The sequence below is a fragment of the Vombatus ursinus genome, unplaced genomic scaffold, assembly GCF_900497805.2.
Source record: "Vombatus ursinus unplaced genomic scaffold, bare-nosed wombat genome assembly UNPS02014807.1, whole genome shotgun sequence".
NCBI lineage: Eukaryota > Metazoa > Chordata > Mammalia > Diprotodontia > Vombatidae > Vombatus > Vombatus ursinus.
The window spans coordinates 44,883,698-45,026,074 of record NW_020954585.1 but is presented as its reverse complement, the minus strand read 5'-3'; the positions used below and the strand labels follow the sequence as shown (position 1 = coordinate 45,026,074).

General features: G+C 41.7%; 6 protein-coding genes across 13 annotated transcripts in view; 3 read left to right on the top strand and 3 right to left on the bottom strand.

Annotated features, from left to right (window-relative positions):
* Positions 1-15,526, top strand: part of ARPC1B (actin related protein 2/3 complex subunit 1B) — a 53,842-nt gene extending 38,316 nt beyond the window's left edge. For both annotated transcript variants that reach the window (XM_027874913.1, XM_027874914.1), the window contains 5 exons: positions 727-933; positions 10,083-10,158; positions 12,321-12,514; positions 13,938-14,028; positions 15,173-15,526. In XM_027874913.1, coding sequence (XP_027730714.1) covers positions 727-933; positions 10,083-10,158; positions 12,321-12,514; positions 13,938-14,028; positions 15,173-15,211 — 607 coding nt within the window. In that variant the 3' untranslated portion in view covers positions 15,212-15,526. The remainder of the gene's footprint in view (positions 1-726; positions 934-10,082; positions 10,159-12,320; positions 12,515-13,937; positions 14,029-15,172) is intronic.
* Positions 15,527-24,249: 8,723 nt separating this feature from the next.
* PDAP1 (PDGFA associated protein 1) lies at positions 24,250-34,914 on the bottom strand. Its single transcript, XM_027874601.1, has 6 exons — positions 34,812-34,914; positions 30,334-30,425; positions 28,502-28,612; positions 27,302-27,423; positions 25,711-25,862; positions 24,250-25,036 (listed from the first exon to the last, which is right to left on the bottom strand). Exons 1-6 carry the CDS (start codon positions 34,822-34,824, stop codon positions 24,978-24,980), a joined length of 549 nt encoding a protein of 182 aa, XP_027730402.1. The 5' UTR covers positions 34,825-34,914; the 3' UTR covers positions 24,250-24,977.
* A 159-nt stretch (positions 34,915-35,073) lies between these two features.
* BUD31 (BUD31 homolog) lies at positions 35,074-40,479 on the top strand. 3 transcript variants are annotated; one of them, XM_027874602.1, is made up of 6 exons: positions 35,076-35,190; positions 35,298-35,439; positions 36,581-36,677; positions 38,758-38,880; positions 39,160-39,326; positions 40,215-40,479. In XM_027874602.1, the coding sequence occupies exons 3-6, from the start codon at positions 36,584-36,586 to the stop codon at positions 40,263-40,265; spliced, it is 435 nt and encodes a 144-aa protein (XP_027730403.1). In that variant the 5' UTR covers positions 35,076-35,190; positions 35,298-35,439; positions 36,581-36,583; the 3' UTR covers positions 40,266-40,479. The 3 variants fall into 3 exon arrangements, with proteins under 3 accessions (XP_027730404.1, XP_027730403.1, XP_027730405.1); XM_027874603.1 differs by having other exon boundaries at positions 35,074-35,439; positions 36,584-36,677; XM_027874604.1 differs by lacking the exons at positions 35,076-35,190; positions 35,298-35,439 and adding an exon at positions 35,466-35,939.
* An 848-nt stretch (positions 40,480-41,327) lies between these two features.
* PTCD1 (pentatricopeptide repeat domain 1) lies at positions 41,328-59,133 on the bottom strand. 3 transcript variants are annotated; one of them, XM_027874366.1, is made up of 9 exons: positions 59,071-59,133; positions 57,326-57,884; positions 54,128-54,268; positions 52,541-52,759; positions 48,498-48,599; positions 47,120-47,857; positions 46,229-46,345; positions 43,165-43,347; positions 41,328-42,012 (listed from the first exon to the last, which is right to left on the bottom strand). In XM_027874366.1, exons 2-9 carry the CDS (start codon positions 57,830-57,832, stop codon positions 41,815-41,817), a joined length of 2,205 nt encoding a protein of 734 aa, XP_027730167.1. In that variant the 5' UTR covers positions 57,833-57,884; positions 59,071-59,133; the 3' UTR covers positions 41,328-41,814. The 3 variants fall into 3 exon arrangements, with proteins under 3 accessions (XP_027730167.1, XP_027730168.1, XP_027730169.1); XM_027874367.1 differs by having other exon boundaries at positions 43,165-43,251; XM_027874368.1 differs by having other exon boundaries at positions 41,926-42,012; positions 43,165-43,312.
* A 349-nt stretch (positions 59,134-59,482) lies between these two features.
* Positions 59,483-75,322, top strand: CPSF4 (cleavage and polyadenylation specific factor 4). 3 transcript variants are annotated; one of them, XM_027874371.1, is made up of 8 exons: positions 59,483-59,696; positions 64,232-64,282; positions 65,140-65,292; positions 66,842-66,937; positions 68,511-68,604; positions 70,763-70,835; positions 72,591-72,683; positions 74,379-75,322. In XM_027874371.1, exons 1-8 carry the CDS (start codon positions 59,594-59,596, stop codon positions 74,445-74,447), a joined length of 732 nt encoding a protein of 243 aa, XP_027730172.1. In that variant the 5' UTR covers positions 59,483-59,593; the 3' UTR covers positions 74,448-75,322. The 3 variants fall into 3 exon arrangements, with proteins under 3 accessions (XP_027730172.1, XP_027730171.1, XP_027730170.1); XM_027874370.1 differs by having other exon boundaries at positions 72,588-72,683; XM_027874369.1 differs by having other exon boundaries at positions 72,513-72,683.
* A 1,399-nt stretch (positions 75,323-76,721) lies between these two features.
* On the bottom strand, positions 76,722-85,419 carry ATP5MF (ATP synthase membrane subunit f). The gene is made up of 4 exons (XM_027874372.1): positions 85,355-85,419; positions 78,465-78,584; positions 77,211-77,327; positions 76,722-76,868 (listed from the first exon to the last, which is right to left on the bottom strand). The coding sequence occupies exons 1-4, from the start codon at positions 85,365-85,367 to the stop codon at positions 76,840-76,842; spliced, it is 279 nt and encodes a 92-aa protein (XP_027730173.1). The 5' UTR covers positions 85,368-85,419; the 3' UTR covers positions 76,722-76,839.
* Between the last annotated feature and the right edge of the window lie 56,958 nt (positions 85,420-142,377).

The window sequence follows — 142,377 nt, the reverse complement described above, 5'->3', positions numbered from 1 at the left end:
GTATGCTGGAGCCAGCTCAAACCAGCTCTCAATAGTCAATTGTTAAATTTTCACTGTGAGAAGTTCATCTTTCAGAAGTCATCAGACTCTGTAAATTAAGAGCTTTTATTTATGGTTTTGTTGATTACCCAGATTTAAGGAAGTGACCGATGGAGAAAATGTTAATAATGCAGATTAAACTTAAAAGGGTGTCCTGGGTAATAATTTTTTTCCTGGAGAGATGATTGTTAAACATTTGCCAGCACATCGTTGAATCCAGCCCCATGGGTTTAGAAGTGAGAGAACTGAGGCACAAAGAAACAATGCTTCCCCCACCCCCCCGAAATTATTAACCTGTAGTCCATGATCTTGGTTTTTTAAAAAATATTTTAATAATTGTATTTCAATATATTTGGTTTCCTTTGTAATCCCATGTATTTTATTTTTATTCATTTAAAACCATTATTCTGTGAATGAAATTCATGGGCTTCACCAGAGGTGGGTCCGAGACACACAAAAAGATTAAGAATCCCTGGCTGAGTCTGATTTTGCTTGGATATAAATGCTAGGGGCTGGAAGATACTCAGAGTGCTTTGTCCAACCCCTCCATCCCCCATCCCTCCACAGTAGGCTGTATCTGGGAGAGCTAAAAAGGGCCATGCTGCTGTCCGCCCAGGCTCCTCTCTCCCTCCGTCCCCACAAGACCTTCTTACTCACTTGGGCTCTCCTTCCCTTCTCCTCTCCCAGAATCTTCTCAGCCTATATCAAGGAGGTGGAAGAGAGACCCTCACCCACCCCATGGGGCTCCAAAATGCCCTTTGGAGAGCTGATGTTTGAGTCCAGCAGCAGCTGCGGCTGGGTTCACAGCGTCTGCCTCTCCGACAGCGGGAACCGCATGGCCTGGGTGAGCCACGACAGCACCGTGTGCCTGGCTGATGCCAACAAGAAGATGGCGTAAGTGGAAGCCTGCAGATGCAGCTGTGCAGTGGGGACAGCCCACTCCATCCCCTTGGAGAGACTGATGGATGGATGGTGGAACCCAGGCCCCAGAGTCCAAGACTAAACCTGTCTCTGTAGAAGAGCCCCTTTTGACAAAATTCCCAACATCTCACCATCCATCCTCTGCTTGGAGACTTGTTTTTGTCTGCCTCTTCAGGCAGCCCTTTCCATTGTGGGATGGGACAGGTTTGCTTTTACAGGGTGTACCAAAAGTCTTAGTGCAGATGGAAGCTTTAATAGCTCAAAGTTGTAATACCTCCCCGCCCCCCTTTTTTGTAATTTTTAAAAAAAATTTTACACTTAAATACAAAGTGAGGAAAAAAACCATTGCCATGTGCGCAGCAGACCATAAAAGAGTATTCAATGTAAAACAACAAATTTCCCTTTCAAGAAAACCTATATAATAATTGCTATGCATTGTTTTCAAAGTTGCCCATCTTTTCTTTGCTTCCTTGTTGGTTTTATTTTGTTCTCTGCTGTGCACTTTTTAACTTTTTTCCCCCTCCCCATCAAGAAGGCTACAATTAAGCTACTTTATATATATATGTATATATGTATGTATATGTACACATACACATAATACACATGTACACTCATACACACATCTGTAAGACCATACCATGCTTATTTCCACCTGTCTTCTGTTCGTCTGAAGGTGGATAGCATCTTCCTTCATAAGTCCATATCTTTTCCTGTTTTTCTAAATCAACCAGCTCATCATTTCCTACACCACAGCAATATTCCTTTCTGGATTCAAATAGCATCTTCCTTCATAGGATCTTTGAGATTCATTTGAGTATTTACAATAGTCAGAATGACTTGGTTGCTCAGAGTTACTCTTTTTTTTTTTTTACTTATTCATTTTCATGAATTTATTTTGATTTTTCAACAATCACTCCCATAAGCTTTTTAGTTTTAAAATTTTCTCCCCCTCCTTTCCCTCCTCCCTCCCCAAGATGGCACGCAATCTGATATAGGCCATACATATACATTCCTATTAAACATATTTTCACATTAATGGTTGTAAGTAAGAATTAGAACCAAAAGGAGGAACCCCAAGAAAGAGGAAACAAAACACAACAAAAGAAAAAAGAATAGCAAATAGTATGCTTTGATCTGCATTCAAACCCCATAGTTCTTTCTTTGGGTGTGGATAGCATTTTCCATCACGAGGCCTTTGGAGATGTCTTAGATCCTTGTATTGCTGAGAAGGGTTCAGTCTATCAATATTAGTCATCACACAATGTGGCTGTCACTGTGTACAACGTTTTCCTGGTTCTGCTCACTTCACTCAGCATCAGTCCATACAAGTCTTTCCAGGTTTTTCTGAAGTCTGCCTGATTATCATTTCCTATACTACTGTATACACTCATATACCACAACTTGTTCAGCCATTCCCCAATTGATGGGCATCCCCTCAATTTCCAATTCTTTGCCACCACAAAAGAGCTGCTATGAATATTTTTGTACATGTGGGTCCTTTTTCTGTTTGTATGATCTTTTTGGGATATAGCCCTAGAAGTGCTATTGCTGGGTCAAAGGGTATGCACATTTTTATAGCCCTTAGGACATAGTTCCAAATTACTCTCTAAAATGGTTGGATCGTTTCACAACTCCATCAAGAATGCATTAGTGTTCCAATTTTCCTATGTCTTCTCCAACATTTATCATTTTCCTGTTTCATCATGTTGGCCAATCTGATAGGTGTGATGTGGTACCTCAGAGTTGTTTTGATTCGCATTTCTCTAATCAGTAGTGATTTAGAGCATTTTTTCATATGACTATAGATGGCTTTAATTTCTTCATCTGAGAATTGCCTGTTCATATCCTTTGACCATTTATCAATTGGGGAATGACTTGTATTCTTATAAATTTGACTTAATTCTCTATATATTTTAGAAATGAGGCCCTTACTAGAGATACTGGTTGTAAAAATTCTTTCCCAATTTTCTACTTTCCTTCTAATCTTGGTTACATTGGCTTTGTTTGTGCAAAAACTTTTCAATTTAATGTAATCAAACTGATCCATTTTGCATTTCATAATGTTCTCTATCTCCTGTTTGGTCATGAATTCTTCTGTTCTCCATAAATCTGATAGGTAAACTACTCCTTGCTCTCCCAGTTTGTTTATATTATCAACCTTTATATCTAAATCATGAACCCATTTTGACTTTATTTTGGCATATGGTGTGAGATTTTGGTCTATACCTATTTTCTGCCATATTCTTTTCCAGCTTTCCCAACAGTTTTTGTCAAATAGTGAATTCTTATCTCAGAAGCTGGGGTCTTTGGGTTTATCAAATAGTAGATTAGTATAGTTATCGACTAATGTGTCTTGCATACCTAACCTATTCCACTGATCCACCACTCTACTGCTTAGCCAGTACCAAGTAGTTTTGATGATTGCTGCTTTATAATATAATTTGAGATCTGGAACAGCTAGGCCACCTTCCCCTGCATTTCTTTTCATTCGTTCCCTTGATATTCTGGACCTTTTGTTATTCCAAATGATTCTTGTTATTATTTTTTCTAGCTCTATAAAATAATTTTTTGGTATTTTGATTGGTATGGCACTGAATAAGTAATTTAGTTTAGGTAGAATTGTCATTTTTATTATATTAGCTTGACCTACCCATGAGCAACTGATGTTTTTCCAATTATTTAGATCTGACTTTATTTGTGTGGAAAGTGTTTTGTAATTGTGTTCATATAGTTCCTGGGTTTGTTTCGGTAGGTAGACTCCTAAGTACTTTATAATCTCTACAGTAACTTTCAATGGAATTTCTCTTTCTCTCGCTGTTGGGCTTTGTTGGTAATACATAGAAATGCCGATGATTTATGTGGGTTTATTTTATAGCCTGCAAGTTTGCTAAAGTTGTTTATTATTTCAAGTAGTTTTTTTTACTTGATTCTCTACAATTCTCTAAGTATATCATCATATTATCTGCAAAGAGTGATAGTTTTGTTTCTTTGTCTATTCTAATACCTTCAGTTTCTTTTTCTTCTCTTATTACTAAAGCTAACATTTTCAATACTATATTGAACAACAGTGGTGATAATGGATATCCTTGTTTCACCACCGATCTTACTGGAAATGCTTCTAGCTTGTCCCTGTTACACATGATTCTTGCTGAAGGTTTTAGGTAGATGCTACTTATTATTTTAAGGAGGACTCCATTTATTCCTTTGTTCTTTAGTGTTGTTTAGGAATGGGTGTTGTATTTTGTCAAAAGCTTTTTCTGCATCTGTTGAGATGATCATGTGGTTTCTGTTAGTTTTGTTGTTGATATGATCAATTATGCTAATAGTTTTCCTAATATTGAACCAGCCCTGCATTCCTGGTATAAATCCTACCTGATCATAGTGTATTATTCTTATGATAGGTTGCTGTAATCTATTTGCTAATATTTTATTTAAAATTGTTGCATCTAAATTCAGTAGGGAAGTTGGTCTAATAATTTTCTTTCTCTGTTTTGACTCTTTTCAGTTTAGGTATCAACACCATATTTGTATCATAAAAAGCATTTGTTAAGACTCCTTCTTCAGCTATTTTCCCAAATAGTCTATATAATATTGGAATTAATTGTTCTTTAAATGTTTGATAGAATTTGCTTGTAAATCCATCTGGCCCTGAAGATTTTTTCCTAGGGAGTTCATCAATGGCTTGTTCAATTTTTTTTTTCTGAGATGAGGTTATTTAAGTATTTTACTTCCTCTTCTGTTAATCTGGGCAATTTATATTTTTGTAAATATTCATCTATTTCACTAAGATTGTCAAATTTATTGGCATATAGTTGGCCAAAATAATTCCTAATTATTGTTTTAATTTCCTCTTCTTTGGTAGTGGATTCACCCTTTTCAGTTTTTATACTGGTAATTTGGTTTTCTTCTTTCTTTTTTTAAATTATATTAGCCAAAGGTTTATCTATTTTATTGTTTTTTTCCCATAAAACTAGCTCTTAGTTTTATTTATTAGTACAATAGTTTTCTTAATTTCAATTTTATTAATTTCTCCTTTGGTTTTCAGTATTTCCAATTTGGTGTTTAATTGAGGATTTTTAATTTGTTCTTTTTCTAGTTTTTTTAGTTGTGTGCCCAATTCATTGGATCTCCTCTTTCTCTATTTTATTCATATAAGCATTTAGAGATATAAAACTTCCCCTAAGAACTGCTTTCGTTGCATCCCATAAGTTTTGGTATGTTGTCTCATTATTGTTATTCTCTTGAATGAAGTTATTGATTGTTTCTATGATTTGTTGTTTGACCCATTCATTTTTTAAAATTAGATTATTTAGTTTCCAATTAATTTTTGGTCTATGTTTCTATGGCCCTTTATTACATATAATTTTGTTTGTTCGTTTGTTTGTTTGTTTTGCTAGACAATGGGATTAAGTGACTTTCCCAGGGTCACACAACTAGTGAGTGTTATGTGTCTGAGGCCAGATTTGAACTCAGGTCCTCCTAACTCCAGGGTCAGTGCTCTATCCACTGTGCCACCCAGCTGCTCCTATTACATATAATTTTTATTGCATCATGATCTGAAAAGGATGTATTTAATACTTCTGCCTTTCTGCATTGGATTTGAGGTTTTTATGCCCTAGTACATGGTTAATTTTTGTGTATGTGCTATGTACCACCGAGAAAAAAGTATATTCCTTTCTATCTCCATTCAATTTTCTCCAGAGGTCTAATTAGCATACCTAACTTTTCTAAAATTCTATTCACCTCCTTAACTTCTTTCTTATTTATTTTGTGGTTAGATTTATCTAGTTCAGAGAGGGGGAGGTTGAGGTCCCCCACTAGTATAGTTTTGCTGTCTATTTCTTCCTGTAACTCCCTGAACTTCTCCTCTAAGAATTTGGAGGCTATGCTATTTGGTGCATATATGTTTAGTAATATTACTTCATTGTCTATGGTGCCTTTTAGCAGGATATAGTTTCCTTCCTTATCTCTTTTGATAAGATCTATTTTTGCTTTTGCTTTATCTGAGATCAGGATTGCTGCTCCTTTTTTTTCCTTCAGCTGAAACATAATATATTCTACTTTTACCTTTTACCTTTACCCTGTATGTGTCCCTCTGTTTCAAATATGTTTCCTGTAAACAACATAATGTAGGATTATGGTTTTTAATCCATTCTGCTATCCGCTTCCATTTTATGGGAGAGTTCATCCCATTCACATTCACAGTTCTGATTACTATCTGTGTCTTTCTCTCCATCCTATTTCCCCCATGTTTATGCTTTTCTTTCTCCTTTTCCCTCCTCACTAGTGTTTTGCTTTTGACTACCACCTCCCTTCTATTAGCCCCCTCCCTTTTCTCCTCCTTTACCCTTACTACTTCTTCCCTCCCTTCTATCCCCCCTCCCTTTTCTTCCCTCTTTTCCCTCCTACTGCCTATAGGGCAAGTTAGATTTCTATACCTAACTGATTACTGTTATTTCCTCCTTGAGCTGAATCTGATGAGAGTAAGGTTCAAACAATGTTCATCTCCCTCCCTTCTTTTCCTCTACTGTGGTTTTTGTGCCTTTTTCTGTAACATAATTTACCCTTGTCTGCCTCCTCCTTTCCTTTTCTCCCAGTACATTCCCTTAGTTAGATTAGATTAATCCACTTACTTAGATTCATTTAACCCATTTGATTAGATTTTTTTTATCATTACATCAAAGTCAACTTATACCCACTCCCTCTATGTATACTCCTTTAAAGTGGTGTAATAACAATACAGTTCTCAAGACTTACAAGTGTCATCTTCCCTTGTAGGGATGTAAACAGTTTGCCCTTATTAATATCATGTTGTTGTTTTTTTCTGTCTCATTTACCTTTTTATGTCTCTAGAGTCTTGTATTTGAAGATCAAATTTTTTATTGAGCTCTGGTCTTTTCTTTAGGAAGTTTTGGAAGTCCCCTATTTTGTTGAATCTCCTCCCCTGAAAGATTATGCTGATTTTCACTGGGTAGTTGGTCCTTGGTTGCAATCCAAGCTCCTTTGCCTTATGGAGTATCGCCCTACGATCTTTTAATGTAGACACTGCAAGGTCCTGCGTAAACCTGACTGTAGTTTCCTGATATTTAAGTTATTTCTTTCTGGCTGCTTGCAGTATTTTCTCTTTGACCTGGTAATTTTGAGATTTGGCTACTATATTCCTTGGTGTTTTCAATTTGGGATCTCTTTCAGGAGGTGATAGGTGGATTCTTTCTATAGCTGTTTTACCCTCTGGTTCTAGGACCTCAGGGCAGTTTTCCTTAATGATTTCCTGAAAGATGCTGTCCACGCTCTTTTTTTCATCATGGTTTTCAGGTAGATCAATAATTTTTAAATTTTCTCTCCTGGATCGATTTTCCAGGTCAGTTGTTCTGCCAATGAGGTATTTTACATTTTCATCTATTTTTTCATTCTTTTGTCTCTGATTGATTCTCGCTCTCCCACAGAGTCATTAGCTTCCACTTGCCCAATTCTAATTTTTAACAAATTGTTTTCTTCTTTTAGATTTTGTACTTCCTTCTCCATTTGGCCAATTGTATTTTTTAGGGACTTGTTTTCTACAGTTAATTTTTATCCTTCCTTTTCCAAGCTATTGACTCTCTCTTGCATACCTCTCATTTCTTTTCCCAATTTTTCTTCTACCCCTCTTATTTTACTTTTAAAATCCTTTTTGAGTTCTTCCAAGAAGGTTTTTTGGGCTTCAGACCAGTTTATATTTCCTTTTGAGGTTTCAGATGTGGGTTTGTTGACAATGTTGTCCTCTTCAGAATTTCTGCCTTGATCTTCACTCTTCCCATAATAAGAATCTATCGTACATTTCTTTTTGCTCATGGTGTTTGCTTATTTCCTGACCCTTAAAAAGGTTGCGCTCTTCTGTTGGGGAGCAGGGGGCACTGACCCAAGCTTCTTGTGTTGGGAGCCTGGGGCCTGATCACTGGCTTTGTGTGCTGGGGCCTCCAATGCTGGCAGTTGAAGGCTGCAGGGTTCTGGCAGCTTACCTGGTGTTGGGCTGGAATCAGCAACCCTGGAACTCTAGGGGTAGGATTGGGTAGTCTGGCCCCTGGAGGTTGCCTACTCATCTGGGCCTTTTCTTTCCCTTCTTTCTCTTTCTTTGGCTCCTTGAAGATGGATGTTTCTCTGCCTAGGGGGAACCCTTGCAGCACTTCCCAGAGTTTTGCTGAGACACTGGGAAGCTTGGTTGCTATAGAATGCTGAGGCACATGGTGGTTTTTTGAGCTGGTTTCCACTGGTTCTCCTGCCCTTACTGAGGCACTCGGGGGTCCTGGTGCTGGTGTTTGCCTGATCCACTACTTGGGATTCAGGATCTCCCCCTGGTATGCTGAGGTGGGGCTTTTCACTAGCTTGCTGGGACGCCTCCCATTCTGTACTGCTCCCCTTCCCCCAGGGCAAGAGGGGTCTTTCCCATGAATCCCTCAAGCTACCTGGGCTACTGCACTGCTGCACCCTGTCTTTCTGCTGGTTCAGCTATTCCAGGGTTTTTCCTGGGGCGATATTTTCTGGGCTTTTGGAGGTTAATAAGGGACAGTGAGAGAGACTTACTTCTTACTCTGCCATCTTGGCTCCTGGAAGCAGAACTCCAGAGTTATTTTTAAAAGGATACTGTTATTACTGTATATAGTGTTCTCTTGGTTCTGCTCATTTCGCTCTTCCTTATTTCATGGAGGTCTCTTCATGCTTTTCTAATATCAATGAGCTCATCATTTCTTTTTTTGTTTGTTTTTTTTAGGCAATTGGGGTTAAGTGACTTGCCCAGGGTCACAAATGTTTGGTCTGAGGCTGGATTTGAACTCAGGTCCTCCTGACTTCAGGGCTGGTCCTCTATCCACTGCGCCACCTAGCTGCCCCTCATCATTTCTCATAGCAGTGTAATAGCTATTTAAGTTTCAATAACTTCTGAGCTTTAACAGCTTAAAACTTCACTAAGGCTTTGGAGACCTGTCTATGAAGGCTGAAATCTGCCTCTCTGAAACTTCTACCTTGTGCATGGAATTCTGGGCCAAGGGGCCAAACAGTCCAGTCCCTCTTCCTTGTGAAAGGAAGGAAGGCTTGCAAATATTTGAAGCAATTATGTGTTTCTGAAGACTTCTCTTCTTTAGCTTAGACATCTCCAGGCCATTCAGCTGGTCCTATTGTGGAATTTCAAGTGTAATTTTAATCTCACTCTGTGGGTTTCCTTCCCTTAGGTATACTAATTTGTCAATATCCTTTCCAAAATGTCATGGCCAGAAGTGACCTCCATATTCCAGATGTGGTCTGACTAGAGCAGATTCTGATGTCTCTGGATCTGGGCACTATGCCTCTTAATGTAGCCAAAGATTTTTGGTTTGCTTGCCATGTTGATAGACTGAATTAGCAATCTACAAGACCATCACAACTAGGTGGTGCAGTGGATAGAGCATGGGCCTGGAGCCAGGAAGACTCATCTGTCTGAATTCAAATCTGGCCTCAGACACTTGTTAGCTGTATAACCCTGGGTGAGTCACTTAACCTTGTTTGCCTCAGTTCCTATTATAAAATAAGCTGGAGAAGGAAATGGCAAACCACTCCAGTATCTTTGCCAAGAAAGCCCCAGATGGGGTCATGGAGAGCCAGAAACAACTGGAAAACTAACTTTTAACAAGAGCATCATATCTTTTTTACCTGAACTGTTATCTAGGCACACCTCCCTTATCTTGTACTGTGCTATCGGTTTTCTGAATGCCTGGGGCTTCATATTTATTCCTATGAAATGTTTATTATGAGATGTGACCCATCATTCCAGCTTGTTGAATTTCTGCACATTCTTATTCTGTCAGTCCCATGCTGTTTTTTGTTTTTTTTGTCCTATTCTCTGCTTGCCAGCATGCAGTGTTGTGATTATTTTTCTTCTTCTTCTTCTCATCCCCCATATCAGGGAAGTGCTCAAATGGTTAGATTGTCACACATTCTTGAAGTACTCCAAACCTGCAAAAGCCCTCCATTCCTCATCCATCCTCACCACATCCCTGATGTCTGGGGTGGGGGGATTGGTCATGACCCTGACTGTATAGATAGGAAAATGGATGCCGGCAGTGCTGATGGAGTAGGGCCGCATGTGACACCTCTGCTCTCTTCCTCCCCAGTGTGGCCTCCCTGGCCTCGGAGACCCTGCCTCTCCTGGCACTCACCTTCATCACTGAAAACAGCCTTGTGGCAGCGGTAAGCAAGAATAATTCCATTATTTTACAGTGTTCCTTCTTCTTGGAATTTGTGATTATTTTCATTTAAATAGATGCATTTCAGTCACTCTCTCTGAGTCTCCATCAGGGTTATTTCTTTGTCCAATCACTTTTTCTTTTATAGGACACTCTATTTATCTGGTTTTCTCCCCCCCACCCCCTTTTATTCCTATTATTTCACAAGAAATCCATGTTGATTTTTATTCCTCAGACCAATTAATCTTAATTACATTATAATATTTATTTCTATTTATTTAACTGTTTTTCTATGGGAGATAGCAAGGTGGCACAGTGGAGAGAGTGCTGGGCTTGGAGCAAGGAAGACTCAAGTTTAAATCCAACCTCAGATGCTTATTAACTCTGTGATCCTGGGCAAGTCATTTAACCTTTCCTTGCCTCAGTTTTCTCAACCATAAAATGTGGATAATAACAGCACCTACCTCCCAGGGTCATTGTGAGAATCAAATGAGATAGTATTTGTAAAGGGCTTTGCAGGATCTGGTACACAGTAGGCATATAATAAATGCTTGTTTCCTTCCTTCCCTTTGTTGGCTGTTTAAGTTGTTTCCAGTTTTTTTTTTTTAATAGTTACAACTAAGGATGCTATGAGTATCTTTGAACATACAGCTCTTTTTTTTAGTTATTGATGATACTTGCCCCCATTTAATAGTATTTTATTTCTTCCAATTATATGTAAAGATAGCTTTCAACATTCACTTTTATAAGATTCCAATTTTTCTTCTCCTCCCCTCCCCAAGATAGCAAGCAATCTAATATAACTTATACATGTATAATCATATTAAACATATTTCTACATTAGTCTTGATGACATTTTCAAGGCATATTTCCATTAATTACTGGAATTAATTAGTTATTAGAGTGAACATGAATATTTTTGTAACTTTTACTATACATTGCTTTCTAAGGGGATTTTCCTAGTTTGTAGTTCCACCAATGGTGTATAGGTATATATATTTCTCTGTAGTCCTGCCAGAATTGAATTTCATTGTTTTTAATTATTATTATTTTTTGCCAATTTGATGAATGTGTAGCTCCCATTTCAATATTGCTTTAAGACTGACAGAATGTTTTCCCTCACAACAACCACTGTGAGATAGGAAGCTCAAGTATTATTTCAGGGCAGCTTAGTATAGCAGAGCAAGCCTAGACTTTTAAAGGTAGAGATCTTAGAAGTCTGCCTTTGTATCTTTGCTCTAGCATTTATTAACTGTGTCATCATAAACTAACTGAAGTCTTAGTTTCCTCACCTGTGAAATGGGATAATGATATGTGTACTATTTATCTATCTGTCAATCAACTAGGCCTTGTGCTAGGCACTGGGGAGACAAAGACAGAATATGGAAAAATCCCTGCTCTCAAGGAAATTATCTTCCAATGGGGAGATAACATTAATTCTATGACCTTTGCTTTCTCTTATGGCTTCCTAAATTAAATTGTGCACATTTTTTAAAAATCAGACCAAGTCAGGAAACCCCTTCTGCTAATGTGCATTGGTATTGCTTGGCAATTTGTATTTGTAAAGAGTTGCCTGAGGACACTGAAATGTTAAGGGACTTACCCAGTGTCACACACCCAGCATCTATCAGGGTTAGGACTTGAACTCAGTTAAGACTTAGATCAGTTCTCTATCCATTATGGCACGCTTTCTTTCCAGCCCACATTTATATGCTTTATGCAGTGGATGGAATGCTGGCCTTGGCATCAGGAAGACCCGAGTTCAGATCTGGCCTCAGACACTTCCTAGCTGTGTGACCCTGGGCAAGTCACTTAACCCTGCTTGCCTCAGTTTCCTCATCTGTAAAATGGGCTGGAGAAGGAAATGGCAAACTGCTCCAGTATCTCTGCCAAGAAAACCCCAAGTGGGGTCACAAAGAGTCAGACACAACTGAAATGACTGAACAAACAGTTTAGAAGGCACTTCCCATGTAATAACCCTCTGAAATGGGTAGGATAAGTGTCATTATTCCCATTTTACAAATGAGGAAACTGAGGTTCAGAGTCATGGAGCTAGCAAGGGGCAGAGCTGGCTCTGGAGCTATTCTCCAAATCCAAGGCTCTTTTCACCATGTGCCAATGCTTCTCCCTCTACCAACTACTAACTCTGGCTTTCTCCTCCCCCAGGGACATGACTGCTTCCCCATGCTCTTTACCTATGAGGGGGGATCCGGGGTGCTGAGCTTCGGAGGGCGGCTCGATGTGCCCAAGCAGAATTCTCAGCGCGGCATGACTGCCCGGGAACGCTTCCAGAGCCTGGACAAGCGGGCCAGTTCTGATACTTCTGCCGGCCTGGACACGCTGCACAAGAACAGTGTCAGGTATAGGGATGGTCCAGCACTGGGGTGGAAGGGTGGGGTCACTTAGAGGGAACATGGCTGAACATGGAGTTGGGGCTAACGCTGGAGAAGCAGGGATGGTCCAGATGTGGGATGGGTTCTAGGTGCAGAAGATGGGGGTGAGTGCTCTGCAGAGTTGGGCAGGGAGGTTGGTACTGGGCCCTAGGGAATAAGTAGGGTTCCTTTGGTAATCAATCAAGTATTGAGTTCAGGGTACTTGGGAATTCACAATACAAGACGCGTCCCTGCCTTCCTGAAGCTCTCAGTCTATAAGCTTAGTGGGGTGGATTAAGGCCATCCATGGTTTTCAGTAGTGGGCTATATGATCAGAAATCCATACAAATCCTGACCCCATTAATTTTTGTGAATTAATCATAAGAGGTCAAATAGAACCTGATAGCTGTTTAAATATATGCATTTTGTTAGTTTTTGGTCTTATTTTAAACAAGAACATAGTGAAGAGAGCAGAGACAGGAAGACTTGGGTCCAGTTGTGCCTCTGATGCTTCCTAGCTGTGTGATCACTAACGACTTAATTGACTTCTTGGTGCCCCTGGGCAGCCCTCAGAATGATAAGCTACAAAGAGTTGTAGATTCACCAAGGGAGTTCCTGAAATGGCTCAAATCATAGGTCTTGCCTAAAAAAAATTATAAAAGCATTTCAAAATGTGGTTTATTCAACTTTCTTCTTACAAAAATGCCATGTTCTAGGTCTGGTACTAATAATGGACCAATTCGGGTTCAGTCAATAGGAATACTGGTGTTAAATAGACCATAGGATCATAGATATAGAGTTGGAAGGCACCTTTAAGGTTACCAAGTCCGACTCATTTAACAGATGCAAAAACTGAGGCTCAGAGAGTCTTGTTGTTGTTCAGTTGGTTTTCAGTCGTGTCCAACTCTCTGTGACCCCACTTGGGGTTATCTTGGCAAAGATACTGGAGTGGTTGGTTATTTTCTTCTCCAGTGGATTCAGGGGAACCATTTTGTCAGGCAATCAGAGGTTAAGTGACTTGCCCAGGGTCACAAAGCTAGCAAGTTTGAGAGGTCAATGATTTCTTAATAAAGTATCTGAGGCAGGATTTGAGTCTAGGTGACCTGGAGAACCCAGTAGGAGTATTTTCCCAGGATGTATCTGTTGGGTTCCTGCCCTGAAGTCTCTGAGGGTCCCACCAGACCCTTAACAGGAAGAACAGGAAGTTCAATGAATTTAAGGCAACTGCTGAGCGGAGGCTGGGGCAGCTCAGTGGGATGGGGAGCACAGGGAGGGAGGAAGACAACATGTGTGTGAGCCTGGGAGGAAAAAGAAACTTCGAGCTCAGGGAGGGTCACCTGTTCTGGGGCCGGTGTGCAGAATGCCATGACAGGGCAGAATTGTCCTCAACTCTATTCATTCTCCTTTGCAGTCAGATCTCTGTACTCAGTGGGGGGAAAGCCAAATGCTCCCAGTTCTGCACCACCGGCATGGATGGAGGGATGAGCATCTGGGATGTGAAGGTGAGTCCAGGATCAACTAGGCATGGCCAAATGGCAGCTTGGAATTTCTCAGTCCCTGCAATCCCCCCAAACACACTCCATCCAGAGAACATCAGGCTACATGGGCCACAGCTGGAATTTCTGGTTGTCGTTTTGGGTTCATTTCACAAGACCCGGAAAACCCAGAGTTTCTTCCCTTTAAAGCTTCCTTGGTTTGGATGGCTGGTGGGAGAGCTAACTAGAAAGAGTGGAGAAGCTAGGTACTGAGAGAGATGTCCCTTGGATTAGGGCTGAGCTGATGGGGCTCCTGGGGATTTGGAGGAGTCATCTAGGTTTGTTTTTGCCCCCACTAAGTTTAGCTCTTCTGAGAACCCTCACTGAAAGGAGGGTTTGGGTATGTACCTCAATGATTGGTCCCAAGCAAGTAATCAGTGCTGGTCACATAATAATAGCTGACATTTACATAGAGCTTTAAGGTTTGTGAAGTATTTTTTGTACATTATCTCATTTGCTCCTCAGAATAATCTTGTGAGGCGTGTGCTATTATCATCCCTATTTTACAGATGAAGAAACTGAGTCTCAGACCTTAAATTTCTTGTCCTGGCTCACACAACCAATAAGGGTTTAGGCAATGTCAGAAGAAGGAAAAGGATGTTGTGAGAGCACCAAGTAAATTTTGTTGGGGCCAATCCTGAGTGTGGTTATGTATTAGGGCTGCTATAACCACTAATCTTGTTTGTCAGACAAGGAGCTTTAGTACTGAAATTTGGTCTATCCTATGCTTTTGATTTTTTTTTCCCTGTTTATTTTTTTTTAATTTGCATTTTATATAGTACCTACTATGTGCCAGGCTCTCATTTGTACAACCCTGGGAGGTAGATGCTATTATGATTTCCATTTGAAAGGTGAGGAAACTGAGGCAGGCAGAGATTAAGTGACCTGCCCAAGGTCATACAGCTAATAAGTGTCTGAAGCTGGATCTGAACTTGGGTCTTCTGGATTTCAGGCTCAGCACTCTATCCAACTGTACAACTCAGCTGTGTCCCTCTAGCCCAGGGCCAGCTTCTCCTCCCCACCTCCCTAGCCCCCTAGCTCCGGGATGGCAGTGTGACAAGGGATGTCCAGCGATGTGAGGACTAACCCCATCTCTCTTTTCCTATTTCAGAGCTTGGAGTCAGCCCTGAAAGATCTCAAGATCAAATGAGCCAGATCCTGACAGGAAGGTGGTTTTCCCACCTTTCCCAGGAGCAGGAGGGCCCTAGGCTGCCAGGCATGCTCAAGGATGCCAGCTTTGCTTCTCCTTTCCTTTTGCAAACCTGACTTCATCACAGCCCAGACTGACTGGGCAACCCCACCCTTACCTCTGCAGAGGTCCCTGGGGAGAGTCAGGGGTACTTTCTTCTTAAATGTCCAGGGAAAATACCCTCGACATAAATGCTTTCTTTTATATGTATATTTAAAACAGAACTATGCTGGTCATAAGCTGCTTCAAGACGAGAGAATAAAAATGGAAACTGAGTGCCTCTGTTTCTTTCATTTGCCATAATAGAATAAGCACAGCACTGGCCTGGGGAGTCAGAGGCTCTGGGTTCAAGTCTTGGCTTGGTTGCTTATCCAGCTAGGTAACCTTGGGCAAGTCACTTTACAGAATCATGGGGCCATAGATTCATTGCTGCAAGGACCTCAGAAGTCATCTAGGCCAACCCCTCTCCCCCACCCTGATTTTACAGAGGAGGAAACTGAGACCCAGAGAGTAAGTAATTTGCCCAAGGTCACATGGGTAGAGCCCAGATTCAAACCTACATCCCAATCAAGTACTCCTTCCATTGTAAACATGCTGCCCCAATCATCTGAAAGGGTTGGACTAGATTATCTCTGAAGTCTTTTTTGGGGGGGGGGAGGCAATTGGGGTTAAGTGACTTGCCCATGGTCACACAGCTACTAAGTGTCTGAGGCTGAATTTGAACTCAAGTTTTTCTGACCCAAGGGCCTGTGCTCTATCCACTGTGCCACCTAGCTGCCCCTAAGTGTCTCTTAACGTTAATATTATTTGATTTTGAGGGTTTGGTACATTTTATCTCTGAGCTGGTGGCTTAATGTACATTTGGTCGTATAGGGGGCTAAGGTCCCCTCCAGGTCGTATATTGGTTTAGTTTTTCAATGTAATATTACCTATGTTTTATTGTGTTTTTATTTATTTTGTTAAATATTTCCCATTTTTAATCTAGTTCTCAGAGCACTGGTAGTCTTGTGGCCACCTGGGGCATGCAGGCTGTATACTGGACACCTCTGGGTTAGGGGGCTCCAGGTAGGGGATTAGTTGACAAAGCACTAAAAGTAAGGGCCTGTGGGAATGGGCCAGAGATGGGGTGTTTAGGACCTGGGTTCAAATCTTTATTTTGGTATTCACTACCTAAGAGCAGCTAGATGGCACAGTGGATAGTGTTGGGCCTGGAGTCAGGAAGACATCTTCATGAGTTCAAATCCAGCCTCAGACACTTACTAGCTGTGTGACCCTGGGCAAGTCACTTAACCCTGTTTGATCAGTTTCCTCATTTGTAAAATGAGCTGGAGAAGGAAGTGGCAAACCACTCCAGTATCTTTGCCAAGAAAATCCCAGATGGGGTCATGAAGAGTCGAACACAAGTGAACAACAGCTGTGTGATCTTGGGCAAGATAGCTCACCTCCCTGGACCTCAGTTTCCTCATCTGTAAAATGAGGGGATTAGACCAGGTGGCATCTTCAGAGCATTCCAGCTCTCAAGCTATGATTCCACGATTTGGCCCCGCTGGTCAAGTTCAGGCCTAATTCTATCTATTGTAATAGTCTAAAAGGTTTCCCAGGCTTTCCCCTCTCCATTTCCTTCTTTGTGCCTCTGCCACAGCAATCTTCCTAATGCACAGTGCTGACTAGGTAACTCCTGGCTCACCATCATCTAGAAGTAACAAACTTTTTAGCCTGGCATTTAAAGATCTCCACAACAGAGGTGTGAAACATGGCCCAAAGGCCATGTGCAGCCCACATCATTCCCAAGTTCAGCTTCAGCCAGATTCAAATCTATTTGGGGAGCAGCTAGGTGGCCCGGTGGATGGAGCACAGGCTGTGGAGACAGGAGGACCTAAATTTAAATCCAGCCTCAAACACTTAGTAGCTGTGTGACCCTGGGCAAGTCACTTAACCTCATTGCCTCAAAAATACAATATTGGGGAAATATTTAACAAAAGAAATAAATACAGTAGAACACAGATAATGTTACTATATAGTTTTCTATGTCAATGTGGCCTGCAGGGATTCTTCCTTATGGTTTAGTGGCCCAGTTTCTATTTGCCTTTGACCCCCTACTCTATAAGCTGGCTCTGGATACCCTTTCCAGCCTCATGTCCCTTGCATTCCTGGCCCTGACCTGGCCCTCCTGCTAGCTCCCTACTGACCTCCCAGGGCACTCCTTTGCATCAATGCTGGCATGCCCCAGGCTTGGAACACACTCTCTCCCTCTTCTCCCATGGGAATCCTTCAGAGGTGCAGCTCCAGGGCCAGCTTCGACTTGAAGTTTCCTGGGGCCATAGTATGCCCTCTCCTGCCTCAAGTGGTCCTAGAGTTCTCGGTGCGGATTGCTCCTTTGTCCCATTCCATTCCACCTTGCATCTTACTTGTATACTGTGGCACCTGCCCTGTTAGATTGTAGGCTTCTTGAAGGAGGGACTGTGATTTTCCATCTCGGATTTCCAGGGCCTCACAGGCAGCATCACATAGCCAATAGAGAGCTGAGTCGAGGAGACCTCGGTTCAAGTCTACCTTATGCAAATACTAGCTGTGTGACCCTGGGTAAGTTATTTCTCAGTGCCCCAGACAACTTTCTTTTTTTTTTTTCTTTTCTTTTTTTGTAGGTAAAGGAGTTAAGTGACTTGTCACACAGCTAGTGTCAAGTGTCCCAGACAACTTTCTAAGCAGAAGTTGCAGAGGTGCTGACAGTATTGATAAAGCAGCTCCCTACATTGAATAATAATAATAATAATACTAAATAACATAATACCAACTATGTGCCAGGCAGTGTACTAAGCTTTATAAATCTCATTTGGTCCTCACAACAACGTTGGGAGGTAGGTGTTATTAATATCTCCATTTTACAGATAAGGAAACTAAGGCAGAGGTTAAGTGACTTGCCCAAGGTCACACAGATAGTGTCTGAAGCTGGATTTGAGCTCAGGTCTTCCTGACTCAATGTCCACACTCCTATCCACTGTTGTAATAAAAAATATGTTTCCAGTGCCTAGAACAGGGTCTTTGACATCGTAGACCCCTCATGAGACAGCCACCATCACTAGAAATGTGACTTTTGCCAGATGCGGTATTTCCCTCCCAGCAGCCAGATTTTCCGATCCAGAGACTTATCTGGAGGTTCCAGTGGCTCTGGATCTTAGCTCTGTAAAATTTGCTGACTTAAAAATTAGCATTGATTAGGGACAAATCTGTGTGCCCTAATCTGCCAGGCTTAAGTCTAGTTAGGCTTCCTGCTTCTTCGGGACCTGTAGTCTTGAGGAAGGGATGACACTGGGCTGAGGCCATGACTCACAGATGGATCTGGAAGCTCCCGCTCTCTGGAGAGAAAAAATTTGGAACCCTGCTAGAGACAAATTAGAGACTGAAGGCTCTGCATGTGACCTCATGGATCTCTGCATTTTTTATTGAGAGAATCACGTTGCTGGTAACCCAAGCGGAGTTACTGCTGTCTTAGTCAGAGCTCAATCAGAGCAGCTATAAAAACAAGGGCTGACCCATGAGTGGACTTGTACAGTGGAGTCCACGGCGCCTTCAGAAAGGCATTGCAACGGCCACATGTGACTATGATCAGAGACCCTCTCTGGAGATTTGAGGTGCTCACTAGGTGCAACCTTGGTGGTGGCAAGCAGCCTTAGGTCAAGTCACAATGGCAGCTATGGCTCAATCTCTACCAGGGGTGGGGAACCTTTGGCTTTGGGGAACCTGTGGTTTTGAAGCCACGTGTGGCCCTCTAGGTCCTCGAGCGTGGCCCTTTGGCTGTGGCCTCAAAGCCGCAGGTTCCCCACCCCTGGTCGATACTTTATAACATGTAAGGCCCACCCAGTGGTGGTATCATAGAGGAAGGTTTCTTAATCTTTTTTGGGTCACAGACCTTTTTAGCAGTCTGCCAAAGTCTATGGATCCTTTCTCAGAATGTTTTTAAATGTCTGAAATAAATGGAAAGAAATGCTTAATTTCATTTAGTGAAAATAAAGGTATAATCTCCCCCCCCCCATCCAAGTGTATTGACTCCCAGATTAATAACCCTTGTCATAGGGGAAAGGTCTCTGCCCAACCCTTCTAGGGCCCTTTCCCGGTAAGCTCCTTGAAGGAAGGGATGATTTTCATTTTTGTCTCTGTATCACTAGTGTTTAGCAATGTCTGACAGAGTAGATACTTCATAAACGCTGGTGAATCTGGTTTAAGTCCAGATTAAGGATGCAGCTTTAGGCTTGGGGTGGGTCACTGGGATTCCCTCTGGTCCTGAGAAGCCAAAGGCAGTTGGGTCCAATACCAGGTCATCATCAATTAGGAAGGGGTAGAAGTGCAGCCATTCAGAGATTGTCCTGGGCTTTAGTGTTTCCCTAGAGTGAATTCAAGGACTTGATTTGGGTCTGAGTTCCAAACCCTTGCTCTGAAGGGGAAGCATGTGGGAGTAGGCCATCGTTTACTCAGGTGCATTTGCTTTCAGCTATTAGGAGTGTCTCTACTGAGAATGGGGAAAGTGACTTGTCTAAGAATAGGTGTTCACTGAGAGGCAAAAGGGTGAGCGTGTAGGGAGTTACTGGTAACACTTGTTTCTTAGCATGGTATACAGGCCAAGTTTATCAGATAAACAGAAAATGAACACAGCTGCAAGTTTTCTAAGGAAGGCAAGCTGTGCTAATGGAGGCACTCTAGGAAGCGTTTTTAAGTGTTTTTTTTTTCATTTCCCCCCCCCAATTACATGTAAAGACAATTTTTAGCATTCATTTTTAAAATTCAAATTCTCTTCCTCCCTTTCTCTTCCCTTCTCCCTGAGATGGTAAGCAATTTGATGTTATACATGTGCAATCTTGCAAAACATATTTCCACATTCGTCATGTTGTGAAAGACAGAACCCCCCCCCCAAAAAAATCCCAAAAAACAAAAACCAAACCAACCCAAAATAAAGTTAAAAAATACCATCCTTCAATCTGCATTCAGACTCCATCAGTTCTTTCTCTGGAGGTGGGTAGCATTTTTCATCATGAGTCCTTTGGAATTGTCTTGGATCACTGTGCTGCTGAGAATAGCTAAGTCATTTATCATCGTACAATGTTGCTGTTACTGTGTACAATGTTCTCCTGGTTCTGCTCACTTCACTTTGCATCAGTTCATGTAAATCTTTCCAGGTTTTTCTGAAAGCATCCTGCTTGTCATTTCTTACTAAGTACAATAGTACTGTATTCCACTACAATCATATACCACAACTTGTTCAGCCATTCCCCAATTGATGGGCATCCCTCAGTTTCCAATTCTTTGCCACCACAAAAAGAGCTGCTATATTTTTGTACATATGGGTTCTTTTCTTTTTATCTCTTTGGGGTATGGACTTAGTAGAGGTATTGCTGGGTCAAAAGGCATGCAGAGTTTTATATTATCCCCTCTAATTTAAGTGTTTTTAAGGGTTATTAGGCACTTGCTAGTTGGGGTTGCAGGTGATTCATATCTGTCCCAGCTTTAAACCAACACCCACGTTCTCTCAGGCTTCACTTGGATTTCAGTTTTCTGTTCTCTTCCCTTAAGGGTCCTTGAGTCTGAGGCAGGACATTTCAGGACTTGGGGATTTGGTTTCCCTTTCCAATCACTTGACTTGTCTCAGGGTGGGAAGCCTTGAAGGGGCCTGGGAAGAGAATAACCCATCCTTATGCACCAATGTAGGCTCCTCTCTACAGGCACTCCTACCCTCCCAGGCCTGGAATACTTTCTCCACAACTCCACTTCGATCAGTCTTTCCCAACTCATCCTTTTGGTGCTCTGGTCCCAAACTCCCAAACCAAATCACTATTTCTTTGTATTAATTGGTATATGGACATGTTGTTTCCCCCTTAGTAAAATGAAGACTCCTCGTAGGCTGGTGTTTAGTTTTCGGCTTTATCTTCCTAGACCCTAGCATGTATCTAGATCGCTATCAAGTGCTTAAATGCTTGCCAATTTATCAAAAATAAATTGAAACAACCTGCCAACTATAGGCAACCTACCACAAGAAAACTTCCTACCAGTAGAGGTGAATATATATATCTTTACCTGTAGAAGCCAAGCAATTGATTTTCTTATAGGATCCCAGAAGTTGGGAGGGACTTGGATGTCATGTCCAATTCTCTCATTTTATAGATGAGGAGACTGAGGCCCAGGGAAATAATGACTTACTTAAGTCTAACAAAGGCAGTATCGAGTCAGAGTTGGCATTTGAACCTAGGTCCTGACTCCTCAGCCAATCTTCTTTCAACTATGTACTGCTATCCTCCCAATGCTTTTCTTCTCCCCATCTCCCCTGGAGGGGTTGAATAATCAATTAACAAGCATTTAACAATAGCTATTTGTATTTAAAGTATGGATTGATTCTCTGCCCCTTGTGCTAATTTTGGCCTGACAATAAACACCAAGAAAAGAGAGCTTTTCCACCAGCCAATACTGTACCACTATGTGAAATAATCAATTACAGCAAATGGAGAAATGTTGAACGCTGTGAATGAGTTCACTTACCGTGGCAGTATACTTTCTAGGGATGTTCACACAGATGATGAGGTTGATGCAAGCGTTGCTCAGGGTTTGAGGCTCCAAAGGAAAGTGTGGGAGAAGAGATATTAGGCTGCCTACCAAACTGAAGGAATACTTCATTGTCGTATGCCTGTGAAACCCGGACAGTACACCAGCACCTTGCCAGGAAACTGAGTTGCTTCCATTTGAATTGTCTTAGGAAGATTCTAAAGATCATCTGGCAAGGTACCAGATACAGAGGTCCTTTCTCAGGCTGAACTGCCAAGCATTTAAACTCTACTGCTGATAGAGAAACTCTGATGGGCTGGCTACTGTTCAAATGCCAAATGAATGTTTGCCTAAGACTATTTTAAGAACTCACACAACGCAAATGCTCACACGGAGGTCAGAAGAAGAGATACAAGGAAAGTCAAGGTCTCTCTGAAAAACTTTGGAATCGATTGTGAGATGTGGGAGACACTGGCACAGGACCGCCCAGCATGGCGTGCCTGCATCAAAGAAGGTGCTGTCCTCTTTATAAGCAAAGCAGAACTGCAGTGGCTCAAAAGGAATGTGAGACGTACAATTTAGACATCTCCATTCCCAAATGTTCATGTGGACTATCTGTGCCAGACCTGTGGTTGAGGCTTCAGAGCTAGAATTGGTTTGCTCAGCCACAGTCGGATACATCGCGCACACTGACTCCAACACAGAGATGTCATTTTGGTCTTCTTTGAACCTGAAGGACAACCAGACTAGATCATTTATATAAGGGTTTTAAAGATCTCATAATGCTTCACTACATTATCTCGTTTGATTTTCACCATACAACCCTGCAAAATAGGTAATAGTATTATGCCCAATTTACAAAAGAGGAAATGAAAGCTCAGAGATATTGGTTATATTGCATACAGGTAGCTTCTGAGATGGGCTTCAAAACTAGGTTTTCCTGACTTTACAATCTCGAGGTAAAAAGGCAGCTTATTTTGGCCTACATTACTGTAAAAGGTCCCAAACATCAGGTTGCCACAATAAACCACATTATTTGTAATGGGACAGCTAGATGGCATAGTGGATATGGTGCCAGGTCTGAAGTCTGGAAGACTCTTCCTGAATTCAAATCCAGGCTCAAACACTAGCTGTGTGACCCCAGGTAAGTCACTTAACCCTGTTGGCCCCAGCTTCCTCATCTATAAAATAAGCTGGAGAAGGAAGCAGAAAATGGCTCCAGTATCTCTGCCAAGAAAACACCAAACAGGGGTAACTAGGTGGCACAGTGGATAGAGCTCCAGCCTTGGAATCAGGAGGACCAGAGTTCAAATCCTGCCTCAGCAGACACTTGGCACTCACTATCTGTGTGACCCTGGGCAAGTCACTTAACCCTGATTGCCTCACCAAAAAATAAAAAACCAAACGGGGTCACAAAGTCAGACATAACTGAAAAAACCCTGAACAACCTGTAATGGAGTACATGGGCCTGTTAGATAATTTTCCCTAAGGAGCTTCTTTTATCACAGAGAAAGCATTCATGGGAAGCTTCCCTACCTTCCCACCACTGCTACGGGTTCTCATTCCTGAGTTTATAAATGACTAGGGATTAGTCACAGAACTTCAGAGTTGAAAGGGAGCAACACACAATCAAGAATTCCCTTGACCGTGTACCTCAAGGACTTCCAAGGGAAAGCCCACTAGCCCAGAGCTCTGAGGCCATTCCACTTCTGGGTAGCTCTCACTTTTCTCTCCACACCAAACTTAAATGTGACTCAGCAACCAGCACTTGAGAGTTGCTGACACTGCCCTCTGGGACCAAGAAGAACAAGTCTCATGGTTCTTTCACATGCTAGCAGGCTTCAAGAGTGCCTGAGGAGCTATCATGATGACCCCAGTCTTCTCTTCCTCACGGGGCATGACCAACACTGCTGGTGGCCCGTTTATGGATGCTTTCCAATTTGCTTATCTACATCTTTCTAAAATCTAACTAGAACTCAACCCAGTAATCCAAATGTGGTCTAACTGGGGTGGAGCATAGAGAACTATCCTTATTCTTGGGAATATTCTTATTTTTCACATGAAAGAACCAAAGCCTAAAGGATAAAGGAACCTGCCCAAAGTCACACAGGCAGTATGTGGGAGAATGAGGAATAGAGATTCAAAGTAGTGGTTCTTTTTACCTCCACAACCCCTCCAACAAGTCAAAACTGCTTCTGAAAGCAATAGAAAGGAAATTAAGGATCCTGCATAAAGAAACCCTTCCTGCTATCCAAAGATAGGAAAAAATATCTAGTTTGGCAGTGACTTGATGCCCAGGACTCAGACCTTTCTGAAATGGGAAGCGGCCAGTGCTAAGGTCATGAAACTTAAGTCTAGCCTGGTTGGTATGGCAGAAAAAGACCCTATCAGGCATCACTTTTGGAGACGTCATGCCACTTTCAGATCTGGACATGGATATAAAGGAGAAATAATCAAGGAAAGACAAAATATATGATAATTTATATTTTAATCAGCCAAATATACAAGTTTAATTTCTTGAGCATGTTTTGCCTGGGCCTTTACCAATAAATGAAAGTTTTTCTTTAAACAGAAGATATGGTTAAAAATGGACACTAGACCTAGCTGGAGGGGAGGAAAAAACATAAGGAGAGAAGAGAGGGATGGAATGAACAAGGGCCACTCCTCCAAGAACACACATGAGAATGAGCTCCCAGACGTTTACTACTCCACTCAGACTGCAGAAATTTCATGAGAAAACGTGCAGATGAGTGCCCTGTCAATACAGACCCGGGATTTTCATTAGGATCTTTCTATGGGTCACCCCCACCCCACCCAAACCAACATACCCCATGTAATCTACAACCCGAAGCTTTTCCTACCCTCCCCCATCCCGACATCCCCTCCCCCCTGCTATGTGTTCTGAATCCTAAAAACAGCGAAAACATCCAGACTTTTCAAACTGTTACACACAGAAATGCTCTTCTGCATTATTTCTGCCCCAAAGATAGCAGCTGCCCCCCCCCATGCCCTTCCCCCCGCCCCAAAATGGAATTCTGTGCCGAGATGAAGAGGATCCACGCCGTCTGTGGCTCCACGAGGTGGAGGGGGATGCCACAGTACCCTCCAGGTGGCACCAGTGTGGGATGCAATGCGGTAGAGGTCCTGGCAGGCCCTGGGCACAGTTCCCTGGCATTTCCTCCTCCCACATGCACTGTGTTTATTTATTCAAGGACAGCGACTGCATTCGTTTTCCTGACACAGTTGCATCATCTTTTGCTGAAAGAAAAGAAACATAAAAATGTAAATGTCAGAAAAGACCTGAGGTCTAAGATATGCACCAGCAAAAGTCACCTGGATTCTGCCCTGCTGACTTGTTTTCAGACTGTCCTGATGGACAGACAGCTACTGGCCAATCCTGTGAGGGAGTGTGAAGAGTTCTAAAGATTCCTTTCCATTTTTTAAAATTTGTAATTGAGTAAGACCATCATTTTCTGAAAAAGGAGCTGCTGAGTCAGGGTTGCCTGTACATCTTCTGTCTTTTACAGAAAACTGCCTGAGTTGAAGATAGTGGGTCTAATACCCACCCTGGTTCCAGCTGAGACACAAAAGAACAAGTCCAGGTTAAGGAAACCACAAAGTCACTTTGGAACCTGTCTACAGCAGACTCCTTAGGCCCTCTGATCTGGATCTGTATAGTTCTTCAAGGGCAAGGAGAAATTGGATAAGTGTGTTTCCAGAGTCATTCACCAGATTTCAAGAGGCTGCATGTTTCAACTGGATATCCTCGTTTGGAGGGCACAGATATAAGACATCTAAAACCAAAGCAACACCAAACTCGGGAGTCTCATTCACTGGTGATGTGTGAGCTATTCTAGGAATAGACGCCAGACAGGCAACAATTTCTCCTAGTCATTTCCTACTAAAAGCAGCCTCGCTGAACAGCCTCCTACCTTTCCTTTCTTCTTCCTTCTTTCTGGCTGCTTCTTCCCTCTGTTTCCGGATGATGGCTAGCCGGGCCAGATCTGCTTTGGCTTGTTCTGTTTTACCAGCTAAATGCATTTTCATGTATCGTTCTTTTGCTTTCTGTTTTTCTATTTCTTCTCTATTGGAATAAAAAAAAAAGATTTTAAAATCTAAATGTTTGACATTGTGAACATCAGAATGAGAAAGCTGAATTTGAAGGAATGAGGCCTTAAGACAAAAAAAGAGAAGGAGATGTGACCTTTGTCAGCCTGTTTTGGGGCATCTTTGGCATGTTGATCAAGCACTGGAGAAAGGGAGGGGACTGGAAAATCAAAAGATCAACAAATCCAAGCTTACCATTACACAAACTGATATAGAAACATGAAAGGGACACAATTTAAAAACTAAGTGGAGTACCAAGGCCCTCTCTAGGAGGGTTCTGAACGTGGCACCACCATTGACTGGCAGAGAAACGACACAGGAGGGAGAGCCCTCAAGTTGGACAATGGTACAGAGGAAGAAAAATGAGAATGTCAGTCATGCACAGTGTTGGGGAGTAACAGGAAAGATGGGAAGGAAGGAGGAAGACAGCTAATGAGAAGAAATCTAAAAGAGAGAAAGAGAACCCTAATAAAAGATTATAAATAGGACTGGAGAACGTAAACAAGACTTTAAGCTATCTAGGAAAGGCAATCCCATTTCTATTACAGATAACATTAATAAAGTGGCTGGAGTTAATTCTTTTTGAGCTGAACATTGAGACTAATAAAACCCTATACAAGGGGAATCCATTTAAAACTGTGGAATGGCAACCAGGAAGTTTTAGAAGACTTTTAGAAGTCTCTAAAAACTTGCCATTTATAGTCAATAAGGTCCTGACCAAAGCCCGAACCAGAAGAGTACCTAAGCCTAGGCAATGCACACAACTGGGGGGGTGGGGGGAAGGGGGAGACAGACCTCAATCATTAAAGGAAAGGAAGAAGAATTAGGAAGCACAGAATAGGAAGAAAATATTCTCCCATTTGCCTTGGTACTTATATACAACAGCCTGTTATTCCGTATGAGTTGGTCTTTAGTGTGTACATTACAAGGAGAGAACACAAACCTGACGAAGTCTATATCATAGATTCAATCTCTGCACAGTCTAATTACTATCACATACAGAGAAAAACCCCTCTGTTTTAGGGTGAGTTTGCCCCTAACCCCAGGAACTCCCCTGGGCTCTCTGATGGTTGCCCGTAAGTGGCTGGCTTGGTGAAACCTATCAACTAATTAAAAAAATACAGCCCCCCCCACCCCAGGCTATCTACTCTTCGCTTATAATGGAAGGAGAACAAGATCTATCTTTGATCATTCTGTGAAGAGCAGTTAACAGTAGTAGTACTTTGCACAGAAAGGATCATTCTGTTTTTCTACAAGTACTGGGAAGGTTTTTGCCTGGTTCCTCCTCTGTGAGGTGGGGTGGGTGGGGGCCGACAGCAAAGGGGAAGCCTCATCAAAACCCCTACTGCTACCTCCACGGCTGACATCCAAACATGCACACAGAGTGACAGAAGGTCTTCAAAACAGAAGAGTTACCGTTCTCTTCTAGACAGCTCCTTTGGCCCATCCAGATCCAGCTGAGTGACTTTTTTGGTTGTCTGGCCTATTCGGTTGGGATTCTCTATGTCTATTAATCCTTCCACTCCTTTGCGCTTTTGCTAGGATTCAGAAGAAATTTCAGGTTAGTGAATCTTTCCATTTGTCATCCTGTAGAGACAAACTTAAACCCACCCCATACACCATTATGGCAGTTCAGCTGGGTTCATTTTAAGGGAAGGGGAGGGGATAGGAAGGAAGGGAAGAGGACAGAATAATTTCTACAAGACAGCAGTTGCTCACAACTCCCACCTGCAGCTAACAGGGGAAGTTACGTGTGGGAGGTGGTCAAATCACTTGTAAAATCTGTGTTCTAAGAAGAGCACCAACTCCTGAAAGATAAAGCTGAGGGCAACTTAAGCCTTTAAAAAAGCATCTCTAGAAAGGTGCCTGTTTCTTTTTTGCTACAATCACATGCAGGTTCCCATGTAGGGCCAATGGGCACATGTCCTGCTGAATAAACACAATTCATACTGTTCTTGGCTGACAGGAGAAAAATGAAGCTTTAGGCTTTTTACAGCACAGGATTAGCTTCAAGATCAGATTTCTGAGCTTGCTCAAGAGGGCAGATGGGCCCTAAAACGAGAACTTTCTTTTATGGATACAAAGTGAGGAACACGTGTCATGTGGTGGATGTGCTTATAAGCCCTCAGCCACTGGGAAAAGGCTAGTACAAAAATAACAACCCACATCTTCATATAACAATTCAAGGTTTACAATTTACTCATTCCCCTAGATGATACAAATATCACCACCCCCACTTTGTAGGTGAAGAAAATGAGGCTTAAAAATAACATAAAATGCTCATTCACATGGGGAATGTCAAAGCTGGGACTTGAATCCAGGTCTCTCCTCTCCAAACAGGACCTTAAACACTATACAACACTCCCCCCCCCCACCATGGAGAAAAGAGCTCTAGACTAGGAACCCAAAGACTTTAGTCTGTGGTTCCAGTTCTGTTAAGAACATCTTGTGTGAATGTGGGCATCATCTTACTTCTGTGCCTCAGTCTACACAATAATAAAATGAAGGAGGCGTGGCTAGATGATCTCTAGTTTTTGCCTGTCAGCCTTCCCTTTGTATGCTGGTGAGCAGAAGAACACGAAAATCTGTGATTAATGTTCTGATAAGATACAATACCTGGTAGTCATCATCATCTTCATCACTTTCATCTGAATCTAAGGATTTCTTTTCCTTTTTGGGGTCACCAGCTGCCCCATCACCAAGTTCTTCACTTTGTTCTTCTTCTTCCTTTTTCAGGAATTTACAAATTAAAGGGTTGAAAGCAGTAACAAAATCCCACACCCACTTTAATTACCTCTGTGTGAGATCCCAAGCCATTTAAGGGCCTTTCTTATATTTATGTGCTCTCCATGGCAGTTTGCATGGGGGTGGGTACATCACTTTCCATGACGCCACAGAACGAGGACTTCGACACAGGCCAGGAGGCCTGTGCGTGGCTCTCAGCTCTGCCACTTACCAGTGTGACCCTGGGCCAACCATTAAGACTCCCTGAGCTTCAGTTACCTCATCTGTAAAAAGGGGGTGATACCAGCCTCACAGGATTGTTGAGAAGATCAAATGACGTAAGGAATGTGAAGGGCCTTTTCTAAATAACTGTGTGCTATAACATCAAGGTATTATCAATTATGTCCGTGCTCCGTAAGTACTGGTGGGTAGACTGATCTCTGGATTGAAGTGAGACACACAAAGCCTAAAAAAGGCTAATTTATGAATAAATTATCAGCATGGCAGGTAACCCTACCCCATTTAGCTGCTCGTGGCCCCACGAAGCTGCCCTGATCCTGTCCCAGTGAGTAGTTACAGAACACATTTTAAAACTCGAATTGAACATAAAATCTAATACTAAAATTCAAGATCAGATTTCTGAGCTTGCTCAAGAGGGCAGATGGGCCCTAAAATGAGGCTAATTTGCCACTCTAGACTCCTCTCTCTCCCTCTTGCATCTAATAAGTTGCCAAATCCTGCGATTCTTTCTTCACAATGTTTCTTGCATCCACCCTCCTCCTTTCAATTCTCACCATTCCCCTTCAGGTTTTTGTTACCGTGTTCTCAGCTAGAGGTGTGCCTTCTTCTCCAATCTCTCCTGGGCACAACCAAATTAATCTTTCCAAGATACTGCTTAGATCTTTTTTATTCTACTCGTCAAAAACCTCCCACAACTCCCCACTGCTTATAGAATCGAGCCTAAATTTCTTAGCCTTTCATAATACAGTTCTAAACTACCAGCTCAAATATACCTACAACTCCCTTAAATGTTTTAAACCCAATGACCTATACTCATAGCCCCTCAAACAAGCCTTGTACTTTTCTACCTTCAAGCCTTTGATTATGATATTGCTCCTGCTTATAACATCCCCATCCTGTCGAGTGAAATAGTATCCGTTTTTCCAGGCCCAGCTCATATGGCACCTTTCACAAAGTACTTTTAACTAGTTACTTTTTATATCTTTTCAACGAGACTATAACTTCCCAGAGGGTATGAACTGTTCTATATATCCAATACATGTATCCTGTAATTTCCCCAAACATCAAGCAGCAAGTCTTGCACATAATGAGCATGGAAATATTTCTTGAATAAAATCAAATTAGCAAGATTTAATTTCTTCTTGGTCAGCCCAAGATTCCAGAAGGTAGATTTAGCATAGACGGTCTTCTCTAGAGAAGGCTAGTGACACTCATGGATTTTATGTGGTGCTTGGGTAGCTGACTTCCTTCTGAAGAAAAGGAATGGCTTTGTCTATGGGCTTTAAGGTATGAAGAGGCTTACAACAAAAATTTAAGGACAGGGTACCCACTCTTTTTCATCTAATATTTTTTATGTACTACAAAAGTAGTTCATAAATAGAACAGTATAAAACACCATCCTAAGATACTATACATAAAGGGTTGTTTGTTTTTTCAAACCAATTAATGACAGAAGGAAACCTTTTAGAAATGGAAACACTCACCCTTGCCTTCTGTTTTTCAGCTTGAAGCTGGGCATCAATCTCTTCAGGGCTTGTGTATTGCCTTGCTCGGCCTTTGTGGCCTCCTTTTCTCCCTGTACAACGGAATTTGCATTTTAGGAAGGAAGACAGTTCTTTAATGCTCAGAACACTCACCCTGTCCTTCTTCAGGCTTGGTACTACATAGCTTAAATTTCTTTCTTTTTTAAACTGATATTTGTTTTACTGATTTCAATATTACATTTTGTTTTCACATCACCTATGTTTCTCACTGTGTCCTGTCACTTTCTCCCAAAGAACTATTATTATAGTAAAGAATTTTAAAAAGGAAGCAAAAAATTCAGCTAGAGTAATCAGTATTATCAAAAAAGTCTTGATATATGTGATGTTTCCACTCTTGGTCCCCCATCTCTGCAAAAGTGGGAGTAGAGCAGAGCAGGAAGAGTTGTCTCATTTCTCTTAAAAGTACAGAAGCTAAAAGTTCTGGAAAATTGAGATGACAAAGAAAAATCCATAAAGCTAATGACTCCATCCAAATACTCAGGGAACAAACCCAGCTGTTTGTTCAGAAGGAGGTGACAGTAGAGTGAGACTCTTGAAATAACCACTAACCTCCCTGAATGATTAGCATCCATATGAATGCGGCAGAGCTACTGTTCATCTTAGGAGGCACAGGGAGTCAGAATTCTCTGGTAAGTTCACAGGTTCAAAGATTTAGAGCTGGAAGGGACCCCAGAGGTCATTTAGTCCAACCCCCTCATTTCACAGATGAGGATAATCACACAGAGAGGTTAAGTGAGTTGCCCAGAGTGACACAGCTATTAAGGATCGGAGGTGGGATTTGATCTTAGATAGCCATCTAAGTCCAATGCCCTATCCACTATACCACACTCCCTCTAAGTTATTCAGGGAAATAGTCATCTGAGTACAATCATTGGAATTTCTATTTATTCTTTTCTAAAAATGACTAGGAAATGGATATGTGATCTAAGCAATAAAGGTTATATATCAGAAATAAGAAGAGGGCCAGGCCAGTTGTTTTTCATAGCTATGTGTAAGTAGGGGAAGAAGAACCAAATAAGGATTAGGGTGATAACCAAAGATAAAATAGAACGTTCTGATTACAGTACATGAAATTACAAGTTTTTTGCATGAACAAAATGGATGCAACCAGGATAAGCAGACAAACTATTGATAGGGGAAAAAAATCTTTGCATCAAGTATCTCTGATATGGGTTTGACATATGTGGAATTAATGCAAATCTATATGACCAAGAGTCATCCCTCAGTGGATAAGAAGATAAACAGTTCTCTAAAGAATTGCAAACTATTAATAATCATATGACAGACTGTTCTGAATCATTAAGAAAAATGTAAATCAAAACAACTCTTAGGTTTACATTTAGCAAACTGACAAAATAGGAATAGTTTATGTTGGAGAGGACATGGAAAAGTATCTATGCTATATACTACTGGTATTGTGAAGAAGTTTAAGCATTTTGAAATCATGCCAAGAAAGTGACTAAAAAGTTCATACCCTTTTCACCCAAAGATCCCACTGTTAGAAACATGGTCCAAGGAGTCAAAATTAGACGGGCTTCCACATACACCAAAACAGTCACAGCAGCAAACTTTTTGTAATAGCAAAAAAATGCAAACAAAGTAGATGCCCATTGACTAGGTATGTGAATATAAAAGAATTCTCATATAAATACAAAAAATGGGAAATCAGATCTGTGATTTCATGGGTGCAGGGAGGTTCCCTGTGAGAACCTTCCTCTCTCCAGGCAGACCAGCAGCTTCAAGTCTTACAGAAGTGACCAAGGTACATAGAGGAGGAGGGATATGCCCAAGGTGACAGATTCTGTGTGCCAGATGTAGGGCTTGAACTCAGGTCTTCCTTCTCATTTTGAGGCCAGCTCTCAATCTACTATATTAGGCTGTGTGAAATGATGCAAAGTAAAATAAGAAGAATCAAGAAAACAACACACAAAAATTTTAAGAATGTGAATGGAAAGAAGCACCAAAGCAAGCTGAACCTAAACAACACACAGAAACTAGAATATCATATGTAGTGGCAAATCAGTTGAAATGTTCATTAATTTTGATGAGTCTATCTCTCAATGCCTAGAGGAGCTCTGATTTCATGTAAAAGGAAAAAAAACAACCAACCATGTTAAATTGTTTCTTTAATGTCAAAAGAAGAAATAACTCCCCAAGTGATAAAATGGCAGTGAAAAAAGCAAACAGAGCCTCTGGATGTCCTATACTCATTAAACAATACTAAAAAAAACAAAAACAAAAAACTTCCAGGTTGAAAGGGAATAAAGTATAAGGAGGAAAACAGATGAAAAAGTCTTTTAGAAGTCTTTAAAAATGAGATGCTTTTGGCATTTTAACTTAAACTTGATTAAGTTTAAACTTAAACTTGATAGAAGTCTAAGAATTAAAAACTGGTTGACAATTCAAACAGCCCTAATTAGTTTTATTGTCTAACAATTGCTCAAGCTAACATACTGGTCTGTCATTTCTGTGAAAGGAAAACAGGTGACATGCACCATATTTTACTACTGCTAGGATGGAAGTGTTTGCTTTGATCCTTAGATGAATTCTCATCCACCTAACCTGAGGCCCACCTAACTGTCAGTGAGTATTTTACCACAAAACATTGCCTCTTTAATTAAGCACAGTATAGTTTCCATGATCCACTTACTGAGCCAGGTGGGAACTCAAGTGAAAGTCCCAAAGCTGCTTCCTTTTCCCTAGATTTCCTAGACAGCAGGTGCTGTGCTATAATTGCACCACTATGGAACCACCACTAATTTTTAATGACTACTTGAATTTCAAGTGCAGTACAGCAAGGTTCTAATTCTTCCTTTAAATGAAGCACCTTGTGCCCTCTTAAGTTTTTCAGGCAATAGCAACAATTCACAAAACTGATTTCTAGAGTCTAATCTTGAAAGATTTGGTGCATTACAATTAGCCTTTGATTCACTTATAGTTTCTTAAAAAAAAAATCTACCTATCTATTATGAGGCCATCTGATGCTCAATTCTCAAGTGCTTTAGTGTTCTTTACCCCTCACATCAATACATGTAAACAATGCATGAGTTCACAAATCTGCTAGTCATCCTTTTAAGCTCCTCACAGAGAAAGTTTGAAGTTATCTGGTGGTTTGATTTTAAGCTTTCCTAATTATAATTTCCAACCTCAACCAAAACTTACCATAAAGCAGAGGTGAACAAACGATTAAAAAAAACAAAAAAAGGCCCAGCTTTTGCACCTTTAGAAGCAACGAACCTGGAGATCCTTGGTGTTTGTGAACTATAAATGAGTTCAGAGAAAACTAGGTAGAATTAATTCTAGCTACAGCAGTATTAGATTTTTCACAGCAGTTAGACTAAACAAGACAAAAAGAAGTATGACATGGATGTGTCATGCAGTGAAAGATCAGGAAACCAGGGTTGGAATTATCTGCTACTAACCATGTGCCCTTGGGCAAATCACTTAAAACTTCTCTGGGTCTCAGTTTGATAATCTATAAAATGAGGAGTCTGAAATGGTCCTGAAAGAACTTTCTACCAATCCAGAAAGATGCGGTCTTCTCCCAGGCCTAGGAACATCCAGCAGGGCTGGAAAGGAGACTAATTATGGCTTACAGTACTAGGTTCCAAACAGCTCAAAGGATGCTTATGACTCATGTCTGCTCCTAAAGGGTCATAGAGTGTATCCAGCTAAACGATAGAGATTTTTTTCTCTTAAAGAAATTCTCTCCCTAGTTCTTTTGAAGATCAGAAAATAGGAAAACAGTTTACTTCTTCCTTTTTATCAGTCTCAAAAGACCTCCTGGTTCCCTCTAGACTTAGAAACTAAGAAACCAGTTCCCTACACTTTATCATATTCAGTAGATCTTCGATTATGTCCCGCAATCTATGTGGTCTTTAGAGAGTGAAGAGCAAAGTCTTAATTCTCAAAACGTACGTGTGGGTGTGTGCGTGTGTGTCTGTCTGTCCCCAATGCCTCTCTCCAGGCAGACGACAGACCATCCCTGCGTGCTGAGAAGGAAATCATCAGGAATTACGGGCCGAGACACCCAAGCTGGGCCCCCAAACTCCCGCGCCCCCTCTCCTCCTCGTCCATTCACTCTCCCCTCCCACCTTCTCCCAGACGCAGAAGGGACCACACCTCCCCGCAGCCTCACGGGCCAAGCTTTGGGGGGGGGGTGTCCGGTCCGGCCCCTCGGGTCCTCAGCCGGCACGCCCCGCTCGCTCCGAGGGGACAGCGGGGCCTGGGCTGGGCCCCCCGAGCCTCACCACAGGCGCCGGGCTGGTTCCTTCGAGGCCCCGGGCACCCGAGGCGGGCGCCGACCGGGAGAAAGGACCGCGGCCGGGGCTGGGGCCCGGGCCGAGGTGGAGGCCGGGCCCCAGCCCGACGCTCCCTCCCTCCGCGCCTCCCTCCCGGGCCCCGAGCGCGCCTCTCACCTCCTTTGGGCATCGCGGCTCCGGCAGCTGCTGCAGGAACTCGAACTGACGCCGGAACCGGAACTCGCCTCTCTCTTTCCTTCCTCCCCCCTCCCCCCCGCCCTCCCTACCTTTCCCCCCCTCTTTCTCCGTCTGTCTCTAGACTACCCTGGAGTAGAAAGAAGGAAGCCTCCGCGGGCTCCAGTCGTGCTCGCGTGCCGCTGCCGCCGCCGCCGCCGCCGCAGCCACGAGGACCCGGAATCCCTTCTCCCAGGCGCAAGAGCTCGAGGGGCGGCTGTCCCAGGCGCCTGCCGGAGTCCCGGTGCCGCCAGCGCCCCTCTCACGGGCACTTCCCAACACCGGAGCCCGAGTAGGCCGCCAACTCCACACCCTAGAGAAGGTCAGACTCCCCCATTAAAGAGCTCAACCCGGCCCTCGGAACCAGGAAATTAGAATTCTCCGCAGGCGATTCTGTGGACGACCAAACTGACGCACTATCTTTGCTAGGCCTTCGCCCGTGGCGGGAGGGTGACGTCATATCACGGGGGCCGGGAGGCCCTAATCCGTGACGTATTAAGCAGGCGACGAGCATCGAAGCGGAGCGGTAGGACGGAAACGGAAGTCGGGCTGGTGGTGGTCGGAGCATTCGGTAGGTTTTGTCGCCGTGGTTTCCTTGGCAATGGTCGCTCGCTCCTCTTTCGTTCTCTTGGGTCTCAGAGGGACTTTGTGGTCACCCTTCCCGTCAGACTGAGAGGAGTCCGTGAGGGGAGAAGAGGCTTCTGCCTCTCCTCTTGGAGCCTAGTGAAGAGACCCCGCTCCCTCACGCCCACCCGGAGGCTGGGTCCGCAGGGGGGCCGAGAGCGGCCTGCCGTCCAGTGCCCGAGGATCCAGGCCGTTCCCGGTGCTGGAGTTGTGTTGTGGGCGGTCGAGGGAGGAGGAGTTGTCCGCGGCAAAGCCCTCCTCCCCCCTCCTTTTACCCGCCGGTGGCAGAAGGTGTCAGACTCTGAGTCCAGGAGACTTGGATCCTCGACAGTCCTCGTTCTACGTGGGACCCCTCGGCAAGGCCCCTCGCTCCTCCGAGCCTCGCCTCTTCAATATTATTTGCCTTGCTCTGCTTAAAGGATTGTTTCTAGGATCAAATTCAATTCCGTAAACACTTGTTTTGGATCCTTGTGCAGAACACGGGGGCTGGGCGCTGGGATGTGATGGGGAGGTGTGTGGAATCTGCAGAATAGCTGGAGGACAAGATGCAAACACGAGAGAAGTGTGTTACACAGCTTTCTATGCACGACTGCTTGAGGGAGATGTTCCAAAGGGAAAGCCCTCATTGGTTCAAGATTATTGTGAACTTTACTATTATAGGCAGCAGTTCACTTGGGGGGACTGGAGGCTGTGAGAGTGCTATTATATACATATAAGTGATCGTTTCCCTTCATAGACTTCCTCAGGTGCTGAAAGGGATCTCAGAGATAATGAAGTCCAAACTCTTCATTTTACAGTTGAGGCCCAGGGAGGTTTAGTTAACTTGTGTAAGGTAACATAGTAAGAGAATTTGAATCCAGAGCTAGTGTTCTTAGTACCATGCTGCCTGTGTTTCTACATTAGTTGTTCAAGCGCTCAGCGCTTTCTAAGTGATATTCAGAATTTATGTTTGGCTTGTGTGAGGCCCACTTTGTGTTATCTTTTACATGTCAGTCTGGGTGATGTTTTAGCTTACATAGCCAAGCCTATCCTTTGTGGAATTGAGTATCAGGAACCAATTTGTTTTATTGTTTTGTGTTGTTTGGTAGAAGATGCCTAAAGTAAAAAGAAGCAGGAAAGCTCCCCCAGATGGCTGGGAGCTAATTGAACCAACGTTGGATGAATTGGATCAGAAGATGAGAGAAGGTGAGGAGAGCCAACTTTCAGTTTCCATATTAGACTGTGATCTGAGTGAATAATCACTTGTTTTGGATATAGCTCTTGAACATTCCATCTAAATTACAGTACTTCATTACATTGACGGCACAAACCCATGTCCATTCTTTGCTTTAATATTTTTGGACCCCCCACGTGTGATGTATGGAACGATTACTGAATTTGGAGCCAGAGAACTTGAATTTTAATCCTACCTCTCCTACTTAATATCTGTGGTAACAAGTCAACAAGCATTTATTAAGCCCTTACTATGTGCTGTTCTGAGCACTGGGGATGCAGTTAGAAATCTTTGTCCTGAAGGAATTTACATTTTAATGGAGGAATACAACACGTAAATGGGTGGGGGTAGAATAGGTAGGTACCTGATGGAGTGGTGGCAAAGGAGGAATGGTGGCTAAGTCTGGGTCCCTTCTCCGAAATGGAGGTCTTGGGAAGAACTTACCAATGGAAGTGCGATGTAAGGAAGTTGTTTAATCTTTTATTCTCTGGAAAACAAGGGAGTCATACTAGACCTGGGGTGGGGAGCCTGTGGCCTTCGAGGTCCTCAAGTTCAGCCCTTTGACTGAATCCAAACCTCACAGAACAGATGTCGATGACACTAAAGTTGAGGCTGCAGGTTTCCCAGCCCTGTACTAGACAATCTCTAAAATCCTTTCTGATTCTAAAAAGCTATGACTCTTTAGTCTTTTCTATAATTATGTAACAAGGACTAATCATGAGGGGGTTGGACTTGAAGAACCAAGAGACAACATGTTCTTGATTTAGGAAATTAAATTCCTTAATGGAGCATATACATAGAGAATCTTATTTGAGAAGACTGACAAAGTGTATTAGAATTGTTTCCTTATTTAGACCTTTGTTCAAATGGAAATTTAAAAAAAACCCACTGTAGCTTATAGTTTTTATCCCCCCTTTTTTTTCCCCCTTCGGCTAGGCAATGGGGTTAAGTGACTTGCCCAGGGTCACACAGCTAGTAAGTGTCAAGTGTCTGGTCTGAGATTGGATTTGAACTCAGGTCCTCCTGACTCCAAGGCCTGTGCTCTATCCACTGAGCCACCTGGCTGCCCCTCTTATAGTTTATATACTTTCAAATTTTGGTCTGCTCCTGTTATCCTAAGTCAGCATCTCCTGTTTTCATTTTTCTTTGCTAATCATCCTTTCCTTATTGGCTCTGTTAATCTTTATTCTTATTATAGTGATTCCTACCTGGATAGGAACTTGTAGAATATATCTGTTATGGGACTTTTTTGTGTATGTATGAAGTGATGAGCATAATACAGTCTTGCACATAACAGGTGCTTCATAAATACTTTGTTACATGAATGTTACTAGAGACTGTTTTGTGGGACATGAAAATAACCTTGGTGTGATTTTTAGAATACTTTTAGATATGCCCAGCAACCTCTAATTGTAGAGGTTCATGTTAAGGTTGCTGGGCATATCCAAAAATTTTTGTAAAAAAACTCAAGGGTAGTCAGCTTTCTTGCTCTGCTATAATAGCACAACTCTAATTTTTTGGTGTTAAATTCCCCACTGTATTTCTTTTCTCTATTTGTTGGCTTGACTGACATTTTCATGTTCATTTTTTTGTGATTTATTTACTTATTTATTTATGGCTAGACAATGGGGTTAAGTGACTTGCTCAGGGTCACACAGCTAGTGTGTGTTTTGTGTCCGAGGCCGGATTTGAACTCAGGTCCTCCTGAGTCCAGGGCTGGTGTTCTATCCACTGAGTCACCTAGCTGCCCCATAATTTATTTGTTAAAAAAGCAATGACTTAGTATCCCGAGTATACAATGTTCAGACTTTTCAATCTTGATCATAGTTTTTCTTAAACAAAAAATTGTTTAAGAAAAGACAATTTTAATAGTAGGATACTGATTCATATCCAGTGAACTGTTAAAAAAAATTGTTATGCTTACATCATTTGACTTGTTCTTTCTCCCCATAGGTCATTGTTGATGGAAATATAACATTACAGACTTTTTTTTTTCCTTAGAAAATTGTGTCAGACCCTCTGTACCTAACTTCTGTGCCTTTCTCTCCCTAGCTGAAACTGAACCTCATGAAGGAAAGAGGAAAGTAGAATCTCTCTGGCCAATCTTCAGGATTCATCACCAGAAAACGAGATACATATTTGACCTCTTTTATAAGAGGAAAGCCATAAGTAGAGGTAATCAATTGAACAGATCTTAGGCTTTTTAGGATCTTATTCTTTTCTTAGAGGAAGAAATCCTAATTTCAAGTTTAAATTCCAAGACTAATTAGATAATGGATGTCACTCCTGAAACCTTAGCAAGTTTCAATTTTTTTTCCTGATCACTAATTAACAAAAATATATTGGTAAAATGTACTTAACTTCTTTCCTTTCTCCTCCTATATCTTATTGAAGGATGGTGAAGGAGAGTTTATATTGGACAGATATCTAATGTTTTTTTCCTCTCTCTGACAGAATTGTATGAGTACTGCATTAAAGAAGGTTATGCAGATAAGAACCTGATTGCCAAGTGGAAAAAACAAGGTTATGAAAATCTGTGCTGCCTCCGTTGCATTCAGACTCGGGATACTAATTTTGGAACCAATTGTATATGTAGGGTTCCAAAAAGCAAGTTAGAAGTGGTAAGCTTTTTCCTGCCGGTACTTATTTCTAGGACCATTCTGAATTTTATTTTATATAGATTAATAATGTTCCTTAGTATTCTGATAATCACTTGGGGTTCATTATCTTTTTTATGTAGATTTTGATTGTAATGGTATTCGTTGTGGGTTTTAGTTCTCACGTATGGTCTTCTGGCTCCTTCCTTTAATGTGGCCATTTTCCTAATGGTTTGTCTCATGTGACCTATTTTTGTATTTTGATGCATGAGATGGGCAAGATTTGGGGGGTATATAATCTATAGATGAACCAAGGGATAATGGTGAAAAGATGTTTGATTGCTTTAAATCCTTATGGTTCAATCCAGTCCCCCATGAAAACAAGATCTGCAGAATTGATTTAGCTGTTACTTGAATTAGGCTTTGTTTAGGATTAAATTTTGCCTTCCTTTTTACTTAAGACAGAAAAGTGGTGAGTGTCTGACTTCTTAAAGATGCTAATAATAGAATATCATTTGGAATATCTAATTCATTTATGACATGCAAGATTCTTACTAATAGCAGAGATCAAGGAGTATAGGAGGAGTTATACTGTTTTTTTCACAGTTAATTTGTACTATGAGCTCTTTTACATAAATTTGGGAAAAGCCTGTCCTTGGCTATATAATTCCATACCTTTACAATGTTTAAAAACTTGAATTCAACTTAATTTTTATTCTTTGGGTCTTTGAAACTATACGAAGAAGTGGACATTTAGGGAAACTTCTCTTTTTCATGGTATTCATTCACTAATGTTGTGAATCCATTAGGTCAAGTTGTGATAGAATCAGTTTTTATATTGCATCCATCAGAATAAATTACCCCCTGCCTCACTGTCATCCAGGATATGTCACAGCCTGCCTTGTTTTACAGGGGCGGATCATTGAGTGTACCCATTGTGGCTGCCGAGGATGCTCTGGTTGACAGGCCTCGAAGTGATGGACCCACAGATTCCATTTCTGGCTTATTTTTATTGTTATCTCCATGAGTAGCTGTTAGAAGTGAACACTTCCCTGGATAACTCTTGCTTTCCAAAGCTACAACCAGTGATTGGAGCATAGTGGCAAATGAAAGACTGTGTTAATCAACTGTAATTATTTGTGATTTAAAAATAAAACCTTTAACCATTGGTAACTCATGCTGTAGTTTGTGTACAACAGGATAATATTAAAATATAGACAAGATTTTCCTCATCATGCCACTAAGAACTCATATATATGCATTAATTCTTTTTATACATGTAGAAAAAGTTATATAAAACTTTGTTTTTTCCTCATGGCCCTGTAGGATTATCTAGTGCAAGTGTCATCTCCATTTTACAGAAGAGGAAACAGGTTCACAGAATTAAGTGGGAAGGGACTTAGAGACTCTTCTAATCCAGTCCCTGATGTGCACAGCTGGCATCTGAGGTGGGATTTCAACTTGGGTGTGCCTGGCTCCAAGGCCAGTTTCCTATTATGCTAGAGTTTCTAATATAAATAGGAAGAATTCAGGAAGTGTTAAGTGCCTTGCCATGAAACTAATAAGTGAAAGGCAACACTCAAACTCATGTTTTTTGACTCTTGAGATGAGAGCTCTTAACATTATGATAGGCCACCTCAGAATAGAGACGGCCTATAGTTTGAAGATAATGAAGCTATCATCCCAGTATCTGCAGACCTGGAACGGACCTCCGAGCAGCCATTCCCTCTGACATACCAGCTTCTGCATGAAGACCCCCAATAAAGGAGAACCCACTACACTTCCTCAAGGCCTCCAATCCACTTCTAAATAGTAGAGGTTATTTGAAGTTTCTCCTTAAATTTAAATGTGTCTTTTCAACTTTCACCCATTATTCCTAGTTCTGCTCCTTGGGGCCAAGGAATAACAAATCTAATCCCTCTTCCACATGCCATCCTTGGGGGCAGCTAGGTGGTGCAGTGGATAGAGCACCAGGCCTGAAGTCAGGAGGACCTGATTTCAAATCCGGCCTCAGACACTTGACACTTCCTAGCTGTATGACCCTGGGCAAGCCACTAGCCAAAAAACAAAAACCACATGCCATCCTTTCAAATACTTGGAGATGATATCACATGGTTTTCTCCACCCGGGTCTCCATGCTAAATATTCTAACTCTCTCTATCTGAACATGAGGCCCATCAACATCCTGGCTGCCTCTGGACATTATTTTCTTGGTGCACTGTTCCAAAAACTGGTAAAAAACAACTTTGTAAGGCTAGTAACTCAGGAAACAAAAGTTGGTACAACCAGCTGGTACGTAATAAAGTCTACTGAAAGCACTCTAAAATGCAGTAGTACTGCTAATGCAATAAGACCCCAGTTATATTCTGGCCAGTAATCAGACACTTGAACCCATGCTGCTTCTACTTCTTTATGTCTCCTTTGTGGATAACTAGCCATCTAACAATCTGGGATTTCGAGGTTTTGGCAATTGTCCCAAAGTTGGTCTACACCATCATTCCTCTGAAGATGATCATAGTGTCTGTTCTTCCCGGCCTCCCAGGCCTTTGGCTGCCTTAGTCTTCTCTTCACTAACTTCGTCACTCTTGGGTTTTGTCCTATATTTCTCCCAGGGATGGGGAGTGTTTTCTGCAGGCATCACTTTCAGCCACTGCTTGTAGTAAGCCCGAAAACCATCGATCTTTTCCAAGTAGAAATTCTTCTCTTTGTACTGTAATTGAAAAATCCAGTTACATGAGATTTAAGAGTAGAGATAAAGTAGTTTCCATGAATGAAACACTGAGGGAGAAATTCTTAGGCGAGTTGAGAAACGGTCTCTTATTAAAGCTTGTTACATATAGTTTCAGTTAATAGAAAAAAAGGTAGACTGTGTGGAGGGTTTCTGGTGGGGAATGGAGGACATTAAGAGCATGACTCAATGTTTTACCACAGAAGTGGCTTGATATTATGTAAATATATAATGGCAGCTTATATTTTTTTACAGTGCTTTGAGGTTATAATTGCTTCACGTATATTAACTGGTTTTTACAACCCCGCAATGTAGGCTGGACAGGTATCATCCCCATTTTACTGAAGAAGAAACCAGTTCAGAGAGGGGAAGCTGCCCGTCCCTAAAGTGTGCCATGGGGGAGAGATTTCTTTAACACTTTTATTGTGGCACTGACAAAAGGCCTCCTCTAAGGACAGATAAAGTACTCCTGTTCGGTAGTTGGTTGCAAGGATTGGAAGACCTGGGTTCTGTATAAGCTCTACCATTGTGACCCTGGGTGGTTCATATGTAACTCTCCAGAATTGAGCTTCTCCACTTTGTAAAATCCCTGTAGCTGAACAAGTCAATCTCTAAATCTATACCATGTTAAGTCAATCTGCTATGATTTCTAGAAAATATGGCCATCACCACTCAGAGTTCTGGGAGAACACTAAGAATCAGAAACTGCTCTGGCATCAAAGATGCAGATAGCTTTCTCTATGTTTTTATATATAAAGAGAAAGCTATGCAAAACTTATCTGCACACTAATTTAACTTCTGTTTGCAAAGGACTCTTCCTTGGCTACCCATCAATCCTCTGATTGGAGGACTTATGTCACAGCCAAGATGAGATACTTAAAAATGATTAACAATTAGTAATATGACTGATACTAGCTTAGGAATTAGAAACTGAAAGGATCCGATAAAAGGGGACACCATCAGACTATGTATTACTGTAGGCATCCTCACATGGGATAAATGTAACAGGAGAGGGTGGAATTGAATGTGGATTTTACCATCCTCCACCCTTTTTTTAAATATGCACCTGGCTCTAAAAGAATTTGCCACCTCATTCCCAGAACATAACTTTTCTTTAAGACCTAGCATACATACCCTGTCAAATGTAGGAGGATACGTAGCTGCAAACTCCAGTTGTCGGATTATGACTTCGTTCACTGGGACCTTGTTCTTCTTCATGTCCTGAAGGATGTTTATGAGATATGTATAGTCCAGCTTCTTCACAGCTATATTGATGAGGGTGCTGTAGATGTGGACATTGGGGATCATCCTGCATTTCTGAAACAGCCACGGATACTAAACAAGCAATCTCCACCAGGGCTTATTGAAGCTAGTAGTACAGAGCATTCTGATGTGTTCCCAAAGGTTAGATTTGAATCAAGTATGGATTAAGTCAATCTGTCAATTATGTCACCTGTTGAGATCTCAGGTCAGAGAGAACCAATGTGTCAGAGGCTTATACAAAGACATCAAGTTGTGCTACTCTGTTCCTTGAAATAAATATGGGGCCACCAGGGAGTTAAGGCAAGCTATGTCTTTTCCAATAGCATGTGGAGACACAGGGCAAGATCAGTGAAAGACAGAGAATGGTATGCTGTTATGGGAGAACACTTGAAGAGAATTCTTCATGGTGGGGTAATTCCTAGAACAGGCCCATGGCTATTTTCTGGAGGCATAAAATAGACCAGTCCTTCAGAGAAAAAGGCAATTTTTGACTTTGTACACCAATACAGGTGTGGTGATAGTGCTCAGAGTGCATGCATGTATATGTGTGTGTTTGAATGAAATGGGTACTAAAGGGATTTGTGTCTTTTCTCTTGGGAAATTTGGGTTCCATGAATATTCTTGGTTATGGCTTCTGGTAGAGCCAAGATGGAGGAGTAAGGAAGGAATTCACCTGAACTCTTCCAAATGCACCTCCAAACAACTATAAATTAGTGTCTCAAAATAAATTCTGGAGTGGCAGAACCAACAAAAGGATGGAGTAAAACAATTTTGCAGCCCAAGACAACTTAGGAGGTTGGCAGGAAAAGGTCTATCTCACTGGTGTAAATGGGGAGCAAAGCCCAGTGCAGGCACTGTCCGGGCAAGCCAGCAGCCAAGCCCTGAGCCCTGGTGAGACCCTGTGGCCCCAGGCCCCTGATACTGCCCAGCAATGAGATGCCCAAAGGGCCATAAAGCTCTGCATATCCTTTGATCTAGTAGTAGCACTACTTGGTGTGTATCCCAAAGAGACCCAAAAGAAGGGGGAAAGATTTATTTGTGCAAAAATATTTATAGTACCTCTTTTTGTGGTGGCAAAGAATTGGAAATTGAGGAGATGTCCAACAACTGAGGAGTGGCTGAACAAGCTGTGGTGTATGATTGTAATGGAATATTATTATGCTACAAGAAATGATGAGCAAGATGATTTCAGAAAAACCTGGGAAGACTTAAATGAATTGATGCAAAGTGAAATGAGCAGAATCAGGAGAACATATTAAGCAGTAACACAACGTTTATGATGATCAATAATGACTGAGCTATTCTCAGCAATACAATGATCCAAGATAATTCCAAATGATGAAAAATGCTATCAACTTCCAAAGAAGTAACTGATGGAATCTGAATGCAGATCAAAACATACCATTTTTCACTTTTTTTGGGGGGGGTCTGTGTTTTCTTTTACAACATGATTAATATGTAAATGTTTTGCATGACTGCACATGTATAACCTCTATCAAACTGATGACTGCCGGGGGGGGGGGGGAAAGGGAGAGAATTTAAAACTCAAAATTAAAAACAAAATGTTAACTGTTTTTATATATAATTGGGAAAAATAATAAAATATTATTTAAAAAAAAGAAAAGAAAAATATTCCTGGTTATGCCTATCTGGAGTAGTGAAAGATCAGGGCAATATAACCACCAGGGAATAGGCTGGTGACAGGATGGGTGAGATAAGTTGTCTCCAGGCTTGGCTGTATTCTGTAAGCCTGATGTATCCACTTAAGAACTTCTTCCTTCTTTAAGGGTGTTGCCTCCCTAGTGAGAACTTTTATTTCCAAATGCTCACCCTCAACCAACTAACCAAGCCTTTGTTTAAGAAACTAATGAAATCCCACCTCTTCTATGGAATAATAATGTACCCTGACAAATGAGAGGTGATGACTACTCTTTCTAAACTGGAAACTTAATGCATAATGTAATGGAGAGACAACTTGGTATAGGTGAAAGTGCGCTGGATTTAGAGTCAGAGGACCTGGGGTATAAATGTGAGCTGGGCCACTTAACTAGCTGTATGATTTTGGACAAGGTCTTCAGTTTCCTCATCTGTAAAATGAGGGGACTGGACCAGATAATCTCCAACGTCTCTTCAAGCTTTAAATCTATGCTCTTATGATTCATTTATAACCTCAACCTGAAATAATATGTTACAATTTTCTAATTTCATAGAATAGGGACTAGACTTGTGGATTCACTGATGTAAGGAACTTTTATAGGAGCAATTCCCAATTCAGGGTAGCATCTTCTCTATATCTTACTGTCTCATAACAGGGGTTTTTAACCTGGAGTCTACAGACTTGCAAGGGGTCTGTGGATAAATTTCAGAAGGGAGTCCACGAACTTGGGGGGGAAATTATACATTTTTATTTCAATTTAACTGGTTTACTTTTAATCCTACGAATTTTATTTTACGCATTTAAAAGCATTATTCTGAGAAGGGTAGGCTTCAGCAGACTGCCAAAGGGGTCCATGATATAAAAAAAGGTTAAGAACACCTGTCTTAGAGGGTTACCTAGAGCAGAGAGAGGTTAAGTGACTTGTCTGAGATCATATAATCAGGACATATCAGAGGTGAGACTTGCAATCATGCCTTCCTGGCTCTAAGGACAGTCCTCTATTTATTATGCCACATGCTCCCAATTTCAATGCTGCATTAATATTACTATCATTTCACAAATATGGCACTTTAAGGGTGTGCAAAGGTATTTTCCTAGAATAACCTTGTGTGTTTATCAAAGTTATCAGGGAATGTAAATGTCTAGAAGGAAGAACTGAGCAACTTTATAGTGCTGACCACAGTACTACATGAAAATTTAAAGGAGGGTTATTAACCATTCTTTCTAAATTGGATACTTTATAATACATTGTTAGAGTCATCGTGGAGGTCTGTTTACCTTCATGTCTTCAAGCAGCTGCAATCCATGTATTTTCCCGATGCAGCCTATAGCCAAGTTACAAAATGTCTGCATGTTAGGGATGATTCCTTTCTTTGCCAAGATGGGAAGCAGCTTCTGAAAGAACAGACATTGATGCCAATGACAAACATTTCCTGAGCACCACTGTATAAAGCATACTTTGCTAGGCGCTGGGGAGAGAAAAGATAAGGCATGCTTCCTAAGGCCTTGAGGACTTTACACTCCAAGTCACTCTGTGGAGTTGTTTCACTCACACAATGGCCAAAGCTTCAAAGAAACCAATGCCCACTAGTTTACTGAAATGAGGTCAACTTAAGGGGGATGAATCTTATTCTTTCTTACATTGAGGATCCTAATACAGGAAGAAAGGCCTAAAGCAGGGGTGGGCCTTGAGGCCATGTGTGGCCTTCTAGGTCCTCGGGTATCCAAGTTTCACAGAACAGATCCTGTTATTAAGGGGATATGTTCTGTGAAGTTTGGATTCAGTCAAAGGGCTGCACTTGAGGACCTAGAGGGCCACATGTGGCCTCGAGGCCTCAGGTTCCTCAGTCCTGGCCTAAATAATAGACAAAAGTCTCAAGAAGGCTGTGACAGCTCACTGGTTCCTAACCAATTCCTATAGCAACAGGACAATATCTGGGAAGAGAGATGAGAAGCAGCTAATGGTGGTGGGGAGACAGGAAGAGTCTTGTTATTCAGCAATGAAAAGGAACCTTTCTGAACAGACCCAGATCTATTAGGGAGTGATCAAATCTTGGGGGAGAGATAAAGAAAAAGGAAGGGGATTTTAAGTGGGACCCTGGAACTGTATTCCTCACCCCTTAATGCATTTTAGTGTCTCCTAAAATGAAAAGAGGTACCAGAGCTTACCTTTGCCCCTTGCAGGTCCCCTAATTTGCTTTTCTTCCTCACCAATGTGTTGAAAAATGTAACATCAGCTTCCACCTGGTGCTCATCCAGAACAGCCAACAGCGTGGACTCTGATGGACTGTCTGATTTGACCAACTCAGCCAACAGTGTTAGAGTTTTGATGTTGGGTTCTAGGTGGTCCTCCTTCATCTTCCTCAGGAAGCCTTCCATGTCACCCATTAAAGCCAACCTGTCAGCTGGAGTAGCAACAGTCCCCAAAGAAACCACATTCGGGTGAGATGCCCTGAGATCCAGCAAGTTTGGCACAGGGCAAACGGGTTCTGAAAACTGGGCCAAATCAGCTTTCACAGGCTCCGGCCTACTCAGACTTTGGTTTAGTACGAGCAGGGAATCAGCAGGTTTGGAATCAAGTTGTCCTCTGCCATCTTCCGGCTCAGGCTGGACCTCATTGGTCTCTCTGGCTTTCTGGAGGGCCTCCCTGGAAGGGGCCTGGAAGAGCTGCCTCTCCAGGGAGTCCACATCCAGCTTGGCTGAGGTGCCCTTGCGTTCCTGTGTTTCTGTCCCGAGGTGCTGATTGTCTGCCTTCAGCGGGAGCAGGGCTGGCTTCTCGTCAATCCTCAGAAGCAAATCTGAAGCCACGACAGGGTCCCCGAGGTCACAGTCCCGCGCTGCACACAGCATCAGATTGTAACTGTGAACATCGGGCTCAATCTCCATTTTCAACATCTCTCTCCAAACCTGCTCCAGAAGAAAAAGTGACACCTCTTTTTGTTTCCTCTGAATAACTTGTTACAAGACTATCAGAAGGACCCTCAGCTGCAAGGGCTGGGTCAGCTGGGAATAGAAACCCAGACAAGAATGTTTTTTGGGGGTGGGATGAGACGATGGGGTGACACTGGCTTCAGATCTCTGGTTGTTGATGCTACTGAGGCAAGGAATTTCTCTGAGTATCCAGTCTTGGGAAGGTGACCTCTGTCCCCAACCTCATCTAGGATCGTGCCCAGGGGACTGAGGCAGGAGAGGGAAGCATGCCAGCATAGCTGACTGATGTGTCCCTGATCCCCTATGGCAATGTTTACTGACATATCATGGTCACTGGCTCACATCTGAACAATGTTCATGAGAAGGTGGATTTGGCCAAAAATGTGCCTTTACTTTCAAACTGCCCAGGAGCCTTTTCAGATAGGCATTTTTGTGGGCAAGAAAAACAAAGGGCCTTCTACACATCAGTCTCTCTCTGCTGCTCTGCAACCTCATCTCTCACCCAGCACCAACCACTCAGCATAAAGCTCAAATATCTTTCTCCCAACACCTTGAAAGGGCCTGCCTATTTCCCAAAGACCTTGTACTCACAACACTCAGAGGGAGAGGTACAGACCTGCAACGCATATCTGAAGCCTGTCTTCTTGTCTTGTATGCAGCCCATGAGCAGGAAATTGAAAGTCTCTTTGGTGATGGCATGACCTTTAAGTACAATTTCCTAGAGCAGGGGAGAAATCTGTGACTATTCTGAATCTGAAGTGGTTCCGAGGTATCATCTGAATGATAAGAAGGTCATAAGCCCTTAGAAGGTAGCATATGTGTCTAATTTTATTTATGCAATGCCCAGTATGATGTTATGGTGACTTCTAGGTAATTTAGCACTCATTGATCAAAGGAAAAGAAAATTAACTCTCTAATCCTTATATTTATCCCTTAGAAGGTTAATCTCATATCTCCATTTGTGAAGTGGTTAAATGTTTCTCCCCCAGATGCATGGACACACATCCCTGTCACTAATGTCTGTCTTAAACTTGCTTGCTTATTCGTCCCCAGAGGGCAAAGCCTACATTTAGATGATTCTTCAGGGAGAGGGCTACCACATATTATCGTGACCATAAAGAAGCCATATCTAGATAACTACAAACAAGTCCATCTAACCACGCTGGACCTCAGTTTCCTCATTTGTAGAATGTTAGGATAGGACGAGGAGGCTGCTAAGGTTACTTCCACTCTAAATCTATGCTCTTAGAAAGTTCCACGTGAAGGACACAAATAGGCCAGCTGTCCAGAGTATTGCTTCCTTTCATTTTATTCCCACTAACCCCCCTCTTCCAGAATTCTTAAGATGCTCAGCAGCCCTAGTAGCCCAGGAGCCACTGAATAAGTCTGTCTAGCATATAAGGTGATACAAGCTGGGGTTATCCCACTCACTGTCTCCCTTCAGCATACCCTCATGGTGGTTCATTCTTCCAAAGTGAAGAAGCCTAAACTCTTGAACATACAACAGCACCTTAACCTTCAGAGTGTTTCTTCAAGGAACTGCTAAGAGGCCTCTTAAGTACATAGGTGTCTGGGCTCAAAGCCCCACTGGCACAGCTGAGTGAGAAGGGGCAATGGTGTACCCCATCCGTGAGCTCACTTATAACTCCGGGCAGAGCAAAAGTGGGCGCCGGATGTGCCACCCAGAAACAGCTGAAGTGTTGAGGAGACAAACTGAGTAAGGAACATGGTTGCTTCCCATCCTTGCCTCTTGATCTGGTACCAATCTCTTGGCATCTCTGATCCTGTCAGCTGCTGGTCTTACCCATCAGGATTTTAATGCTCTGAAGAAATCCTGGGTCTGCCTGGGCCTGGCCTTGTGATTAAGGCTTGCCTGGATCCTGATTCCCAATCCTGTCCTTTTCTTTCCCCAAAAGGGAACTGTACCTCTTCAGCCCTGCTGATTGCCCTAATCACCTAGCACAGTCAGCCCCCTGGTAGGAAAGGACAGTGTCGTCCGATCCCTTACCTGCAGCTGACAACGGCAGTGGAGAGAGCTCTGAGCTTATAGTCAGAGAGACTTGAGACACCCACAAACTGTGTGACCTTGGGCAAGTCATTTGCCTACGCTCAGTTTCAGGTTCCTCATCTGTCTGGGTCTTTGATCCTACGATCATACTTCAAGGCCCTGAATAGGGAGCTGCAGAAATGCAGTCACAATTGGCTCAGATCACTGAGAAAGCAGCTGCTTTTTGACGTGTCTCTGTACTCTTTGGGAAGGAAACTGCTGCCCCAGATGGCGGGGGGAGTCTGTGGCCTTCGTTGGATTTTCCCTGTATCATTTTGCTGAACAGGCACAGGACTTTCTAGGGTTCTTGGCCTATTATAAGTTGTTTATGGACACCCCCCCAATAGCCTGGGGTGAAGATGGCTTTTGTGGTGTCTTGAGGTCGCCTACAGGCTGATGGGCAGATAGTATTCAACTGAAACCTTAAAAGTTTCTGTGTCATCACATCACTATGATGGTTAGGCTGCCCTGCTGCCCATGGAGGAATGTTCTTATCACAAGACAGTCCCTGCCCTTCTATATGAGCCCCAGCTTCTACGCTTTTATTCCCTACATTCCCCCAGCTCACCACTCCAGGGGAGCTGACTTGCAGCATGAATAGGGGCAGCCAACGTAGTCTCCAGAAGGGGGGTGAGCCAACATGGGGGGAAGCTCCTGGGGGTAGGGAACCATATGGGGAGCATCTTCTCTAACCTCTCCAAGAGTAGCCATTCCTAGAATCTGGCAAACGGGGGGAAGCAGGTGCGGAGAAGACTGTGGCCTTCCAGCTGGTCTCGATGCCATTCAAGTCAACAAAGACTAAGGTATTTACTACGTGCAAGGCACTGTTACACTCTATTGAGGTTTGTCAACTTGACCCCAAACTGTCCACTAACACTGATAGCAGATGAGCAGAAAAATACTGTATTATCTCCTACAGTCAAGGAAGAGACAGGGCCTAATCTATGTAGTGCCTGGTAGCCTGGTATAGAGGTATGGGCACCAGAAGACAATGAAAGTCAGAGAACCAGAGTATGATGCTGTGTGCATGCCCTGGAACTGGTAGAAAGAATCCTCTTGCCAATGTCATCCCAATCCAAGGGCCAGGGAAAGCACATAGTAATGGATTTCTGGAGTCCAAACCTTACTGGCTGAGTGCAGTCAGGTGCAGGGGACGTGGGCCTGGCCAGTGACGAAGCTTAGGGCAGTGTGGGGCAAAAGTGGGAAATGTATTTAGCCTCTTTAAAAGGGGAGGCTAGACAAGGTTAGCAACACCCCCTCAAAGACTCTCCCCTGCATTTTGTCACCTGATTTCCCCAACCAAAATCTTGCCTTTATGACCACTTTCTGGCTTCTGTCTCACCCTTTTAAATTTAAATTAAATTTTTATTTAAAAATATTTAAAAATTTTTAAATTTTTTAAATTTAAATTTTAAAATTAAAAAATATTTAAAAATTTAATAAAAAAATTTAAAAATAAATTAAATTAAATTAAATTTAAATTTTAAATTCTGAAGAAATCGCCCTGGCCTGGTTTTCTGGCTCATATTTACTTGGAATCTGATTTGGGATTTTGCTCCTCTGTCCAGGAAGAGGGCTGCCACCCCCTCCGTGTTGGTAACTGCCTTAAATCACACACTTGACAACCTTGGGCAGGCCGAGTATACTAACAGTATCAATGTCAGGTCTCTCTCTCTTTTTAAAAAATTTAAAATGTTATTTATTAACAGTCCAAAAGCCTTTCTGATATCACTAAAAATGATTATAAATAATAATATTTCCAGTAAGAGGGATGTGATTGAGCATTTTTCATCATTTTTCAAAATCTGGGGCTCAACAACTGAGTTACTCCCACTATCTACCTTTGATTTAAAAAAAAAAAAAGGAGTCAGAGGTCAATCCTATCTTTAGTTCTTTCCCCCTGCCGCATGCATGGTAAAGCAAAACAAATTCCTACGTCCTTTCTCATGTGGCTGCACAGCTCTGGGACGTCTGACTAACTTCGTCACCATGCTCCATGCTCCTGAGTCCGGTATCAGGCTTTTAAACTTCCTTTTGTGCGCTGTCTTCTCCCATTCAAGTGTAAGCTCCTGGACAGCAAGGGCTGTTTTTCTTTTTTCCTATTTGTTTCCCTAGCACACACTTAGTACAATGCCTGGCACATAGTAGGCATTTAATAAATGTTTACTGACTATTGACTATCTATCGACCAGTATCAGTTCTGAAGGCTGGTCTATCCTAACACTACCAACAAGGAAGGAGACTCTGGTATGAACTCTAGCCAGTGGCTGTAGAAGCACTGAAACCCTGAATAAATAATCCTGAAACCGTTCAGAATCATTCTTGATCCCCAAAGTGAAAATATAATTCTGTGCCCTCATGAATATTCAATCTTAACCCTAATGACATGAATTTGGCTCCAGAGAAGATGCAGAACTAGCTCTGGCTCTGAAGTGCCATGACATCTGCTGACCTGAGCTGAGAATCTTGTTTCTACCTACGTGGGGAGGAAAAATGCGGGGAGATGGGGAGGCCAACAACATTTCCTGAACACCCGCTTGTATAAGCAGCACCATGTTAGGCAACCATAGGGCAGGAGGAGTTGAATAATAATTTTAAAAAATTATTTCTACCTTGAAGACCTCAAAACACATCCTGGTATCAGCACAGAGGGCAGAGGCTTTCAGTAGTGCATGATAGGATATCAAGTTCAGTTGGATGTTTTTGGCCCGGAGCTGTTGCTGAAGCTTTAGGGCACTCTGGAGGGCAGAGTCCTTCCATGGTGATTCGGCACAGGCGTTAAAAAGGGCTGTATAAGTGGCATCGGTGGGCTCCAGATCCCGTTTCTTCATCTATCATGAACAAAAGAAAGCCAGAGTTGATTGCCGCCCCTGAACAGGACCAGAAAGCTTCCCATCAGAAACCATCTATTGGCTTGACTTTGACCCCAATGCAAGAAGGTGAAATGAGATAATGATGAGAAACCTCATTAAGATCAATGACTAGAGGTGAGAACTGGGGCTCAAGGCATGATCCGCCTAAGGAATAGGGCATGTCCTGGGCACGGCTTCAGAATCTGATTTCCCAGCCTGTCCCTGATCCAGCTCAGATGGTACTGAAAGCCTCTACAGCAGTGGCTCTCCAAGAGAGCCTTGGATTTTGTTGAATGTGCTGCAAATTGTATGGAATTTACACTTCCAAATGCACAAGCAACCCTTCCAATTTTCCTGAAGTGGGCAATGGCAAAGAATACTATGCCACCAGGAAAAACAGTTTGTCAACCAAGATGTCCCAGGCAGCAATCAGCCAAAGCTATTTTTAAAAATTAGCGATACATTTTAAAAAATAATTTTTACCGACATATTTTGTTTTTACGTTACCTAAATTTCCCCCTTGGTTCCTCTTTTCCCTGGGAGCTATCCCATAGAACAAAGAATTTTTTTAAGCCTTCAGAAAGCCTTCCACAACCCCTCTTAATTGCAGTGCTTTCTCTCTGTTAATTATTTCCTATTTATCCTGTATATAGCTTGTTTTGTATATATCTGTTTGTATATTAGCTTCTCCCATTAAATTGTAAGCTCCTTGAGGGCAGGGACTGTCTTTTGCCTCTTTTTTGTATCTATGGCACTTAGCACAGTGCCTGGCACATAATAGGTACTTAACAAATGTTTATTGATGGATTAATTTTAATAGAAAGAGGAAAAGAAAAAAAAAGAGAGGGGAAGAAATTAGGTAAACAATCAATATGTTGAAAAAAATCTGCTATTCCCACCTCTGCAGAGGAAGGGGAGTGGGAGGGAGAGAGAAGATACTTTGCCATTTTTTACCTCTCATACTTGGCAGCTAGCTAGACCCCTGTGTGACCATGGGCACACAGATATATGTGTTTGTGTGTGTGTGTATATGTATATGTATATGTATGTATGTGTATAAATATGTAAATTTATTGAGTTATATATGAGTTTCCTCATCTGTACAATGGGGATAACAATACTAGTACTACCTACCTCACAGGGTTATAGTAGGCACAGTGCTTTGACAACCCTAAAACACAATATAAGCCGTGAGCTTACTGTTCTCAGCCCAGTGCTTCTTGCTGTCTCTCAAACAGAAAGGAATAAAAGTCCCACCTAAACCAAAGCTGAGTGGGTGTGCATGTAAGTCTGTGTTAGCGTTACTTGTTCAAAAGACCCTTTCTCTCCCCTTCTCCAGGTACTCACATCATTGTAGAGCCTAAAGGCTTTCTTCAGGTAGCCTACCCGACCGCAGCCTCCAATCAGCACTGTATAGTTACATTCAATGGGCTGGAGACGTTCCTCCTTCAGCATCTGCCTCTCGAACAGATCCAGGGCCTCGGCCAACTTCGGGCACCACCAGGAAAGGAGAAACATGGGAAAGAGTGTTTAGGCCTGGTATAACTAACACACACACACACACACACAAATAATAGTGACAGGCATATTATATAATATCAATTGTTATTAATTATTAAGTAATGATTAATTAATATTGTACATAAGTGTGTATATACACACATACACACAGGGTCTAGAGTAGGGGTAACCTTTTTTGTATCATGGACCCATATCAAGGGAAGTCTAATAAAGTATATGGACCCCTTCTCTGAAAAATGTTTTTTAAAAAAAAATTTTTTTATCTAGAATGTTCCTCTTTGCCATTTTTTATTTTTATTTTTTAAAAAATTATTTATTTAGTATTGTTTCCCCCAATCATATTTTAAAACGATTTTTAACATTCATTTAAAAAATTTTGAGTTCCAGATTCTCTCCCTCTTCTCTCCTCCTCATTGAGAAGGCAAGCAATTTGATATGTTATACATGTACAGTCATACAAAACATATTTCCATATTAGTCATATTGTATAAGATTTTGATTTAAAAAAAAACCTAAGAAAAATAAAGAAAGTTTTAAAAGTGTGCTTTGATCTGTATTCAGACTCCATCAGTTCTTTCTTTGGGGATGGATAGCATTTTTCATTCTAAGTCCTTCAGTGTTGTCTTGGATCATTGTATTGCTGAAAATAGCTAAGTCATTCACAGTTGTCATCTTACAATATTGCTGTTACTGTGTACAATGTTCTTCTGGTTCTACTCATTTCACTTTGCATCAGTTCATGTAAGTCCAGGTTTTTCAGAACAATGTTTTTAAATGCACAAAAAAACCCCATCAGATTACAAAGGAAAAAATATACTGAAATATACTTATCAAAATATTTTTTAAAAAACCAAGTTCATTAACCTTAGGTTAAGAAGCTCTGGTCTAGAATACAAAAGTATTTTCTCTGGGGTGGGGAGGGAGGGAGGTAAAGGGAAGAAATGTCCCTAAGAAGCCTCCATTGGTATACCATAACCATTCTGGGGTTCCCAGCACCTGCCTGGCCCTCCACTTTCAGAAAATAAGAAAAAAGGACAGATATCACAGCAGCTTTGTGCCAGCCCAATCCAGAAGGCCCCCCTCACTCTAACTCCATGTCCTACACACACTCGTCCCATGATGTGTGCTTACTTGGTCACCTGGATTAACACCCCTTTGATTTCCCTTAGTAGAGACTTTGCCCAAGTCTCATTTCTTCCTTTTTCAGAGCCCCCTACCCTTCTGAGTCTCAACTGTCCTTGCCTGAGAGGAAGGGAGGGAAGGACAATTTATTGATGAGGGTCTTTTCCTGAAAAAGCAGTTCTTGTTTTTTCCACATTGGGCTGTTCCATCTGTTGGGGCTGTACCATGTTTTCAATCCTTTTGCCTTTACATTTTTTTCTCCCTTACTCACTTCGTACAACACAGACACTTTCTCTCTTTTCACTGGTTCCCTCTCATATAACATTTAAAAGCCAAGGTTTTTTTCTTTATACCTGACCACCCCTTTAACTCTTCCCTTGTTCTTCTTCTCTATCTGCTAATTGTATCCTCCCCTTCTCCCATGACTGAATTCAGCCTATGGGGATGCAGAAGCCCAGCAGCTGCTCCTAGAGTCTACGTGCCTGTTCTTGCCCCAGGTTAGACAGACTAGAGCTTGGGAGGCAACAGAAACCTCTGGCTTCTGGTGGTTACGTTCCAGAGCCCTCTTTCAAACAAATTTTGGTCAATGAACATTTATTGAGTGCCAACTACATGTGCGGTATTATGTCCTGGCAGATAAGGCTCAGTCTCTGCCTCTAGAGAGCTCACTCTAGCTGGGGAGAGAACACACAAATAAACAGAGAAAAAAGAGCTAACACTTTGTCAGGTGCCAAATGAGGACTCTGCTAAGTGCTAGGCCAGTTCATAAGGGAGAAGAAACAGGTGTGGATCGAAGGAGTTAGAGAAGGTTCTCAGGAGCCCAGTTCTAAAGCCAGCTCCTGCAAACCTTCCCTGTTTTCACAGAACCGGGGCTCTTGGCATAAAGAAGGCTTAGGTCAGGGTCAGGGGACCGTTGGCTCACTGAGAAACCCATGCATCCCTTCTCAGAAGAATGTTTTCAAATGCATAAAATACACAAGACCATGAAGGAAATCAATAATATTGAAACACACATCAAAATATAATAAAGAAAAAAACAACCAAGTTTATGGACCTTGTTATGGATAGAAATGATATTTTCTTCCTTTGAACTGCCAGAGTACTGCAGGGTAGGACTTAAGTAAAATTGAGGCATCTAGACAGCAGTAGAGAATACTCTGAGCCTAGAGCCAGGAAGACCTGAGTTTAGATCCAGCCTCAGATACTTACCAGTTGTATGACCCTGGGCAAGTCACTTAACCTGTCTCTCTCAGCTTCCTCAGCTATAAAATTGGGATAATAACAGCACTTATCTTACAGTGGCTTCGTTGTGAGGATCAAATGAGACAAAATTATAAAATGGTTAGCACAGTGCCTGGCATGCTGTAAGCTCTATATTTATCCCCTCTCTAACCCTCCCACAGTGCCTGGCACACAGTAGGGACTTAAATGCTTGTAGTATTACATTTGATTTGTGTACAAATCCCAGCCCCCATAAAAATAGTAAGCTTCGTGGGGGTAGGGACTGAGTCCTGTTTCTCCTTGCATCCTTCTCAATGTTTAGCACAGGGCCTTGCCCAAAGTAGCTATTCAATAAGTATGCTGAAAGAATGAATGAATGAAAAGGTAAGATTTGAAGGATGGCTCTAGGAGGGCAGGGGTTGTTTTATTTTGGTCTACCCAAGGCTGTCTGGTGCACAGCTGACACCCAAAATGCTTGTTGAATTAAACTAAAGAAGGCAAAGGGGATGCTATGTGAGGATGGGGTCTTGTTGGTATGTTTAGGGTTCAGTGGGTAAACCAATCTGACTGGAGGGGAAGATTCATACAGAGTGGTGGGAACCAGAGTTCTGAAAGTGACATACCTGTCTGACTTCTGAGCCACGGTTTTCAAAGGCGCTAACCAGGAGCTAGGGGACTCACCTTGTCCTCCTTAATCAGCCTCTTGCATTGAAAGAAATACCAATGGGGGGTGTTCCGCCGACCCTTCCAAGGCTTCTGCAGTATCTCATCATCCTCATTCTCATATTCTTGAAGCCTTAAGTTGTGAAAGTCTGCTGTGGTTTTACGGAACATTTTTCTGGATGAATATTTGTCAGATAGGGTCCCAAAGTCTTCCTCCTCCTTTCCATCTGTGTCTAGCTGGGACACAGAAGATGATTCACTGAGCTCTGGAGAGCTGCTGTTTACTTTTTTCTGGGTCCAGTCATTTGAATTGAGTTTGGGGAGGGAGGAACTGAATAGTCTCAGCACCTCGAAATGCTGCTTCCATCCCAGGCATCCAAGCCGCTGCCACATGCTCCTCTGAAATGCCAGGTTCTTTCCTTGACCTACCCTTCTAGTTCCATTGGGGCCTACCCATGGATTACAGTGTCTTAGGGCAAAGGATCCTGCCAGGGACGGGCTAGAGAACAGCTGTATGATTTTCATGTCTCCTTTTGCTGTTGTCTACCATGGATTTTTCACTGATCCAGTCTGGGTCCTGAAGTTAATTCAAATTTAAGGGAAAAAAAAAGTAAGGAAGTGCCAAGCATAGTCAAATAAGGTTTTTATATGAATTATTTTGGATAGCCTATAGTTGAAATAATGTTGATCTTGGACACTAGACCCGAGTTAGAATCCTGAAAGTGGCCATGCCACTTCCTAAAATGGCATGACATTGGACAAATCAGTTCACTTCTCTGAGACTCAGTTTTCTCACCTATAAAATGGGGATAAAACTTGCATTACTCTAGAGGATGGCTGTGAGGAAAGCCTCTTAAAAAGTATTATATAAATTTATCACCTCTCAGACTACCAGCACCTCCTTTTTTTTGGGTGGGAGGGAGGGGGAACAATTCCAGGCTCATTCTTCCCTGGCTCGCTCAAGGCCAAAGAAACCCCCTGGGGTGGGAGGGGTATAAAGCTCTAAGGTTTTCCTCATAGCAGCTGTTCTCCAACAAAAACGTAAAGTGTCAAAGTGTGCTGCTGGTGGCCCCATCCTAGTTGTGAGAATAGATGTATCTATAAAAGTGACAGTTTGGACAGGAGTTGGAACAATGTGTGTGTTGTGGGGGGGGGAGAAGGAGAGGAGAGACAATATAAAATCAGATTTGGGTTTAGGAGTATCTTTAGGGATCCTAACCCTCTCATTTTATAGATGAGAAAACTGCGACCCAGGGAAATGACTTGTCCAAGGGTAGTAGTAATTGGCTAAGCCAAGGATTTGAACTTGGGTCCCCTGACTCCGTTCAAATTGGGGGTGGGGGGGGTGGGAGCCAACGCCAGAAAGATCTAATTTTCCGGACTTTTAAGCCTTCTGAAGTCTGAACAACCTAAGGCGAGTTTCCTCACCCCCAGGAAGCTGGAGTGGGTATTATCTTCCAGGTGCAGCGAAAAGAACACTGGCTTTAGGATTAGGCAGACATCAGGCCCCACGGCTTCCACCTGCTACCTGCTGATGTTTGACAAGTCAGTTCTTTCCGGGCCTCAGTTTCCCTATCTGCAAAATGGGGTGAGTGAGCTCTAAGGTCCCCCACCCCATCCCAGGTCATCCGAGACTTATTTTTACAGATGGAAGTGCTGGGGCTCAGTGGGGTGCAGAGATACCCCCACGTCACTATCAGAGTGAGGTGACAGCGGCGGGATTCAAACCCAGTCCCCCAAGCGTCCTCCCCGGTGGCACTCACCCTGCAGTCCCCCCAGTCCGCCTGCCCTTCGCGCGCGGGGCGCAGGCGCAGATGCGCTCCGGGAGCCCCCAGGGCAGCCTCACCGGCACGCGGTCCCGTCCGCTGCCGGCCCTCGCAAGGAAGCCCGGGGAGAACGAGAGCGAGCGAAGCAGCGTGACAGCGTACGTCAGAGCCCGCGAGGCTGCCCGCCCCCGCGATCAGCGCCTGATAGGTCCGCATCTGGCTCGCTAAGCCACGCCTCCTTCTCCTTCAGCGCGCGATTGGTCACCGATGGTCCGGGGTCGGAGGTCGCGCTCCCGGCATCCCGCGGGGGCGGGGCGGGCTGAGGCTAGAAGAGCGGCGGGAGGGGGGGCGGGGTGGCGCGCCGGCCTCGGGCCGAGGAGTCCGAGTAGAGAGCGTGGGCCGGGCCGAGCCGGGCCGGGTCGGGCCGGGCGGGGGTCCCGGGCTGTAGTAGAGAAAGAGGAGAAGGAGAAAGAAGAAGAAGACGATCCGGGTCCCCGGAGGGCCCGCGCCGGCCGCCACGATGCAGGAGCTCATCGCCAGCGTGGACCACATCAAGTTCGATCTGGAGATCGCGGTGGAGCAGCAGCTGGGGGCGCAGCCGCTGCCCTTCCCCGGCATGGACAGTGAGTGAGGCCGCGGGGCCGACCCCTCCCCTCCCTCCTCCCCGTCCGCGCCTGCGACGGGCTCTCCTCGCCGGGACTCATGCCCCCATTTGACAGATGGGGCAGTCGAAACGGGTGGGATTCTCCCAGGGTCTTGCAGCCAGGAAGTGAACCCGAGCTGGGACTTGAACTCGGGTCTTCCGACCCCAAACCTAGTGCCCTTGTCTTCTAGTGCGTATACGGATGGCAGACCTCGGGGCTTCCGCCTCCTCCTTGTGACTGGTGCCCAGCTGGCTGCACCGGGCAGGCACCCGAAGTTGGCCCCTGGCTAATGCTAACACCCCCACTTCCTGTCCCTCTTCCTTTCCCCTCTCCCCTCCCCCCATTCCCCCACTACTTTCCCCCTTTTCCTCTCTGCCCGGAGCCCCGTGGGCTTGTCCCGATTGTGAGGCCGGGGAGTCCATTGAGCCCCCAACTCGGGGCAACTGAGGATATTCGTACCGGGGAAGAAAAGACCAGAGGGGAGGAGGTGTTGCTTGGAGTTGCATTCTAGTATTTGAAAGGTTGGCGCTGTGCAAAGAGGGATTACAGTCGTTTTGATTGGCCCTCAAGGGCAGAACGAGTTGTGGAATGATAACAACAGCAGCAGTGTTAACAGTAGTAGCTCGGGTTTACATTGTGTATTTATATTTACAGCAGCCTCACAAGGAGTTAGCATAATTATTATAATCTCCGCTTTATGAGCAGGAAATTAATCATCACATGGTTGATGTGACTGCCCAGGTCACAGCTAGTAAATGGCAGCGGCAGGACACGAAATTTCAAACATCCTTTTGTAGAGATAGAGATTTCTGTTCAATGTCAAGAAGTTTTTCCATTATTAAATTAGAGCTGTCCAGAATCCAGTAAAGTGAAGTCTTACACTTCAATGTTACTAAAATCTCCACTTTTATAGGAAGCCTTTCTTAATTCTAAGTGTCTTTCCTCTGTTAATTACTTCCTATGTATCTTGTGTGTAGTTTGCTTTGTTTTTATTTGTTTGCACGTTGTCTTCCATCCTTTTGTCTCTTTGTATCTCCAGTGCATAACCCAGTGTAGTGCATAGTAAGCTGCTTAATAAATGTTTAGTTATTAAGTTAAAAAAATTATTCCTATGTCCGGATCTTATCAGATGTATTTTTGTTCAGCAAGAAGATAGATAAGTTGGAATTTGACCAGAAGAGGCTAACCAGTGAGAATGGTAAATGAACTGTGGTTGAAGAAACTGGGGTATTTAGTCTGGGATAGAAAAGACTTTGAACACAGATAGCTGGCTTCCAAGTATTTGAGGGTTTTTCATTTGGAAGAAAGATCCTGGACTAGGAACAGTGAGTTTGCAGCAGCAGCAGCAGCAGCAGGAGGAGGAGGAGATGATGGAGATTCAGCCTTTATAAAGAAAAACTTTGCAATAATTAGAGCTGGCCCAAAGTGGCATGGGTTGAGCCAGATCAGGAAGTAGTGAGTTCCCATTCAAGGGGACATTTTCAAGCAGAGACTTCAAAGATGGTCACTTTTGGGGGATGTAGTAGAGAGAGATTCAAGTACAGGTTCGACTAGATGACCTTGGAGACCCCTTCCAGCTCTGAAATACTTTAAGTTTGTGCTATGACTCAGAATTTGCACTGTAACTTTTGAGTGGACAGCTCAGTGACTGGGTTCTGGGCTGGGCAGCTTTTTCTGCGGCTGTGGACAGCAAAGCAGAAAATTGAGGAGCAGCAGGAAGTACTAAGTACGTCTCCTGTTCATGCGGGAAGATCTGTGCTTTCTATCCTCTTTCATCCCCAAACAAAACAGATGAACAAAAGAAGCTTCTTTACTCTTTCTCCCCACATGCCTAGTTTAGTTTGGACAGCTTGAAGAACCATTCTTAACTTGGATGGATCGATCCCTACTCTGAAATCTTAACAGGACTTGTTATTTATGCTACTTACCAATCGCCTGATGTTGTTATTTATCTTTATATCTGGAACAAATCTCATTTTCTTATTATAAACTTCTTTAGGACAGGGAGCAGGCCTTACAATTTTTTTCCTCACTGTGTGTAGCAAAGGACGTTGTTGACCATAGTAGGCTTCCTAAGTATGTATTGATTGCTCAGGAGCATCACTAACACTTGGCTAAGATTTCTCACGCTGTGCCTAAATTATTTCTTAATTCCCAAGTTCAGATCACTTTACCCTTTGTGTGAACCCTATAAATTCTTCAGACTCCAAAGCTTGCCCCTGGGTGTGGGGTGGTGGGTGAGAAACTTTGTGAGGCTTAGAATGCTAGTCTTGTTCTCAAATATAACCTTCAGTCTTTATGGAAGGTGACAGCTTTAATCTTTAACTTTTGAATGTTAAACTTCTGGATCGCTTTTTTGTTCATACTTAAAAAAGACCTCAAAGCAAAATGTCTGAACATAAGTCCTTCCTTTAAAAAGCTTCAGAATGCCTTTGGAATTGAAGGCCATTTCAAAAAGCCTTTGAAGTTTAGAAAGAAAAGCAGTCTAGGTTGTTAGGAGGACAGTGAGCTCAGGTTACAGAGAGATAGATTTGAGCTCAGTATAAAGAAAAACTTCTTGATATTCAGAGCACTTTGCTAATGAAAGGGACTGCTTTCAATTTCAGGAGGGGGCACCTAAGCCCTCTTCGAAGGAAATGAGGGATTCAGCTAGGCAGAGAAGTGAGAAGGCTACGCGCATTTTATTCATGGGCAACCTTCTGTATAAAGTTATAGAAATAGGAAATGGAATGTCCCATACAGGGACCAGCTGTAGCAGGCCAGTCTGACTAGAATACAATGTGTGAAAGGGAGTAAAATGAAATGGCAACACACATTTATTAAGCACCTGCTATGTCCTATCATCTGGGGACACAGAGACAGAAATGAAACTTGCCACCCCCTCCACCCCCACCTCCCAGCATGTACATTTATACAAAGTATATACAAAGTAAATCAAAATTAATTTTTTGGGAAAGCATTAGCTTCCGAGGGGATCAAAAAAGGCGTTGTGTAGAAGGCAGCATAAGCTGAGTTTTGAAGGACACGTGGGATTCTAAAAGGGAGACGTGAGAACAGAGTGCATTCGGGGCTCAGGAGACAATCTGCAAAGGCACAAACGTACACTGTCGTTTGTGGAGAAGGAGCAGGAAAGCCAGTTTGGCTGGATTATAGAATATGTGAAGAGGAGTAACATATAAGTCTGGAAAGGTAGGTTGGAGCCAGCTTGTGAAAGGATTTCAGATGGAAGAGTTTGTGTTTAATTCTAGAGATTATAGGGAGCTCTGAAATTTATGAGAGTGCCAATGGTTGGACTTGTGTTTTAGGAATGTCACTTTGGCAGCTTTGTGGAAGTTGGGCTGGAAAAGGGAGAGACTTGAGGCAGAGAGACCAGTTGGAGCTATTGAAGTGTCCTAGCAGACATGCTGAGGATCCAAACATGGCTGGTGGCCATGGGAGTCAAGAGAAGGGGTGGATGTGAGAGACGTTGTGGAGGTGGAATTGACAATACATGGCTGAGAGGCCTGAGCTGGTGAGGGGTCAGGGGTCATTCAGAGCCTGGGAACTTGGATGACTAGAAGGGTGGTAGTGTCCTCAGCGGCAATAGGCAAGTTTGGAAAGAGATGAGTTTGGGAGGAAAAGATTTTGAGTTCTGTTTGGATATGGTGAGTTTGAAATGTCTTCTGGATGTCTGTTTTGAAATGTTTAGGAAAGAACTGTTGATGCAAGACTGGAGCTCAGAAAAGGGAGTAGGGCTGGATTTTGTAGGTCCAGGATTCATTTGCAAAGAGATGATAGTTGATGAGATCACATTACAGTCAGAGGGTGTGATATGGATGATGATCCAGTGGAAGAGACTGAGCTTGTGGTCAGATAAGACAAAAATGAAGAGAAAATAATGTCATTAAAACCCAAAGAGGAGACATTATTCTGGAGAGAGTGGTCAACAGTGACAGATGTTGCAAAGAGCGATCAGGAGGCCTCAAGAATGAGAAAAAGCCATTAGATTTTGTAATGAAGGGATCATTGGTAGCTTTGGTGAGAGCATTTTCATTTGAGTGATTAGACCAGGAGCCAGCTTGCAAAGCATAGAGAAATGAGAAGAAAGAAATGGAAGCAGTGATACTAGACAGCTTTGTCTAGGAGTTTGGCTGTGCAAGGGAGGGGGCATATAGGATGATAATTTGAAGGGATAAGATCAATTTAGAGTTTTAATAATGGGGAGACTTGAGTAGGTGTGTGGGCAGCAAGGGTGGATAGAGAGATTGGAGATTAGAGGGGGGTAGTAATTGTGGGGGCAGTACGCTAGAGGAGACAGGAGAGGATGGGGACCAAGGATGGATGTAGAGGGTTTGGAGTGGCAAGGAGAAAGATTACTGTTTCATCATATAACTGGAATCTAGATTCCAGGAGGAGTGAGGAGAGAACAAGAAGTGATACAAAGGGTTTTGGATGTAGAGAGGAAGAGAGCTTATGGCAAATGGCCTTTGACATATTGTCAGATAAACATTATTTGGTATTTCTCCTCTTCACAGAGTCAGGGGCTGCTGTCTGTGAATTTTTTTTGAAAGCTGCCTGTGGAAAAGGTAAGAAAGACTCCAGAGGTCCTGGGCCATTTATTTCCCTGTCCCTGGGTTTAGACTTGCTAGTCTACCCTCTGAGATAGGCAAGGGAAGTGTTTTTCCCCTTTTACAGATGACAAAAATAAGCAGGTGATGCAGTGTCCGGCACATACTCTTTTTTGCCCCCCAGATTCTGGTCCCCCAGATGATTGGGTACATTAGGGTTTAGATCCAGTTCTGATTTGTTAAGCATATTGCTCTTCTGGACTAACCTTTTGTTCTTCTCTGAGACGCAGGCCACTAACCCTAAAATATGGGATGTAACTAAGTACACCCTGACTGAGCTGGACAGGTTTTCTGTCCTGAAGGAGAGGGAGCATTTGGCTTGGTCTTTGGTACTGAATCCTCGTGGATAGTCTTGTCATATGGAAGGAGCTGTATATGTTATCTAATACAGCCTGCTTATTACTTATTGGCAGAATCCTCTTACCAACACACTTGTGTAGTAGCATCTTGTTTTCTTCCAAGTACTTTCACTTGTCATCTCATTTGATCCTCACAACAGTGCTGTGAGGTAGGTAGGGCGAGTGTCATTCCCCTTTTACTAATGACAAAAATAAAGATACAGAAGTTAAGGGACTTGGCTAAGTGACTTAGCAACAGGGCCAGATCCTCTGGCTCTTCCCACTCCACTGCCCCACAATATCCTTTGAGGAATAGTTGAAAGGAGATAGGTGTGTAAACCCTAGGGTACTTTGATGTCAGCAAAGCTTAGATGTCCTTTAGGATCATTTGGAATTGCCCTTGAGTTAGTGTGTTGGCTGGACATGGAGGAGGGTACAGTACGCCCCATCCACTAATGTCTTGGTCTCGTTTGGCAGGGGGGATGTGCCCGTTCCGTCACATTAGTGGCGAGAAGACTGTTGTGTGCAAACACTGGCTTCGAGGACTGTGCAAGAAGGGAGACCAGTGCGAATTCCTGCACGAGTATGATATGACCAAGATGCCTGAGTGTTACTTCTACTCAAAATTCGGTAAAGGGTGTGGCCAGGCCAGGCCAGGCACAGGAGCACAAGGCCACTCAGCCTCCCATTCTGTGTCTCTTTGAACCTTTACCCCTCAAATCAGCATGGGCTTCAGTAGCTTTGGAGTAGCTGTTGGTGGGAGAACTGAGTCAGAAAGGTTAATGCCTTACCCAGAGTCACAGTGAATTGATCAGTACCAAATTGATCAGTATCAAAGCTAGGACTGCACTTAGTCCTAAACTGCTTTGTGTCTCTAGCTTTGTAGTAGAAGCTTAGCTAGTGCCTTGCTGGCCACTTTGTTGGTTATCTTTCCTATTAATAGTAGTGTCTACCACTCCCATTAAATCTCATTTTTCTGAAGCGGCAGTTAATTGGACCCAGTCAGCTCTTTGATTGTTTTTGTCCACCTGAGGCTCAGTTCCTGGTGTCTCAGCACCTGGAAGGACTTTGGAAGGGTTACTTGCCCTGTGAAGTCAGATTACTTGACTGGTGACCAGGAACATGAGGGCTTGTAGGCATTGAACAGGAGAGCCCTCTTAGTACTTGTTTTTGAGAGAATGCTGAAGTGACAACTGGCACCATGTGGTCTCTTTTCCAGAGCTACATCATAGCTCACTATAATTGCCGTAGCCCATAAAGGTAGCTGCCTAGAGCTAGTGGGAATGCACAGCATTCTGGGCTGCCATTGGGGATTTGGTAGAGGAATAGTTTATAAATATATCTGGTTCCATTGGGCTGCCTCTTTCCAGAGGTGGGTTTCCCAAATATGGTTTCTCTGGTCAGCAGGGTATGAGCTGAAAGGCCTGGGCAGATGGAATCCCATAGAAAGGAGAGAGCTTCATAAAAGTCTATCTCCCTTCCTTTTCCTCTCCCATTGATGGCCCCGCTCTGGGTTTTGAGAGCTGTGGTGTGGCATCTAAATGCCAGCTCAGCCATGTGGAAGCCTTATGAAGTTTTAAAATACCCTATCATCAGAGGAGGCAGTATGCTTTAAATGTGAATAATTATGTATCACAATGCCTGAAGAGACATAAACTCCAAAAAATTGTTGAGGTTATTGATGATGATAATTTTTTCAGAGGCACTGCAATCTTCATTTTACATAGGGATAGACTCAGGTGTCTTCTTTCACAGTGGTGAAGAAATACAAAGTGGTAGCAGATGGAAATTGGATCCAGGAGTTCTAAATTCTTGCCTTTTTTTTGAGCATTGACCACATGGCCCAAGTTCCCTTCTAGCAAGGGAACAGGGGTTGCAGCTTAACAAAGGCGGTGAAGCAGCAGCAGATGGCCAGGAGCCTCTTCCTACCTCATGCAGTGAGTGTAGGCCCCAGGGAAACTTAGGCCTGAGGCGAAGCATGAGGTGGGGTGTTCATGTTTGTGGGGACAAGAGTGGGTCTGGAGGCTGAGAGACAGAACATGGTTCATGCTCTTTTGCAAGTCAACCTTGATTATTCTGAGGGATTCTTCAGTCCTTTGCCATTTGTAGTTCTTTCCCCTGTCCTCTCACCCTGTGATTTTGAGCTGTCTGACGTGCCTGTGTTTGGACTTCTGCTCAGGGGAGTGCAGTAACAAAGAATGTCCCTTTCTCCACATTGACCCGGAATCCAAGATCAAAGATTGCCCTTGGTACGACCGAGGCTTCTGCAAACATGGTAAGTCCATGGAGATGTGAGTTTGCTCTGGGAAAAGTTAAAGGTAGCATCCTTTGCCCTACCATACCCTCTGGTCTAAGGGCAGGGAAGGAGTTTTCGGGGTTAATAATACTACTTGCACAGCTGGGGCAGAAGTGATAGGTGCTGAGGTTCAAATCTCAGAGCAAAACTTATTCATTTACCCCCCCACGTCAGTACAAGTGGTTCAGCAGTGGTGCTGATCATTTTGGGCATCCTTCCCTAACCCCCACTCTGATCAGTTTGGGGCTGCGTAGCTTGTGATTTCTGTTCTGCTTCACCTCTTTGGGATCTGGCCTTGGCAGAGGTGTTCTGCCATCACCCAGGATTACATCCTCAGAGTCATCCTGGACTTTGGATTCTCTCTCACCCCCTATTTCCAGGCAGTTAATAAGTCTTGTTAATCCTAACGTCTTTCTTTCTGCTTACATGACCACCACCCTGGTTCAGACCCTCCTAATTATTGTAATCTCCCCATTGGTCTCCCTGCTTTCGGCTACTTCCCTCTCTGATCTGTCCTCCGTAGCCAGCCAAATCATCTTTCTAAAGCGGAAGTCTGACCATGGCACTTTCTTGCTTAAGAATCTTGGTTGACTCTCTGTTGCCTCTAGGATACAATAAAACTCCTTGTTAGGTATTTAAAGCCCTTTGCAGGTTAGCTCCAGTCTATTTTTCCAGATTTATTTTCTATTACTTTGCTTCATGAATTTTACCTTCCAGCTAAACTGGCTGTTTCCTAACCTTGACCTTCCATGCTTTGGTGCCTTGCACAGGATGCCTCCCCACAGGGTACCTCCCTCCTTACTACCACCTCTCATTCATTAGCTTCCTTAAAAGCTTCCTTTGGTGTCATTCCTGCAGGGGGTCTTTACTGAACTTTTTGGTTGTCTGTACTCTCTCCCTCCTCACATTATATTTGTTTGTTTAAATGTACCCACCTGGTCCAGGGCTTCTTAATTTTTTGTGTGTCATGGATCCCTTTTAGAGAAAAAAATTTAGATGCATAAAATACATAAGATTACAGAGAAAACCCATGAAACAATAGAGAAGTTAAGAACTTTTGCCCTAGGAGAATGGAAGCTCCTTGAGGGGAAGGATTGATTTCCATTTAGTCTTTGTATTATCCATGGCCTAGAATAGTGCCTTAGAATAGAAGCTTAATAAATGCTAATTGAATTGGAATGAATAAGGCAAATGACCAGGCATTGATTGGGGTGCTGGAAAAGATATGAAAGGCTCATGTTGCTCGTGTCCATAAAATGAACACAAGTAAGATAAAACAACCCATATGGGTTGCTTAGTAGTAACTCCATCTTCCTCTTGCATACATGGCATACACTAAGATTATTGTTCCCCTTGGATGTTTCATTGCCTTCTTTTTCTTTTGAAGGCTATCTTTATTTTTGTCACATTTCATCTGTGTTGAAAACTGGGGGAAGGAAAGATGTGCAGCGAGACTTGTTTAGGGTCTTCCTAAGGACTGGCCCTGGTTTTGGAAGTACCCCAGTTTTTTCACTTCGAGGAATGTAGGGCTCTATCCTACTTGATTTTTCAGGTCCCCTCTGCAGGCACAGGCATACCAGAAGAGTCATTTGTGTGAATTACCTTGTCGGATTCTGTCCAGAAGGACCTTCCTGTAAATTCATGCAGTGAGTATTTTCTCAGTCTTCATACCCTCCCTCCCTTACATGTGTTGACCCAATAGTCAGAGCCCAGGTTAGGCTGAAATTTGCTTGTCTGAATTAAAACTGGTCATGGAGAGAGAATTCCAGAATCTTGACCAAATCACTGGCGCTCAGAGTTGATCTCATTCAACCTGACTGAGAGTTCCCCTACAAAATTCCTACAGGTAGTCATTGAACATCTGCCCAAAGGCCTACTGCCTGGGAGCTCACTCATACAGTCTAAGAAGCTGTGTAGTGTCTTAGATCTCCCAGGAGAGTTCGTACAATGTGCTATGCTAGATGTTAGAGAGAAAGCTAGATCGGATCAGACACCTTTGGTTCAGGTACTTTAGCTATTAACGCTGGTCTCCTTTGGGGGACCTGAAGGGTATCCATGCCCATTTTGACAAGTCCTTTCATGGAAGTATAGCACTAGAATTTCTTTTAAAAATATTTACAGGTGGAATATTTGGGCCAGGATCTGCCTTACTCACAGGTAGCTAGCTAGCTCTCTTTGTGATGTGATTCAGGAGCACAGGAGCCACCCACTTCTAGGTACTATCCCTGCCACTCATGGTTGTGGGCTTGAAATTTTACCTTTTTAGCTTGTTGCCTTTGGAGAATGGCTTTGGTACCCTGGTAAATTGTAAAATATCCTTGAGAATAGCAACACTTTTGAATCTTAACTGTTATCCTTATCTTAGCTTAGTTGAGTTTATCAAATGTTTTTTTGAAAATTCTTTGTGTTGATATCTTTTGTTTTTACATCCCCTTCATTTCTGAATAAATACCTCCTCTCTACACTCTACTTCCAAGGGGAAAAAGCAGCTCAGAATACCAGCCAATACATCAGTGTCTGACAGTATCTTTTCATACCCATAGCTTCCTACCTCTGTGGAGAGGTGAGAGGTACATATTAAACCTGTTTTTGAGCACTTCATAGGAGTAGATTGTGGAACGTGGAGTGCTACCAGGGGCTGGGACTCTAAGAGAGAAGGCTCATGGTACCGAAAAAAAATTTCACTTACTTTTTTTTTTTTTTTCTGAATAGAGCTATTTTGGGGATAGATTAACTGAGAGCTAGTGAAATTCTGCAGGACCCTATTGTTAGTGGGCACAGCGGTAAAAGACAATGTCCTAAGCCTTTAGAGCCCCAGAGTTAGCTCCCAGGTATTTTTTCAGCATACCAGTGTCTGGGGGCATCTTCCCTATTCCCTGCCCCCCTCCCCCCCACAAACATTTCCAGTGTCTCTCTTTACCTAATGAAGGTAGTAAAACTGACATCCTGTGGTTATTGAGGTGGACCTATGGGCTCTCTGCTTTTTGGGTGTCAAAAAAAGGATTTCTATGGTACTGACCGTAGTAATAGCTGACATTTATAAAGTGCTTTGCATTTACACTTTTCTTTTTCTTTTTTTCTTTCGCTTTTTGGTGAGGCAATCAGGGTTAAGTGACTTGCCCAGGTCACGCAGCTAGTAAGTGTCAAGTGTCTGAGGCTAGATTTGAACTCAGGTCCTCTTGACTTGCACTCACACTTTTCACACATTTCATTTGATCCTTATGATAACGCTTTCATTTTACATACCCACTTTTCAGGTGAGGAAACTGAAGCTCATCAAATAGTTGCCCATACTCCCATAGCTAGTCACTTGTCTTGTGGGATTTCAGTCCAGGTTTCTGTTGATTTTGAGTGCTCATTACACTATACCATGCTACTAAGAATTATTTGTAAGGTTTTGTGTTAAGCTTTGGGGAAGGTACAAAAAGAAGAGAGTTCCTGAATTCTAGGAGCTTATTACAGTGTAGGCAGAGAATGAAGACACACATCTATGAAAAAACAGTAAATGCCTAGTGAGTGATACAGATAGTAAGTGGGAGGCTGGCGGATGGGGATATCTCTGGCTGAAGTCATCCGAGGAGGTAGAGCTTGAAGTACATCTTGAAAGCATGGTAGGAGAGGCAGAGAAGAGGGTCCTTCATATGGCCTTTCTTAATGTCCTTGAGTGTCTTGGCCGCCGAGCCCAGACTGGGAGGAAGGGTAGACTATGATTACCTCATTGATGAGACTGTCCAAAGATCCAAACTTTAGGACTGAATTGTTTGCTTTTCTCTGTGTGTCTCTGTATTTGTGCCTGCTAACCAGCCCTCGATTTGAATTGCCCATGGGGACCACAGAACAGCCACCTCTGCCTCAACAGACACAGCCTCAGGCAAAGGTACTGTACCCCTCACCCCCTACTGTAGGGAAGCAGCATTGTCTCCTCAAAGTCAGCTTCTAATGAGATTTAGAAACTGCTTCATGGGAACATGAAGGTGTTATTCCTCAGTCTCAATATCTGTAGGGTTGGGGCACTTTAGGTTGAGAGGAAGAGGGTGTGAGTTAAGAGGAAAAAAGTCTTCAGTTTTCCACCAACCAGTTTGTAGAGCCTGAGGCATCTGGATTATCTTCCAGAGCTGAAATGCTGTGGTGTTGGGATTGTTTTTATGTCAGCAATCTCAATAAGGGCTAAACTTTAGTCTCTTGGCTTGGCTTTTGTGTTCAGGTCTCAAAACTTATATTCCTGCCTAAAGACAGAAATAACTGAGGTGCCAGGGTTTGTGAGCAGAGAAGAACTTGGTGGCACTAGCGTGAGTACAAAGAGGAGATAGGCTAAGGTCAGGAAATACAAATAACTCCTTTTCTTCTCATATTTTCCCCTCATCTGGTCTGAGCATGTGAGAGAAGCTAGAAGGAAGAATAAAGCTAACAGGATTTGTTCAGCCTTCTAATAGGGGTGCATGTGTGTGTAAATGCTTGTGTCCAGAGAAGGTAATAGACACTGGATTTGGTATTGGAACCAAGGAAAGTTTGTGAAATAGCTTTCTGTGGAGAACTTTTCAGATTCACATGGAGATCTGGCCAGGATGGCTTAGGGCACAGATCTCCATAGGTCGATTAGCATGTTTGATCTTGAAATCTTAAACTTGGTTGTTCTTGTTTGGATCTTGCTGCCCTCTCTACAGCTTTTATGGAAGCTGGCTGCTTCCACCTTTCTTCATGATCTGTGCTCTTAGTACTCCCTAACCTTCTTATAGCAATCATTAGATTTGGAGATCATTTTTCCCTCATTGGGAAAAAAATTGGAGATCCTTGGCTTAGGGATGGTTATTCCAGTGGGTGAATGGCCTGGATGACCTTTCTGATGCTGGAATTCCATGTGTAAGATGCTCAGAACCAACCCAAGAATTTACTGTCAGCGATCCATGCCTTTTTGGGCTTTTCCCTCTGGGGCCCCATCTTACCCTGAAGTGACTTCTCGGAGATATGGAATTTTCATATAGAGCCCTCGTCAAAAACATTGTTGGTCAGTATAGACCTAAAATGTCAGAGCTTAAGGGACCTTATATCATATGGTCCAACCCTTCATTTTATAGGTTAAAAAAAAAAAACAACCAACCCAGGAACCCCCAGAGGTGGTTACGAATAACCTGTCTGAGGTTGCACAGTAATTTATTGGTAACTTCCGCACCCCGTCACCCTCACCACTCCAGTCTAGTGTTTTCCCCCTTATATCGCATGGCTTAATAACCATCTGCTATGTTAATCACAATTGAAAACCAGAACTCCAGAAATGGCTTAAGATGTTAGTTTGTTTTGGAGACTTCCTTTGTCTTGGCTTTTTTTTTTTTTGTGGTGACTTTATTCTGTGTATGTATGGTTGAGAAACTCATTTCACCGTTTTTTGTTTTTTTTTCTTTTGCTTGCTCCACTGAGCCTGATAGCAGAAGTCCTTCTCCCTGCTGGCTTCAGCCTTGGAGAAGTCCCATCCTTTTTATCCCTTCCCTTCCCCCCTTTGAAAAGTACATGTGCACGTGTTTTCCTCAGTAAAACCGTGTTGTGTAACTCTTTCCAGCAAAATAACAATCCACCATTACAAAGGTCGTCCTCCTTGATCCAGTTAACGAGTCAGAACTCTTCTCCCAATCAGCAGAGAACCCCGCAGGTCATTGGGGTCATGCAGTCTCAAAACAACAACGTGGGCAACAGGGGACCCCGGCCGTTGGAGCAGGTCACCTGTTACAAGGTAAGGACAGCTGGGTGTTTGGTTGGGGGCAGAGGTCAAAGGACTTGAGCATGCTTGGGAAATGTAGTTTTGCAGTAGTTTTCCAGGAGGCATGAGGAAAGAATTAACATGACTATCAGTCAGCTTTGTAAACTTAAAACGTTATTCAAATGTGAGAATCATTGATGACCCCCAAACTACTAGGCCAGAATTGATTTGTTTTGATTCATAGAATCATGTTAGAATTATAGAGGACCTCAGAGCTCATCTTCAGCCCCTTCCTTGTACAGATTGGGGAACTGAGGCTCACACAGGGAAAGGAAGTGAATTGCTTAAGGTCATATTAACTAGGTAATGACAACATTGGGACTCAAATTCAATTCCCCTCTTATCTACTACGCTGTGCTATCACCTCCAAAGAAACAGTTGTCTTTGCTGAGTTTTATTATCATGTATTAGGTGCCTGCTTGGTACAGTGTTGTGCCTGGCTTTGAGGGAATATACCAAGTTTAGTTAAGACATCCCTGCCCTTGGAGTTCAGTTTAGTTGGAGGTGTGTAACACATATTCTGCTAATGCAGAATAATATGTAAGTAGTACCAGCAAAGTGCTATGTCAAGTTTGAAGTTGGAAAGGGTCATTACCAGCATGGTGGGATGGGGGTGTGCGGAATCAGGAAGAGTTGGCACAGGTTGTGCTTTAAAAGATTGGAAAGAATTTAGTAAATGGAGAAGAGGTATAGTGAGTAAGTACAAGATGCAGAGCCCAGAAAGTACGGAGTTCTTTGGGGCAAGGAGTCTGGCTTGGTTGCAATCTGCTGTGCGTGAGGGGAAGCAGTACGAGTGAGTAGGTGCAGTGCCAGACTGGCAAATCTGGAGTGCCAGCCTTCGGTGCTTGAACTTTACTTGGTAGGCAGAAGAAGTTGAGAAGAGCAATGACTTGACCAGATCTGATGCAGTCCAGCAGTAGCGTAAAGGGGGACAAAAGTGAAAACGAGGCCCTCGATAATCCACAAATGAGAGCCTGTGAATATCAAATTTGCGAGGCTCATCTCCTAACTCCACTGCCATCTGTTTTTCATCCCTTTCACAGTGAAAAGTCATTGATTGCCAGAAGGGACCCAAGTCAGGGATTTTAAGCAGTATAACGTTGTAGTTACTTGGTGTTCAGCCAGTGTCAAACAAAAACCGAGTTTCTTCTGGAAGGTAAAAAAGTTTGGAGGAAGGGAGACAACTCTTCCCCCTCTGCCTCATAGAGAATGGCCACTGTCATGGCTTTCCTTCAGGTAATCAGAAGAGTTAAGAGGAAAGCGAACTTGCCCAATTTATGAAGAAAGGGCCTTGTTCTTGGGTCACCATCAGCTCACCATGTGTCAAGTCTTTTTTTTTCAGTCCCTGGTGGCTCCTCACATTTTCTAGTCTCTTGCCCATCTTATCCAGCCAAGAACTTTTTGATTTGGTCTCCTGGGCCTCAGGTAAGTAATTGGCCCATCCTGCAGAGAGGTAGGAACAGATACCACAGGTTCTTGGTTTTGTCTCCTACAATACTTGGTCTCCTCAAATATTTTCCGTTGATGTTTGGGACTTTCCCTCCACCATTCTATCATTTCTAAAACTTCCTTTCCTATTGAAAAAGTCCAAAAATATTTAAATGATCCTGTTTGATATTCATGGATGTGTCAGAATTTGAAAATATTCTTTCTTCCCACTGTTTCCAGTGTGGCGAAAAAGGACATTATGCCAACAGATGCACCAAAGGACATTTGGCTTTTCTCAGTGGACAATGATGTGTGTTCGCCAAAGACAGTTCAAAGAGCAGTCGCCTGAGGAGCCATTTTTCTACCCCATAACTATTGTGCTGGGGAGAATCATCCTACCACCGTCCTTTGGATCTGTGACTTAATTGTTTAATGCCAATGTTGACAAAACTAGGGTTAGAGGCTGGCTGAAGGGTTTTTTCTTTTTTTAACATTTTTTTGAGGGTTAGGGGTTGCTAGTTTCCCTATCATTTTGTTTTCTTTTTAAAAAGAAATATGTTATTTGGTGCCTCTGAGGGTGATGCCCTCAGCTGGTGTCACATGCCTGTCATTGAACCCAACAAGCCCATTTGTTAAAGGCTTGGTTGTTAGTGATGTATTTGAAAGACAAGTGGCCTTCTGTGGTCTCTGACCTGAGTAAGTGACCTGAGTGACCTGAGTAAGAAGGTAGGGTCTCTTATGTCACTCAAAACCTGGCTTTCTACTGAATTCAGAAGAAATGCCTATGATAACAGTAGTCAGCTCTTTATAGGAAACTTGATTTTTGCCTCATGCTGGTCCAAGCAGCCAGAAGTAAACAGTAGTTCAAAGGAAGGATACAAAGCCTGAGTCAGAAGTGCTCATTTAGATTGAGGTATATTTCTGCTTGGGGTGTCAGTTGAATTTGACAACACTGAGTACAACTTCACAGAAGACTTAAGTCAGAGCCACAGGTTATCTGTTTTAATTGATGACCCAGTTGGCAAGAAAATGTTGTATCTCCCCTATACGTATGTTACCACCATGTAACTGAATATGCTGTTGAAACTCTGTGAAACTGTCAAATGCAATTTTCAGGGAAAACAGGCCTATGAAAGTTTAATTGCAACAATTTTTATGATTTTGATTAAAGCCTTTTTAAAAAATTACTGCTTCATAAGATATGGTCTTTTACGGTAGCTATTGTAAGTGCGGCAGACAAATCTCTTACAGATTTTTCTTACTGAGAAACAGCATCACAGTATTCTGGAGTCTCTTATGGGTTCAAAGGTGTATAGTAAGTATAATATACACGTGTCAACATGTAAGATATTTAAGGTATTTTGATCTATTTAGAAAGCTATCTACTTCATTTTAGCTACTTTCCCCCCAAAACAACCTGCAGATAAAACTATTCCTTCTTTCTGCATTTTCCTTCATCTTTATTTGCTGATGCTGCTTTACTCAAAACTTACTCTTTCAGATCTGTACTTAACCAATTTATAATAGTTTTATGGTATATTGTTTTCTTATAACAACACTTTAAAGATGCTATCAAACTAATACACCTTGGGTCTGTACCAACCACTGAATCCACTGACTTGCTTTTACCAGTAATCAATGGGTCAGACAGTTTTGAGTATCCTAGAAAAAATTGGAATCCTAGGAATTTGAAGATATCTAGTGGTGGGGAACTGCAGTCTTGTGGTCTTGAGGCTGCAGGTTCCCCACCACTGGATATATACATTCAATTTCTTTGCTTCTGAAAGCAGCTAAAATAACCCAATCAATCAGCAAGCATTGGGCCCCTGCTAGTGGCTGGGAATCCAAAGACCAAAATGAAACAGTCCCAGCAGGGGAGAGGCATACATAAATAACCATATGTGAAAATAAATACAAGGTAAATTTTGGGGATGAAGGTACTAGTAGCTGTGGCAGGTTCTAAAAGATTTCCCTTAGGGTTTTAAAATAAACAAGGGATTCTAAGAGGTGGAAGGTGAGAAGTTCTAGGAATGCTAGTGCAAAGGTGGAGACAGGCGATGGAGTGCTATGTATGTGCAACAAGAAACAAGGCCAGTTTTGCTGGGTTTGAGTGTATGGTATAGAAAGGGAGAAATATGTAATAAGGTTGAAAAGGTAGGCTGGAGCCAAGAAAGGCTTGTTTGTAGCTTTTTAGCTCCTAGAAGCTATAGGGAACCATCGGAGTTTACAGAGTAGGGCAAGAACATGATCAAAGTGCACTTCAGGAAAATCATTTTGGCAGCTGTCACAACTCAAACATTTTTTTCCCCTGTATTGTGACGAGTCTACCACAAATTGTGGTTTTCATGAACATGGCAATACGGTACCCTTCTGGTTGCTGTTTTTTTTGTTCCAACTTCATAACTGATATGGTACTTTTTTGTTTTTAGATGCTTCAAAACATTATTTTACCCTAACAGATGGAACAGGTAGCAACTCCACTTATTCCAAGCCCAGGGCTCTCCCTGCTTAGTCTCATCTTTTTTTTGGTAGCAAAAACACCAATGAACATAGATCGCCACATATTTAAAGTCAAACACTATGCAGGTTTAAATACATCCTTTAATGTTGAGTATTTGGCCCCATCAAGTGATGTTCACCAAGAAAAGTTACAACTGCACAATTATCTAAGTTGAGGGATAAAATTCATCATCTGAAATTTTCAGTGGTATTTTCGTCTCCGTTCATGTTCTGGAATTAAACATAAAAAAAAATTACCTTTTCTATTTAGGTTAATTTAAAACAATACTTTTCTGGGGGAAGCGTTTTCAGTGATTGGAACATTCAAGGTTTTAGTTGCCAAATATTTTCAACCAAGTCACAGATACAAGATGGAAAAATAAACTGATGTCCAATCTGGTCCAGTTTGCAGGCACCAGCTTGAAAAGCATTAGCTTTTAAAGGATACAGGATCAAAGTAGAGTTGGATGCAAAATGGCAAGCTGTCCAGATGGTAAATTCAGTTTAAGACAAATATGGCACCTAGCAAAGATCACCTGTCAATATTAAAAGACCCTCAGAAAGTATACTCACTAAGCTCCTTGTAAGCTGCACAATAATTAAGCAGGATGTAAGCAGCGAGGACCATAGAGACACCACCAATCCCGCCTTTCTTCACATCAATGTACTTATTAAAATACGCATCATAACCTGAGGACAAAAATCGGTGTTTATCATAGGACAAACACTCCTACAATTAAAAGTCTCATTCACTCCATATTAAACACTAATGACAACAGCATTTGGAGATTAGGGATAAGCTTCAGGTCAGTCACTCTTGAATGGTATCATTATTAGTATAGAGGAGAAAACAGATACATCATAAAATAGTAAATAACAACAGCTGACATTTTAATAGGGCTTTATGTGACATAATTACCTCGTGCTCCTTATGTGATATTTTCTAAACTTAAGCAAGGAACGTAAGCCATTTCCTAGCAAGGCTGAAGTTTTGAAATATACTTCATAACAGTCCAACAAGACCATTGGGATGTTGCTGATACAGTGCCAGGCTTGAAGTCAGAAGGCTTGGATCTGCATCCTCCTGCCTCTTAGAATCACTGGATTTAAAGTTAGAAGAGACCTAATTCTAATTTTACGGATGGGAAAAACAGATCCAGAGCTGGACAGTCACTTGTCCAAGGCCACAGAACAATGATGGTGGAGAGAGCACTGCACGTGGAGTGGGAGAATCTGGATTTGGATCTTGGCTCTGCTATCTACCACCTGTGTGTGACCCTGGGCAAGTCAGTGACTGTCTGTGGGCCTCAGTTTCCTTACCTGTAAAATGAGAATGCTGGACTACCAGAACATTCTCTGAGTTTAGATGTTCTAAATAGGGAACCTCAGAAATCACAATGGATTTCAGTAATGTATACTGGGGCATGGTAATATATTTTAAATACATTTCTATAGTCTTAGTTACAAGTTTTATCTAATCACAAAGTTCATAACTATACATTTTATTTTCTATGCCTTGATTTTTTAAAAAGGTATATATTAATGAGAAATACTTCTTTAGGGGAAAAAGCAAGGCTTGAAGCTTAAATTTGTTAAAAACAAAAGGAAAAATTCCTTTAGAATTTCATAGGAAATTAATAATAGTTAAACTGAGTCAAAAAAAGAAATGAACTATCCAAATAATTAACTTGCCTACCTGGGCAAATAAATTCTTAATTACTTAGATCCATATATATGTAACCAATCTATAGTGTCTCTCCCTCCCCCCATATAAATTGTCTACTATACTCAGGTATATGTATTTAAAGATGTTCTTAAAATACAAACCTCTACGAAAAGCTTTGACAATCCCACTAGGGGAAAAATCCCGCTTCATAATCCAGGCTGGTAGCTGATGCAGTTTGACATCTAGGAGTTTCTGTTCTCTAAGTGGTACCGAAAGTGGTGCTGACAAAAAGAAAAAAATATTTTCTTAAAAAAACTCAAACTTGTTTAACAAACATTTCTAGCATTACAAGGTCCTCTAGCATTTTGTCACTTAAATCAAGTACTTAAAAGAAAAACTGCACCTTTTATTAAACAATTAAATGGAAAGTTCCATTAAGAAGTTATGTGTCTATCCAGGAGTGGGGAACCTGTGGGCTCCTGGATACACTGCCAAAGCTAATAGAGTAAAACTAACCAGGGTAACACACTAACAAACTAAATCAAATTTCAGGCTAATTAGCTAACCCAGTGACCCCTGATTTGAAAAGAAGCAGATGTAAATTTGAAATGGGGTTTGGTATTAGAGAAATGGTAAAACTTCACATTTTGACTCATTTTCAGTATTTTTCTTTAATTGGGAGAAGATAAGTTAAGAGGAGCATTTTTTGCTAAGTGATTCTGAGCTTTCATTGATTTATGAAGCTTTTCAGTTTTTTTTTTAAGTTGTTCACGGAGGATTAATTAGTTGAAGTACTATTTGTAAAGTCAAAAACTTGGGTTGAAAGAAAAGGAGAAGTGACAGGAAAGACAGATATTTCAGTAAAGTTGATTGATCTTACCCAAAAGAAAGAAAGAAAAAAAAAATACCCCCAAATGTTTCAACTAAAAATCTCGGCTATATAGATCCCTTAAGAAAAGCTAAGGTTTAACTCTTCAAGCAACATAATTACTGCTTGGAAAAAAATTAACCGTGGGAACATTATACAGTCCCCCAATAGAGTATATAAAACAAAATGTAACTTTTTTCTAAGTCTCAGTTTGCTTATCTATAAATTGCAGCTAACATCAGTAGTATCTACACCAAAGGGATACTGTGAGGCTTAAGTGAGAACGTATTTAAAGGATTTGCAAACCTTTAGCTATTATACTTTGCTACTTTTAATTCTAATCTACATCAATAAGTTTATATACTGAGAGGTAAGCCAATTAAAATACTGGAACTTTGGACTTAGAACTGGAAGGCACCTTGGAGACATCCAGTCCAATCCTTTCATTTTTTCAGATGATGAAGCTAAGGCTCAAAGAGGTGAAATTACTTACTCAAACTCACTTGTCTACAGAGAGTAGGCAACAAAACCAGGGTTTTTCTACTATGCCATGCTGCCCAACAAAACTTTGATAAATTATGATTAATTTTGGGGGATTCGATTAGTCTTTGAAAATTACCTAAAAATTCCATAAATTATGCCTTTCAGTTTGGTTGCTACTTTTGTATTTTTCTCCATTATTATGGTTTACTTTTGGTGCTGAAACTTGAACCTCAAGTTATAAGAATGGAAATATTGTTCAGAGTTGAGGATTCCTTCAATCCCACAGTAACCTTCAGGACTGTAACGTGTAATGTTTGCTGCCTTTGTTCCTAGTCACAAGCTGCTGAAGAGAGCTAGAGAAAATCAGCAAACGGTCCTGACTGGATCCTCTACAAATTTACATAATTTTGATTGGACACTCACTACAGCAAGGCAATACTTTTATACCCCAATCAAGTGGTCATCCTATTTAACACAACAGCTATTCCAAACTTTTCAGTCCTCCACAAGCCTCTCCCAACACCCTCTCAGTTGCCATATATTTCACCAAAAAAAAAATTGAGGCCATTCACAGAATGCTCTTTCCTCCTCTTCAACTCACTATCACTGAGGATGTTTTCCCCAACTCGGTCACATAAAGAGGTGGTCCTCCTTGCCAAGGCCAACACCATTATGGGCACTCTTGATCTCATCCTATCCAGTCTTCTCCTGTAGATTTCCCTCTATCATCTCCATTCTCACGAATCTTTAATCTCTCTCCCTATATACTGGGAAACACACACACCCAGGTCTCTCTCATTCTTAAAAAACCCAGACTTGATCCCCCCCACTACCTATCATCTGTATCTCTCCTTTCCTTCATGGTTAAAATCCTTGAGAAAGTCAGCTATATTCGGTGCCATGGTCCACTTTCTCTCCTCTCACTTGATTCTAAACCTCTAAGCTCTGACTTCTGATCTCATCATTCAACTGAAACTGCGCTCTCCATAATTACTAGATTTCTTAATTTTTCTTTTAAATTGAAAAAAACTATTTAAAAAATTTTTAAGAGAAAAATTTTTGGTTTTTTCTCAGTCTTCATCTGTAACATCACATGCTAATGATTTTCTTCGCCTCCAAGATAAACCCTGCTCTCTAGGTTTTCTTACACTGCACAGGTACTGGAAACAAAAAGATGGGAACCTTAACCTTATGAAGCTTACAGTTTAATGGAAGGGAAAGCGAAGACATACACACTAAGTATGAATAAAAGGGAGGACAGTATGAGAACAAAGTAGACAGTGAAACAGTTAAGGAAGAGGAGTTCACTTTCCACATATATGTAATCCTATAACCCAAAGGTAATAAATTCTAATGTTTCCTGAATCTAATGCAAAGAAATAGGAACAGATTTGTTCATAGGGAAAGAAATCACCTGACAGAGCAGCAGAGCTGCTCAAAGCTCAAATGCCACCACAAAATCCAGTCCCAAAAAGAAATGTTACTTAGCTGAAGCTTGTCTCTCCTCTTCTAAATCCTCTGTAGTCTGGCTTCTGATCTCTTCATTCAAACTGCTCTCTCCAAAGTTATCAATGATTTCTTAATTGCCAAATCTTAATTGCCAAGTCCTCTACCTTCTTGATTTTTTCTGCAGCATCTGAAACTATCATTCACCCTTTTCCTCTTGGTTATTCTCTACTCCATGAGTCTTCCTAACATTGCTTTCTCTTAGTTCTCCTAGTTGTCTGCTTAGTATCCTCTGCTGGACCTTCATCCATGTCATGTCCAGGCTCTGTGTCCTGTGCCCTCTTCTCTTTTCTGTCTATACTCCCTCACGAATTCAATTAGGATTCCCAGATCTACAGATCCAGGTCAAACCCTCTTATGATCTTCAGTCTCACAACATCACCAACTGCCTACTGGACATCTGGAAATGGATGTCTCTTAGATATATCAAATAGAACTCATTCTCGACCCCCCCCCCATTTCTGCCTTTTTTTCTTAATTTCACTATTATTGTCAATGAAATTACTATTCTCCCAGTGACCAAGGCTTATAACTTCATTCTTCATTTGTATTCACCCCAGATATCAAATTTGTTGCCAAATTCTGAATAACAGCATTTTCAGATATTTGATGCAAAGCTTTTTTTCCCAATCAATTGATCCCCTTCTTATCCTAGTTATGTTAACTCTGTTCTTGCAAAACCTTCATTTTATATTATCCAAATTATCTGTTAAGATCTAGGCCCCCATCACGAGTAGCCTATTGGACATTCTGAACTGAAATCCCAAACTCAACCTGTCCAAAACAAAACTCATTATTTTTCCTTCTCAACCTACTCCTCATCTGAACTTCCCTATTACTTGTTAAGGGCACTACCATCCTTTCAAGGAACCCAGGCCCCCAATCTCAGTGTCATCCACAACTTCTCCCCCTCACTCACCCCACATATCCAATCTGTGGATAAATCTTGTTACTTCTACCTTCACAACATCTCTCACATGTCCACCAATCTGGATAGACCCCCATCATCTCATGCCTGGACTACTACAATGGCTTATTAATTGTTCTTGCTGCCTCAAATATCTTCACGCATCTGACAATGCAATTTTCTTAAAGTGTAGGTCTATGTCACTCCCCACCCCCAATAAACTCCAATGTATCCCTATTACTTCTAGTATCAAATATAAAGTCTCTATTTGGCATTTAAAGTTCTTTACAGCCTGGACTCTTCCTAGCTTTCTAGTCTTTTAACATATTACTCCTCTCACATCCTCTATAGTCCAGCCACACTGGTCTACTTGCTGTTCTTCACAGATGAAGTTTCATTTCCTTTCTGTCCCTTCCTACAGTCTGTCTCCAAGAACTGGGGCTCAGCTCCAGAACACCTTGTGCAGCAGGCCTTCCCCTCTATCGTTACCTTGCACATACCCATATAAGGATTTGCTGTTCTCGCGTTAGAATATAAGCTACTTAAGGTCTTATCCCCAATGCTTAATTCTGTGCCTATCACATAGTTATGCACTTAATAATACTTATTGATGGAATGATTGCAATATTAATACACAGTACTTATTCTAATTAGAGTCAACCTGCCATTATTCCGGGTTGAGGATGGACAGGGAATTAGCCCCTCAGCATGGATGACTACAACCATCTGCTGCCCCTTTTTCCTTTAGGACCACAGAAAGTTTAGAAAAAGTTGTTTTCCAATCATATAAAGTATGTATGTCTTATTAATTAGGACATTTCTGTTCACTATGCTCAATTTGATTAAGTTCAACAAGCCAGTACTAAGTGCCTACCAAGTGACAGTCACAGTCACTGTGCTTGGGATACAAATACAAAAATAAAACCTTCAAGGAGCTTACTTTTTTTTTTTTAACTAATATAACTGGCAAATGACCTTTGAGGTCCCTTCCACCTTAAGATCTATGATCCTTTATTCTCTTGTCTCATAGAATATTGGAGATGGAACTTAGAGATCAACTAGTCCAATCTCATTTTGCAGATGGGAAAAGTGAGGCCTACAGAGGAGAGTTAGTTGCCCAAAATCACATGGAGAGTAGCAGAATCAGAATTCTCTTGTGTGCCCATGTAATGCTTTTACGGGGTCTCTAATAAAAATGTTCTGGAAAGAATTTTCTAATGAAGAGTTTCAAAATGCAGAATCACAGATTCTCAAGAGTTGAAGGAAACTTAGTCCAAACTAAAGCAAAAACCTCTCTACAATATACTAGACAAATGGTCATCTAGCCATAGCTTCTCCATGGAGAGAATAAATAGCTAGTTGAATATGGAGCTGAATAGCTAGTTATTCTTTCGAGCTCAAATTTGTCTGTTTGCTAGTTCTGTCCTATGAAGCCAAAAAGAACAAGTTTATTCCTTGCCACATGATAGCCTTTCAAATGCTTAAAGAGCATCATCCCAGTGCCACTCCTTCCAAACTTCCCTACACTTCACCAGCTCATAGCACCCACGATAGTAGATTTAGAACTGGAAGGAACTTTACAGATCGAGTTCAATCTCCCTCATTTTACATGTGATAAAATTGGGGCCTGGATAATTTAAGTTTGTGGCTCCCCTATTCAATGAACTCCAGTGACTTTCCCATTAGCTACAGGATCGAATATAATCCTTCACAATCTGGCCCCTTCCTTCCTCTCCAATTTCCTCACATCTCACTCCCCTCTAAGATGCAGTGACACCAGCCTCCTTGCTCATCCTCTGCATTTTTACTGGCTGTCACCCCATGCAAAGAATTCTCTTCCCCCACCTTTTGGCTTCCTGCCTTCAAGTCCCAACTATAATCCCACCTTCCAAGAAGCCTTTTCCAATCCCTTCCTTTTGAAATTACCTTCCTTACGGAACGGGGAGGTGTCTCAGTGAATAGAGCATCTGGTCTGGAGTCAGAAAGACTCTAAAATCAGGTCTCAAATACTTACTAGCTGTGTGACTCTGGGCAAGTCATTTCACCCTGTTTGCCTCAGTTTCCTCATCTGTAAAATGAGCTGGAGAAAGAAATGGCAAACCACTCCAGTATCTTTGCCAAGAAAATCCCAAATGGGGACAGGAAGAGTTTTAGGACATGACTTAACAATACCACCTCCCTTACACTGTATATATTTTGTATGCTCATTGTTATTGGATGTTTTCTTCCCCATTAGATTATGAACTGAGGACAGGAGAGGTTTTTAAAAAAAAATCTTTCTTTGTATTCTTCAGAATTTAGCACAGTGACTGGATAGATCATAAACTGAGGACAGGAGATTTTTTTTCCTTTTTTAATCTTTCTTTGTTTTCTCCAGAATTTAGCACAGCGCCTGGAACATAACAGACCCTTAACAAACAAATGCAAGGTCACGTAAGTAGTCGAGTGTCAAGACCCCCAAATCCTCTGCTGCCTCCTTCAAATCACTTGCTCGGTCAATCATCGAACATTTATTAAATGTTTTCTATATGCTAAGGGCTGAGCAAACAAAGAAAAGCAAAAGAATCCCTGCTGTCAAGGAGCTCACGGTCTAACAGGGGATACAGTACGAAAAGGATTATGTGCAAACATGGTATACAGAGGATAGACTGGGGACGATCAGCAGGGGGGAGGCACTGCGCATTAAGGGGGATGGGGGAGGCTTCTCTACAAGATGAGCTTCTGGCTGAGATTTGAAGCCGGGGTGTCCAGGAGGTGACGGTAAAGAGGGAGCCCATTTCCGGGCATGGTAATGTCCAGGGTCTGGAGGGGAGCGTTTGGTCTCTCTGCGGGACGTGACCTTGGGCCTTTCACCGCGGCCTGGGCACTCTGCGGCCGGTCAGCGGGCGGTGGCACTGACACCCTTCGCGGGGTGCTCAGACGGGCAGCGCCCGGTGGCGCCAGGCCCAGCCGGCCCGGCCTCCCTCCCTCCTTCTCCCGCCCCTCCCCCGGCGTCGCCTCAAACAGAGCTGGGCTCCCGGACGCCTCCGGGCCCGCTCATCCCGTCTCGTCCGGGGCCCCCGGCGGCTCCGCGGCGAGGCCCAGGCTCCGGGCCGGGCCCCTGCATGCCTCGGTCGAGTCCTTGAGCAGAGGGCAGCGGCGGCCGTCGGGCCCTCCTCCCCTCGCGTGCCCTCCACGACCTTCCCCACCCCTCCGCCGGCCGAGCCGGGGCCTCCCGCCATCCCCCGCCTCAGGCCTCGGCTGCCCCGGCCGGGCGCCTCCTCCCGACCCCCGGGCTCGACACTCACGCTGGGAAGACATCTTGCCACCTTGGAGTCCGACAGGTCTAGGACGCTGCGCGGGGGCTACTGGGAAAGAGGGAAGAGCAGAGGCTCACGGGAGGCAGGTCAAGGCTGTAGGGGGCGTGGCTAGGACTCCATGATGGGAAGGGAAAGCAGGTAATGAGGCTGTTCTGTCCCTATGGGGCGGAGTTAAGAAAGCTCAGAGGTTTAGGAGTTTCTAATTCTAATTAGAAGAACGTGAGCCTTCTGTTGAAATGGAAAAAAAAAAAAAAGCAAGCCTTTATTAAGCGCCTACCTGGGTACTAAGTGGTTTCTCCCCACACGCCTTTTTTGATCTTCACTCGTGAGGAAGTTGCTATTGTTACTCATATTTTACAGTTGAGGAAACTGATATTCACATTTTATGAGGAAACTGAGGCTTAAGTGACTTGCCCAGGGTCACACAGCTAGTAAGTGGCTGGGGCTGGATTTGAACTCAGGTCTTCCCGAGCAGATAGATGGCGCACTAGATGGAATGCCTGGCCTGGAGTTAGGAAATTCAAATCTGGCCTCAGACACTTACTAGCTATGTGACTCTGGGCAAGTCACTTCACCCTGTTTGCCTCAGTTTCCTCATCTGTAAAATGAGCTGGAGAAGGAAATGGCGAACTATTCCAGTATCTTTGCAAGAAAACCCCAAATAGGGTCACAAAGAATGGGACACACTGAACAGCGACTTTCTGACTCCAGGACCAGTGCTGGGGGAAAAGTTTACAGCAACATAATCCATAGGTCCAGATATCATGTAGACCAGGGATTCTTTTTAAAAATGTTATTTTTTTAAAAATTTCTTTTAACATTTAAAACTTTTGACTTCTACATTCTCTCCCTCCTTCCCTCCCCTACCCATTGAAAGCAATAGATATGATACTTGTTATACAAGTGAAATAATGCAAAACATATTTCAATGTTAGTTATGTTAAAAAAATGCAAGAAAAAATGAAAAAACAAAAAGCCTCACTCTGCACTCAGAATTCATCAGTTCTCTCTCTATAGGTGGATAGCATTTTTCATCATGATAGACCAGGGATCCTTGACTTTTTGTGTGTGGTGACCCTCTTTGGCAGTCTGGTGAAGCCTGAGGACCCTTTTTCTCAAGAATTTTTTTATATGCACAAAATAAGATAGAGGGATACAAAAGACGCCAATTTTTTAAAAACCAAAATGCAGTTACCAGAATATTGAAATAAATTCAGCACCAGATTAAGAACCTTTGATCTAGACAATCCCTCTCATTTTACAGGTGAGGAAACTGAGGATCAGAGAGGTTAAGTGATTTCCTCAAGGTTACACAAGTAACAAGTGGCAGGCAGATTCAAGTTCAGTGGTCTTTCCATTGATGCATGAAGGAGAAAGAAAAGGCATAATGGTGGTATTATTTACCCAAATTTGGACCCAGAGAGCTGACTCTGTGGGGTAAAACATCCCACAACCTATGCCTTATTGCTTACTTTGTGAACCTGAGCAAGCTGATTGCTACCACCTTGGTGACTGCAAGCCGTTATCACCTCACCTCACACTTGAACTATTTCAATGGTCGGCTGTGAGAGTGGGGGGGGCGGGGAGGGAGGGGTCTGCCCACCTCAAATTTCTCCCCACTCCAGTCCATTCTTCACTCAGCTTTAACAAGTCTGAACATGTCACTCATCTATACAAATAAACTTCAATGGCTCCCTATCATCTTCAGGATCAAATATAAAATCCTCTCTCTGGCATTCAAAACCCTTCATAAATTAACCCCTAACTTTCACCTTCAGGATCAAATATAAGATTCTCTCTTTGGCATTCAAAGCCCTTTATAAACTAACCCCAAACTTTCCCCTTACAGTTTCCTCCCCAATTCCTACTCTGAGATCTAGTGATAATGACTTTCTTGCTGTTCCTCACACAAAACTCCCATTTTCCCACTCCAGGTATTTTCACAGGCTATCCCCCTTGCCTGAAACACTCTCCCTCCTTATCTCCACCCCCTTGTTTCCCTGGATTCCTTTAAGTTCCAGATAAAATCCTACCTTTTAGAGGAAGCCTTTCCTGATCCTCCCCCAGCCTTAATTCTAGTGCCTTACCTCTGTTGATTATCTCCATTTTATCCTGGATATATTTTGTTTATATATACAATACAGTTATTATATTGTATTATATTATATTATATTGATTGTGAGCTCCTTGAAGACAACAACTTCTTTTACCTTTTTTTTTGTATCCTTACTACTTAACACAGTGCCTGGCACATAATGCAAACTTAAAAAAGTGTTTGTTTCAGGCTCCTGTGTTTCCTTATCTGTAAAGTAAGGATAATAACAGCAACTGCTTCAAAAGTTTTTAAGGATCAAAAAGGTAGTACATGTGAAGTACTTTACAAATTTGAAAACAATATATAAGTGTTAGCTGTTATTGTTTTTATTCCTTGTTCCTAAAAAAAAAGAAAGAGCTTTGCTTAGACTGGGATATTTGTGTGCCTTTGCTTAATCAGTAATAGTAATAATAATATTAATTATCCAAAAGCATTGAATATAAAAGAATGATGGCAAGATAATGACATCCTCCGACTGTTTCTAACTGGACCCTATCAGAAAAAGATGATAACAGTAAGCCTTTGGCTGAATTCCACACTCATAGCTTTTCATACTTACAGATATTAAGGTAGACCCAAGTATAGTGAGAATGTTAAAGCATTTGACGTCCATGTGGAAAACCATGCTCTACTTAAAATATGCCACCAACACAATAATGTCGAGAACAATGGATATAACATGTGTCATCTTTCAAGAAGACAGTTTAAGCCTATTACAATTCTGCCTAGCCTTAAGCTCATTATCTACTCTTTTAAATAGAACTGAGTATGGCTTCCAAGTCAAAGAAAGAGTGATATTTAAACATTTTATTAATCACTTGATATACTTGGATGTCATTAAACTCTATGGCTCTACTTAAAAACACATTAAAAAGTTCCTTCATCTTGTGGAATCTTTCTGAAATGACATCAAAATATCATTTGGATTCAATAAGTATAAATTTTGTAATGTTCTCCGAGGAAAAGTAGAGAATGAAGATGTTGAGCTTGAATCTGAAAGTCAAAACAAACCAATAGACTGAGGTGATACTTAAAAATGCCTTACTCTCCTCCAAAGAAGACAACCTGAGCATAATGCCAGATATAATGGACTAAACTGTGGCTGTGAATATGTCAATATGCTTACTGGCATCCTGAAATCACAAGCATTAGATTGTAAGCTCCTTGAGGGCAGAGACTGTCTTTTGCCTCCTCCTTTTGCATCCTCAGCATTTATCACAGTGTCTGGCACAAATATGTTGCTTAATAAATGTTTGTTGATTGATTGAAAGCTCAATGGGAAGAACATATTTAAAGCAGTGAACATCTACATAATACCACTTGTTTTTCTCATTTTTACTTTTTGTATTTTTTGCACTTCATAGTATTTTATTTTTTTCAATTACATGTAAAGATAGTTTTCAATATTCATTGTTGTAAGATTTTGAGTTCCAATTTTTTCTTCCTCCCTCCTTCCCTCCTCCGTCCCCAAGACAGCAAACAATCTGATAATGTCATACGTGTTCAATCATGTTAAACATATTTCCACATTATTCATGTCGTAAAAGAGGAATCAGAACAAAAGGGAAAAACCATGAGAAAGAAAAAACAACAACAACAACAACAAAAGAGAAAATAGTATGCTTTGATCTGCATTCAAACTCCATAGTTCTCTCTCTGGATGTGGATAGCATTTTTCATCATGAGACCTTTGGAGATGTCTTAGATCCTTGCATTACTGAGCAGGGCTAAGTCTATCAAAGTTAGTCATTGTACAACATGGCTGTTACTGTGTACAACATTCTCCTGGTTCTGTTCACTTCACTCAGCATCAGTTCATGTAAGTCTTTCCAGGTTTTTCTGAAGTCTGCCTGCTCATCCTTTCTTGTAGCACAATAGTATTCTATTACATTTATATACCATAACTTGTTCAACCATTCCCCAATGATGGGCATCCCCACAATTTCCAATTCTTTGCCACCACAGAAAGAGCTGCTATAAATATTTTTGTACATGTGAGCCCTTTTCCCTTTTTTATGATCTCTTTGGGATACAGGCCTAGAAGTGGTATTGCTGGATGGAAGGGTATACACAGCCCTTTGGGCATAGTTCCAAATTGCTCTTCAGAATGGCTGGATCAATTCACAACTCCACCAACAATGCATAATACCACTCTTAAAGTATGTTTTTGGAACCGTAAAATGAACAGTGAGAGATATGTAAAATGACCTAATAAAAATCCATCCAAAATTAATGAAACAGGATCCATCACCCTAAAACAGTTACTGAAAGACTGGCATTTCTTCATCAAAAAGGAGAAAGAGGATTGATAGGTGTTTTCAGAACACATGATAAACATGTGAAATTTACAGAAATACTTTTGGAATAGACACACATCATTTCACTGAGCAGTGATAAAGTCTAACAATGGTACACATCAACGCATTTGTTGAATGTAACCAAAAATGGTTTACCTGTTAACGGATGGAGCCTATAAAGAGGCTCCAATCCCTGAGTGACGTCAAAAGGTCTTTCATGGAAGACATCCCCATGAACTCAATCAACAATCTGTCAATAGGTGTTGAATAAATGGCTGAGTCACACGGATTTATTTTATGGAAATGGAAGGGTTTGTGATAGGAATTTTGGGTTAGATCATCACAACCTGAAATTACAGAAGTGATATCTTTAGGAAGCCCAGACTTATTAATCAATGAAGTTTATGCAAGAAAATGGCACACATGACCAAAGGTGGCAAAAATTTAGCATCTACCAAATACCTAGCAAGAATCAGAGAAATGTATACAGCAGAAGCTCACTGTCTTTCCTAAACTAATAGATGAAACATCTGTATTACAAATACAGATCTCAAAATATCCTTGAGAACTCAACAAACTGTGTTAGAACCAGAGCATTACCAGAGACAAAAATGTTTCCTCAAGTTGCCTTGATATATGTTGATTCATAAAAATTTAAGAATGATGTTTCTTAATAGATGTTGCCATGCCAAAATACTCATCATAATCTCAAAGCTACATGGGGTGAAAACTTTCAAAATATAGAGACTTAGAGGAAAAAAAGGGGGCAGCTAGGAGGCACAGCAGACAGAGTGCCAGGCCTGGAGTCAGGAAGATTCATCTTCTGAGTTAAAATCTAGCCTCAGACACTTACTAGGTGTATGACCCTGGGCAAGTTACTTAATCTTGTTTGCTTCAGTTTCCTCATCTGTAAAATGAGTTGGAGAAGGAAATGACAAACCACTCTAGTATCTTTGCCAAGAAAATCTCAAATAGGGTCATGAAAAGTCAGACATGACTGAAAAAAATGACTGAACAACAGTGGAAGAAATCAAAACCATGTGATAACAGGATTATCATATTACATATTATCCCCATTATCCTGTCTGCTATTGGAGATGTCCAGGAGACACTTTTTGTGAGCCTACAAAAGATGGATTTACAAACTAACCTATTTATTTAATTACTTTAAAAATGTCATTCTGGGGGCAGCTAGGTGGCACAGTGGATAGAGCACCGGCACTGGAGTCAGGAGGACCAGAGTTCAAATCCAGCCCCCCCAATTGTCTCACAAAAAAAGAAAAAGAATAAATAAAAAATGTCATTTTGCCACCTATGCAATTGTCTTCAGAACATTAAATAGGGAAGAATAATAGTAGGTTAATGAGTTGTTCCAGGACTATTTTTCTCTGAACTCAACTGAAAAAGATGAGAAAAATGAGATAACAAGTGACATATGTGTGTATATGTAATACATATGTAGGTAGTATATGTAGTGCTTTACAGTTTGTGAAGTGTTTTTTTTTACACTTAAAATCATTATTTTCAAATAAAAAATTAAAGCTTCATAAAATCCCTGTAAAGAAGGGATTTCAGGTATTGTTATTATTAAACCCATTTATAAGTGAGGAAACTGAGGCTCAGAGAGTTTTAATGACTTGTCCAGGGCCATCCAGCTAGTAAGTGTCAGAGGCAGGGGTTTGAAGCTGGGTTTTCCAACATACATAGACACAGACTGAAAATGAAGGTTCCCTTACACAGTAACATGCAGACCAAGCTGAGATATGTATTTGACCATCTGTAAGATGCATATCCAAGGGGCTCATGGATAATAGAGATTTGCCAACACTTTCGTGATTCTAGAATGTCCTCCAGCAGTGTGGGTCACATCTGGCTTTGAAAGAACACAGTGTCCGTGGAGTTAGTGTCTATTTTCTCTTTGGTTCTGGAGTTTCTGGGGATGGAGAGGTTAAGGACCTTAGCAGATCTCTTCACAGGCCTTGTTGAGGGTTCAGAAATTCGCAGGTGAGCTTCCTGCCTTCATCAGGAGAGGGTCTGAAGGCTTAGTTTTCCAAATGCAGGTCCTCAGCAGGCAGCAGAGAGTTAAAAATAGCAAAAGGAAGTGAAATATCTATGCAAACTAAGTCTCGCTCTCCCAGTTCTGCAAAAGCATTTGAGGGCTTTATTTAGCTTGCAGATGAGGTGTTCTTGATGGTCTGGGAAGAATTCTTGTCTACAAGGTTTTCCCCCCTCTCTCTGTTGTAATGAAACAGTTTGGGTGTTTAATGATAAGCAGAAACCAGCAGGTGTCAGCCTTGGTTAGCAGAACTATTCATCTGGAAGCAATCTGCAGTTTATTCTGTTCTCCAGGGTCTTTTTTTTTTTTAAGGTCCAGTTTTGTAAAAAACAGAAGGTTTTATTGTTATTTGGATACCAAATGTCAAAGCAAAAGGCCAGGTTGAAAATAATGCGTTAGCTCCCAAAGCCCTCACTGAACCAAGATTTCCTAGAATTTGTTGTTCATTCTCAAAAAGGAAAACAGTGAAGAGGGAATTAGGAAAAATAAGGGAGAACCACAAGGCCTCAATCAGCCCAGCAGCCCGAAAAGTCCGTCCATCGGTACTGACGTAAAATGTATCACCAGGGATCACATTTCTAGCTAATTATTTAATTTACTTCACATTACGAGTTCATTAAGGAAAATTATTGCAACCCAAAATCTCTATGAGAATGAGCAAAAATTCATTTTCTTGACGTTTGTTTTGTTGTAATGCTTCAGTTCATTTGGCTTCTTCTTTAAAAGAAAAAGGCAAAAAAAAGTTCCCATGGCAGGCTTCAGATGGCATATTTTTCTTGTGTTGCCAGAATATTCATCTCAAGCACTGACAAGTTCAAGGAATTGTCACAAAGGGTACACTGCTGATGTAGGAGGCATTGTTCCTGTAATACTTGCCGAAATATTTTGGCTTCTGGGGTGAAATTCTGTGATTTGGACTGGCGAAGGATAGAAGGATTAGCAGGATAGACTGAAAGCTGTAGCCATTCTGGTTTCTGTGATGTTGAATGGCCACTGCCATTAAGGGTTAAAGGATAGCACAAATTGTGTCTTATTAGGGGCATGGACCAGTGTTCCAGTATCACAGAAATAGATATTTATTCCAATGTCTAGGAGATGATTCGGATTGGGTACACACATTGAGTCATCAATGCCTTCCTCATTTCTCAGACTGTCCAATATGCCAGTTTCCCAACTCTAAATCACTGCCCTTCTCCTCTCCGTCCCTGCCACCCATCCACTTAATCTTCTCTTGCTCATTTGGTCTGCAAAATGCCTCTAGATGACAATGCAAAATCATTCAGGCCTGGCCCGCTACAAATGCATACATTCTTTATATCTATGGGCAGAAGGAGAGGGAAAGGAAGGGATGAGCATTTAGATAGTACCGATTGAATGAGCGGTATTATGATAAGAACTTTTTTTTTAATAAAAAATATTATCTCATTTAGGATTCACAACAGTTGAAGAAATTAAGGCAGAGTTGAAGTGACTTGCTTGGTATTATGCAGCTCTAAGTATCTGAGGCTAGATTTGAACTCAAGTCTTCCTGATTCCAGGCTCAGACCTCTATCTGCTGTACCTTGCACATAAGTAAATGCTTAATAAATGCTTGTAGATTGATTGATTGTTTAAGTTTCAGCTAGACCCTCATGCTTCTTGATAATCCTTTTGTTCATTTCTGAACAGTTCTCATAACGATTATTCTAGATCATAAAGATACAGGACTTTTCTTCTCTGCTCATGTCCCCAATCCCATCTAAACTTTCTTCACCTGGCAGCTCATAGGAGCATAGATTTAGAACTGGATAGCAAAGGGATGGGGAACCTGCAGCCTCAAGTCGGCACATGGCCTCATGACTATGTCCAAGTTCTACAGAACAAATCTTTTTATTCAGGGGATTTGTTCTGTGAAGTTTGGATTCAGTCAAAGGGCCGAACTTGAGGACTCAGAGGGCCACATGTGTCCTTGAGGCTGCAGATTCCCCACCCCTGGGATAGCACATTAGAAGTCAGCGAGGTGGTGCGATGGACAGAGAGTCAAGCCTGGCATCAAGACGATCTGAGATCAAATCTAGCCTCAGACACTTACTAGCTGTGTGACCCTGGGCAAGGCCTTTTAACCCTGTTGGCCTGAGTTTCCTCATCTATAAAATGAGAAGGAAATGGCAAACTGCTCTACTATCTTTGCCAAGAAAACCCCAAATGGGGTCATGAAGAGTTGGACATGACTGAACAATATCATGTTAGAGGTCATCTGATCCAATTCTGCTTTGAAGATGAGAGCCAAGATTTGAACCCAAGCCCTCTGACTGCAAACCTAGCAATCTTTCTACTATCCAATGTTACTTGGAGGAACGTAGGTGCTTCAGTAGATAGAGGGCTGTGCCTGGAGTCAGTAGGACTAAGATCAAATTTGGCCTTAGACACTTATTAACTGTGTGACCCTAAGCAAGTCATTTAACTTTTGTTTGCCTAAGAGGTAGCTAGGTGGCTCAGTGGATAGAGGTCTGGGCCTGGCGTCAGGAAGACCTGAGTTCAAATCCAGTCTTAGATACTTACTACCTACGTGACCCTGGGCAAGTCACTTAGCCTGTTTCACATAGTCCACTGGAGAAGGAAATGACAAACTACTCCAATATCCTTGCCAAGAAAACCCTCATGGACAGCGTTGGCATACTATGGTCCAGGAGGTCATGAAGAGTTGGAAAGGCCTGAACAACAACATATTACTTCTAATTCCTGTTCTCTCACTTTGCTCATAATCGTGGTCATTTGGTATATGTTCTTTCAGCCATGTTGGCTTTTCCTAACTTTACAACTATCCCCTTATCCTTCTCTTCAGCCTCTAAGGAAGGGTCCCCAAGCATCCAGAATGCCAGCCTGTGTCCTAGCACGCATCTTTCTTTGTTTCCTAAGGGACTCTGCTCATTCCCTCCTTCTTTAGCACCTTAAATCTATCTCTTGCCAATCTTTCCTTTTAAATGCAATCAAGTCTCTCTTATTATGAAAATGCCTTTACTTTCCTGCTGTGTGAAGCATTTTAGCTAGAAGTACTTACTCCCTCCTCTGAAATCCTATTGTCATTATTGTCTTTGCTGTTCCTTTAACTTATAGACTACACTGTTTTATTTCAAATGGTTCATAATGGCTATAGATCTGAGTTCAAATTCCGCATCAGACACATTGGCTATGTGATCTTGGACAGTTCACTTGGCCCAGTAAGGTCACTTAAGTAAAGTCACTTAATGCTTGGTGCCCCAATCAACTCAGAAGTTTCTGAGTTCAAGAGCAGGCAATATGTATGCGTTGGGAGAGGGAATTTCTTCCCTAGGATTTCACTATGTTAATGAAATCCCAGGTCCTGTCCTTCTCCCCCCTCCCCCTTCTAGATTGTATCTTCCTTGAGTGTATGGACTATGATGTCACCTTCATTTTTTTGTACCTCCATCAGTGCCTAGCATAGTGTCTTATCCATTATTATTATTATTATTGGTCAAGACTACCTGTGTGACAAACCACTTTTCCTCTCTGGCTCAAGTTTCCTCATCTGTAAAAAGAGATGATTGAAGGCAATGTAGTATAGTGGGAAAAGCATCTGGAATCAGAGGACCTGGGTTCAAATCCCACCTGTGACACTTGCTACCTGTGTGACCTTGGGCAAGTTTCCTCATTGATAAAAGTAAGGGATTGGCCTAAATGGCTTTTGAAGTACCTTCTAGCTCTGGATGTATGATCTTTGGTTCTAAGACCCTATGATCCCAGCTTTAGGCCTGTGAATCAATGACCAGATGGTCTCTAAAGTTCCTTTCAAGTTGTCCCTCCTTCCTGTTGCTGTTCAGCCATTTTTTTCAGTCATGTCTGACTCATCATGATCCCATTGGGGTTTTCTTGACAAAGAAGCTGGAGTGGTTGCCATTTCCTTCTTCGGCTCATTTTACAGATTAGGAAACTGAGGCAAACTGACTTGCCCAGGGTCACACAGATCTGAGACCAGATTTGAACTCATGAACATGAGTTTTGCCAACTCTAAGTCCAGCACTCTATCCATTGGGCCACGTAGCTATCTTCCATATTCATCCATCCTACCGTGACTTCTATTTTCTCTGAATGCCGATAAGCGTTTGACAGTTCATGTGTTTTCCCCCTTAATCATAGCCTGGCATTACTACTGAACAGTTTCATGTGTGTATGTCTTGTCTCTTCAAATAGAATCCTACGATCCTTGAGGGAGGCACTGTCTTATGCTTCTTTTTTTATCCTCTACAATGTAGAGTCTCCACCATTTGCCACCATGATGAGCACACAACTGGAACCCAAGAAATCCGTGTTGAGTAGAATAGAGTTGCTGTTTGGTCCCTCTGGTTTCTCTGTGAATGTTTTTCATGGTCAAATGTCGACAAACTGCAGTCCCTTGGGATCTCTTGCCCCTTACAGGCAATCTTGGACGAGTTTGGAAGCTCCCTCACTACTTTCCTTGGATCTCTTGAAGGTTGCTTTCTTTGCCATGTGTTACTTCTGTGTCCAGTAGAGAGCAGGGGAGGTAATGGTACTACTCAGCAAGCCAATTTCTGAACTTGAAATTGTTCAAGCACCAACTCACTGGAACCGGCCTTTCTAATTATCTCTGTGGAAATTGCCTGTAGCAGGATGTTGTGGTTATGTAAGTTTCCCAGATTACAACTCCCCTAGTCCCCACTCTATCTCACCTCTTGTCTTAGCGTGACCAGTGCAGCTGACTGATTCTACTGAAGGCTTTGAGATTAGCCACATTTGGCCGCAGAGGTTCCAGTTTGTCCTAAGGCTTCTATTTGGAGAGCCAATCCCCAGGGGAATACCATGAGTTCAGCCAAAGCAAGAGAAAAGGGGAAGAAGGAAGGGTCTGTGTCCCCACCCCCTTCTTCCTCCTCCCCTTGGCCCCATTTTTCTGGAAGTCTTAAGAAGCGGCTGGAATAGGCACACACCCTTAAGAAGAAATTCCAGACAGTCATTAGATATGATAGTCTGTAGATCCAAAGAATGTCATCGTGAAGGGACCTGAGATCATTTAGAACAAGCTCTTTGTTTTATAGAGGATGAAACTGAAGCCTAGAGACCTGGCCAAAGTCACAGCTAAGTTAGCTAGCAGAGGTTGAGCTAGTGTCATAACAATAATGGCTAGTATTTATATAGCATTTCATAAATATTTTCTCTTCCCAACAACCCTGGGAGGTAGATGCTATTATTATCCCCTTTTTACTGATGAGGAAACCAAGGCAGATAGAAGGTAAGTGACTTACCCAGGGTCACATAGCTAGGAAGCATCTGAAGCTGTATTTGAATTCAGTTCTTCCTGATACCAGGTGCAGCAACCTATCCACTGGGTCACCTAGCTACCTATGGACCAAACACACATAGGGTTAGCTTAAAGCAAAATTGTGAGGTTGGTGGCTCGTTTTCATTTTTATCAAACAGCTCCTTCCTCTTTCCCTCCATCTCCAACAGAGATCTGGAATGCCCTAAGTCTTTTTTTTCTTTTTTCTTTTTTTTTTTTTAGGCAATTGAGGTTAAGTGACTTGCCCAGGGTCACACAGCTAGTGAGTGTCAAGTGTTTGGTCTGAGATTGGATTTGAACTCAGGTCCCCCTGACTTCAGGACTGGTGCTCTATCCACTGCGCCATCTAGCTGCTCCCACCGTATGTCTTAAAGCACAGGTCTGATCCTGTTATCTTACTATTTGATAAACTCTGATGACTCCCTATTACTTCCAGGATCAAATATAAAATTCTCTGTTTGCCTTCTAAAGCTGTTAATGAGGGAAGGAAGCATTTACTAAGTTCCTACTATATGCCAAGCACTCTGTTAAGCACTTTATGAATATTATAGCTCATTTGATCTTCACAACAATCCTGGGAGGCAGGTGCTCTATATACCCCCATTTTACAGTAGAGGAAACTGTGGCAGACAGAGGTTAAGTGACTTGCCCAGGGTCATGCGTCTATTAAGTGACTGAAGCCAGGTTTGAACTCAGGACTTTTGTACTCTATCTGCTTCACCAACCAGCTTCCTTTATAACCTGGTCCCTTCCTACCTTTTGAATTTCTTATACTTCACTTCCCTCAACTTACTCTATAATCCAGTAACACTGGACTCCTTGCTGTTCCTTGAACAAGAGATTATATCTCTTAGCTCTAAGTATTTTCACTGGTTCTCATGCTTGTAATTTTCTTCTTCTTTATATTTACTTCCTGTTTTCCTTGGCCAGTTCCTACATGCATAGATATAAGATACATGTATATACATATTGCACATATGTGTGTGTATATATATATATATATACTTACTATGCATTTGTATGTATGTAAGCATTTTATGTACAGTTGTTTCCCACTCTTAGATTGTGAACTCCTTGAGGTCAAGGAGTTCACTCCATCACTCAAATCCAATTTAATGCAAGTCATGTCATCATCTCCCTGATGTCATGGTCTTCTTCGAGATCGAAGGACAAACCACAACCATAATTGTAGGGAGTCTGGGCCATGGCAGGCTGTTGGAGATATATTTAGGGGTAGGTAGGGCCTTTTAGCATTCTTTGAATTAGTGTGTAGGAAGCAGCCTGCTACCCCCAAGGCTGTCCCCAGGTAGAGAGGGCATTGTATAATACACTAGAACTGATGTGGTCCCTGCCTTCCATGAAATAGCAATCTAATTGTAAAATGTTGTAATAAAATGATAGGAAAGGATTCTTGGCTTTTATTACGATATAAATCCTTTCTGGTTTACAGATTTTTGTTTCTAAGACTTGAAACTGAATAGTACCTTAGCTACCAGAGATGTCATACCAGTGGTGAGCTTAGGTTAGGCATTGAGACATGTGAGACACACTTCTTTAGTACCTCAGAGGTGGAGAAGCGAATGTCTTAACCTTTGGTACTGGAACAACCTGGGGCCAGGTCATTCTGGAGATGAAGCAGTCAATCTGTCAACAAGAATTTATTAACTACTTACTTTGTGCCATGCACAATGCTAAACTCCGGGGATTCAAAGAGAGGCAAAAGAAATCCACGGCCTCAAGAAGCTTACATTCTAATGGGGGAGAAAACATGTAAATGTTAGGTATATATAAGATAGATACAGAATACATTTAAGGAATCTTTGAGTTTTTTGAAGTATTAAGGAACCTTTGAGGTAGTATTTTCTGGTACTAGCAGCAAGGGAGACAGGGAAAGTCCTCATGCAGAGATAGCATTTAAGCTGAGGCTTGGAAGCCAGGGAAACTCAGAGATAGAGGTAAGGGGACAAAGCATTCCAGACCTGGAGGACAGCCAGTGCACAATCCCAGAGGATGAATAAGAAGTGCCATGTTGGAGGAATTGTAAATAGGCCATTGTTACTGCACTGTGGAATTTTTGGAGGGGGAATAAAGTATAAGAGGACTGGAAAAGGTAGGAAGAGGCCCAGTTATGAAGAGCTTTAAGTGCCAAACCGGAGTTTAGCAGAAAGAGCCCGGGGTGGAGTCAGAAGATCTGGTTTCTGATCATGGTTCAACCACTTGACAAGCTGGGCCACCTTGTTGTTCAGTCATTTCAGTCCTGTCCTGTTTGTCCTTTGTTTTTGAAGAGGAGAAAATTGAGGCCCAGAGAAGTCAAGAGACTTGCAAAGATCACACAAGTACTAAGAGTGAGAGGTAAAATTTGAATTCAGGTCCTATAACTTTAAAGCCTGCGCTTGTTTCACCATATGTCCTGCTCAGGATCACTGTGAGGATTCAATAAGAGACTGGGTATTGTTGTTGCTGTTGTTGTTGTTCGTCCTTTGTTCTAGAAGAGGATCATGACATCAGGGAGATGATGTCATGACTTGTAAGTGAATTGGATTTAAGTGAGGGAGGGCTGCGCAAGGTCACCAGCCTCACCTTCTCCTCTGGAGCCATCTGGGTCCCGTGGCCAGATACAGATCAAGAGGACTGGAGACAGCCCCCAGATGTGAGTGTAGGAAAATGCCATATAAATGTAAAGTATACATTTAGGTGTGTTAATTCACATAATCTGGTATATTATTCATACCTCTTATTACCTATAAGGTGATAAGGGTACTCCTAGATCTTGGGTCTTTCCAGAACATAGCTTAAAATATCAAACTGAGCTTTCATGTTAGAATTGACATATCCTCTCTCTCTTTTGATTTGGTCTCTATTGACATCCCTGACTTAGCCTTGGCTGGATCAGCCTTGGGGGTGTTGGGGAGCAGAGAAGCTAGGTACAGGGATGCATCTATTACCTTTTGCCATCATCTTGTTAACATCAGACTTCCCATAGAGCAACGGTCTGAGACCAGGCAGGCTGTGCAGTGGGAGGAGACACATAAGAGGATGATTGAGGGGAGTCCTTGTGAAAAATTCTGTATCTCCCTAGGAAGAAGCTGCTCAACAGCTCCTGGATCAGCTAGGGTGGGAGTTATGAGGTGGGATGAGAGGATGTGATGATAATGGCGGTTGCTCAGACTGTAATGAAAAATGGGCTCCATTTGTCTAAATCTTGCCAGTGGGAAACCCTAGTAGGTCAGTGATTACCGTGAAGATTTTTTCTTCTCCTGGTTTTGTGTTGATCACATATTACAAACTGATGTACTTTCAAGTATAGTTGAGGGAATATTAAATCGAGAGTCAGGGGCCCTGGTCCCAGTTCTGCCACCCAGCTCACTGTGTGATGTTGGGCAGGTCACTTGTCCTCTCTGCACCTCAGTTTCCTCAACTGTAAAACTAAGAAGTTGAATTAGATGTTACTTAAGGTTTCTGCCAACTCTAACAGCGTGTGATTCTATGTGGTAGTTTGATAGTTGTCTTGGTGGCTTTGGTGCTTAAAATAAGGGGGCAGCTAGGTGGCACAGTGGATAGAGCACTGGCCCTGGAGTCAGGAGGACCTGAGTTCAAATGCGGCCTCAGACGCATAACACTTACTAACTGTGTGACTCTGAGCAAGTCACTTAACCCCAATTGCCTCACCAAAAAAGAAAAAAAAAAGCTACAAAGATCTGAAAGAAAAAAAGTTTAAATCTCAAGAATAGGTGATGATAGAAAACTTGGTTAAATCCTACTTTATTTGGATGTATTAGGATAGGGACCGGACTTGTGGTTTTATTGGTAGAGGGAAGTCCCAGAAGAGGAAATGCCCTCTACCAATGCAGGTTGGCACCTTCTCAGCAATTTATGAATGTTAGTGATTACTTAGAGCACTGAGGTTAAGTGACTTGACCACAATCACAGTATGTATGGGACTTGAACCCAGGCCTTCCTGGCTGACTTTCTCTCCACTACCTGGACTCTCCTTAATAATGCCTCATGTTTGTATAGTGCTTTTAACTTTCTCCACTGCTCTCACGTCAATTATCTCACATGATCTGCACAACAACCCCTTGAGATAAGAAGAAGTGGAGGTTGTTGTTATCACTATTTGATGGATGAGGAATTTAAAAGTCTCTATTTTCTATTTCCTCCTAGGATCATACATTTTAGAGCTGGAAGGGACCTTAGAGATCATCTCTCTTCTGAAACTGAGACCCCAGAGGTTAGATCACTCAATTAGGTGAATGGAACCCAAGTCTTTTGACTCCAAATCTGCTACTTTTTTTTTTAGAGCAATTGGGGTTAAGTGACTTGCCCAGGGTCACACAGCTAGTAAGTGTCAAGTGTTTGGTCTGAGGCCGGATTTGAACTCAGTTCCTCCTGACTGCAGGGCTGGTGCTCTATCCACTGTGCCACCTAGCTACCCCTTATCTGTTACCTTTCCTTCTTCACAATGCTGGTCTAACATTTTCTGTCTGGCCTTCAAGGTCCTCTATAATCTGGCTTAATCCAATCTTTTAAACTTTATTTTTCAGTACTTCCCAACAATCACCCACTGCTCTAATCAGGTTTCCTTATTGTCCCCCAAACATGATTTTCCCATTTTTGTATATGTACGTAAGATCCTGTAATATCCTCCTTTCTTCTCACTCCATCGCCATATTCTATTTATCTGATAGGTCCCATGTTCTTCATGAAACTTTTCTGTGCAATTCTAGTGCTCATTGATTTCTCTCTCCTCCAAACAGCACAGGATGGCTAAAGACTTTTCAATTGATTACCTGCTATCTTGTATTGTTCACTATGGCTTTGAGTATGTCTTGTCTTCCCCAACAGGATGCAAGTTCCTTGCCTTATATTACTTGTGTCTCCTCCAAAGTGTCTAGCACAGGGATGGGACTCAAAACACAGAGCATACACTTGTGTTGAAATAAACACAGCAGATGAAGAAATGATAAGGCATTTATTTTTTGCTGTTGTCGAGTCATTTTTAAGTTGTGTCTGACTCTTTACAACCCCATATTGGGGTTTTCTCAGCAAAGATTCTACGGTAGCTTGCCATTTCCTTCTTCAGCTTATTTTATAGATGAGGAAACTGAGGCAAAAAGGTTGAGTGACTTGCCCAGGGTCACCTAGCTGGTAAGTGACTGAGACCCAATTTGAACTCATGAAGAGGAGTCTTCCTAATCCCAAGCCCAATGCTTTATCCACTCCAGAACCTAGCTTCCCACAAAGCATTTATTAAGCACTTACTGTGTGCAAAGAGAGCACTTTGGATGCCAACCACCCAAAGGATGTATGTCTTATGCTCTGGATATTTCCTGACTACATGTGTCCCCTCATTTGCTAAGCCCTAGGAATACAAATAGTATACAAATAGCAAGACTATTCTTACTCTCAAGGAGTTCACATTCTAATGGGTGAGACCACCCATATTAGAGGTTTTAGCTGCAGGTCAGATAATTGTTGTTTGTCCTTCATTTTTTGAAGAGGACCAGCGACATCACTGGGCGATGTCTTGACTTGTGAGTGAATTGGATTTAAGTGATGCAGAGTTGCACAAAGTCATCAGCCTCACTGCCTCTTTCAAAGGCATTGAAGCCCAGTGGCAAGACAAAAGTCAGGATGACTGGTGATGGCCCAGGATGCAGTGGATGACGTTGGCTTCTTTGATGTCTTGCCAAGCTCTAAGTGCTCCACCTGCTTCCACCAAATTCATGACCTATTGGAACAAATTGTTCTCATCTACCCATCTTGCCAGGGGAAGTCTGCATGTGCTTAGGGTAGACATTCCCCTAACTCACTGACAGGTCTGAGATCTATTGGTTACCTTCAACCTGGTTTAGCCCATCAGCAGAGATGATTTTCCCCAGGTACGTCCATTGTGCATGCTGCAGTTTCTTGGAGCAAGTCAGATTAATCATGGGATGAGAGGTCAAGAGGTGGAAGGGATCTCAGAGGCTATCTAGTTCAACCCCTTTATTTTACAGTTGAGTAAACTGAGGCCTAGGAAGAGTGAAAGTCAGCCCAAGGACTCGTATCAGAGGCAGAATTTGAAGCTAAATCCTTTGACTCTGGAGCCAGGGTTCTTGGCACCATACCCAATTGCCTCCTTAAGTGACTTGTCCTGGCTCACATAGATGATTCCTTCCACTGTGCTCTTTTCTCTAAGCAGTCCTCCACCAGTAAGTACAGATTTTCTGATAGAGTTCAAAACTGGTTGTCTTGTTTGTGCCCTCTTTATGCCAGATCTTACCTCGTTCTACCCTTGCCTGTCACCCCCAAGTTTTATTGAGATTCTGATGATGCCCTCTATACCATATTCCCCTCTCTGCTGTACTTAGGAACCTCACTGTTCACTAAGACATTTCTTTCCCCTCAACCCCAACTTACTGCCAGGGCATTAAAGACAGGGTGGTACAATGGAAAGTACAATGCCTCTGATGCTTCCTACCTGTGTGACCTTGGGAAAGTCACTTAGACTTTAGTTTTTCTCATCTATAAAATGAAAGGGTTGGATTAGGTGGTCTTTGAGGTCCCTTTGAGATCTGTGATTTTGTGAGTTCCAGACTTCAGGAAAAATAAAAGTTTCTCTTCCTCAGATAGTTGAGGATCCATGTCTAGACTGTGCTGACTCTGACCTAATAAGACCTTAGAATTATATAATGTAATTCCTTCAAAGGAATGTCTTTCCTTCAAAGACCACAAAAGTGCGAGGTGGCCAGGCAGCCCAAGAATGAAATGCATTTTTAGGAGTACAGAAATATAGGAACTCTCCCAGCTGGATACAAAGATAGAGGCATTCCCAAGGGACTAAGTGATACGCTGAGGCTTTGGCTGGATTGATTCACCCTTCATGGCTAAGTACATAATTAGTCAAAGAATCAGTCTTCACTATTTGGTGAGTGAGTATTCCACCCTTTTGGTTTTGCCGACTTCTGCTGGTGTTTAATGTCCTCATTTTGTACCATCTGCCTTATAAGGGCCTCCAAGGGCGGCACCTCATGTTCTAGATCTTCCCTGGCTATATCTGTCCTCTCATTGAAACCTATCTATCCTATCTTCCATTCTTGGGCTCTAGAACCCTAGAGCCCTAGAATGAAGGTGAGCCCTGGATAGTTAGTCTCTAGATGTTGTAGAATCACAGAGTTGAAGGGACTTTCTCTACTAATTATTTAATAATTATCTTACTTCTGGTGCCTACTACATGTGTAACATTGGGTTAGTGACTTCACCTTTGCCGACATCAGTTTCTTCATCTGTAAATAAGGGGTTTGGAATTGATGGTCTCTGAGTTCCCTTCTGGTTGTAGACCTATGCTAGTTATATGGGCTGTTAGGATTTAGAACAAGAAGAGGCCTTAGAGATCATCTAATTCAGTCACTCATTTTATAGGTGGGGAAAGTGAGGCCCAGAAATATGAAATGATTTGCCCAAACTTGTGCAGGAGGTAAATTGGCAGAGCCAAGATTCAAATTGAGGTTCTCCAAATCTAGTGCCCTTTCCATTGAACTATTTGTGCCTTGTATTTTACAAATAAGAAAAGACATAGAGAAGGGAAATAATTTTATTCTGGGATAAATAAGTTAGGGATAGGGCTAAGCCCCGGCTCTCGGCTTACTTTTCCTACTTTATCATGTCTCCAATCAGGAATCTAATCTAATGAGATTTTGGCCTTTTGGCTATTCCATCACATCTCTTGTCTCAGGCATTCTCTCTAGTTCTCCCCCATGCCTGGAACCCTTTTGGTCTTCTGCTCCTACTACTGACCTTTCTGCCTCCCTTTAAGTCCCCAAAGATCTGTGATTTCACTGATGTGTGTATGCCTTCCAATGATTACAGACTACTATTTACCCATCCTTACCCATCTCATGCAACTCTTGTCCATGTCCTCCCATAAACTTTGCACAGGTGGGGTAGAAGCAACATCTATTGCTAATTTGGTTGGGGTCCATGGGAGTACACCCTGGTATCCTGCTAGAAATTCACCACTCCTGGCTTACATGGATTGGAAGGTCCCTGTTACATAGGCTATTTTCCCCTGAAAAAAAAAGAAACTGTCCTCAGGACTTAATTTGTTTTTTTTTTTTATGTTTTGTAGAATTTACTTGTGAATCCATCTGGTACTGTAGATTTTTTCTTAGGGAGTTCATTGATGCTATTCAATTTATTATTCTAAGATAACTCAGTGGTCTATTTCTTTTTAAAACATTTTTTTATTAATTTATTTTGAGTTATTAACAACCACTTCCATAGGCTTTTGAGTTTTAAGTTTTTCTCCCCCTCCTTCCCTACCTTCCTCCCCAAGATAGTGAGAAATTTGATATAGGCTATACATATACATTCCTGTTAAACATATTTTCACATTAGTCATATTGTAAGGAAGAATTAGAACCAATTAGGAACCACAAGAAAGATGAAACAAAACAAAACAGAAGGAAAAAAAAGATCAAATAATATGCTTCGATCTGCATTCAGACTCCATAGTTCTTTCTTTGGATGTGGGTAGCATTTTCCATCATGAGCCTTTTGGAGATGTCTTAGATTCTTGCATTGCTGAGAAGGGTTAAGTCTATCAAAGTTAGTCATCGCACAATGTGTACAACGTTCTCATGGTGCAGCTCACTTCACTCAGCATCAAGGACTTAATTGTTACAGATACTAAGAATTGAACCCTGATGGAGCTTTCTGGTCTCCTAAGACATAAAGACCTAGCACAAGTAGTTGGAGGTCCTCAGGCTAGGTGGCCTTTTGCCTGCTGTATGAGTCAACACTTCTGACTCCATGTATCATCATGGTGAATGCTGAGGAGAGGAGAGTTGGGCCCAATTGAAACAATGTTGTATCTTTGTTGAATATCTTTTCCATGTCATTTGTTGAGTAAACTTCTCTTTAAAGATTATATAGTTTATGAGCATCTTGTTTTATTCCAATCCCAAACCTCAACCACCAGACAGTCCTGAATCAAGCTTGATCCAGAATACAGGGAGTTCCTGCTTTCCTTGTGTTCACTTATGTTCTAGGGATGTCTACAGAATATGGGACTTTTCCCTTCAGTTGTCCCTTGCTCTCAAAATATGACTGACTCATTTTTTTTTCTTGGTCATGCATTTCTACGATAACCTCTTTTATACTACTTCTCCATACTTTTTCTATTATAATGTGTTCAATATAGCCAGTCCATACCTAACACTCACCTCTCTATTGGCCTATGAGTGATCCTTAATTTGAATTATTTGAGAACTATACAATTCCAAGATTTACAAACATACCACATCAGAAGAAGAACATTGGTGTTAAAAAGCTAGGACTTTGTTTCAATTGGAAGTTTGGGGTCATTAAAATAATTCTGCAGTCTCCCAAAGGCAATCTAGCCTTCTTTCCTCCAACTAGTTAGTTTAGGAAGTAAGCAGCTCATTGTTTACTTGCAGTATTTGTCTCAGATATATGTCCTGAGAAACAAGTCCTAGGTTCTGTTCATCCAACTACATCTAAAGGATGCTTTACTTTCTTCTTTGTTGGATTATCCATGACCCACCTTATAGGGGTGAGTGCTGTCTTCCTGGCCCTTCCCTGTGCACAATATTCTGTCTTCTGCCTCTGTATATTTGCAAGGGTGAGAGGAGGGAAAACATGCCATTCCTGGAATGGAGTGGACATCTAGCAATGGAATACTGGTGCTCCCCCCTCCCTCTGGCCCCCACCTCTGCCTCTTAGAATCTTGAGCTCCTTTTAAGGCTCATTTCCTGCATGAAGCCCTTCCTGATTCCCTCAGCTGTGAGTACCCTTCCTTCAAACTCTCTTGCATTTAACCACATTGTATTTGTTTTCATTTACTCTCTCAAAACCTCTATATGCCCTTATTTCTCCCCCATTAGAATGCAGACTTGCCGTGAGTAGGGATGGTTTAACTTTTTTGTACTTATATCCTCAGCACCTAGTATCATTCCTTGCACATAGTCGGAGCATAATAAATACCCGTTGAGTGATTGATTGATGCTTATAGACCGTGAATATTTTCCTCGAGAAAGAAAATTGGGAGGCACAGGACATGACAAAGCACCAAATAACATCTCAAAGAAATTAAATGAGATCGATTATACTTTAACAGACAAGAAACAATTCACTCATGATGTGGGAGTTGTTCTTATGTTGAAGCCAAAATTTGCCTTCCTGTAACTTTCATCTTCTTCTCCCTTTGGTGTCTTGGTTACTTGTTCTGCTCAACTCTTGTCCACAGTGGGTGCTTGAAATAGTCTTTTTATTCCAAAATCTTGTAATTTCTCACATTTAGAAAATCATTCCCCATTCCTCTCAACTCCTGCACCCAGGGGTGCCAGTGTTTTGCCCAGATCAGATTGTGTCATCTCACTATGAAAGCACATAATAGATGTGTCTGATTGAGCCTGGCCTGGGGCCAAGGTATGTGGAGAATTCAACTGAATAGGGGAAAGTCAGAGTGAGGGAGAGGATGTGTTTGAAGAGCAGCACTGAGACTAACTTTTTATCTCTGACTCAGTATAAATCTCTGAATATTAAATACGATAAAAGCCTGCCCCTGACTCATCGTGGAACCTTGATCAAGTCTCAGTTTTCCCAGGGTGCTGGATGGCTCAGCAGAAAGAGCTCTGGGCCTGGAATCAGGGAGGACTGATTTCAAATCCAGCCTCAGACAGTTACTAGCTGTGTGACCTTGGGCAGTCATGTAACCTCTGTCTGCTTTAGTTTCTTCAACTGTAAAATGGGGGTAATAATAGCACTTACCTCTCAGGCTTGTTGTGAGGATCAAACGAAATAGTATCTATAAAGTGCTTAGCTCAGCACTTAATAAAAAATGCTTTTCCCCCCATTTTGTCAAATGAGGAGAATAATACTCATCTTCCAGAACTGTTGTGAGAAACTAATGAAATAATAGATGTGTTTTATAGGAGTAAATTATTTAGAATTGGAAAGGGACTTGAAGGTTATCTAGTTCAACTTCCTCATTTTACAGATGAGGAAACTGAGGCCAGACAAATCAAGTGTCTTGCCCATGGTTGCACAAATCATAAATCCAAGGACTGGGATTTAAATTCATGTCTTCTGGCTCCAAATTCAGCATTATTTTCACTGTATGTGGTTTTCCGTCTTTGGAAACAAAAAGCGTGCCGATATTAGATAACTTTATAATTAGTAGAAAATCATAGAATTATTTTAGAGTTGGGAGCAACCTTAGACCTGATCTAGCCCAACCTCCTACTCAATGCAGGGATGCATTTAATAGCCTTTTGAGCTATTGGAGCTAATGGAGAACTGACTCAAACTGATCTACCCAGAAATCCCACTTATTCCATGCTTGGATTCCAAGCTTGTATCCCCACCCCACCTTTGTTCATATTGTTCTCTGTACCTGCAATGCCCTCTCCTTCTATTCCTGCTGAAAAATACAACTCATACTTTATGGCTTGACTTAGTCAATGCTACCTCTTCATAAAGCCTTCCCTGATTCACCAAGTTAGAAATAGTATCTTTTCCCTAAAATCTCATATGGTAGAAAGGAAGGAAACAATCATTTATTAAGTGCCTGCTATGTACCACGCACTATGCTGAGCACTGGAGATACAAATATGAACTGAAAAAGAAAGATAATTCTGGTCCTCAAGTAGCTTACATTCTAAGAGAAGAAGACAGTACACAGGGAAGGAAGGAGATAGGGAAGGTGCCCAGCCCCATGGGGCCCTCAGGCCTTTCCACAAAATGGAAGCTCCAGGAGAAACTCACCAATGGCAGAAGGGGGCAGGTCTTAAAGAGGGACGCTCCAGGGTGAGATGACCATAGGAGTGATTCCTTGAGATGTTCCCTGGATGTCCCAGGGTGAGGAGGCCCCAGGCACTGAGGGAGGTTCAAGGATGAGACAGCATGGTGTGGAAGTCTGGGAGTCAAGAATGGGGCTGGGAAGGGAAGAAAGTGCAGCCTAGACCCTACCCACAAAAAGCATTTGATTTTTACCTCCCCTATGCATTTATCATGTTCTATTTTTCAACATAGGGCAGCCAGGTGGTGTAGTGAGTAGAGGACCAATAAAATTCTGGTCTTGGAAGCAGAAAGATGAGTCTTCCTGAGTTTAGATCTATCTTTAGATACTTTCTAGTTGTGTGATCTTGAGAGAGTCACTTAACCCTGTTTGCCTCAGTTTCCTCATCTGTAAGATGAGCTGGGGAAGGAAATGGCAAACCATTCCAGTATCTTTGCCAAGAAAACTCCAAATGGGGTCATGAAGAGTCAAATATGACTATACTATAATTTGTACTGTACTGTACTATACTTTGTCAATTAATTGTTGAAATGAATGAAGGAATGAATCTGAGTGGTGTTGGTCTGGGCTGGTGTTTTCATTGGTTTGGGAAATTTTCTAATGTGGAAACTCTCTCTCCTGATGCACATCAGCAACTCATCCATAAACTATAGTCTCAGAGTTGTCTAGGGCGTTGAAAGGTCAAATGAGTTGTCTATGATCACACAGCCAATATGTGTCAGAGGCAGGGTTTGAACTTAGGTAGCTAGGTGATGCAACAGATAAAACACTGGATCTGCCAAATCCAGTCTCAGACATTTACTGGTTGTGTGACCTTAGGCAAGTCACTTAACTGCTGTTTGCCTCAGTTTCCTTTTCTGTAAAATGGGGATAATAGCATCTGTCCCCCAGTGTTGTTGTGAGGATGTAATAAGTTAATATTTGAAAAGTGCTTTACAAATGCTGTTATTAGCTCATGTCTTCCTGACCCCAAGGCCAGTTCTCTATCTTCAATGAATGAATTTTAGCATATGATGCTTCCCTTCTTAGGAACCCCAACTATCGTCAAGGACCCCTACAGCAATAGACTGCAGATAAGCACAACAGCTGCGTGACTTCAGAAACAAATGTCTCAGTGGCCAGAGTTTGCATCTTATCCTCTTGCCAGACATCTCCCTTTGTATGTTTCTGAACCTCATGCCCCTCAATGCAAGGATGAGGCTATTCTCCTGTAAACTATCACTGCTAGAAGAGTTCAGGCACACCAGAATGGCAGGAGTAGAAGGAAGCTCAGTGACTGCCCAGTCCTAAACAAGAATGCTGTCTCTGACAAATGGTTATCCAGCCTCCTCTTGAGTATTTCTAATGATAGGCTAGCAAATACCTCCAGAAGAAGTCCATTTCACTTTTGGATTGTTGGTGAAATTGAGCTGAAACTAGCCTTTTTATAGTTTTTACCCATTGGTCGTAGTTTTTTCCCTTTCCAGCTAAGCAATATAATCCATTGTGAACAGGGCAATCCTTCAAATATTTGAGGCCAGCTTACATGTCTCCTTTCTTCCCTGCCTCCTTTCCTCTCTTGCCTCATCTTCTCCAGTGTTAGGTATTCAGAATGATTCAAATGATATAGTCCAAGAAACATTTCCAATCCAATAAACACTTATTAAGCACTTGCTTGTTGTCCTTCATTCTCGAAGAGGACCAAAATTACATCACTGTACTAGAGTCAAATTTCAGTGTGTCCAACTGTGGCTGATCAGGCCAATATAAGCTCAGAATGTTCTACCACAGGTCGGACACAAATAGTCCACGTGAACATTTGGGGTGGATTCTCTGAAATTGCGCATCTTGCCTTTCTTTTGAGTTATTTTAATTCTGCTTTGCTCATAGAGCACAGTACCTTCTCTGATATGGGCACGCCATGCTAAATGGTCCTGTGTCAGTGTCTCCCATGTCACATAATCAATTCCAAAATTCTTGAGAGACCTTGAGAGTGGCCTCGTATCGCTTTTTCTGATTGCCATGTGAACACTTCCCGTGTGAGTTCTCCGTAAAATAGTCTTTTTGGCAAGCATTCAAACAATGTGGCCAGCCCATTGGAGTTTCACTCTCTGAAGTAGAGTTTGAATGCTTGGCAGTTTAATTTGATAAAGGACCTCAACGTCTGGTATCTTATCAGAATCTTCCTAAGACAATTCAAATGGAAGCGATTCAGTTTCCTGGCATGGCTAGGTTTTACAGGCATACAACAATGAGGTCAGCACAATGGCTCTGTAGACCTTCAGTTTGGTAGTCCATCTAATACCTCTTCTCTCCCATACTTTCCTTAGGAGCCTCCCAAACACTGAGCTAGCTGGGCAGTGTGTACGTCAACCTCATTATCAATGTACACATCCCTGGAAAGTACACCACCAAGGTAAGTGAATTTATCCACAGCATCCAAAACTTCTCCATTTGCTCTACTATGTGCTAGGCACTGTGCTAAACATTGGAGATATAGTTAACCGAAAGAAAGACGGTATCTGCCCTCAAGGAGCTTACAAGGAGTTTCCCTCATCTGAGGGGCATCTTTATTTAGGAAGAACCTTGGTAGAACTCTCCCAAAATTCAAAATTACTTGACATCTTTTAGGGATTCAATTAGATTTCCTGTAAGCTCACAGAGGTCCGGGATGCCAGTATTTCTCATGGTGCCTAAAATTGTACCATGCCAATTAAGGTACTGAGGATCATATGGAGGAAAGAAAGCTTCATTTGGAGTCTGAAATCCAAACTCTGCTACTTACTTGAGTGATGTTGGACAAGTAATTTCACCTCTCTGGGCTTTGATTGGACTAAATCAAGGGTAGGGAACCTGTGGCCTTGAGATCATATGTGGCTGTAATGAGTTAATATTTGAAAAGTGCTTTACAAATGCTGTTATTAACTCATGTCTTCCTGACTTCAAGGCCAGTCCAAGGTCACATGTGGCCTGGAGGCTGCAAGGTCCCCACCCCTGGACTAAATAGTTTTTACTAAGTCCCCTTTCAGTGCTAAATCTTTTGATCTAAATCCTTTGTCAAGGAGGACAACAGCTTTCCTCTTATCTGCTCTTTAAAGATGTAGGTAAGTAGCATGACTTCTTCCTTAATACAAGGGCAGGATGGATAGATGGAATGGCAGGGCAGGTTCTGGAGTAAGACTGGGCCATTTTCAGTACAATATTCTGCCGTCTTGGTCAATATGGTAGTGTGGGCCTATGGGAGTAGCAAATCTACTTCCCTTTTCTACATTTCTAAAACTTGTTTTGGACTCACAAGGATTGGCTGTTATGTGAAAGGCCATTAGTCAGACTTGCATTTATGTTTAAAATTCTGCTTTAGCTTAGTTCCAGAAAGCAGTTTCAGTTGTCTCTGCAAATGAATTGGATTGCCCTCTCTTGTCAGAAAACAAAAACATGCAGCCTCTGTACTTCCCTTTTTTTTCTTTGGTTGTCAGGAAACTTAGGTCCAAATCCAGTGGCCAATTATAGCTATCTGTTCATCTCAAGTACCTGGTGTCTTCTATCATTTATGCTTCCTTTAGAAGAGAGTTCTGTTTTATCTCTAAATCTCTCATTTTGTGCTTTAAGTTCCTTCTGGAAACAGGCTGAATATAGATGCAAAATGGTTTCTTAAGTACAAAATATTATGCTTTCCTTCTTTAAAATCTACCTTCTATGTACCAAGAAAGTCTTTCCTATTTATTCAGCATAGACTGAAATACTCTCTGTCTCGTGGACATTTTCCTTCTCTGTGTCTTTGCTCAAGCTGTTCCCTATGCTGGAAATGTCCTCCCTCCTTCCCTTCACCCGTGAAATTCCTTCCCATTCTTTAAAACCCAACTTAAGAATTCAGGTGCAAGTCCCCCTATTGGTGAGAATGCTATCTCCTTTGTGAAGCTTTCCCAGAAGATCATGACCTTCATCTCCTTGAACATCATATAATGCTGTCTTTGTTAATGAAATTTTCACATGTTTTATTTTTTGTTTTTATTTCAATTATTTAATCATAATAAATGACATTTACTTATTCATTTTATTTCAATTATTTATTTACAATTACATGTAAGAAATTTTTAACAGTCATTTTTCAAAATTTTGAGTTTTAAATTTTCTCCATTCCTCCCACCCCTCCCCACTCCTTGAGAAGGCAATTTAATATTGATTATGCAGATTATTCCATATTTTAGTTATCTGTATGTCATATCTTCTAATATGCTGTAAGTTCTATTAAGACTAAAACCATGTTTTATCTAAACCATGGATATCTTCTAAGCACGTAGCACAGCTCTCTACATAGAGAATAGGTGCTTAATAAATGTTTTATTACATTGAAAAAAATGTTTTATGACTTTTCTGAGGGACTATTTGCAAGCTACCTTTAAGTGTATCCTTATATTGCCAGAGAGTCAGATTTTGGAGAAATACCCGAAAAGTGGCTCTTAGGTAAAGGCTCATTTAGTACCTTTTGTGAATGAACTGGATGGAGTCACTCTAGAAGTGTAATTTGCTTGTGATTGCTTCTAAATTGGGAGGTGCAGCAAACAGCAGTGAGAAATGGCTCAACCATGCTAATGGATTGGCAGAGGTTAGGGATATTTGCAGAAAAGAATCAAATGAGACAGAGGACTGGAAAATGAAAACTGACACTTTTGGGCAGTGATAGCTTGGGCACTCTGAGCTTCTGTGGATTAACCCAAGATACTAGAAGGAGAGCAATGCCAGCGGAGACCTGGGCATGGGACTGAAATCAAGCTACTGCTGTTCTCACTCTGTCATGACCAAGGATTGGTCTCTATAGCTACAATGGAAAGTGATGCATGACCCTATAACTCTTTTGAAGTTGTACCTCTACATATTACTGGATGGCAAGAAACAATGACTATGAGGAATATAGAGAAACATGAGAATCATTCAATCAAAAAAGTATTTATTAAAAGTGCCTATTATGGGCAAAGCACTATACAAGGTGCTATGGATACAAATACAAAGAATGAGATAGACTCTGCCCTCAGGGAGCTTATATTCTAAGATGTAGGTATTGATACAAAGTAAAATTGATACAAAGTAAAATAGTGAAAAAGCAGAAGGCATTTAGATGATGCAGTGGGTTTGGAATCAGAGACTCCTCTTTACGAGTTCAAATCTGGACTCACACACCCTGGGCAAATCGCTTTACCCTGTATGCCTCAATTTCCTCATCTGTAAAATGAGCTGGAGAAGGAAATGGCACTCCAGTATCTCTGCCAAGAAAACCCCAAATGGGGTCATGAAGAGTCGTATACCACTAAAATGACTCAAAAATATTATGTGCAAAACATATATAAGGTGCTAGGAATACAATGAAGGAACTCTGCCCTCAGGGAGCTTATATTCTAAGACACATGAATTAATATAAAATTAAAATAGGCAGAATCAGGAGAACAATGTACACAGTGAATACCACAATGAAAGTAGAAAGAACAATAAAAACAAAGTGATCAAAAACTAGATCTTGTGAAATGATAATGATTCAACTTGGCCCCAAAAAGTGACAGAAGATATCTCCCTCCCTTCTTTGTAGACATGGGGGACTGTGGATTTGGGACACTACGTAAAATTGATTTGTTGATTAGTTTTGCTGAACTGATTTTTTTCTTCTTTCTTTTCATTTGTAATAAGGGATGGGTCTGGTATTGGGGTATATATTGTGAAATGTAGATAATGTAATAGTAGAATATATCAGTTTTTTTAATGGGGAAGCTGGTAGTGAAGAGTGCTGGGACTCACTTAACAATTTCCTCGACTGTAAAATGAGGATGATAATAGCACTACCTCCTAGACTTCTTGTGAGGATCAAATGAAATAATGTTGGTAAAAGCACTTAGCATAGTGTCTGGCAAATAGTAGGTGCCATATAAATACTTATTTGTTTCTTTCCCTTCCCCTTTTAAAAATAAGGGGAAAAAATAGAGTCTATTTCTCCCTGACAGGCCTAGAGCCTCATCCAAATCCCACCCATCCTTTGAAGTTCAGCGCAATTCCCATCTCCTCCATGAGGTTGTTCCCAACTATTTCAGCCCCAACTGAGCTCTCTCTTTTCTCAACTCCTATTGTACTTATCATTACTAATGATGGCAATAATAACTAACATTTATGTAGTACTTTAAGGCACTACATAAAGTAGTTTGCATATAGTATCTCATTTGATCCTCTCAGCAATCCAGTGAAGTTAGGTGCTATTATTATCTCCATTTTGCAGATTAGGAAACTGAGGCTAGGAGAAATTAAGTGACTTGTCCGGGGTGAGATGAAAAGAGGGCTGGATTGGAGTCTGAAGACTCCAATTGGGAGCTAGTCCATTCTTTGCTTAGGCAAATCCCTTCCATTCTCTGGACCTCAGTTTCCCCATATGTAAAATGAAGAAGTCATACTAAGGTAATTTTTATGGTCCCTTTTTGCTTCAATAGTCTATGGTTCTAGGATTCTATGAAATTTGGAGGGGAAACATAAAAATAAAATATGAAAAGTTAGTAAACACTCAGGGAAAAGAGATGATAAAATAATGTTTTCCAGAACAAAGACTGAGTGAAGAGATGTTGTTGTTCATCCTTCATTTTCTTTCTTTTTGTTTTAATTTAAAAAAAATTTTTTTTCTTTTTGGTGAGGCAATCGGGGTTAAGTGACTTGCCCAGGGTCACACAGCTAGCAAGTGTCAAGTGTCTGAGGCCAGATTTGAACCCAGGTCCTCCTTACTCCAAGGACAGAGCTCTATCTACTGTGCCATTTAGCTGTACCCATCCTTCATTTTCAAAGAGGACCAATGACGCTATGGGGTGATGTCTTGACTTGCGGGTGAACTGGATTTAAGTGAGGCAGAGTTGCACAAAGTCATCAGCCTCATTCTCTCTTCCAGAGTCACTGAAGTCCAGTGGCAAGACAAAAGTCAGGATGACTGGTGGTGGCTCAGGGTGCAGTGGATGACCTTGGTGTCTTCATTGTCCGTCCAAGCTCTAAGCACAGGTGCTGTGGCACCTGCTTTAGAGGCCTTCCTGGCCATTGAACAAATGGTTCTCATCTGCCTATTCTGCAGGGAAAGTTTTCACATGCTTGGATTAGACACTCCCCTAACTCAACGACAGGTTTGAAGCCTGTTGGTTATCCTCAACCTGCTTTAGCCTGTCTGCTGAAACATTTTTCCTGGGGAATGGCCACTGCGCATGCTACAGCTTTTTGGAGCCACAGGTGAAAACTGAGTGACAGGTGGACACCCAAGGTGGATGAGCAGCCCTGAGAAGGGCTCGGCCAGCCTTCACACCAGAGGTGCTGGTCCTCAAAGAGTTAACTCTCAAGGATGTCACTGTACATTCTACTGATTAGAAAATAGGCCTATGTGCATATGTATATGAGAATATGTCCTGTGTAAATCGAGGGTAGGGAAAAGGAGACATAGGTGGTGCTGATTTTCTCTTTCTCCTTTGTAGAAAAGCCCTTGCTTTGATGTTCACATTTCTGGTGCAATTAGACACATGTAAATACACAACAATTAACGATTGCCCCTGACTGCTCTTCTTGCTGGCCAGTCAGTAGTTTCCTTCCATTTTCTAAAGACTTCTGAAAGCCACTTTGTAATCACTGACAGAGAGCCACCGAAGCCTCAAACCTAGGCACTCAGGACTGCATCACCACGCAGGGGCCCTGCTCTGATGTATCAGACCTTCATGTGGCTCAGACAGGAGGTGATTCTGATAACTTTAGGAAAATGGACAGGGCCAGCATTCTGTATTAAGGCACTGACTCCAGAAAACCCCACTTAAAACATAAATACACTGCACATGTAACACATAAAAATTCATTCACTTGACAAACATTTATGGAGCTCCTATTACCTGCCTCAGTTAATCAATCAATCCACAAGCATTTATTATTACTTAAATATACACCTGCTACCATTGGGCATAGTGTTAAGTACTAGGGGTATAAAGACAAAGATGAAATAATCCCTGCTCTTGCATACCATGCATGGCCTAGGGCTTGGTTCTAGGAGTGTTTATAAAGATAAGTATGATGGAAATCCCTGATTTTGTGGAGTTTATAATCTGATAGGGAACCAGTTGATCTCTCTAGTATAGTGGTTTTCAAACTGTGGCCTGGGGACTCTTGGCGGTCACAGAGATCCTTTCAGAGGGTCTGTGAAGTCAAAATTATTTTCATAATAACGCTAAGATGTTTTGATTTCTAGTATGGTATATATCCATAGATGTTGTTGTTGTTGAATCCTTTTCAGTTATGTCTGGCTCTTTGTGATCCCATTTGAGGTTTTTTGGGCAAAGAGACTGGTAGTTTGTCATTTGCTTCTCTAGCTCATTTTACAGATGAGGAAACTGAGGCAAATGGGGTTAAGTGACTTGCCCAGGGTCACACAGCTAGGAGGTGTCTGAGGCCAGATTTGAACTCAGGAAGATGAATCTTCCTGACTCTGGCACTCTGTGCACTTCGCCACTTAGCTGCCCCATCCACAGATATAACCCACATAAACATAAGCTCTTTGGGGTCCTTAATTTCTTTTTTTTACAATTTATATGACAACTTTATTTAAGAAAAACAGCTTTTAATTATTTTAGAATTTTGATAAATTCAATGATAAACCATAATGCCAGAGGACTGAAGATGAAACATTCAAGCCACCTCCTGCCACAGAGGTGATAAATTTATTTTTTTTCACTTTTTTTATTAATTTATTTTGATTTATCAACAATCATTTCCATAAGCTTTTGAGTTTCAAATTTTTCTCCCCCTCCCTCCCTGTCTCCCTCCCTAAAACGGCATGCAATCTGATATATGTTATACATATATATTCCTATTAAACATTTTCACATTAGTTATGTTGTAAAGAAGAATTAGAACCAATAGGAGGAACCACAAGAAAGAGAAAACAAAACAAAATAGAAGGAAAAAAAAGAGCAAATAGTATGCTTCCATCTGCATTCAAACTCCATGGTTCTTTCTTTGGATGTGGATAGCATTTTCCATCATGAGACCTTTGGAGATGTTTTAGATCCCTGAATTGCTGAGAAGGGCTAAGTCTATCAATGTTAGTCATTGCACAATGTGGCTGTTACTGCGTACAACATTCTCCTGGTTCTGCTCACTTCACTCAGCATCAGTCCATACCAGTTTTTCCAGGTTTTTCTGAAGTCTGCCTGCTCATCATTTCTTATAGCACAATAGTATTCCATTACATTCATGTACCACAACTTGTTCAGCCATTCCCCAATTGATGGGCATCCTCTCAATTTCCAATTCTTTGCCCCCACAAAAAGAGCTGCTATAAATATTTTTTTTTTTCAGTTAGGCAATGGGATTAAGTGACTTGCCTAGAGTCACACAGCTAGTAAATATCAAGTGTCTGAGGCCGGATTTGAACTCAGGCCCTCCTGACTCCAGGGCTGATGCTCTATCCACTACACCACCTAGCTGCCCCTATAAATATTTTTGTAAATGTGGGTCCTTTTCCCATTTTTATGATCTCTTTGGGATACAGACCTAGAAGAGCTATTGATGGGTCAAAGGGTGGGGTCCTTAATTTTTAAGAGTGCAAAGGGATCCTGAGACCAAAAAATTTGAGAACCTGCTGATGTAGATATCAGTATAGATAATTATAGAACAGGACAGTATGTTAAAAAAAAACTGTCCTGAGAGGAAAAGAGATCACAAAGCTCTATTATCAAGGTGGAATTGGGATTGGGCTGCAAATCAGGTTTTTAATAAGTTTTTACCAAATAGGATAGACAAGTTTATCAGATTAGCCGTCACCCAGGGCACTGGGGGAATAGGACAAAGTCAGATCAATTTTAATGCTGTGAGGTGGAGGAGGTGGTGCAGGAGAAGTCTGAGGTATGAAACAGACAGACCCGGTAGATGGCATGAAGCACTCCGGTTTCTGGTCCAATAGGAAAAGATTGCTGAAGAAAGAGGCTGGGCCCAAAGATAAATTTTGTCTTCCTTCCAGTTTTGCAAAGGGTCAGTCAGCTTTGCCCTGGGACTGCCAGGCAAATTCCCAGCTGCCCTCTCAGGGAGTCTGACTCCACAATCTGATTGGCTGATGCCAGGATGCCAATCTTTTCCCCTAAAACATCTTAGTCCAGAGCCCCCAAAGGTCATTGGTAATTTCCAGGTCTGGGCATTAATTCTAAGAATTCCATAGCAAGGTCTAGGGATTCCCAGTAACCTTGGACTTGTCCAGTTGGCAGCACAGTGGTGGTGGAGGCATATGGAGGCCAAGAAGGCTGGGGAGCATGCCTAGATACCCTGGCTGTGCCTGCCTCACTGAGTAGATTTGTAATGTGTATTTATATTTGGGAAGGCATTTTCTCAGGGGCAGGCCGAAGGGACAAGGAGACTTGAAAAGCAAATTTCTTTTGATAGCAGTCAGGCTTGCTCCTGAGAAACTTCTATTTCAGTCAGTCCCATTTATGAGGAACTGCTATTTTTAGCAATCCCGTTTCTGAGAAAATAGTGCTGTTTCTTTGAAACATTCCCCCCTCCAACTCGGGCCCAGGCCTGTTGGCTGTAATCGACTTGTGACTTGTCATAAAACTCTCCATGTTGCAAGCCCAGAGGGAGAACACTTGTTCTGCCCTATAATGAATGTGATTGTCTAAACCTGTGTTAGAGAAGGTTGAAGCTGGAAGGTCCCTTAGAGAGCATTTATTGCAACCCCCTTATTGTGCAGAGAAGGCAACTGAGGCACTGCTGAGCCTGCTTATGGTCCTGGGAGTACACAAGCTCCTTCTTATACATGACTTCCTGGTTGAGCTGCCCCAAGACAGGTTATAGCTTCTCTCTGTCTCTGCTTCCTGGCTTCCCTGGTTTCCTCCATGTCTCAGCTAAAATCCTACCTTTTTTTTTTTTTTTTTTGTTAGGCAATGGGGTTAAGTGACTTACCCAGGGTCGCACAGCTAGTAAGTGTTATATGTCTGAGGCCGGATTTGAACTCAGGTCCTCCTGAATCCAGGTGCTCTATCCACTGTGCCACCTCGCTGCCCCCTAAAATCCTACCTTCTGCAAGTAGTCTTTTCCAATACTCCTTAATCTTATTGCCTTCACTCTGTTGATTGACTTCAGGGAACCCAAAGAGTGATGGAACAATGCACAGCAGCTCTGTTGGCTGTGGCATATTACTCAAAAATGATTGACATGCAAGAAGATATTATCAAGGACATGTATGACAGGAAAAGGAGGTGGGCAGGTCAAAATTTGAGAGTGAGAAAAAAACAGGTGGATAGCCTGAGTGTGGCACTGGTATTCATAATCCACAATAAATTAAATGGATGGCAGGAGAGTCAATTAGAGCAGGAAAGGACCTTAGAGATCATCTAGTCTGACCCTCTCATTTTACAGATGGGAAACTGAGACCCAGAGAGGCTAGATCCATGGATTAAATATTTATTAGGCACATGATAATGTGCCAGGTGCTGTGCCAAGTACTGAAGGTACAAATAAAAGCAAACAAGATAATGTCTACCCTCAAGGAGCTTACACTCTAATGGGGAAAGATAACACATAAATTTGGGAGCTGAAGACAGGTACATAATGGTATAACTAGAGACATCTGGGAAGTGTGGAAGAGACCTGGATCCAAAGGAGATTAAAGTCTGCCCAGTGTCAGACAGTTGATAAGAATCAGAAGGAAGATCTGAACTCACATCTTCCTGGCTTCAAGTCTTATGCTATCTCCATCACACCACACTGCCTCTCTAGCATGTTGAGCAGATGTCTTGCAGAGATGTGTGGCAGGGCATGATTACAAGTCATATGGAATAGAAGGTATAGGACGAGATGCAATCTGTATCCACGGCATCAGTGAAATCACAGATGCTTTGAAGTCTAAAATTGGGCATTTGAATGAAGGAAAGGGCTTATGTGTCCTCCAGAGAGATGTCTTTCCAGGCATAAGGGAAAATGTGAAAGAGGTACTGAGGTAGGAGCTTGAGACAGGACCTAACAGTGACATGACAAGTGAACGGAGGAGAACATAGGATGTATCTGAAAGAGCATGTTAAGGGACAGTTGTATCAGAGGGAGCCATTCAGGGCTGGGCAGAAACAGAAATTGACTTGATACAGACACAGCTATGGTTCTTGGGAATGGATCAAGGATATATCATAGGAAAGAGTGAAGGCAGGGAGGTTGCAGAGGGAAATGTTCCTCTTATTCTTTGTGCTCTCATTAATTTGTTTCTTTGTTGTGATGGTCCTGGGATATAAATGCAAAATCAGAGTCAAATTCCTCCCAGTCCTCAGGCTCCTGCCTGACTGAACCAGTGGTTTCTTTTCCCAGTACTGAGGCATCCGTACTCTCCAGAAACCACATCCATTGCTTGAGCAAGGCTAGGATGGGCTTTGGATAGGGGTTTTCAAGTGAAGCCTAGATGAATCTAGAATTGGATGGGACCTCAGAGACCATCTAATCCAATCCTCTTATTTTATTATTTTTTTTTCAATTAATAAGCATTTATTTCTTTCCATCCTACCTCCCCCCAATCCCCACTGAGAAAAAAAGAAAAGCAAAACTCTTGCAGCAAACATGTACAATCTGTCAAAACCAAATTCTCATGTTGGCTATGTCCAAAAAATGTGTCTCATTCTGTACATTTCATCCATTTCTTCTCTGATTGGAGGTAGATAGAATCCTTCAGCACTGGTCCTCTAGAATCATAATTGTTCATTGCATCAATCAGAGATCTTAAGTCTTTCAAAGCTATCCATTTTTGTAATGTCATTTATAAATTGTTCTCCTGGTTCTACTCACTTCACTCTGTATTAGTTCATATTGACCCCATCCAAAGAGTGTGTCCAGAGGCATCTTTCATCACTGGTCCTCTAGAATCACATTTGTTTGTTGTATCAATCAGAGTTCTTAAATCTTTCAAAGTTGTCCTTTTTTGTAATGTCATTTATAAATTGTTTTCCTGGTTCTACTCACTTCACTCTGTATTAGTTCATACAGGTCTTCCCAGGCTTCTGTAAAATCATCATTCCTTTGGTTGTTTGTTACAGCACAATAACGTTCCTTTATGTTTCATTTACCATGATTTGTTCAACCCTCTTATTTTACAAATGAGGAAACTGAGGCCATTATAGAAGGAATTCCTGTACAGATTGGATTAGATAGTCTTCAAACTCCCTTGTAACTCTGAGATTCTGTGACTTGGTGAATTAGGATGACTTCTTAGGTGCTGAACTTTGTGAAAGGGGGAGCCCATCTAAGCAATGACCTGGGGAAGGAACTAGCAGGGAGGGAGATTGGAGCTAGTTTTACCAGCTGGTTTTAAAAGGGGAAAAAGAAGCCCTGATGTTGACATATATACAGTCAGATCATAAATCCAACAAGGGAGGATTCAAGGCAGAAAGGTAAGACTTCTTTTCCCATCTTCTACGTGCTTTCTGCCCTTCTGTGACCTTTTGATCTTGAAGGCTGTCTGCCTTGTGTCCGTCTCACCTGATTTCACCTACAAAAGTAGCTCACAGTTCAACTGATCCCAGGACATACTGGTTGTCTTCTTTATTGGCCCTGCTTTCACACAAAAATGCTAGCCTGGGACAACAGCCCTTTTCTCCTGGGAAAAAGGCAGCCTCTCTGGATGCCTAATTTGGAAGATTTCTTTTGGAGTCCCAGGGTCACAATTAACCCCTTAACTTTGGTTTTGGCTCCAACAAACACAGGGCCGGTGTCAGGCATAGTAGAAGTAGACAGTATCCTAGGCAGAGCGACTTGAAGTCCACTGGGAAGATGCTTCCCTCTGCTTCCAAATAACTTCCCCACCGATTTCTAAAGTTACACCATTCAAAATTCATTTCTTTGATTTAAGTCTTGCCCTTGGAGAGCTTTGGAGTATGGTGGACAATTTTCAAGTGAAAATATCCCTGGGAAGAATAACGCAGTAAAGGTGGGTTTTACTCCTTGACAAGAAGAGCTGAGATAGCTGGGAAGGAGGGAACCAATCTTTTGGTAATAGCTTACATTTCTTATTTTTATTTTCAAAATTGTATTGAGATTACTTGTTTTATATCACCCTCATTTCCCAACATGTCCTTCCCTCAGCCCTCTCTCATAGACATCCCTTATAGCAACAAAAAAGAAAAAAAGTCAGCAAAATTAGCCAACACATTAGTCTTTAATTATATATTATATGTAGTATTTTTATTTTTACTTAATATTTTATTATGTATTATATGTAATATTCCACACCCATACCTCCCCATCTCTACAAAGAAAGAAAAGAAATGCACTCTTTTCTTCTTTGGAGTTAAACTTGGTCATTACAATTTCGTAGCATTCAGTTTTTTTTAATGTTCCTCTCCCCCCCTCCCCCATTTATATTGTTGTTATAATACAGTTTTCCTGGTTCTGTTTCCTTCACTTTGCCTCCATTCATACAAGTCTCCCCATACTTCTCTATGCTCTTTACATTCATTGTTTCTTGCAGTAGTAAATGTTACATTCACATACCACAATTTGCTTAGCTATGGGCAGGTCTCTTCTTTATTTCCAGCTTTTTGTTACTACAAAAAAGAATCTCTACTTATTAATCCTTTTGATTTATATGGACCTTCTCTTTTTAGTAATGACTTTCTTGGGGTACGTGCCCAGAAGTGGGAACAGCCATGGATAAATTTACTAAGGATTTTTCACACAATCCTGTGGGGTAGTTTGTGTAAGGGTGATTCTCTAGATGAAGAGAGGTCAGAAAGGTGATGGGTTGGGACTCAGACACTGGTCTTTTGATAGCTTCTGAGAAAAGCAACCATGAATTTTTAGCCCCACGGTTACTCTAACACAGGGTCTCTTTAGACCATTGGTCTCTAAATATTGTCTTATCACTAACTGTAGTGGCAAAAAGAATATTGAACATGCACCCCTAATATTGGCATATTTATTTTCTTATAAATTGCTATTGTGCTAATATATATTGTATATGCCACAAAATATACAAAAAAGGAGGAATTTTAAAAAGATAGAGATGAAATAGAACTAAAATATTCTTATATTTTATTTATTAATTGTACTTTAAAATGTGCTTTGGAGAATAACGTGATTTAATAGTCTTCATTATTTTTTAAAAAATTCCCTGTTTATATAATCAGGGAATCGGGTGGATATGAAAATCATGCTTGTTTGTTAGTAATTAATTATCCACTTAATTTGATCAACATAGTTATGTGAGTGAATTTTTTTTAAAGATAATTTTTTTTTTAATTAAAAGATTCACAATAGCCAGGAACAGTGGCCCACACTGGTAGTCCCTACTACTAAGGTTGTTTTTGTTTGTTCTTCATTCTCTAAGAGGACTATGACATCAGGAAGGTGATGCCATGGCAAGTGAATTGGATTTAAGTGAGGGTGGGCTGTGCAAATTCATCAGCCTCACTCTTTGCTCTGGAGCCATCTGGGTCCAGTGGCAAGATATAGATCAGGATGAGTGGAGGTGGTCCCAGATGTAGTGGGAGACCTTGGCCTTTTTAAGTTAAGGTCTTTCCCAGGCCTCAGTCTGAATGAAGCAATGCCCATTCAGTGATTAAGGCTAGGTAAGAAATGAGGCAAAGAATGGCCTCTTTTGGGAGGCTAATGGATCACAATAGCTTGAAAATCGCAAGCCACTAAAGCCAATATGTTTACATTAAGTCCACTTCCAATAGTCTCTAGTACTGGGGAGACTGGTGGATCTCTTGAACCCAGGAATTCTGAACTGTAATAGGAATAAAGCCCTTGTAGTATCTGTTGTAAGTCCAGCTCCAATATGGTGAGCCCCTGGGAGGAGGAAGGGAATGGAGGCCACAAGGCTAACCAGAGAGGAGCAAAACGGTTGAGGTAGTAAATGGAGCAGGTCAAAACTTCTGAGTCTAATCAGTGGTGGGATTGGGTAATTAGTGACTGCTATACTTCCAGCTTGGCTGCAATAGGGAGACCCAGTCTCAAAAAAAAAAAAGATATACAAAACAAACAGCAGTAGTCAAAATAATACACAATAAGAATCAGTTCATCAGGAGTCACATTTCTCTGTAGGTATTCATCATATATAATCCAAAAAGAATCAATCAACAAGCATTTATTAATTGCCTATAAATGTAATGAATGAAACAATCTCTACTCCCAAGGAGCTTACAATCTAATAGAGAAGACGGTAAGTACATACACAAATTTACTCAGAATATCTATAAAGAAAACAAACACAAACATATAAAAAGTAATTAAATATAAGCTAAGTTTTTTGTTTTTTTGTTTTTGTTTTTTTTTGCTTTTTGGTGAGACAATCAGGATTAAGTGACTTGTCCAGGGTTACACAGCTAGTGTCAAGTGTCTAAGGCCACATTTGAGCTCTATCCACTGCGCCACCTAGCTACCCCTATGAGCTAGTTTTGAAGGAACGGCATTAGCAGTAAGAGGATCAAAAAAAAAACAACTTTAAGTAAGTAGAAGGTCATGCTTGAAATGAATATAGAAGGAAGAGAGGAATTCTATGAAGCAGAGAGAGGTGCAAGGGGAATATATTCCACATATAGTAGAGTACAGCCAGTGCAAAGGTGTGGAGGCAGGAGATGGTTGTGTCATGTGTGAAGAACAAAGAGAAGACCAGTTTCACTGAATTGTAAAGTGAGGGAGTCGGTCAATTAACTAGCATTTATTGAACACATGCTATGTGCCAGGCACTGTTTTAATGGCTAAGTATTCAAAGAAAGGTACTCTCAAGAGGCTCCCAGTCTAATGGGAGGGGAAATAATAGTCAATGAGGCTTGAAAGATAGATTGGAGGCAGATAAAGAGGTTAAAAGCCAAACAGAATATTTTATATTTTATCCTGGAGGAAACAGTTAACTGAGGAGGGGAGTGACATGGTCAGATTCCCCGTTTAAAGAAAGTCACTTTGGCAGAAATATTGTGGAGAAAGACTTGAGGAAGGCAGAGCAACTAGGAAGCTGTTGCAATAATTCAGATGAGAGGTGACTGAGAGCCTTAGCTAAGAAGGTAATTATATGAGTGGAGAGGAGTTGGCCACAGGAGATTTTCTGGAGGTAGAAGTGGTAAGATTTGACAACTGATTATATGGAATGAGAGAGAAGTAAGGAGTTGAGGATTATGCCAAGCTTCAAAAATGAATTGTTCATTTCCAGACAGCAGAATTTTCAATATAAATCTCTTTTTTTCTTTATATAGTTCTGTTTAATGGATGGTATCCTACTTTGGATTTCAAATATATATTTGGATATTTTAGTTGAGTTAGAAGTATGGGTGTGAGAAACAGAATATGGCTACATTATAGGTTGCAGGAAAGAAATGTAGGAGGCTAACCAGGTAGGTTGGGGCCAGGTTGTAAAGAACTTTAAATGCCAAATAGAAGGTAATACTTAGAAGTAATAGAGAACCACCAGAATTGATTAAGTAGGGAGGTGGTACGGTTAAGGCACCTGCCTTAGAAAAATCACTTTGGCAGGTGTGTGGAGGATGGGTTGAAGTGGGTTGACGCTTGAGACAGGGAGACCAATTGAGGCTGTTGCAGAAGTCCTGACCAGAAGGACTTAGGGCCTGCCCAGGGTGGTGGCTTTGTGAATGGAGAGAAGGGGAAAGAGGTGAGGGATATCATGGAGGGAGAAGTGACAAGAATCGGAAACCACTTGGCCATGTGGGGTGAGGGAGAGGGAGGAGTCCAAGATGACACCGAGGTTGGGAACCTGAGTGACAGGAGGGATGGGGGTGTCCTGGATGGAAATACAGAAGTTAAGAAGGGAGGTTTTGGGGAAAGAGATCATATGATGAGATTTGCCATGCAGATTGCAATCCATCTATGCCTGCTCATTCTGTGCTACTCATTCTGTCTCATTCGAAATGAAAAGGGTGGGGTGGGGGTTCTGACTCACAAGTCACTGGCCTGAAGGGCTCATGCCATAGCCAGGAGGTGATGGGTGGGAGAGGATGTGGGCATGCTGGCTGGCTAGGATGTTTTTCTTTTTTCTTTTTTCTTTTTTTCCCCAGTGGAAACAGGGGAGGTGGGAGGGAAAGAAAATAAATGCTTATTAATGGAAAAAATACATAATAAGAAATAAAAAAAACCCATAAACTTCTTTATTTATATTGAGGGGCAGCTAGGTGGCTCATTGGTGGCTCCAGGCCTGGAGTCATGAAGACTCATCTGAGTTCAAATATAGCCTCAGACACTTATTAGCTGTGTGACCCTGGCCAGGGCATTTAACCCTGCTTGCCTCAGTTTCCTCATCTGTACAATAAGCTGGATTATTTTATTTCTTAAGATCAGAATAAAGAGAAAGAAATGGCAAACCACTCCAATATCTTTGCCAAGAAAACCCCAAATGGGGTCATGAAGAGTCAGACATGACTGAAATGGCTGAACAACAACACACTTATATTCTGAGGACCAGCATCCTTCCAGTTACCTAGCTTCGCAACCTTGGGATCATCCTTGATTCTTTACTGTCCTTTCACTCTCAGATCCGAGGAGTTGCTAAGTCTTGTTAATGCAGCCTCCGCCACATCTCTTACATCATTCATATAGTCATCACTCTGCTTCAGTCTCTCCTCACCTATTGCCTGGACTATTGCGACAACCTCCTGATTGGTCCCCGTGGCTCAAGTCTATCCGCTCTCCAATCAATCTTCCATTTGGCTGCCACAGTGCTCTCCCTAAAGCACAGATCGGACTGTGTCACTGCCCTGCTCCACAAGCTCCTAAGCCTCTAGGATAAAATACAATCTTCTCTGTTTGGCATTTAAAGTCCTTCACAATCTGGCTCCAGCTGACATTTTCAAGCTTATTACACATTACTCAGCTTCATGCAGTCTATACTCCAGTCAAACTAGCCCATTTAACTGTTCCCCATCCACGATCTCTTATTTCTGTGCTTTTGTATGGACTGTCTCTCCCCTCCCCCCTCACCATCCCAAGCCTGAAATTCACTCCCTCCTCTCCTCTACCTCTTAGAATTTTTAGCTTCTTCCAGAGCTTAGGTCTACAGCTGCCTCCTAAATGAGGCCTTTCTTGATCTCCCACCTCAAAGCTGCCAATGCCTCCATCCTAAAGTTACCTTGTGTTTACTGTGAATGGGTAGCTAGGTGGCACAGTGGATAGAATACTGGTCCTAGAGTCAGGAGGGCTTGAGTTCATAATTCCACCTCCAACATTTGGTAGCTTGGGCAAGTCACTTTACCTTGTTTGCCTCAGTTTCCTCATCTGTAAAATGAGCTGGAGAAGGAAATGGCAATCTACTACAGTGTCTTTGACAAGAAAACCTCAAATGGGATCATGAAGTACCTGAAAGGACTGAACAACAATGTTACTTTGCATACATTTTGCATCTCCTTATGTAGTGGGTATGCTCTGGCCCATTTCCCCAGAGCTGGGCAGGCTACATCTGCCCTTCTGGGTCCTGAGGGTACCCTGAGAGATTTGGGGGGGATTACTTTTCTTCACTATCAATAATTTGATCTCCCACTGGCTATGTTCCCTCTACTGTTAGGTGTCAAAATTCTAGCTTTATTTAGCAACTCAACAGCAATTGGCTTGTACAAAGGGATCTTTACTTTATAGATACAGTAATAACTAAAGTGCAAACATCTCCTCCCTAGTACCTCAAAGGTACACTCTGCCCTTAGTCTCTGGGAAGAGTGGGATCAGACTTTGCACAGGTTCTACACAGTGTTGCTCTCCTCAAGGTCATGTTCAATGGCAGCATTTCTGCTGGATGAGACCTTATCTCAGCTACTGCTGGGCTGGGTCCCAAAGGTCACTTCTTGTTTCTCAGGGTATTGATGCTGAACTGTGTATGGAACTGGGACTTTTGAATGATGGGATACTTGGATACCCTCGTTATCTTTTTTTAATTTTGTAAATAGTATTTTATTTTTTCAAATTACATATAAAGATAGTTTTCAACACTTATTTTTTATAAGATTTCAAGTTCCAAATTTTTTTCCTCCCTCCCTTCCCTTTCCCCTCCCCAAGATGGAGAGCAATATGATACAGGTTATACGTGTGCAATCATGTTAAACTTATTTCTACATTAGTCATGTTGTGAAAGAAGAAACAGAACAAAAGGGAAAAACACACAAGGAAAAAAAAAAGTGAAAATAATATACTTTGATCAGCATTCAGACTCCACAGTTCTTTCTTTGGATGTTGATAGCATTTTCCATCACTTTCATTATCTTTTAAAAGTTATAAGGTCATATCCTCCAATCCCTTCACTTAAGCACTGAGGCAGGCAAAGAACCCCAGGTGGAGGCCAATAATCCCTTGAGGAGGGCCCAAAGCTTTCTTCTCATAACTGTGCCTCCCTCTGGAAGCAGTCAGTGAACAGATCCACCAAGATGATGGCCCAAAGAGAAGATGGCCAAGTCCCTCCTTGCTAGTGCCTTTTAAAGGGCACCTCTAGTTCTCGCTAAGCACCAAAAACCTAACCAAGTGGTTAGCAAAGTGTAACCAGTTATAGAATTTCTATGCATGCCCAAGTCTCTCCATTACAACTTTTCTTGAATGTAGCTCTTGAGTCTTTCCCATGCAGGGAATTTGCCTGCCTCATTCTATGGATGTATCAGTACCCTGTTATGCTAATATGGGAACATATCATTTTCCCTACTAAAATGTGAGATTTTTGGGTGTCAGGCCTGGTTTATTTTTCTGTTTTGTATCACTAGCACAGAGTAGGTGCATAAAAATGCTTGGTTGCTTGGTCTTAGACAAACCTTTTCCCTTCTCTGGGAATCAGTGTCCTCTTCAGTAAAGTGAGGAGGATGGATTAGATGATCTCTGAGACTCCTTCCAGCTCTGATATTCTGGGATTCAAGACCCGGCCTGTATTCTGTGCTATCCCAAACAACTGTGTTTCTTCAGAAACTAAAATTTAAATGTTGCTGTATAGCCGTCCCTTGGGTGGATGGTAGAAACTACCCTCTTTCTAAAAATTCACAAAACCTCATTTTGGCTATTTTCAGCACGCATGTTTTACATGTCTGTGATCCCCACCTGAGGGCTATGTGTGCCCATCCCACACTGCATTTGAACTCATTTCCCCAAAGTTTAATTCAGTCAGCACAATGCCCTCTGAATGTTGATGCCTTTTTAATTCTCACCTACATGCTTTTATTCTTATTAATTTGGCATCTGGTGTTTAGCTGTTTTGTTTTTGACACAGATCACTTGAAATCATTCAGCAATTTTTTTTCCTTTAAAACCTGGAGAATAGGATGGGAGGATGGTGGCTGCTGCTTTTTAGTCTGGTTTAAAATAGGTCATAAGGATCAATCAGTCAGTCAATAAGCATTTCTTAATGCCTACTATGTGCCAGGCACAGTGCTAAGTAGCTGGGGATACAAAGAAAGAGAAAAGACAGTTCTGGTCCTTGAGGAGCTCACAATCTAATGGGTTTTTATGTATAACAGGCTCAGGTAAAGTGGTGTGTGATAGGGTGGTGGCCTTGAGTTTGAGTAAGGGGATCCACTGGGCTGTGCTTCCAGGACTGGAAGTTTTCTCCTTCCCGGGATACTGAGAAGCTGTTTTGAGCAAGGCTGGCCCAAGGCAGAACTACAAAGTCAGCTGAGCCTGTCTTCCCGTCCCTCTGTGCCCTCATCCCCCTCTCCATGACAGCCGTCCTTTCTCCTCTCTCCACTTCAGGCTCTCTATCCCCCATCTCCCTCCTATCAAAATTGCTCTCAGGAAATCACTTGACAATCTATCTCTCCTTCAAGTCTCATCTCTGAAATAAGAGGGTTGGATTGTCAAACCTCTAAGATCCAGCTCTAAATCAATGCTCTTAAGATCATCCAATTCCGACTGGTTAAATAGATAGGCTATCTGGCTTGGCCCTGAAAATAGCCACCTGCTCAGCTGTGTATTTTAACAACTGGCTCTCTAGAAAAAAAATGTATGCTGCAAACACTCAGGCTTAATCTGCTTTGTTAATAGTTTCTATATCACTTTCTCAAGTCTAGACAACCAACCAAACAATAACCCAAACCTTGATTTGTAGCATTTGGTAATTTCTGAAGCTCACACTGAAAACTGAACAATTATCTTGAACCTGAGCTGGCTCCAGCATACCTCCCTGTACCTGCTCATGGTGCGAGGTTGCACAAATTATTATTTAACTGTCCCCAGTCTTGATTTCCTCATCTGTAAAATGGTGATAATAATTCCTACCCTACTTCCCTTTCCTTCAAGTCCTATGCTCAATTAATTGCCAAATCTTGTCAATCCTTGCTCCACAACATTTTCTCAGATTTATTTCCAATCTACTATATATAGCCAGCTAGATAGTGCAGTGGGTAGAGCACTAGACCTGGAGTCAGGAAGACTTGAGTTCAAATCCTGAGGCAGAGACTTGCTAGGTAAGTGAAACTGGGCAAGTCACTTAACCTTTGTCTGCCTCAATTTCCTCAATTATAAAAATGGAGATAATCATAGGACTTATCTCCCAGGTTTCTGGGAGGATCAAATCAAATCATTTGTAAAATATGTTGCTAAGAGCTAAATAAATGCGACCTATGCAGACCTTACACTAATTTGGGCCTTTATCAGGTCTTGCTTGGACTACTGTAACAGCCCCCGGATTGACCTCCGAGTTTCCTGTCTCTTCTCTCTCTAATCCATCTTCAGTACAAGTTGCCAAACTGATGTTGTTAAAACAAAGATTTTACTATGTCCCCTCCCTAACAAGGAATCTTTGATCACTCCCTCTTACCTCCAGGATACAATACAAAGTCCTCAGCCTGGCATTTAAAAATCTGAACATCATTTGTCTCCCATCTACCTTTTTAGTCCTTCTTCATATTACTTCCTGTGCTGTAGTCTCTGTTTCAGTCACACTGGTCTGTTAGCTTTTTTCCATGTGTGACACGCCATCTTCCACCTTTGTGCCTTTTGCTAGTGATTCCCTACGTCTGGAATCTCTTTCCTCACTTAGGCCTTTTACAATCTCTTGTTTCCTTCAAGGCACAGTTCAAGTGTCCTCCCATCCATGAGGACTTTCCTAATCATTTCAATTATTAGAACTTTCTCACTCTTAATGTTACCTTATATTATGTTTCACAGGATAAAGATCAGAACTGGACCCGAAATTTTGTTGCGATAGGGAGCTGTCAGATAAGAAAGCTCCTCCTACCAATTTTAGGTTACCACCTTCATTTTTAGAGAATTGCCTAGAACAGAGCTATCAAATGCACCCATATGTGGTTCACAACACTCTCAAGGGAAGTCCGAACCAGATTAAAAAGCAAGTGGGAAATATTTAGCAAAAATTTTAAAAATGTAATAGAACATAGATAATGTTAATATGTGTTCTTCTAAATCAATATGTGACCATTAGGGATCCATACTTACTGGAACTGTTTCTATTTGAGTTTGACACCATTGATTTATTTCAATATTCTCCCCAGTCAAACATCAGCTCTCTGAGGGTTTGTACTCTTCCATGGTTTTCATCTTTTCTTATATATGTTGTTCAGATTTTTTTAGTTGTGTCCAACTCTTCCTGAACCCATTTGTGTATTTCTTGGCAAAGATATTGAAGTGGTTTACCATTTCCTTCTCCAGCTCCTTTTACAGATGAGGAAACTGAGGCAAATAGGGTCAAGTGATTTGCGCAGGGTTACATAGCTAGTAAGTGTCTGAGTCCAGATTTGAATTCAGGAAGATGAGTTTTTCTGACTCCAGGCCCAGAGTCCTATCCATTGCACCACCTAGCTGCCTTTCTTGTATATATTAAGTGCTTAATAAATGTTTATTGAGGGACAGTTAAGTGGCACAGTGAATATAGCACTGACCCTGGATTCAGGAGGACCTGATTTCAAATCCAGCCTCAGACACATAATACTTACTAGCTGTGTGACCCTGGGCAAGTCACTTAACCCCATTGCCTAGCCAAAATAAATAAATAAATAAAATAAAATAAAATAAAAATCCCTCCCTTAACCTGTAAAAAAATGTTTATTGAATAGAATTATATTGTGAGGATCTAATGAGATAGTGTATACATACTGACTTGGAAAACTTTGAAATTTTTTTAATTTTTTCACAGTTGTATGTAAAAATAATTTTTAACATTAGTTTTTTTAAATGTAAAATTCCAAATTTTCTCCTTCCCTTCTTCTGCCCCCTCCTTGAGAAGGCAAGTAACTTGCTATAGATTAATTCTATATATGCAGTCATGCAAAATATATTTCCATATTAGCCATGTCTGCAAAAGAAAACAGACCCTCCCCCCCACAAAAAATAAGAAAAATGAAGAAAGTTTTAAAAAAGTATGCTTTGATTTGCTTTCAGACTCCATCATTCTTTCTCTGGAGGTGGATAACTTTTTCCTCATGAGTCTTTTGGAACTGTCTTGGATCATTGTATTGCTGAGAATAGCTAAGTCATTCACAGTGGATCATTGTACAACATTGTTGTTACTAACTTTGAATTACTAAATTAATGTGAAGGTTTGTATTCCTTAGGAATACAATTTAGGAAAGGTTTTGTCCTGATCTTCTGGGGGAAATGAGACTTTGGTGGTGATGGGGGCATCCAGGGCTTGATCAGGCCATGGGTGGAAGCTGAAACTTTTTCAGGTGGGAACTAAGAAAAGCCGTTGTCTCACAGAAGACTGAAGGATTGACTAAGCCAGAATCTGTTGTTGTTGTTGTTGACCTGTTGACCCTTTGTTTTCAAAAAAGATCAGTGATATCATAGGGCGATGTCTTGACTCACAAGTGAGTTGGATTTAAGTGAGGCAGAGTTACACAAAATCATGAGCCTCACTCTCTTTTCCTGAGTCATCTAAGTCCGGTGATAGCATAAAAGTCAAGACAGCTGGTGATAGCTTGAGATGCTGTAGATGATCTTGGCATCTTTGATGTCTGACCAAGCTCTGAGTGCTCCACAGCGCCTGCTTCAGCCCCCTTCACGGCTACTGGAACAAACTGTTCTCATCTGCTCCTTCCACTGGGGGAGGTCTTCCCATGCTTGGAGTAGACATCCCAAGGCCTCAACCTGGTTTAGCCCGTCTACTGAGACGGTTCACCAGGGTGTGGCCGCTACACATGCTACAACTTCTTGGAGCCACAAGGTGAGAGTTGGGTGAAGGTGAACACCGAAGGAGGATGAGTAGCCCTGAGAAGGGCTTGGCAAGCCTACACACCAGAGGTGCTAGTCCTCCATGAACATCCCATACTCGTCAACAGAATCTGTAGCTTGCATATAGCTGGACATATCTGGTAGGGAAATATCAACAGGACCAAGGTCAGGAAGAGAATCCTAGGGACAGAGAGAAGTAGTATGGTTCGCCGTCAGGCTGTGAGGCTTCCAGATCAAGATAAGCAGCGGTAAGGAGTTTAATAAAGAATATACTCATTTTGCTGCAGTTAGTGTTAAATCCAGCGGCATGCATCTAGGTAGGGGTCCCCCCCTTCCATCTTCCTTTAAAATCACTCACCTGGGGCCACATACATTTCTCTTTTGTTTTTCAGTTGTTTCCAACTCTTTGTGACTCCTTTTGGGGTTTTCTTGGCAAAGATACTGCAGTGGTTTGCCATTTCCTTCTTGAGTTCATTTGGCAGACGAGGAAACTGAGGCAAACGGGTGAAGTGATTTAGGATCACACAGCTAATAAGTATCTGAGGCCAGATTTGAACTCAGGAAGATGAATCTTCCTTCTTCAGGCCAGGCACTCTATGTACTATGGCTCCACCCAGCTGCCCATACATTACTCTATAATGCATGTAAACAATTAGATGCATGCAAGATACAGAATAGATGGAAAATAACCCTATGAAGGAAGGCTCTGGGAGCTGAGGGTACTGGGAACTAGGAGGCTGTCATGGTAGTCTAAGCAAGACATGATTCGGGCCTGAATTAGGGTAGAGGCTGTATAGCTAGCATACTGAGGGTAGTGGGAAAGGCTTCTTGCAGAAAGTGGGAGGTTAGCTGGGTTTCTAAATGATGACAGGGATTCTGAGACTCAGGGGTTAGAAGGAAAAAGGCATTCCAGACAAGGGAGGACAAAACCAATGCAAAAGCTGGGAGTGAGGGACAACAAATAGATCGGTATGATGAGATCATAGAGGGTGTGTGTGTGTGTGTGTGTGAGTGTGGTTGGGGGGCGGGGAGTAGAATATAATAATACAGGAAAGTTTGAAGGGACTGCATTGTGGAGAGCTTTAAATGCCAAACATAGGACTTTAGATTTGACCCTGGAAGTAATAGGACGCTACTGACGATTGAATAGGGAGGTAACATGGTCAGAGCTATGCTTTAAGAAAATCACTTTATCAGATTGCATGCCATCTTGGGAAAGGGGGAAGGGAAGGAGGAGGCGAAAATTTTAAACTCAAAATCTTATAAAAATGAATGTTGAAAACTAAAAATAAATAAAGAAATAATTTTTAAAAATCACTTTGGCAGCTGTGGGGACAATGGATTGGGTTGGGGAGAGACTTGTGGTAGGCAGACCAACCAGCAGCTTGTAATAGTCTAGGTGAAACGCAGTGAGAGTCTGTGTCTGCTGCATGGGTCAGATATGTAGGGAGTTACAAGTGCTTACCTGTGGTCGTATTCTGTGGAGAGGTTAAGTGTCAGAGTTCTAAGAAAGTAAAGTAAAACTTCACCAGACAGAAAGACAAGGATTAGAGCTGAAGACAGACAGACACGGACAGAGAGACAGAGAGAGACAAAGATGGAGTGAATCAGCTATCACTGGGGGCATCAAATGCAGACTGGGTCATATAGGAGTTGAGAGATGTACTATAGGGCTAAATACTGTGAGAAATGAATATTTCTCTCATATTTAGTAAGTAATTATTGAATCAGGACCAAGGTTTTTCTCCTTTTCTACTTCTTATCCAGAAACCAACCAGCATGGGAAATCTCTCTTTAAGGTTTACCCAGGCCAAGATGTAATCAGACAGTAAAAGAAATTCTCAGTTTGAGCTAATGGGTGCATTCCTGCTCATTGTGTTTGCTCAGACAGTTTTGGGGAAAATATTAATTCTCTCTGTTGTCAAGACAGGTGATACGGAAATTGATGTCTCTTTGACCAAAATTTGGGTGACCTAAGTCAAGTACTCCAAGGCTCTCATTTTAATATAGCCCACCTCCCATGTGTTAACCCATAAGAGTTGACTGGCACCTCTTAAGAACGCCTACTCTTTGAAGGGTATATAAACTGTGAGCCCACCACCCATGAGGGGTCTTTGGTCTGAGAGGTGGCCAAATGACCATCTTTTTATTAATAATGTGCTCACCTTATTAATAAAATGATTAAATTACCCAGAAACTATGTTTCTTGAACCTTTTTGATTGTCACAATATCAAATCAATGAAAACTGAACAATGAGAAACTGATTAACAGCAAGCAATCTGGAGCAAAGGTTTTTAATGACTGACAGTTTTTGCCTGGTTCAGGGTGCTGGCTGATTGTTGCTTATTTGGCAGATTCATAGGTTTTGGCTAGATCAACTTAATGCTGACAACTAGCTGGACCCACATATTATAGAATATATATAATGTACATATATATCTATATGTATACCTATATAGATATAGGCATACATCTATGTGTATAGGTGTATACATGCATATACATCTATATGTATTTATGTGTATATCTCTCACATTCCTCTCTGAGCCTTCCTAATGTGTAAAAAGGGAATGACAGTAACACCTACCTCATAGTAGTATCGCTCTGTGGGTTTAAACTTCATTTGGAAGGTAAACACATCTTGGAGGTGGCTGAATAAGGAGGCACCGTCATACTTGCTCTGTATTCATTGGCTTGGTTCTCCAAAAAGGCTTTGGAAACTATGGAGATGATCCCTTTCCTTCTTCAAGGGCATGTGGCATCAGGAAATCCCTTTCTCTCTCTAGAAGGTCCTATTCCTCAACTCCTGGCTTTGAGATTCCACACTTGGCAACTTCCAAAGCTGATACAGCTTGGGAAATCACCCTTCTTTGGCTAGAAGGTCGGATTCTGGGATCACACTGCCCAGGAGATTCAACGTCCTGCTCCCTTCTAGACATATGTTTGGGGTTTACAAGCATTGTTCAAGAATTGCCCCCTCAAGATGTGGGCACAGTGACCAGGCACACGTCCTCCTCTGCTGTGTGCTTCTATAGGAAATCTGTCAGTATCTTGGTCTTACCATCTGATGAGCTGGGGAAGTCCATCCTCAAGCACTTATCTGTCTCTTCCAAGTGCTTCCATCTTCTTGCCATCAACCACTCTTAGGGGAAGGGAACTGAGTATGGTTATAGACTTTCCCCACCCCGGAGTAGCAGGTCTGTTTTTCTGTATGTTTTTTTTTAATCTATCTTCTCAAAGTTTTTCTGAGAGAAAGCACTAAATGATCTCACAGATCACTTTTGTGGACCATGGGAAACGGCAGCATCTCCAATATGAGTCCAGCCCCTAAATCTTAGCATATCAGTCATGATGAGTTCCCATTTCCTACCATCAAAAAGATATCAGTTGGGCATGCCTATACTCCTTGAGGAGTCACCCCTCAGATACTCCTAAACAAAGGGTAATACCTTGTAATCCTGCCAAATTGATTGGGAAGCTCATCAAATTGATCAGGAATTCCCTGATTTTATACCTCCCACTCCCATTACATTACATTAATCTGAAGACCCTTGCAATATGATAAATGGTGGTGGTGGTGGGGAATGACAGACAAACATATATTAAATACCTCCTATGTGCTAGGGGCTTTTAAAATATTACTTCATTCAAACTTCAAAATAACCTTGAGAAGTAAGGTATTATTATTATTACTATATACTATATTATACTATAGTATATATAGTATATACTATATTATTACTATATTATATTTATTATATACAGTTGAAGAAACTGAGGCAGACAGAGGTCAAATGACTTGCCTAGGGTCCCACATTTAGGAAGGCCAGATTTAAAGTAAGGTCTTCCTGATTTCAGGCCCAGTGCTCTATTCACTGCTTTAATGTTTGTTGAATAAATGTTAACTGTAATACTTCTACTTCTCTACTTCAGCAATCATTTATATGTAGATAACCCTCAGGTCCATAAATCTAGCCCATCTCTCCTGAGCTCCAGTCCTACCTACATCATCAACTGTCCAATGTTGGACATTTCCAATAAAATATCCAAAAGGCATCTCAAATTCATCATGTCCAAAATAGAACTAATCTCTTTTTCCAAATCCACTTATCTTTATAATTTCCTATTTCCATTGAGGGCCCTGCCATCCATCCAGTCACCCAGGCTTACGACTTATCTCATCAGTTGCTGATTCTTTCCAAGTTTGCCTCCACATCCACCCCCTGCTCTCTATTCACATGGTTACCATCCTAGCTTAGACCCCATCACCTCTCCCCTGAACTATTACGGCAACCTTTATGAAGGTCCCCTGGCTTCTAGTCACTCTCCTCTAGAATCCTTTCCCCACGTAGCTGCCAAGGTGATATTGCTAAAGCACAGGTCTGACCATGTCACTGTCTGGCTTAAGAAGCTCCATTGGCTCTAGATTGCCTCGAGGATCAAATACAAACTCCTCTGATTGGCATGGGAAGCCCTTCATTATCTAGTTCCAGTCTACTTTTCTGGATTTATGACACATTACTCCCCTTCCAGCCAAATTGGCCTATTCCCCAGACTCCCAGAATGATTCCCCCATGCAGAGGATACTGTGACTAATGTACCATTACAGTCTCCTTTTTTTTGGATATAATTAATCAGTCAGTCAACTAGTATTCAGTGAGCGCCCACTATGCCAGGCGCTGTACTAAGAGCTAGGGATACAATGAAAGGTTAAAAAATCTTCCTATACAAATAGCCCTTGTTCTCAAGGAATCAAATTTTATTTTTTTCCCCCAACTACATGTAAAAATGATTTTTAACTTTCATTCTTTAAAAATTTGAATTCCAAATTATTTTTCTCCCTCCCCTTCCCCCTCTTTGAGAAAGCAAGCAATTTGCTATAGATTATACATGTTTAGTCATGCAAAACATATTTACACATTATGTTGCAAAAGAAAATGGACCAAAAAAATCCCCATTAAACTCCAGGAAAAATAAAGAAAGTAAAAAAGTATGCTTTGATCTGAATTTATAATCCATCAGTTCTTTCTCTGGAGGTGGATAGCATTTTCCATCATAAGTCCTTTGGAATTGTCTTGGATCATTGTATTGTTGAGAATAGCTAAGTCATTCACAGTGAATATCATACAATAGTGTTATAACTGTGTACATTGTTCCCCTGGTTCTGCTCACTTCACTTTGCATCAGTTCATGTAAGTCTTCTCAGGTTTTTCTGAAAGCATCCTGCTTGTCATTAAAAAAATTAATATTTTATTTTTCCCTAATTACATGTAAAAATAAATTTTAACATTTGTTTTTTTTTAAATCTGAGTTCCAATTTTTCTCCCTCCCTCTCCTTTCCCCCTCATTGAGAAGGCAAGCAATTTGATATAGGTTATACATGTGCAGTCATGCAAAAATATTTCCATGTTAGTCATGTTGTAAAAAAAAAAACAAACCAGCAACAGAGACCAAAAAAAAAAAAAAACCTCAAGAAAAGTAAAGTAAAAAATTTTTTTGATATGCATTCAGATTCCATCAGTTCTTTCTCTGGATATGGATAGCATTTTTCACCAAAAGTCCTTCAGAATTGCCTCAGATAATAATACAATGAGAATAGCTAAGTCACTCACAGTTGATCATTGTACAATGTTGTTGTTGTTGTTTGTCCTTTGATATCAAAGAGGACCATGACATCAGGAAGGTGATACCATGACTTGAAAGTCAATTGAATTTAAGTAAGGGAGGTCTGTGCAGTCACCAGACTTACTTTATCCTCCAGAGTTATCTCAGTCCAGTGGCAAGATATAAATCAGGACAACTGTTATGGTGTATAATGTTCTCCTGGTTCTGCTCATTTCACTTTGCATCAGTTCATATAAGTCTTTCTAAGTTTTTCTGAAAGCATCTTATTCATCATTTCTTATGCACAATAATAATCTACCACAATCATATACCACAGCTTCTTCAGCCATTCCCTAACTGATGGGCATCTCCTCAATTTCCAATTCTTTGTCACCACAGAAAGAGCTTTTATAAATGTCTTTGTACATGTAGTTTTTACATATTATACATACACTTACACACATATATGTGCGTACATATTAAATAGTTCCTTTTACAAGGAACTAGACATAATGGAGAAGCCTACAGTCTAATGGAAAATGACATTTATATAATGAAATGAAACTATGTTTGCCTATAGAATATCCATTTCAAATGTCCAATGGGTTACTTGTAATGTAGCACTCTAAGGCTGGATAAATAGATCTGTGAATCATTTGTATAGAGATGATAGTTGAATCCATGTAAGCTGATAAAATCTGCAAGTGAGAGAGAATAGAAAGAAAAAAAGGACCTGGGACAGAAGCATGAGGAACATTCACAGTTAGCTGGTGTAACATGACTGAAGAACTATCAAAAGATAATATAAAGGAACCAGATAGTTAGGAGGAGAGGCAAGAGTGAGCAGAATCATGAAAACCTAGAGATGAGAGAGTAACCAAAAGAAATTGGTCAACAGTGTCAAATGTAGCAGAGAGATGAAGAAGGATGAGAGTTAAGAAAAGGTCATGAGACTTGTCAATTAAGAGGGAGGGAGATCGTTCATTTAAATGATGAGGCCAGAAGACAAATTACAGGTCTAGAAGAAAGAGAAGAGAGAAAGTGGAGACACCAAGTGTAGATGGCTTTTTCAATTAATTTAATTGAGAAAAGAAAAAGAGATGTAAGATGATAGTTGGTAAGCATGGTAAGATCCAGTGAGAATTTTTTTTAAAGGATGGGGACAACTTGGGCATATTTGTAGGCAATAGGGAAGAAACTAGTAGAGACAGAAAAATGGAAGATTAGAGAGAGAAAGAAAATGGTAGTATATGCAATCTGCTGGAGAAGACAGGAGGAATTGGATTAAGGGTATATATTGAAGGGTTGACTTTGGAAAGCAGAAGGACCACCTCATCATCAGGGACTGGAGTGAATGAGGAGGTAATGGAGAATGAGGTCAAAGATATGTGAAATGAGGAAAAGGGGAGAAGAGGGAGCCCTTGGGGAATATATATTCAATTTTTTCAGTGAAGTATGAGGAGGAGGGGAGAGGAGTGACATGAGAAGCATGTGGAGAGAAGGGAATATTTGTGATAGATAGGGAAGACTAGGATTGCCTTGCTGCAGAGAGGGCCCACTTGAGATTAGCTAGCATAAATTTGTAGTGGACCCAGTGAGCAATATTGTTTTCTCCATTTCCCCTTAAGAAATGAAAATGTCTTTGGGAAGGGTAACACATTAAACCCTTTACACTTTGGTATAAATGAGTAATTCACTGTTCCTTTGAGGAAAGCAGAAATGTACTGAAGGAGGAAGAAGGGGAAGGAGGAAAGGGGCACTAAAAATCATAAAAATGCATATAAAGAGAACATAAAGGAAGGGCATGAGGGGAAACTTAGCTGTTTTGCCTGGGATGGAACCTGGGTCCAACTTCTTCAGACCTCTGCATCATGGGAGACTTAAGTGTTATGGTTGAGTTGTTTTTCAGTCATGTCCGAATCTTTGTGACCTCATTTGGGGTTTTCTCGGCAGAGATACTGGAATGGTTTGCCTTTTCTTTTTCCGGCTCATTTTACAAATGAGGAAACTGAGGCAGCAGAGGTTAAGTGCGTTGGCCAGGATCACACAGCTAATAAGTGTCTGAAGTCATATTTGAACTCAGGAAGATGAGTCTTACTGACTCCCAGCCTTGTGCTCTGTGCACTATGGTGCCATCTAGCTGAGCCTTAATCTTCTCATCACCAAATACCTTTTGAGTAGTAGGGCTGAACATGTTCATTCAATTCAATGGGATTCATCTTCCTCCAATTAGTCAACAAGCATTCATTAAGTGTTTCCTATGTTCTTGGCTCTGAGCTAAGCACAGTAAAGGATACAAAGAAGGGCAAAAGCAACTGCTTCCCTCAGGGAGCTCACATTCTAGTTGAATACAAGATAGCTACAGAATTGATGATAGGTAATATCAGAGGGCAAGGCACTAGGGGCTGGGGAGACTGAGAAAGGCCTCCTGATCAGAAGGGGGTAGGTGTGAGCTGAGTGTTAAAACAATCCAAGCAGTAGACATGAAGAGGAAAAGCATTCCAGGCTTGGGGCACAGCCAATGCAAAGGTGTGGAGATGGGAGACAGAGTGCCATATGTGAAGAATAGAAAAAAAAAGTCAGTGGTCATTGGATTGAAGAGTATATGAAGGAAAATAAAGTATTACTGAAAAGGGAAGAAGGAGTCAGGTTGTAAAGAGCTTTAAATGTCAAAGAGAGGAGTATATATTCAATAACAGATCCGCTGGGGTTTACTGACTAAAATTTATTTGTTCCTCTCTTGCATGGTGCTTACTGCATGCCT

What these genes read in the sequence shown, in the direction of transcription:
- PDAP1 (XM_027874601.1), bottom strand. An exon ending in AAGATGATGATGACTACCAG is followed by an intron (nt 27,424 to 28,501) that starts GTATTGTATCTT and finishes TCTGAATCCTAG; the next exon opens with CAAAAGCGCAAAGGAGTGGA. An exon ending in GAGCTGTCTAGAAGAGAACG is followed by an intron (nt 25,863 to 27,301) that starts GTAACTCTTCTG and finishes TTATTCCAATAG; the next exon opens with AGAAGAAATAGAAAAACAGA.
- BUD31 (XM_027874603.1), top strand. Translation starts at nt 36,584, where the DNA reads ATGCCTAAAGTAAAAAGAAGCAGGAAAGCTCCCCCAGATGGCTGGGAG. An exon ending in GGATCAGAAGATGAGAGAAG is followed by an intron (nt 36,678 to 38,757) that starts GTGAGGAGAGCC and finishes TTCTCTCCCTAG; the next exon opens with CTGAAACTGAACCTCATGAA. An exon ending in GAGGAAAGCCATAAGTAGAG is followed by an intron (nt 38,881 to 39,159) that starts GTAATCAATTGA and finishes TCTCTCTGACAG; the next exon opens with AATTGTATGAGTACTGCATT.
- PTCD1 (XM_027874366.1), bottom strand. Translation starts at nt 57,832, where the DNA reads ATGAAAATCATACAGCTGTTCTCTAGCCCGTCCCTGGCAGGATCCTTT. An exon ending in GCTTCAGATATGCGTTGCAG is followed by an intron (nt 47,858 to 48,497) that starts GTCTGTACCTCT and finishes CTTCTGGAGCAG; the next exon opens with GTTTGGAGAGAGATGTTGAA. An exon ending in ATCCTCCTACATTTGACAGG is followed by an intron (nt 42,013 to 43,164) that starts GTATGTATGCTA and finishes TTTCAATTACAG; the next exon opens with TACAAAGAGAAGAATTTCTA.
- CPSF4 (XM_027874369.1), top strand. Translation starts at nt 59,594, where the DNA reads ATGCAGGAGCTCATCGCCAGCGTGGACCACATCAAGTTCGATCTGGAG. An exon ending in CCGAGGCTTCTGCAAACATG is followed by an intron (nt 66,938 to 68,510) that starts GTAAGTCCATGG and finishes TTGATTTTTCAG; the next exon opens with GTCCCCTCTGCAGGCACAGG. An exon ending in AGCAGGTCACCTGTTACAAG is followed by an intron (nt 72,684 to 74,378) that starts GTAAGGACAGCT and finishes CACTGTTTCCAG; the next exon opens with TGTGGCGAAAAAGGACATTA.
- ATP5MF (XM_027874372.1), bottom strand. An exon ending in TGTCAAAGCTTTTCGTAGAG is followed by an intron (nt 77,328 to 78,464) that starts GTTTGTATTTTA and finishes TTTTGTCCTCAG; the next exon opens with GTTATGATGCGTATTTTAAT. An exon ending in TGCAGCTTACAAGGAGCTTA is followed by an intron (nt 76,869 to 77,210) that starts GTGAGTATACTT and finishes GTTTAATTCCAG; the next exon opens with AACATGAACGGAGACGAAAA.